Below are 144179 nucleotides of genomic sequence, written 5' to 3'. Positions count from 1 at the left end.
AGAACTTATTGCCACAGAAATGTGAGGAACATGTGTTTTTTTATCCAAATTTTGAGGTTTGCAAAGGATTCTGGGTAACAGAACCTGGTCCGAGCCCCGCAAGTCACCCCATCTTGGATTCCCCTAGGTCTCTAGTTTTCAGAAATGCACAGGTTTGGTAGGTTTCCATAGGTGCCGGCTGAGCTAGAGGCCAAAATCTACAGGTAGGCACTTCGCAAAAAGCACCTCTGTTTTCTTCCAAAAATGTGGATGTGTCCACGTTGCGCTTTGGGGCGTTCTCTGTCGCGGGCGCTAGGCCTACCCACACAAGTGAGGTATCATTTTTATCGGGAGACTTGGGGGAACGCTGGGTGGAAGGAAATTTGTGGCTCCTCTCAGATTCCAGAACTTTTTGCCACAGAAATGTGAGGAACATGTGTTTTTTTAGCCAAATTTTGACGTTTGCAAAGGATTCTGGGTAACAGAACCTGGTCCGAGCCCCGCAAGTCACCCCATCTTAGATTCCCCTAGGTCTCTAGTTTTCGGAAATGCACAGGTTTGGTAGGTTTCCGTAGGTGCCGGCTGAGCTAGAGGCCAAAATCTACAGGTAGGCACTTCGCAAAAAACACCTCTGTTTTCTTCCTAAAATTTGGATGTGTCCACGTTGCGCTTTGGGGCGTTTCCTGTCGCGGGCGCTAGGCCTACCCACACAAGTGAGGTATTATTTTTATCAGGAGACTTGGGGGAACGCTGGGTGGAAGGAAATTTGTGGCTCCTCTCAGATTCCAGAACTTTCTGCCACAGAAATGTGAGGAACATGTGTTTTTTTAGCCAAATTTTTAGGTTTGCAAAGGATTCTTGGGTAACAGAACCTGGTCCGAGCCCCGCAAGTCACCCCTCCTTAAATTCCCCTAGGTCTCTAGTTTTCAGAAATGCACAGGTTTGGTAGGTTTCCCTAGGTGCCGGCTGAGCTAGAGGCCAAAATCTACAGGTAGGCACTTCGCAAAAAACACATCTGTTTTCTTCCAAAAATTTGGATGTGTCCACGTTGCGCTTTGGGGCGTTTCCTGTTGCGGGCGCTAGGCTTACCCACACAAGTGAGGTATCTTTTTATCGGGAGACTTGGGGGAACGCTGGGTGGAAGGAAATTTGTGGCTCCTCTCAGATTCCGGAACTTTCTGCCACAGAAATGTGAGAGGTTTGCAAAGGATTCTGGGTAACAGAACCTGGTCCGAGCCCCGCAAGTCACCCCATCTTGGATTCCCCTAGGTCTCTAGTTTTCAGAAATGCACAGGTTTGGTAGGTTTCCCTAGGTGCCGGCTGAGCTAGAGGCCAAAATCTAAAGGTAGGCACTTCGCAAAAAACACCTCTGTTTTCTTCCAAAAATTTGGATGTGTCCACGTTGCGCTATGGGGCGTTTCCTGTCGCGGGCGCTAGGCCTACCCACACAAGTGAGGTATAATTTTTATCGGGAGACTTGGAGGAACGCTGAGTGGAAGGAAATTTGTGGCTCCTCTCAGATTCCAAAACTTTCTACCACAGAAATGTGAGGAACATGTGTTTTTTTAGCCAAATTTTGAGGTTTGCAAAGGATTCTGGGTAACAGAACCTGGTCCGAACCCCGCAAGTCACGTCCTCCTTAGATTCCCCTAGGTCTCTAGTTTTCAGAAATGCACAGGTTTGGTAGGTTTCCCTTGGTGCCGGCTGAGCTAGAGGCCAAAATCTACAGGTAGGCACTTCGCAAAAAACACCTCTGTTTTCTTCCAAAAATTTGGATGTGTCCACGTTGTGCTTTGGGGCGTTTCCTGTCGCGGGCGCTAGGCCTTCCCACACAAGTGAGGTATCATTTTTATCGGGAGACTTGGGGGAACGCTGGGTGGAAGGAAATTTGTGGCTCCTCTCAGATTCCAGAACTTTCTGCCACATAAATGTGAGGAACATGCGTTTTTTTAGCCAAAGTTTGAGGTTTGCAAAGGATTCTGGGTAACAGAACCTGGTCCGAGCCCCGCAAGTCACCACATCTTGGATTCCCCTAGGTCTCTAGTTTTCAGAAATGCACAGATTTGGTAGGTTTCCGTAGGTGCCGGCTGAGCTAGAGGCCAAAATCTACAGATAGGCACTTCGCAAAAAACACCTCTGTTTTCTTCCAAAAATGTGGATGTGTCCACGTTGCGCTTTGGGGCGTTTCCTGTCGTGGGCGCTAGGCCTACCCACACAAGTGAGGTATCATTTTTATCGGGAGACTTGGGGGAACGCTGGGCGGAAGGAAATTTGTGGCTCCTCTCAGATTCCAGAACTTTTTGCCACAGAAATGTGAGGAACATGTGTTTTTTTAGCCAAATTCTGAGGTTTGCAAAGGATTCTTGGTAACAGAACCTGGTCCGAGCCCCGCAAGTCACCCCTCCTTAGATTCCCCTAGGTCTCTAGTTTTCAGAAATGCACAGATTTGGTAGGTTTCCCTAGGTGCCGGCTGAGCTAGAGGCCAAAATCTACAGGTAGGCACTTCGCAAAAAACACCTCTGTTTTCTTCCAAAAATGTGGATGTGTCCACGTTGCGCTTTGGGGCGTTTCCTGTCGTGGGCGCTAGGCCTACTCACACAAGTGAGGTATCATTTTTATCGGGAGACTTTGGGGAACGCTGGGCGGAAGGAAATTTGTGGCTCCTCTCAGATTCCAGAACTTTTTGCCACAGAAATGTGAGGAACATGTGTTTTTTTAGCCAAATTTTTAGGTTTGCAAAGGATTCTGGGTAACAGAACCTGGTCCGAGCCCCGCAAGTCACCCCATCTTGGATACCCCTAGGTCTCTAGTTTTCAGAAATGCACAGGTTTGGTAGGTTTCTGTGGGTACCGGCTGAGCTAGAGGCCAAAATCTACAGGTAGGCACTTCGCAAAAAAAACACCTCTGTTTTCTTTAAAAAATTTGGATGTGTCCACGTTGCGCTTTGGGGCGTTTTCTGTTGCGGGCGCTAGGCTTACCCACACAAGTGAGGTATCATTTTTATCGGGAGACTTGGGGGAACGCTGGGTGGAAGGAAATATGTGGCTCCTCTCAGATTCCAGAACTTTCTGCCACAGAAATGTGAGGAAAATGTGTTTTTTTAGCCAAATTTTGAGGTTTGCAAAGGATTCTGGATACTTAAATAATCTGGAGTCTGCTTGTATTTTCAACAAATGTATTAGACATAACGTTGCCAAAATGTTCAGTTACATTGTGATGACAACATACCACTGTCACACAGCTGTAGTCCATGGGCATACAAAGCAGAGGTCACGCAGTGGGGCCCACAGCTCTGAAAACGGAAGGGAAAGTCACAACTCAGTTAACAGGAACTGGGGGGGAACTCAGACAGGAGAGAGGCATGAGACTTTAAGTAAATGTAAAATGGCGTGGTTGATTCGTACCTGTGTGCTACTGAAAATACTGTTGTATCACTGTGTCCCTGTTGTCTGTGTCGTCCCCGTCGTCTTCCTCCTCTTCACTCTCCACAGGCTCCACAGCTGCTACAACACCACCATCTGGACCATCCTCCTGCAGGAAAGGCACCTGGCGTCGCAAAGCCAGGTTGTGAAGCATACAGCAGGCCACGATGATATGGCACACCTTCTTTGGTGAGTACATTAGGGATCCACCTGTCATATGCAGACACCTAAACCTGGCCTTCAGGAGGCCGAAGGTTCTTTCTATAACCCTCCTAGTTCGCCCATGGCCTCATTGTACCGTTCCTCTGCCCTTGTCCTGGGATTCCTCACTGGGGTAAGTAGCCACGACAGGTTGGGGTAACCAGAGTCACCTATTAGCCACACACGGTGTCTCTGTAGCTGTTCCATCACATAAGGGATGCTGCTATTTCGCATGATGTACGCATCATGCACAGACCCAGGGAACTTGGCATTTACATGGGAGATGTACTGGTCAGCCAAACAGACCACCTGGACATTCATCGAATGATAACTTTTTCTGTTCCTGTACACCTGCTCACTTCCACTGGGGGGAACCAAAGCCACATGGGTCCCATCAATGGCACCAATGATGTTGGGGATATGTCCAAGGGCATAGAAATCACCCTTTACTGTAGCCAATTCGCCCACCTCAGGGCAAACAATGTAGCTCCGCATGTATTTCATCAGGGCAGACAACACTCTGGACAAAACCTTAGAAAACATAGGCTGAGACATCCCTGATGATATGGCCACTGTTGTTTGGAATGATCCACTTGCCAAAAAATGGAGTACTGACAGAACCTGCACCAGAGGGGGAATCCCTGTGGATTGGCGAATGGGGGATATCAGGTCTGGCTCCAGCTGGCCACACAGTTCATGTATAGTGGATCGGTCAAGTCTGTATGTCAGTATGACATGTCGTTCTTCCATTGTCGACAGGTCCACCAGTGGTCTGTACACGGGAGGATTCCTCCATCTCCTCACAAGTCCCAGCGGACGGTGCCTAGGAAGGACAACATGGAGCACAGAGTCAAGCAACCCACAGGTACGTAACCACAGCTTGCACAAAACACGATTCGCTATGCATTGAATGGCTTGTATGAGTGGCAATGCAAGGCCTAGGCCTGTGTGACGCAGTAGAAATTAAGCCATGTGGGCCCTTGAAATGGCGGCTGCCTGACTGGAGTGAAGTGTGACAATGGGATGTGAGGTCAATGCACTGGCGTGGCACACCGTGGCGGTAGGCGGTCGAAGACCACGGCGCGAAGCAGCATTGGTTAACATTGAACCCTATGGGTCTCAGGAGCCAATGACGATGTACGCCGGCGGTCGCGGTACGCACCGCCGCGGGCGTCACCGCCATTTTCTAACTGCTTAATCACTCAAGACCTGATCATCCACAGGAGAGGACCTATACTGCAAGTGCTGCTGTGACCTCGGTCTGGGAGATACAATGGCTGCTGCGACTGGGAAAAGGGCCCCTGCCTTCACATCTGAGGAATTGGAGAAACTTGTGGATGAGGTCCTCCCCCAGTATGCGCTACTCTACGGTCCTCCAGACCAACAGGTAAGTACACAGGGAGCACGTAGTATGGGCTATGCCTGTGTTGAGTGGGGTGGATGTAAGATGGTGGGGAGGGGAGCGAATGAGGAGTGCAACGCACGACAGATGAGAGCATGTGCCACATGGCAAGGTTGGGGAGGGGGGGCCACTCACATCGACCATGCAGGAAAGTGATGATATTTCTTGTTCCACCCTGTCCATGTCACATAGGTCAGCGCCCATCAGAAGATCGACATTTGGCGTGCCATCGCCAAGGACGTCCGGGCCCTGGGGTTCCACAACAGACGGGGCACCCACTGCCGCAAGAGGTAGGAGGACATCTGCCGCGGGAGCAGAAAGACCGCCGAGGCTCTGCTGGGGATGGCCTCCCAACCTAGGAGGGGTGCCACACGGCAATTGACCCCCCTGATGTCCTGGATCCTGGCGGTGGCCTACCCCGATTTGGATGGGCGTATGAGGACATCACAGCAGACACAAGGGGGTGAGTATCAGCACATTCTGCTATATTAACGCACAGTGGAGGTGTCTGGGTGGGGGAGGAGGGCTGTGGCTATTTCTAGGCCAGGGCGGTTTCTGTAGACTAGGCCCCTCCGTTAGGCATGGCCCTGTGCCCCCGCCCCCCACCTCTGTAGGGTGCTAAGTACAGATATCCATGGTCCGGCCTCACCTATGTGTGCATTTGTCATCCATAGACTTGTAGGCCAAGTCACAATAATTGAGTAGTGTACCCCGAGTGCGCGGCGTAGTGCAGGGGGCTTCTGTGTCTGTTCTCTCCGCCAACGGTGCCGCCAATGCATGCACTCAACATGTCTTTCTTTCTTCCCCCCCCCTTTTTTTTGGTTTTCCTGTTCATGTGTGCATTAGCATCATCAGGCGGAGGAGAAGTGGCATCGGCGCACGAGGGAGCTGCATCTCACATGGACCCGGAGGGCCATGCAACCGACTCAGAGTATCCCAGTGAGACGGAGGGCGAGGGGAGCTCCACAACGGGGACCAGTGGAGACGTCAGCGACACCGACACGTCCTCGGAAGGGAGCTCCCTTGTGGTGGCGGCATCATCCGTGCCCACCACAACAACAGGTACAGCCGCCACCCAGCGCACCAACCCCGCCCTCCCAGCATCCCCTCAGTGTTCGCCCCGTGCCCGCTCGGCCAGGAAGCCGGGCATCTCCTTCGCCCCTGGCACCTCAGGTCCTGCCCCAGTTACCCCTGCTGCCCTCAGTGCGGAGATCATTGACCTCCTGAGGACGCTCATTGTTGGGCAGTCTACCCTTTTGAATGCCATCCAGGGGGTAGAAAGTGAGGTGCATCGGAGCAATGCATACCTGGAGGGCTGCCCATCAGCGATCGTTCAACGCTCTGGCCTCAGCACTGACGGCAGCAATTGTCCCTGTGTCTAGCCTCCCCCCTCCAACTTCCTCAACCCAGTCCCACTCCCCTGTTCCTCTGCCTATCCCAGACACACCTACAGACCAGCCTGCACACACCTCAACACCCAAGGGCAGCTCATCCAGACATAAGCACCACAGATCACACAAGCATTCACCCAAGCAACATCCACATGCAGACATGCCAACACCCACTGCCTCCTCTGTGTCCCCCTCCTCCTCGTCTCCCTCCTCCCTCCCTGTGATGTCTCCACTCACACCTGCATGCACACCACAATCAGCCAGTACGTCCATCACCACCACACCCACAAGAACAGTCCGCACACGTGCAGTCACCACCCCCACTGCCATTTACACGTCCCCTGTGTCCTCTCCCAGTGTGTCTGTCACCCCCTCTTCCAAACCACACAAACGCAGGCAGTCACCCACCCAACAGCCATCCACCTCACTACAGCCTCCAGCAGAAGCACCTGCACCCAAAGACACCACAATTGACTCTCCTACAACCACATCCTCTTCCTCCACTCCCATACCCACTACAACTACCCGTCCCTGTCTGTCTAAATTGATTTTCCTTTCCAACCTTGACCTCTTTCCAACAACTGACCCACCCCCTCCATCTAATAAGACTCCAATCAGCACCTCAGCCACCACAAGCTCTGCACCTACTAGGACCATCGTTCAGGGCTATTGGAGTCCACCAGATCCTAGGGCAGGAACATCGGCCAGCAGCAAGGGGACAGCCAGCCCACCCCCTGGGCAAAAAAACAAAAAAAGGGAAGGGCCGGCGCAACAGGCCTGAGACGGCTGCCCCCAAGGACACCATCCTTGCAACGTCACCTGGCCCATCCAGAAAGGGAGGCAAGGGCCCCAGAGTTTCTGCCAAGGAGGGCAAGGGCAGGAGGGCGGACAAGTCCGGCAGCGGTCGAGCTGCCCAAGAGGGCCCCACCAGCCCCATTTGGGGTGTGAAGGAGGACACCCACGGGCCCAGGACTCCAGCACAGGAGGGCCCCACAAGCGAAAGGTCGGATGGCGACTGAGCGGCATTTATTGGCCATATCTGGTTCCCTGGGAACACAAGACAAGCACCGCTGAACAGGGCCCCGCCAAGACAAGCACCGCTGAACAGGGCCCCGCCAAGACAAGCAGTGCTGAACAGGGCCCTTCATCTCAAGCACCGCTCCGCTGGGCCCTTCATCTCAAGCACCGCACCGCTGGGCACCGCCGTCTCTGCACCGCTCCGCTGGGCCCTTCCTGTCAAGCACCGCTCCGCTGGGCCCTTCATCTCAAGCACCGCTCCGCTGGGCACTGCCGTCTCTGCACCGCTCCGCTGGGCCCTTCCTGTCAAGCACCGCTCCGCTGGGCCCTTCCTGTCAAGCACCGCTCCGCTGGGCCCTTCATCTCAAGCACCGCTCCGCTGGGCCCTTCATCTCAAGCACCGCTCCGCTGGGCCCTTCATCTCAAGCACCGCTCCGCTGGGCACCGCCGTCTCTGCACCGCTCCGCTGGGCCCTTCCTGTCAAGCACCGCTCCGCTGGGCCCTTCATCTCAAGCACCGCTCCGCTGGGCACTGCCGTCTCTGCACCGCTCCGCTGGGCCCTTCCTGTCAAGCACCGCTCCGCTGGGCCCTTCCTGTCAAGCACCGCTCCGCTGGGCCCTTCATCTCAAGCACCGCTCCGCTGGGCCCTTCATCTCAAGCACCGCTCCGCTGGGCACCGCCATCTCTGCACCGCGCCGCTGGGCCCTTCCTGTCAAGCACCGCTCCGCTGGGCCCTTCATCTCAAGGACCGCTCCGCTGGGCACTGCCGTCTCTGCACCGCTCCGCTGGGCCCTTCCTGTCAAGCACCGCTCTCCTGGGCACCGCCGTCTCTGCTCCGCTGGGCCCTTCCTGTCAAGCACCGCTCCGCTGGGCACCGCCGTCTCTGCACCACTCCGCTGGGCCCTTCCTGTCAAGCACCGCTCCGCTGGGCACCGCCGTCTCTGCTCCGCTCCGCTGGGCCCTTCCTGTCAAGCACCGCTCCGCTGGGCACCGCCGTCTCTGCACCGCTCTGCTGGGCCCTTCCTGTCAAGCACCGCTCCGCTGGGCCCTTCTTGTCAAGCACCGCTCCGCTGGGCCCTTCATCTCAAGCACCACTCCGCTGGGCACCGCCGTCTCTGCACCGCTCCGCTGGGCCCTTCCTGTCAAGCACCGCTCCGCTGGGCACCGCCGTCTCTGCACCGCCGTCTCTGCACCGCCGTCTCTGCACCGCTCCGCTGGGCCCTTCCTGTCAAGCACCACTCCGCTGGGCACCGCCATCTCTGCACCGCTGGACCATTGGCAGGGCCGGATCTGTGTCGGGCAGGGCTTCACGAAGCACTCTGGCCAACATGCCTCCTCCATAACCAGTGGAGTTTGTAATCCACCTGATGGACTCTGGCTTTGCACTCCCCCGGATGGTACAGTGGGCAATCCACCCACTGTAGAGACTTGAGAGACTGTGGCTTTGCACTCCCCAGGATGGTACAGTGGGCATGGAGGCCCCTCGTGGATCTGGCGTCGTGGACTCCTGTGGCTGAGGTGCCCCCCCTTCCCTTCCCCCTGAGGTGCCTGTGGTTTTATCATCTGATGCCCCAGCAGTGTTCTCTCCAATGGAAACAGGTCTTGTGTGTGGGCTTTGCCCATGTGTTTATGCACATTGGCCCACGAACAATGGAATGTAGGCAATATGTGCCGGACTTTTGGACTATGGAAATATTGTTAATGTGGTAATATATTTATTTGATAAATCTCATTTTTCACTTCAGTTCAAATAGGCTTTAATATACTTCAATTTTAATGAACATTTTATTTTGTCTTTGCATTATTCCGGGGGGTTTGGGGGGTGTCACTTTGACTTATTGCTCTGCATTGGTGTGTAGGGATTGGGGGGGAGGGAGGGGAGGGAGGTTGTCGCGTATGTGTGTGCCCGTAACCTTTTCTCTTTCCCCCTCCCCTGTGTCGTAGGTGCAGTACTCACCGGTGTCTTCTGCGCCGGCGTTCGTGCTCCTGGTAGAGGAGCAGGAAGACAATGGCTGGTAGGATGTTTAATTCGGGTTTCATGCTGTCCAGATTCCTCGTGAAGTGTGTATAGGTGAGCGTTTTCCCGTTTGTAGTCTGTTTCCGCCGTGTTTTTATCGGCGTGGCTCCCGCCCCGGAAAAGGTGGCGGATTGGTGTGTCGTGATAGTGTGGGCGGTACATTGTCTGCCGCCTGTCTGTTGGCGGTGACCGCCGCGCTGTTTGTTTGTCCCGCCGTGGCGGTCGGAGTGTTAAAGTGGCGGGCTGTGCTGGCGGTTCCCGCCAGGGTCAGAATTCAATTTTTTTTACCGCCTGCCTGTTGGCGGGTTGGCCGCCGCTTTAACACCGACCGCCAGGGTCGGAATGACCCCCTAAGAGTCTTACTCCATAGAAAACAATGGAAATGTTGATTTTACACAAAGTACCTGGTTTGTGCCAAAATGAAAGCTGCATTGGACAGGGTGCGTCGGAAAAGTCAGTGATGCGTCGATTCCTTACTCATAAGTGAGGCTGTGCATTGTTTTTATCTCCAGTTGGGTCGGTGATGCATCATTTTTCTCCCTCGCAAGAGAGTGATGTGTCGATTTCTGGATGGGGCATCTTGCATCCACGCAGGTTCCTGATGACTTTGACGCCCAGGGACGATGCGTGAGAAATCCGGTTGCATGTTTTAGCAAACTGTGCTCCCTGGGGTTTGCATCATTATCAGCAGCTGCGAGCGGGTGTCGCATTGTTTCTCCAACTACAATGCGTCGATCTCCCAGCTGCGATACAGTTGTTTATCAGCTGAGTTGCAGTTGGTGCATCGAACATGTCCCCGCATGGTGTTCTGTGTGTGGATTTCAGTTCTTGTTCTGTCAGCGTCACCTTTCAAGGGCCCAGGGACTAGATAGGGCACCACTCAGCAGGGGAAGAGTCTCAGCAGAGAGTCCTGGTACTGGCAGAGGAAGTCTTTGATGGCCCTGAGACAAAACAGGAGGCAAGCTCAGTTCAAGCCCTTGGAGATTCTTCTTCCAGTTGGAACGCAAAACAAAGTCCAGTCTTTGTCCCCTTTCATAGGCATTACAGCAACTACAGGATAGCCCAAAAAGGCACAGTAAAAGGCAGGGGCAGCACTTCTCCTCAGTTCTTAATCTCTTCCCTTTGGAAGAGGTTCTTCTGGGTTCCAGAAGTGATCTAAAGTCTTGGGGTTTTGGGTCCACTACTTATACCCCTTTCTGCCTTTGAAGTAGGCAGACTTCAAAGGAAAGTCTCTGTTGTTCGCAAGATCCTGCCTTGCCCTGGGCAGGCTCCAGACACACACCAGGGGGTTGGAGACTGCATTGTGTGAGGGGAGGCACAGCCCATTCAGGTGTAACTGACCACTCCACCCTCCACTCTAGCTCAGATGGCTCATCAGGATATGCAGGCTAGATCCCAGCTCCTATGTGTCACTGTGTGGAAGAGATTCACAAACAGCCCAACTGTCAGTCTGACCCATACAGGGATCACTCAAACAGGCAGAGTCACAGAATGGTTAAAGCAAGAAAATGCCTACTTTCTAAAAGTGTCATTACAAACTAACAATATAAAAACCAACTTCACTGAAAGATATATTTTTAAATTGTGAGTTCAGAGACACCAAACTCTACATTTCTATCTGCTCTCAAAGGGAACCTGCACTATTTAAATGTAACCCCCATGTTAACCTATGAGAGGGATAGGCCTTGCACTGTAAAAAACCAAATTTAGCAGTATTTCACTGTCAGGACATGTACAACAGATTAGTACATGTCCATTTTTACCATACACTACACCCTGCCCATGGGGCTACCTAGGTCCTACCGTAGGGGTGCCTTACATATATGAAAAGGGAAGGTTTGGGCCTGGCAAGTAGGTACATTAAAACTGCAAAAAGAGACACTACATTTTACACAGGAGCCCTTGCACTTTAGCACTGGTCAGCAGTGGTAAAGTGCCCAGAGTACCAAATACAGCAAAAACAGAGTCCAGCAAACAGTCACAACATGGGACGCAGAGGCAAAAAAGGACAGGAGAGACCACACCAAGGATGCCATGTCTAACACCAATTATAAACACACATTTCTGCATGTATGACAAGTCTAGATTTTGCATGGTGTAGCTGTACTTTATGTTGCTATACACTTGGAAGACATTTACTAACACTTTGCTTGGATTTGAGTCCCAGTGCAAAGTATTGTGTTTTGACTTACTTTCTAACCCAAATCACGATTTGTGTTGGAAAGATGCCTAAAGTAACGCAAAGTTGTGCTATATGCCACTTAGTGTTAATTTGTGTTGGGGTAGAGTTCCATGGTTGGTACGTGGGTGTTCCCATGCAACCACCAATGGGTTTTGACACAAATTTATATCTACTAACATTTGTAGACATGGATTTGCACCAAAAAAGTATGCCAAAAAAGTATGCAGGGATAACAGAAGTGTAAATTTGGAAAGTTTCCACACATTTCCAACTCTGAATGTGTGCTGCACTGTACATTGCACATACAATGTGGGAAATATGTTAAACTATATCAGAGCACAGTTTTTTTACTGGAAGTGTCCCCCACCAGTGCAAAACCTATGCTTGATAGAACGTACACATCCTTGAACTACAGTGCAAGGGTGTATGTGCTGGCTCAATTCAGCCTAATTTGTACCAGTACTGAGGGAGAGAAAAACAGTTCCATATCTTATTAGAAATAATGCTGATTTTCTCTCTCCTTTTGAAGCCATATAGGGTAGCATTTTTGGTTACTATGCTGTGGTGAGCCAAAAGTTAGTAAATTTGTGCCCATATTTAAAGAAAGTTAGCGTTGCCTTATTTTGACGCTAAAGTAGCAGCATTTTTAGGACGCGCCAACCCACCCAGCGTCACATTGCGACAATGAGATGCAAGGTAGTTGTTTCCCTCACAAAAATTACGCTAGCCCCCAGTGCCATATTTAACTCCCGACGCTGAAACAACGCACAACTTGGAGGTGGACATACATAATGGTACTAAGCCTGATTAGCTTCATTATTTAACGTCTGGTCAGATCAGACGCTAAAGTGCTGGTAGGCCCATTTCCATGGGAAAACAACATGCAATGGGCACATAGATGCCCACCCCAACCTGCAGCATCACCACCACCCACACTGCAGGGACACTACTGGGGGGGAGCCCATCACAGGTAAGTGGATGTGGATGTGTGTGGTGTGTCACTGGGGGCCCCTTACATGAGGACCCCTCGCTAGCACTGGTTATATGGGTGGAGAAGTGTGGCACAATGGTTAGAGTGGCAGACCCTGATGCAGAGATCTGGCCCAGGACCAGGGTTCAATTCCCACCTCAGCGGGTCTTGGGCACAATTCCCTTGGACCAGATAATTCTCACCTCGGTGCCTCATCTAGTTAATGGGTCCCACTCTGTAACTCTAGGCAATAGCTTGCTTAATCTCCACAACGGCTCTCACAGCACTTGGATGCCTGGCTTCACACTGGAGCTGTCCAGGAGTGGGCGCCTCACAGGGGGAAGCCAGGAAGGGTTCCACAGATGTATGCGGACAACGCTTTGAGACCCTAATGGGTGAGTAGTGTGCTATACAAGTGCAAAGTTTACTGTTCACAGTTTATGTTGGGCTTGTCCTGGGGACACTGGTCCCCTGTGGTGGGCATTGGGGATGTGGTAATGACTCCTGTATAGTTAGTCGGGAGTCATTTTTTGACTGCTTGTGCATAAAAAATTATAGTGGAAGATATTTTGACGCTAAACAGCTTACTGTCATTTTTTACCCACTAGCGCCATTTCCCCTAATGCCATCTGCCATTGGCTAGCGTCTTTTTTTGAGACACTAACAATTCTTCGGTGCCATCATGCATAATTTCTTAAATATGGTGCACGGATGGTGCTAGGGAATGGCTTTAGTTCATTTTAAGAAAAATTACACACATTTTCCTTGAATATGGGCCTTGGCCCATGAGGTACTGCTCCTGGCTTTGAACGCTTAGGCCTCCTTTTCAGAGACACCCAGAGATATATGGTCCTATCTGTTTTACATGACAGTGGCTATTGCAGAAAACAATGTACACCACTTAAATAATTGTGATAAGCAGAACTTTATGGGACCAATTCTTATAACACCGTCACCATGCAAGCAAATCATTCAATTTGTTCACAAATGTGTTCTAAACCTGATGAGATAATAACAAAGTTCACTCAAACAATCAGCAATTTGTATAGCAATGCTTATCACCCATGAGGCAGTAATGCACTGTTGAAAGGGAGTCATTTGAATAGCCAGGTCTTGAGGTCCTTCTTGAACTGATTCAGTGAAGGGGCCTGCCTGAGGTAGATAGGTAGTGTGTTCCAGGCATGTGCTGCGAGGTAGGAGAACAATCTAAAGTTGTCCTTTTGGCTATCACGCACTGATAACTTTGACTATCCCAATCTGTTTTCCGGCTCTGTTTGCCACAAAATATTTCTAGTTCATTGAGGTAGAACTTTATAGTAAACTGCTTGATTGAAATAATGTTATATCATAAAGTGGTCTTTAAATCTGATCAGTTACGTGCATGTAAGCATTACGGTATGCTGTGTTTCCTCCTAACACTTGGCAGGAGCTCTGTGTGTTGCTAAAACAGTAAATACTAGGTTTTGAGCTAGCTCTTACAAATGTGCTGCAGTCTACCATAACAGCCACTGTAAAAGAGGAAGCAGGGGATTATAGTCAGAAAAGGGGGGAACGTGTGTGAATAGTGATACATTTCAGGATTCTTGAATTTCAAGTGCAGCCTGCACTTGAGTTAACAATTTGAATGAAATTAATTTCCACTGGTGCTGTGGAATGAATATGATTTGCGATTCTACTTGTTAACAAACCCAATCCTATTCTAAAGTCATTCCCCTTAGCCCCAGCAGTAAATCACTGAGTAGATCGCAAAGGCTCCAAGAGCTTACACACACTCTACAGTCATGACTAAGTAGCATATGAGCAACATCTTTATTTTTGCAAAACACAGCTTTACATCACATTGAGTTGCAATAGAAAACACAAAACAAAAGCCTGGCAAATACAAGCAGGTATGAACATTTCATTACAGAATGTGAATGGTTTGTGTCTACATATGTGTCCTCTTTTAGGATGGCATTTTTTCCTCAAAAGCTTAAACTTTTAGGGCTAGATGTATGTAAAACGGGTCACAATGTACTGGTCGCAAATTGCAACCAGAATTTTTTAGACCAGGCTAGTAATTTGCAAAATGACCTATGCACTAATAGCTCGTTTTGCAAATTACCATTTCATAGTAGGTCACAATTTGACCACTCTCAAGAATATTAATGTGGAAAGTCATGTTTTGTGACCCACTAGGATTTGCTGTTTTCAAATAAAGCAAAACATTTTTTAAATGCTCCTGATTTCCTTAAAGGAAAATAGGATTCATTTAAAAATAAAAAAAATGAAATGTTTCATTTTTATTTTTCAAGAGTATGCAGTGGACCCACTGCCTGCTTTCTTGACTTGCATGTCCACACTGTGCAGATTGGCATGTGACTTGCCTCTCGTATTGTTTATCCCTGAGATACTTGAGATACTTGAAGGGTCAATTCTTGTGCAAATGTAGTTTTAGGGACATATGCAAAGTGATGTGTGTCACCATGTAGCAACCTTCCCTGAGTGCTCCTGATGTCCCCATCCCTATTGTGCAGGTATTGTTTGCATAGTGAGCTTTGTATACTTGTCTGTCTATCTATTGTGCATCCCATTGGCCTTCCATTGTGTAGCAATGTGGGTGATGGGTGAATCTATTGCAGGGTTGCTTCATGGGAGTGTTGTTTGTGTTTCTTGACACATCCATACGTATGTGTGTTGAATGTGACATCAGTCCATGCCATATGTGCAATGTGAGTGTGTCAGTTGCATTGGTAGATGTGACGTTGCTGTGCTGTTGGTGTTGTGTGACACAATGTTGTGTAAGCATCACTGTCCCTGTGCTTAAGGCGTGAAGACATGTGTTTTTGTGTAGTGTTGTAGTGCAGTGTTAGTTACTTGCCCAAACTGGGTGTTTTGTAGCTGTAAATGTGTCCTTCTTTGTGAATGACTCAGGCTGTGTACAAAATGTCAATTGTACTTTGTGCCCTTAGTGTGACGCCCATATGATGTGGCTGATGGTGCAATGATGTGTTTTTGAGCATAATGACACAGGTAGGAGTGTGTACTCATGGTCAGTTGTATCCAGAGTGGAGTGGATTTTGAGCTCCTTTGATGATCATCAGCAGCTGCAGGATGTGTGTGATGGGCACCATGGCGGCACAGGACATGTAAAGCTGCCTGCAGGTGAGTTGCTCCTTTTATACTGTCAGTTTATGCCTGCTGAGATGTGGTTGCCGGACAGCCATAGTCACATTGGCATTGTGCAACCTCGTTATCTGTCCTGCGGAAGCACTGGCGACTGCAGCCTATTTGTGCTGAGGTGCATGGACCACCAAGTGTGTATTGAGCCTCTAGGAGTGGAATATTCCACCAACAGCCAATTTTGCCTTCGAAACGAAAAGAATGATAGCACCAGACCACATATCTGTCACATAGGTAGTCAACCACTATAACTTACTCAACAGCAATCTTCTTCCACTAAAAAAATTAAGACAAACCTAGACCCCTAACAGACTATTTCAAAGACACTTGGGTTGGCAGACTGCATTGGTCAAGACACACATGCTAAGCCAAATTCCAGATAGGATGGTAGAATGTCTCTGACAGTACCCTTGTACAAAAAGCCAAAGCCAACAATGCAGTGGAAGGATGGCACAATGCCTTCCAATTCACACAAAACTCAACCTACATTATACACATTTATTGAAGCATTGCAAAAAGAACAAAGCTACCAGAACTAGGACTAGAACAATCTGTTACCCAAATTGGCCAAATGCGTAGCAAACAAACTAAAAAAAATATGACATGCTACAATGTAAAATCAAAATCTTCATAAACAATAAAAGACTAAGGGGGTCATTACGACCCTGGCGGCCGGCGGTATGTTGGCGGTAACACCGCCAACAGGCTGGCGGTGTTCCGCCAGCAATTATGACCGTGGCGGAATTGCCGCTGCCATACCGCCGGCACCTCCATTTTCCCGCCAGGATTCCACCTGGCGGTCATAATCCCCAGGGCAGCGGTGCAAGCACCGCTGCCCTGGGGATTATGAGTCCCCGACCGCCGGCCTGTCCATGGCGGTACACACCGCCATTGAAAGGCTGGCGGTAAGGGGACTTGGTGTGCCCCTGGTGCCCCCTGCACTGCCCATTAACTTGGCATGGGCAGTGCAGGGGCCCGCAGGCATAGCCCTGTCGCGCATTTCACTACCAGAATTTCGGGCAGTGAAATGCGGGACGGGTGCTACTGCACCCGCTGCACATCAGCATTGCCACCGGCTCTATTACGAGCCGGCTGCAATGTTGATGTGACATTTTCGCTGGGCCAGCGGACGGTAACACTGTTACCGTCCGCTGGCCCAGCGGAAATGTCATAATAGGGAGACAGGAATACCGCCGGCAATGGCGGTATTCTGTCTCCCGCGGCCTCGGCAGTCGTTTCAAAAGACCGCCGAGGTCGTAATGACCCCCTAGATTACTTGAAATAATAGCCAAATCTATCCTCGAATGTACATATTAATCTACCCAAAACCTCAAAGACTACAGACATACTCTTAAACAACAAATCTGTTTTTAATACAAATACTTTATTATATCAGTGAAATAATTATATAAAAGCAAAACATTATTAATCACTGATATAATAACTGTATTCATTATTTTTTTTAAAAGCTAGTTAACTAACAAACGTAAAAACAAATTCAATTCATCACATCACATAAATACAACACATAGGCGGCCATTCTGACCGCGGCGGGCGGCAGTCGCCGCCCGCCAAGCGGTTCCCGCCGAATGACCGCTACGCGGTCAAAAGACCGCAGCGGCCATTCCGGCTTTCCCGCTGGGCCGGCGGGCGACCGCCAAAAGGCTGCCCGCCGGCCCAGCGGGGAAAACCCCTGCAACAATGAAGCCGGCTCCGAATGGAGCCGGCGGAGTTGAAGGGGTGCGACGGGTGCAGTGGCACCGTCGCGATTTTCAGTGTCTGCAAAGCAGACACTGAAAATCTTTCTGGGGCCCTGTTAGGGGGCCCCTGCACTGCCCATGCCAGTGGCATGGGCGTGCAGGGGCCCCCAGGGGCCCCACACCACCCGTTCCCGCCATCCTGTTCCTGGCGGTAATTACCGCCAGGAACAGGATGGCAGGAAGGGGGTCGGAATCCCCATGGCGGCGCTGCAAGCAGCAAGCAGCGCCGCCATGGCGGATTCCCTGGGCCAGGGGAAAACCGGCGGAAAACCGCCGGTTCCCCTTTTCTGACCGCAGCTTTACCGCTGCGGTCAGAATCGCCCAGGAAGCACCGCCAGCCTGTTGGCGGTGCTTCCGCTGCCCTCCGCCCTGGCGGTCATGGACCGCCAGGGTCGGAATGAGGACCATAATCCTCACCATGCCAGATAATGATAACATAAACATGTTATTTATAAAAATAACATAAACAATACAATTTTAGTTTTCCCACCCACAACGAAAAAAAAATATGTAAAACTTACTGTTTTGTAATCCACCAAAAAAAAGTGAAAAGAGCTAAAATAAAAAAGCTTCAAAAAAACAAAAATATTAACAATCCAATCGAAATTCCTTGAATCAATTAAAAGACTGCCGTGCAGAAGACCGCCAATACATCGCCGCGGCCGCGGAAGTCCGCCACAGCTATTATGACCCACATTTCGGAACCCGCCGAAATTCAGTCACCCACACAAGTCCGCCACACCAAAGGTCAGTGGTAAAATGGCTAAAACAAAACCTCCACCTCCACGCCAACAGAAACACGCCCATGCTATTATGACCCATGAATCCACGCGGCGGTCTTTCAAACGCGGTATTCCATTGGCGGTGCACACTGCCGCGCTCAAAATACACACACATCTCCAAAACACCGCCACATTGGACAATTCAAAATACACACACCTAATACACATACACACACCACTCCCACACACCCAACACAATATAAAACACACACCCACATCACCCACAAACCCCTACGACCAAAAATTCTGAAAGAAGGTCAGAGAGACAGCACTGATTAGACAATCCCACCACACAGAAGCACACAACACCATCACCCACACAACATCCACGCACAAAACACCACACACCACTACACATCACTACACTCATCACCACATACACCACCTCACACATCACACACACCGCCCCATGGCACGCCAAAGACACCCCCGCTTTTCCGAAGAGGAGCTCAGGGTCATGGTGGAGGAAATCGTACGGGTAAAGCCACAGCTATTTGGCTCACAGGTGCAGCACACATCCATAGCCAGGAAGATGGAGCTATGGCGCAGAATCATGGACAGGGTCAACGCTGTGGGACAACACCCAAGAAATCGGGAGGACATCAGGAAGAGGTGGAACGACCTACGGGGGAAGGTGCGTTCAGCGGTCTCCAGGCACAACATTGTGGTACTGCGGACTGGCGGTGGACCCCCACCTCCTCCCCCACAACTAACAACATGGGAGGAGCAAGTCTTGACCATCATGCATCCAGAGGGCCTCGGAGGAGTCCGTGGAGGAATGGACACTGGTAAGTCAAATCTTAACTATCATATCCCCCACCCTACCTGCATGCTATCACACACCCCCACCCTCACACCCTCCCCTATCACTCCAACTCCTCACTAATGTACTAAGAACACAAACCACACATCCCAACACCAAGCCCTGCATGACACAACTAAGCATGGTCACCACTCACCAATGCATGCTCACTGCACATACCCAGAACAACCCCCTAACCATCATCACACAAGCCCCCACACAGGAATGCTAGCACTGGGGTACACAAACACCCACCCATTGCACACCATGACACACACACATGCAATAATCATGCTCTTATGCCCCTGCAGGATCACGAAGGACCGTCACCACACCGGAGGGTCCAGACATCTCCACTCCACCCACAGAAGAGGCCCATAGTGACAATAGCAGCTCTGCCCTACTGGAGCCTGATGACCAGCCCGGACCATTGTGGGCCTCGGGACAGTCGGTTCCCCTTGCACAGGCACAGACCAACACTGACCTTCCACCCTCTGGTAACACCAGCACAGCACCCACCCAGCGGGCCCAAACCTCCGTACCCAGGACTGGTCAATCAGGGAACCCAGGATAACCCACCACCCCAACAGCCATCCACCTCATGACAGCCTCCAGTACCTGCACCTGCACCCAAAACACCTAAAGTGACACCTCCTACAACCACCTCCTCTTCTTCCACTCCCAGACCCCTTCCAACTACCCACCCCAGTGTTCGTCAGAAACTGTCCCTGTGTAATGTTGACCTTTTTGCCCCCCCTCCAATTCATCAGTCCCGTTGTAGAGCCTCAGCCAAAAAGCCTCCAAAACCAGTGGTGCATGTTCAAGGTGTGTGGAGTGCACCGGCCACCAGGGCAGGCAGTGTGACCCGGAGCCAAGGCACTGGCAGCCCACCCCCTGTAAAGGCTCTGAAATTGGAAAGTGGCCGACGGGACCCTGTGAAGACTCCTGGGGGCAAAACAACTCACAAGGGTCCCAGGGGGATTGCAGAGTCACCTGTGACTCCTCCAAAGGTGGGGAAGGGCCAGAGGAAGTCTGCACAGACTAGTGTGAGCAGCACGGCGGAAAAGGGCGGCATCCTTCCCGGCAGTCGGGACGCCACCGCCAGCACCGTCGTCACTGGTCAGGAGACCACCGCCGGAGTCATTGCCCAGGAGGGCCCAAGTATCGTCACCACCGCCAGAGTCATTGCCCAGGTGGGCCCAAGTATCGTCACTGGTCAGGAGACCACCGCCGGAGTCAGTGCCCAGGAGGGCCCAAGTATCGTCACTGGTCAGGAGACCACCGCCAGAGTCAGTGCCCAGGAGGGCCCCGGATGCCACAGCCCCGCTGGGCAATGAGGGAACGTCATGCCACACCAATGCCCAGTCCAGAGAACGTCATGCCACACACCAATGCACAGTCCAGAGAACGTCATGCCACACACCAATGCCCAGTCCAGGACCGCCATGGCAAAGCACAGCTGAACAGTCCAGAACCGCCATGGCAAAGCACCGCTGAACAGTCCAGAGACCGCCATGGCAAAGCACCGCTGAACAGTCCAGAACCGCCATGGCAAAGCACCGCTGAACAGTCCAGAGACCGCCATGGCAAAGCACTGCTGAACAGGGCATGCACCGCCATGGCAAAGCACTGCTGAACAGTCCAGAACCGCCATGGCAAAGCACCGCTGAACAGGGCATGCACCGCCATGGCAAAGCACCGCTGAACAGTCCAGAGACCGCCATGGCAAAGCACCGCTGAACAGGGCATGCACCGCCATGGCAAAGCACCGCCGAACAGTCCAGAACCGCCATGGCAAAGCACTGCTGAACAGTCCAGAACTGCCATGGCAAAGCACCGCTGAACAGTCCAGAACTGCCATGGCAAAGCACCGCTGAACAGGGCATGCACCGCCATGGCAAAGCACCGCTGAACAGTCCAGAGACCACCATGGCAAAGCACCGCTGAACAGTCCAGAACCGCCATGCCAAAGCACCGCTGAACAGGGCATGCACCGCCATGGCAAAGTAACGCTGAACAGTCCAGAACCGCAATGGCAAAGCACCGCTGAACAGGGCATGCACCGCCATGGCAAAGCACCGCTGATCAGTCCAGAGACCGCCATGGCAAAGCACCGCTGAAAAGGGCATGCACCGCCATGGCAAAGACCCGCTGAACAGTCCAGAACCGCCATGGCAAAGCACCGCTGAACAGTCCAGAACTGCCATGGCAAAGCACCGCTGAACAGTCCAGAACTGCCATGGCAAAGCACCGGTGAACAGGGTATGCACCGCCATGGCAAAGCACCGCTGAACAGTCCAGAGACCACCATGGCAAAGCACCGCTGAACAGTCCAGAACCGCCATGGCAAAGCACCGCTGAACAGGGCATGCACCGCCATGGCAAAGACCCGCTGAACAGTCCAGAACCGCCATGGCAAAGCACCGCTGAACAGTCCAGAACCGCCATGGCAAAGCACCGCTGAACAGTCCAGAACCGCCATGGCAAAGCACCGCTGAACAGGGCATGCACCGCTATGGCAAAGCACCGCTGAACAGTCCAGAGACCGCCATGGCAAAGCACCGCTGAAGATTCCAGACCTGCCATGGCAAAGCACCGCTGAACAGTCCAGAGACCGCCATGGCAAAGCACCGCTGAACAGGGCATGCACCGGGAAAGAATGAAAAGGCCGTCACATCAAGCATCGTTATCCCATGTGCAGGTGGGACAGTGACGGGACAGGAACTTCCACGGGGAGACTAATCCAGTCTGGGCACCAGTCCCCCTCCAGAACCAGTGGAGGCTGTTATCTACTTTGGAAACTGTGGCTTTGCACTCCCCAGGATTGAACAGTGGGCAACCCACCCACTGTAGAGACTTGAGAGACTGTGGCTTTGCACTCCCCAGGATGGAAAAGTGGGCAACCCACCTACTGTAGAGACTTGAGAGACTGTGGCTTTGCACTCCCCAGGATGGAAAAGTGGGCAACCCACCCACTGTAGCGACTTGACAGACTGTGGCTTTGCACTCCCCAGGATTGAACAGTGGGCAACCAACCCACTGTAGAGACTTGATTGAACAGTGGGCAAGCCACCCACTGTAGAGACTTGAGAGACTGTGGCTTTGCACTCCCCACGATACATCAATGGGCATGGAGCCCCGTCATGGATTTGGCCTTGCACTCCTCCGGCTGAGGTGCCCCCCCTTCCTTTCCCCCTGAGGTGCCTGCAGTATTTCGATCTGATGCCCCGGCAGTGTTCTCTCCATTTGTGGACAGGTATCTATTGTGGGCCTCGCCCATGCATTTTTGGACTAGTGGTGCACGGACATTTCTATGTGCATATCTAAACTACTTCTCGGAATGTATATACTTTTGTATGATTTTCTAATATATCTGTATATTTTTGAGACATGTATATTGATACATTACAATGTTTGGACTGATTTCGTTTTGTCTTTGCATTCTTCCGAGGGGGGTTGTGGGTTGTTACTGTGATTTTTGTGAATGCATTGGTGTGTCTGTTGTAATATGCGAGGGTGAGGTGGGGGTGGGGGTGTTGCGTGTGTGTCCCCCTAACTTTTGCCTCCTCCCTCCCCATGTCATAGATGCAGTACTCACCGTTGTCGTCGCCGGCGCAGGCGTTGGTCTTCGTAAATGAGTAGGAATACAAGGGCCGGTAGGATTTGGAGTTCCGGCTCCATGCTATCCTCCTTCCTCGTGGGATGTGTTGAGGTGAGCTTTTTCCCATTGCAGTAACTGTTTCCGCTGTGTTTTTATCCACGGAGAATCCACCCCGGAAAAGGTGGCGGATTGGTGGGTTGTGATACTATGGGCGGTACATTGTCCTCCCCCTGTCTGTTGGTGGTGACCGCCGCGCTGCTTGTCTGTACCGCTGTGGCGGTCGGAGTGTTAAAGTGGCTGTCTATGTTGGCGCTTTCCGCCACGGTCATAATTCCCTTTTTTTGTCCGCCGGCCTGTTTGCGGTATTACCACACCTTTAACACCGTCCGCCAGGGTTGTAATGACCCCCTATAGGTTGCACAAAAACCTCAAATATCTTTTTGAAAGAACCAATCCAGGAAACCCCCAAAATAAAGGAAACCTAAGTAAGAACAATCTGTTTTAATAAACCAAAACTGATTTCCTTAACCTCTTAGCCGCCGCTCTCCCCCAAACCCCAGTGCTGAGCTCATTTCTGGCTATTTGGGGTAGCTCGTGCTTAGGGCTCTATAACTTATTTTCCCTATCAGGTATCCATCCCAAATTTGGGCCTTTTTTTCCCAACATCCTGGGGATGGTACAGATACCTGGGGTTTGTGGATTCCCACGGAGGGGCAAATAAGCAAAACATAGTAACATTTTTACGTTTCTTGAGAAAGAAGAGGGAAAAAGTGCTCCAGATGAAAGCTTTTTCCCTAAGAATGGCATACACAAATGGTCTACTGTACTAAAGTCACCATGTATCCAGCTTTCAGGAACATGCAGATCAGAATCCAAAAACCTAATTTTGTACCACAGTTGTGTTATTTTTCTAAGAGGTAGCCTATTTCTACTATTTTTTGTGCTCTCAACCTACTTCCAGTTTGTGTTAAAGACCAGTGTGCTATCAAAAATAGCTTAAGATTTCTGAGAAATGGAAAAAATCCTAATGCAGCAAGGGGTCATATGTGTAGATCCCTCAAGGTTGTGCCATGAAAATAATTGTTGAAATGAAAAAATATTGCACATTTGTTCAAAAAATTGGCATTTGTGACAACATTTTCAACTTTGTATCATGATGGCCGATTGACAAAAACAATATATCATTACATCCACTAGACCCTTCTTGTTGCAGGGATGTTTATGGTTTGTATGTTCTCAAAGAACCCAAGATACCCAGAGCCAACAACTGAGCTGCACTGAGTAAAAACAAATTTCATTGAGTACCAATGATAGGCCAATCCTTACATCAAAATGGGTATCAAGGAAACATATGTATTTCTGAAATGGACACAAGGTATAGAGTTACAAGTACTGGTTATTTTTACATCTCTGAATTTGTACGTACCCCTATAAGCGTCTGAGTTGGAAGGTATTTCTGAAAATGTCACCTTTCTTATACAGTAGTTTACATTTGAAAGGCACAAATGAAGTGAAATCCAATAAGAAATAACAATTGTCTTACTATTATATGCTCCCACAAGTCTCCCAATAAAAATAGTACCTCACTTGTGTGAGTAAGCCTAGTTCATGCGAAAGGAAAAGGCCCATAACACAGCATGGACACAACACATTTTTCTACCAAAAATTGGCCCTTTTTTTCCAATGTGGGTAGCTCAAAATTTTGACCTTAACTCAGCTGGCATCTAGGGGAACCTAGTCAACCTGCACATTTTTAAAACTAGACACCTAGGGGTATTCAAGGTGGGCTTACTTGTGTGGCTAACACCACACTTTTACTCAGAATCTCTTGCAAACCTCAAACTTTCACTAAAAAAACAGATGTTCCTCACACTTCTGTGATGGAAAGTTCTGGAATCTGTGGGGAGCCACACACTTCCTTCCACCCAGCATTCCCTTGGGTTTCCCAATAAAAAAGGATTCCTCACTTGTGTGGGTAGGCCAAGTGCCCGCAACAGGAATCAGCCAAAAATGCAACATGGACACTGCTCATTTTTCCACCAAAAACTGACCCTGTGGGTAGCTTGAGATTTTGTACCCTAGCTCAGCTGACACATTGGGAAAGCTAGTCAACCTGTACATCCTTTAAAACTAGAGTCTTAAGGGTATCCAGGTTGGGCTGACTTGCATGGCTCTCACCATGTTTTTATACTCAAATCCCGTGAAAACATCCAACTGTCACTAAAACACACATTTTCTTAAAGTTTCTGTGATGGAACATTCTGGAATCTGTGGGTAGACAACAAACTTCCTTCCACTCGTCATTCTCCCAGCTCTCCCAATAAAAATGGTCCCTTACTTATGTGGGTAGGCCTAGTGCCCGTGACTGGATATGGCCCAAAGCACAACATGAATGCGGCACATTTTTCACTGAAAACTGTCCCTCTTTTTTCAATTTGGGTAGCTCAAGATTTTGGACCATAGTTCAGCCCTCAGTTAGGGAAACCTAGTCAACTTATAAATTTTTGAAAACTAGGCACCAAGGGATAGCCAGGATAGGCTGACTTGCTTGTTTCACTTGACATTTTTGTAGCCAGTATCCCTTGCAAACCTCACAATTTCACTGAAAAAAACAAATTTTCCTCAAATTTCTGTGATGGAAAGTTCTGGAATCTCTGGAGAGCCACAAACATCCTTTAACTTGGTAGTCCCCCAGGTCTTGTGATAGAAATGGTACTACACTTGTGTGGGTATGCCTAGTGCCCACAACAGGACACGCCCCAAAATGCAACATGAACTCAGCGTATTTTCCAACTGAAAACTAACCCTTTTTTTCAATCTGGTTAGCTCAAGATTTTGGACCCTAGCTCAGCTGGCCCTTGAGAAACCCAGCCAACCTGTACATCACGGGTATCCAGGCAGGTTGATGTGCATGGCTCTCACCATGTTTTTCCACATAGAATTCCCTGCAAACATCAAACATTCACTAAAAAACTAATTGTCCTTAAGATCTGGAATCTGTGAGGAGCTACAAACTTCTTTCCACCTGGCAATCCTCTAGGTCTCGCTATAACAATGGTACCTCACGTGTGTGGGTAGGCCAAAACTGGCCATTTTCTCCAATGTGGGTAGCTAGAAAATTTGGACTCTAGCTCAGCTGGCACCCAAGGAAAACTATAGCAACACAAAAGGATGATGGACGAAGTGCTGAACAATGGAAACACTCACCCCAAGTCACAGATCTGGGTTTAATCCATCGTTCTTTTGCTCACCATGCCACCCCAGTTTGGACCCAGCTATATGCAAATCAGTCTTGACCCTGTTCCTCATGGGAACAGTCCAGCCCGAACTGCCAAGCCAGGTCCTCCCTGGACCGGAAACAAGCATCCTGGGACCGGTTTCAGGGTTTCACCCTTCATCAGCCAGGCTAGCTTGAATCCAGTGGCACAGTGAGCAAGGGACCCACGTCTGGGCATACCCTTGCCACTTAGGGCAACTTTAGCAACACAAAAGGACGATGGACGGAGTGCTGAACAATGCAAACAATTACCCCAGTCACAGATCTGGGTTTAATCCATCGTTCTTTTGCTCACCATGCCACCCCAGTTTGGACCCAGGTATATGCAAATCAGTCTTGACCCTGTTCCTCATGGGAACAGTCCAGCCCGAACTGCCAAGCCAGGTCCTCCCTGGACCGGAAACAAGCATCTTGGGACTGGTTTCAGGCTTTCACCCTTCATCAGCCAGGCTAGCTTGAATCCAGTGGCACAGTGAGCAAGGGACCCACGTCTGGGCATACCCTTCCCACTTAGGGCAACTTTAGCAACACAAAAGGATGATGGACGGAGTGCTGAACAATGCAAACACTCACCCCCAGTCACAGATCTGGGTTTAATCCATTGTTCTTTTGCTTACTATGCCACCCCAGTTTGGACCCAGCTATATGCAAATCAGTCTTGACCCTGTTCCTCATGGGAACAGTCCAGCCTGAACTGCCAAGCCAGGTCCTCCCTGGACCAGAAACAAGCATCCTGGGACTGGTTTCAGGCTTTCACCCTTCATCAGCCAGGGTAGCTTGAATCCAGTGTCACAGTGAGCAAGGGACCCACGTCTGGGCATACCCTTCCCACTTAGGGCAACTTTAGCAACACAAAAGGATGATGGACGGAGTGCTGAACTCTGTACTGGGGGGTGAATGTTTGCCATTGTTAAGCATTCCGTCCATCACTTGTTCTTTTTGCATTTGCCCTAAGTGGGAAGGGTATGCCAAGACGTGGGTCCTATGCTTCCCATGCCACTGGATTCAAGCTAGCCTGGCTGATGAGGGGTGAAACCCCGAAACCGGTCCCAGGATGCTTGTTTCCAGTCCAGGGAAGACCTGGCCTGGCAGTTCGGGCTGGACTGTTCCCATGGGGAACAGGGTCAAGACTGATTTGCATATGGCTGGGTCCAAACTGGAATGGCATGGGCAGAAAAAAAATGATGGGTTTAGGCCCAGATCTCTGTACTGGGGGTGAATGTTTGACATTGTTCAGCATTCCGTCCATCACTTGTTCTTTTTGCACCTAACGAAAACTACCCAACCTGTACATTTTAGAAAACTAGACACCTTGGGGTATCTGAAGTAGGCTGACTTGTGTGGCATGTTGTTTTTCAACCATAATCCCTTGCAAACCTCATACTTTCACTAAAAAACACATGTTCCTCACATATCTATGATGGGAAGTTCTGGAAACTGTGAGGACCCACAAACTTCCTTTCACTCAACATTCCCCCACGTCGCCTATAAAAATGGTACCTCACTTGTCTGGGTAGGCACAGAAAAGGTGCTCCTTATTTTCCAATGTAGGTAGCTCTAGATTTTGGACCCAAGCTCAGACGGCACCCAGAGAAACATAGCCAATCTGTGCATTTTTGAAAACCAGACATCTATGGGTAGCCAGGGTGGGCTGACTGGGGTGGTTCTCAACAAGTTTTTTACTAAAAAAACTTCCATAAAAAAATATTATCCTCACATTTCTGTGATGGAAAGTTCTGGAATCTGCAGGCAGTCACATATTTTCTTCACATATCTGTGTTGTAAAGTTCTGCATCCTGTAGACAGTCACAAATTTCCTACCACTCAGCATTCCTCTAAGGCTCTTGAAAAAAACTGTATCTCATTTATGTTGGTGGGCCAAGTGCCCACGACAGCGAAGGGATCAAAACAGATTGTGGAGATTATGCTAACTATGGCGGGTGTTCTACTTAGTCCTGGGATCAACAACCATGGAGGGAAACATATCAAACCCTAACATTTCGGAAAGGAAGACATCAAACGGAACTAAGGGAGGTATCACTTGTGTGGATCCCCCAAAGATTTTTTACCCAGAGTACCCTGCAAAGGTAACACATTGAATAAAAACATAATTTTTCATTGCATTTCTGTGCTGTAAACTACAGGAATGTGCAGGGATCCACAAACTTCCTGCCACCCTGCGTTCCCTAACTTGTCCCGATAAAAATGCTCCCACACTGGTGTGCCTGGCCTAGTGCCCTGGAGTGCCTCCATGCTCCCTCAGAAATTGTTCAGCAAGCAAATGTGTTTACTGCACAATTTGCTCAAGGAAGCCAACATCCAAGAAGAGATGGATGTCAAGTGGCGAAAAGTTGACTGTATCAACTTCACATACAGCATCAACATTGAAAGACAGAATTTTGGGCCAAACTAAATTGGGGGCTGCAAAGAGAGCACTTCGTCTGTGCTTGCTGCTGCAAAAGCCTGCTCTCTGGGTTGGTCTAACATGCTATTGTTGTCTGGCTGCACAGACTGTGCTTGCAAAGGGACAGTTCGACTGTCATCATCCTATCCCTCAGAATTGCTGGAAGAGGAGTCATCGGATGGGACTCCGCCAACTGAAAAATCACTTCCAGATTCTGCTCCATTGTTCTTTCCCTCAGATGCTGTCTCAGTATCTGCTGTCTTAGTCTCTGATCCTGTCTCAGAGCTGTCTTCCATACCCGACTTTGGGCTGAGCAGCAGTCATCTATGCTACTGGCTAAACCATCCTATATATATATATATATAGGGAGAGAGAGGGTCATGATGAGTTTGGCGGTCTTTTGGGACGATTGCCATGGAGTGGTCACAAAAAAGACTGCCATATTGGAGGTAATCCAACCGTCATATTAGAAGTTACCTAGTGAACTCTGCCAAAAAACAGCCAAATTTCCAAAAACCGCCAGGACACTGGAGGATGGAAAAGATGCAGTCTCACCACCAGCCCCGCTAGACAGACGAAAGTCCTCCCATCATATTACGATCCACAAATCACAAAAGTGGTACTTCCATGGCAGAAAACCATTGGTGGTGCAAACCACAGCGGTCCCAACTCACATCACACTGAACACTACACCACATTGAATAGTTTGAATATCCCACACCTGATACACATCCATACACAATACACCTATATGCTCCAATATATAACACATCCCTACACAACCCACAATCCTTGCAACCAGAACGCCACACGCAGCCACATAGGAGAAATAACGATCACAGATTTACTATAACAACTGTTGCCTCCTACACACATTTCAACATGCATATTTCATACACCTGCACAACATACACAAAGCACAATTAACTTTCACACACAATATACAGCAACCATCACCCACTCACATCACAGCACCTACACTTCTTCACTTACTTTTGGTATAATTTTCCTCTTTTTTTAACACTAGCTCACTGTCTTTACCGCCACTACCGTGTCCCCACAAAAACACCCACGTTTCACTGATGATGAATTGAGGGTCATGGTGGACGAAATTGTCAGGGTAGAGGCACACCTGTTTGGAGCACAGGTCCAGCAAACATCAATAGCCAGCAAAATGGAGTTGTGGGGTAAATTCTTTAGGCAGCTATCCATGAACAAGGGAGGACATCAGGAAGAGGTGGAACACCCTCAGGGGGAAGGTACTGTCCATGGCATTCAGGCACCAGCTGGTGGTCCTCAAGACTGGTGGTAGACCCCCACTTTCAGATATTGGGAAGAGAAGGTCTTGAACGTCCTGCATCGAGGAGGCCTGACAGAAATACCTGGGGGAGTGGAGTCAGGTAAGTCCCCACAACATATATGTCACCCAATTGTTTTGACAAGCATGCTCCCTTAGCACATTATCCCACTTCAATAAACAAACCAACTACCATCCCTCTGTCCAAATGTCCCAAAATCCCTCCCTGGCATGTCACATGTCCACTAAACTCACCTGGCTCCACAGCCTTTGGGAATGGCATATGAAGCACTGGGAACTCATAGCACTGCAACTCCCAGAAGGCAATATTCCACCATAATGAAAACCTGAACAGTGCACCAAATGTGAGATGCCATGCATGTAAAAATAACTAGCAATATATCCCATCATGAAGGTTCCACTGTGAAACAATATATGGCAATGACTGACAGCAATGCAGTGGTCTACTACCAACCTCATTACAAGCAAAACACAGCTACAGCTGAGTGCCCCATCAAACTGCCCTTAGTAAAACAATGCCAATAATGGAGTTGAGTCACCTGGGAGCAAATATAGATGCCAAAGTGGATGCACAAGCAGTACATCCACATAGAGGTCAATGTCAATTGCTTACTCTCATACTGTGTCCCTACTCTGACACTATTGTGCATTGTACAGCTTTATGTGCCATGTATCATGCCATACACTTCACTAAGCAACAAAGGTTAACACCCATTTCAACAGTCAGACAATATAAGAGGGTGTCAGCAGTCTAATAGCTACCAATATAGTTTAACATCTTTGTGCATGATGTATTGTGTGGAAATTTCAGAGTCTCATGTTGTACTATGTGAGATTTGCCAACAGCTCTCAATGTCATTTCTGGGGATCATGTTAAGGCACAGTGTGCATCCCTCACAACTTCACTAATACTCAAACTGAAACATCATTTGTATCACTTACAGCAACGCTGTGTTCCAATTCCTCCATAGTTAACTTTGCCTTTGTCACCATGGAGAGACTATCAGAGACTGCCACTACCCATCTGGGTGAAGCCCCATTGAGAACAACATCCGTGGATGTTTGGACACTGGTGTCGGAGCTGGCCATTCAGGGATACCTGGTCAGGCAATAGTCAGCCTCACCCTGCCCACATCCACTCCTCCAAATCACAGGCAACCAATATCCCACAGACCTGTGTCCCAAGGGCTGTTTCTAACATTGTGTGCCCCCCAGTACAAGTACCTAAGTCTCCTCTTGTCACCCCTGACAATGATGGCCTTGCCACTAGTGGGAGTGGGAACACTGTACCAGGGGCACAGGCAGGTGGGGTAGGGTACGTGGAAGGGTGGTGCTGGCTACATATTTGGGGCTCAGAGGGACAATACTGACCCGGAAACCACCTCTCAAGACTTTGGAGCTTACCAAAATTCCCAAGGCATGATGGGCCTGTTAGTCACCATGATGGGGGAAATCCAATAGCTGCATCGGGACAACCACCAGGAAGCAATGCAGCAGTGGCAGGCACAAAGTTCCACCCTGGCTTCCATTACTGGGGTGCTGAGGGACAACAACACTACCCTGAGTAGGTCTGCTCAACAACATCAGGCATCTTCCACTATTAGTGGCTTGTCTGAAACGTCTACATCTGTGGCTGCTAGTGGAATAGAGGCCCTGCCAGGAAAAGGACGTGCCTCAGACACCCGACCCTCTGTAGCATTGAAACCCCCCCTCAAAGACGGACATCCACACAGACCTCCAGAAGGAGCAGATGCCAAGACCAAACTGACTGCCAGGAAGTGAACCTCTCCTGATTGGTTCCCCTTGTGTCACATGTATACCCTGTTGCCTGTTCTGAAATCTAAATCAATTTCCTTATAGTACAAGTACACTGGACTTGTGTTTTCAAATGCTGTACCAGCTACCCTGATGAGTTCAGCCACCATGACGGAACTATTCACTGTTTACTTTCTGTTATTTCTGTTTCAATTAACACATATTGTTTTGCACCTCAATAAATACAACTTAAACACAGGTTCTGTGTAAGTGTCATTTATCAAACATGTACTATCGTCATGTATGACAACTCTATTATCAATATGTCCCTCTGTATTGTACAACCTTTGTTATGGACATCACACGTGTACTGTATCACCAGCAGAGTCACTAATTTGGGATTGTTACATTGATATAAGCCAAAACAGCTGTATTGGACATCTCCACACTGTTATTTCTAGATTTGCTAACAGAAGATAGAGTAGTACTGCTAGTGCCATCCGATTTTCAGCTTAGATGTCTTACACTACTACCCCATCTGATATAGACATTAGGGACATGTGACTGTTCCTACAAGCCTGTAGCCATACAGATTGGTCATTTGTATCACCAAGTAAAGCCTTATCACAGACCCATACCTTAGCTCACTAAAATTTATTTCCCATTATTAATAGATCTGTATTATGTGTCTTTCCTCCATGGTGTCCAGGTCTACTAGTTGCCGGTACATTGGGGTTTGTGTTCCTTCCCTCATGCCAGGGTAACTATGTGGGAACAATTTAGATTGTAGGTGACTCTTACAAGGCACATATAATGAATATGTTCAAATAGAAGTCACACATTTCTCCATATGATGTCAGATACAACATATGGCATTAGAAGTGCAACATTTTGCTATGCATCCTATGACAGTCCCCTTGGTTCACATTCCATGAATCCTCTGACTTACTATACATGCATTTTTATCTGTGACTGTCAGTGTTTGATAGTCCAACCTAGTTTACATGTGAAACATTTTTGTTTGACCTATTCTCCATTGTCATCGCACATAGGATGTTGAGAATAGGTTATCATTTACGTTACTACCAATTCCTCTGTTACCCAGCTTTTACTACTCACATGCACATTTAGACAATAAACATGTAGGCAGCACTTACTAACAGTTCACACAATATAGAGATTCATCAATGACGCAGATTCTATAACTTTGCCATACATACCATTGCCTCAAAATGGCTGCTACCTGAACCACAGTACTGGACATGAGGAAGTAACCTAACTCCGCCGGTGGATAGCATCATGGCGGTGGGCAGTCTCAACCATGGTGCACATTGCAATATGAACACATTACTGCCTATGGTGGACCTGGGCCAATGGCAATGTCCGCTGGTAGCGACGGTCCTGTACGTGGTGGAAGGTGACTGCCATTTTCTGCTGTAATGGTCACTTGACTCCTGACACTGCTGCCAACAAGACCTCCACTAATTAAGCTGCTGTGTACTGCCTCTGGGAGCTATCATGCCATGTGTTACAGGTGATAGGACCCCAGCCTTCACCCCTGAAGAGCTGGACAAGCTTGTGGATGAGGTCCTACCCCTGATTGAACAGCTATATGATGCACCAGGGGGGAAGGTGAGTCAAATGGTATACCAATGTGATCATCAATATTAGTTGAACTGTATGTGGCCGACATGCACATAACATTTGTCCAATGTATTGAAGGTGTTGGTATGGTTCATGGGGCTGTCTGTAGGTAAATCCTCTGTGCTGGGTAGGTCCCTATTACTGCACGTAACTATGTGATAATTATAATTGCTAAGATGAGTAGGTCCACAAAGTATGTATCAAGCTTTGTAAAACACTATTGATACATGTGTTGTTGAAATGCATATGAAATCGATTATACACCAACTTTGGATATACCAAATGGAGTAGGTGCATCTGTGGTTTTTGCCTTTGTGAATGTAACAGACACAGTTACAAGTAATGAATGTGATTGCTAAGCAACATGCTGTGTTTCAATTGGAATGTGATGAGGTGACTTTCATAGGGCTTGACATCTGTTAACGGACTGAGCAAGTGTATAGAAGTATGTATAAATGTGATATCAAAATCAATACTAATTCCCACTGATGGATTATAGTTTCACAGTACTGCTCTGTTCAATGACACACATTTAATGTTGGCCATTCATTTTGTGCTACTATAGTTGTTATAGCGGTACTGCTAGGATGGTGATGTAGTGTTCAGATAGTTGGCTTATGTCGTATGTGACATTCTTGTCATTTAGGGTAGTGAAAATTATGTTGTAATGACATGATGTTGGCTCAAAATGGTTCCTACCAGGAGTTGGTTTACACATAGATGTGATGTTACAGTTGTGTATGGTGTAATGTATGTGTCTGTAAAGAATGTGATGACCCTACCTCTCTCTCTGTTTCTCAGCATCTGCAGGCAAAGGAGACGGGGCACAGCCGAGTGGGGCAGCTACTGGCCACGGGTCCCGAAGTCATGATACCACGGACACTGAGGGACCCGGAGGCCCGGAGAGCGAGTGGAGTGCCACGGGGGAGAGATGATTCTGTTCTTCATCTTCAGAATCCTCCTCCAGTGGACACTCCCTGGTGGTGGCGGACCCATCTGGGACCACCCCAGCACCATATATGTCCACCACCCCCCTTACTACTACCGCCCTCCTTGTAGATCCCCACCCAGTTGGCTGTGCCTGCTCACCCAAGAGGCTGGGAGTCTCCTTTTGCCACAGGCACCTCTGCCCCTGCCAGCCCTGCTGCTCTCATTGAGGAGGCTATTGACTTCCTGGGGCCGATATCTGTGGGCCAGTCAACCATTGTGAATGCAATCCAGTGACTGGCAACTCAGATACAACAGAGTAATGCATTTCGGGAGTACATTCATGGTGCACTGGCTGGCCTCAACTATGGCTATGGCTTTACTCACAAGACAGACACCATTTCATTAGCAAACACTACAGAATGAAGAAGTCTCAGGACATGTTGTCTCATACCTTTTCTTCACAACTTCCTATTTCCTCCCCTTTCTGCTTGGGAAACTTTGCTCACTGCTTGTAACCTCAGCAGTGAAGGTCTGGTCCACAGGGCTGTGGGTCTTGCTCTTCATTCCTGTGGAAACCTGGATTTCAGGTGAGTGGTTCAGGCTTGTCATTACTGTTCCCATTCCAATCTAAACAAACTTGAGGAAGATGCTGGACACCAAAAGGCTAATAGTTACTATTTCAACTCCAATCTAAACAAATTTGGGAAAGGTGATAGACACAAATGAGTAACATTTACTCTGCACACTTCAATCTAAACCAACTTAGGGAAGGTGTTAGACAATAAAGGGGTGACATATACTATTCCCAATTCGATCAAAACAAGCTTGGCAAAGTGTTGGATACTAAAGAGTGTACATTTACTATTCCCACTCCAACCTAAACCAAACTAGGGAAGGTGTTGAATGCTAAAGGGGTGGAATTTGTCATTTCTATCCCAATCTAAACAAAACTGGGGAAGGTATCCTATGTCAAGACGGAGTCTAACCTAGATATCTCATTCCAAGGTAACAAGGATTAAAGGGCACCTATCATGGACATGGTACTGGCAGATTAGGATTATCGTACCTACCTCTCATTAGATTAGAGATCAGAAAATTCAGGTTTAGGAATTTTATATCTCATGTTTATTGTAAAATGGCGGGGGTTTTTATATTCACAACTCTCATCTTCACAAACATGATTTTACTATGTATTATCCTAATCATTGCAACTCATGCATTTTAAAGTATATTGCAGTCTTTTCATTAAATATGTGGAAAACTCTCCTGCATCTACTTCATTGCCAGTGTGTGACTGAGACTTGTTACATGAGACAAGGTTAACTTCTTTCTACTACAACTTCCTTGAGATGTCACAATCTAGAGGCTGCCAGAAATCACAATTGGTTTATGAGTTTTGGTGAGGTACTGCTTGTGAGATGGGAGGGTGAGATGGGGCCAACAGTTGTGACTTGTTGTAGAAGTGGCTTAGCCGCCTACAAACAAAAGTGCTGTCATCCCTAAACCAGCAGTCTTGCTTAGGAGGGAGAGTCCAACTACGACATACCTTGGAGCTGTCAAAGAGGTGTTTGATGTGATTGATGTGCAAACCCCTTAAAGGGTTTCTGTGAGTTGAGGTTCACCAGATAGATCTCACTCTTTTACTGCACAGTGCCCAGACCAATGATATGAGATTCTATCACCCACACTTTTTGGGCAGGCTGAAACTTGATGAGAGAGGCCTTCTGTGCGTACCACTGTTTCATGACCTCCGGGTTGGCTTATAGGTTCTCCTTGGGCTGTTTCCAGAAGCACTTCACCTGGGTAGGGAATGCAAACATGTAACTGCCCATATCCTGGTGTGCATTCTCGGGGGTCTACTCCCACCCCTCCTGTACCAGACTGAGAAGTCCTCTCACTGGGTAACCAATACAAAAGATAAAAGAAGCTGAAGCCAACCCCTTTCTGGGACACCTTCAGGTATGCAAACAACAGGCATGGCAAGAGGGAATCCTACTTCCACCTCAAGGGCTCTTACAGGTCCATGATCCCATCTATGATGGCCTTGTTGAACCTCTTAGTAAGCTGATTGGTTTGGGGAAAGTTCCATGGAGAACCCCACATAGGTAAATATCCCCATCAGTGCTGTGGTCACTGCAGGTGAAGTCACAGGGTACTAGGCAGAATGGGCAACCAAGGCCATGATCAACCTGTGTTGGGGCTCTCAGGTTCCTTGAGGGTAGCTGTGAGTTCATCCATGCCTGTGGGTTGTCTACTTGGCAATGACCTTGAGCACACCATCTGGGAGAAAGTGAGATCAGCTCACACTTGGAGGTGTTAGGGTTGACTGTATGGGTGTGCATGACCACACAGCCCATGGAAGCCTATGAGGGTAGTCAGGAGGCCCTGGAGCCTGGAAGAATGGTCTAGGTGCCCTGCAAAAAAGACAAAGGCAAGTGGTAAAGGAAACCCTCTTGTGCAACTTCCACAGGCATCGGGCAGTGCAGGGGTACCCACTGTGGCCCCCATCACTGGATTTCTGCCAGCCTTTTCATGGCGGGGACCCATCCGTGAAAAGGCTGGCAGAAAGAGGACTCATGGTCAGCATGGTGGCACTGAACTCAGCGCCGCTGTGGCTAACCACGACTCAGACCATTGCCACCCCATCGGGAACCATGGTCCTGGGGGTGGCAGCAGTCCCCTCATGGTCTGACCGCCAAGGCCATAGTCTGGTGGTCAGTGCACTAGGAGTGCGGAGGTCCGACCACCCCTATGAGTCAGCTGGCCTTAAGACTGCCAGACTAGTAATGTGGCCTTATATGTTTAGAGAAAGGACACACACACTGTGGCAGTGAAGACAGAGTCATACTACTATAACATAATACAGATCAAAGAAAGTGAAAAATCAAATACAACTACAAAATAAAAACAGATGTCTCCACTCCTACACAAAAGCTATAACACAATCTTTGTAAAAAGATATTTTACAGGCTTCTATTTGTTTCCTTGAACAGGTGTTGTGTTGTGTATATATATATCATCAGTTATCTATTTCTTTGTAAGTTTCTTACTTACCTTGTAGTGCTCTGTGATAATCTCACAGTGGCATATTACTCATAGCAAAATAACATAATATATTTCAACCTATCGACTATTGATGCAGTGATGTATCCTTAACACGGTTAGAAGCCAATGAATCAGCATTTTCAATCCTACTAAGTGACTCCTCAGTAGGGATGAGTGGATGGTCCTCCCAAGATCATCCTAAGAATACACGTGAACTGGGTAGTTAATGTATCTGGCATACTTGTGTTGGACACTCAAACTTTGTCTAGTCTCAGAACTCAATGGTTTCCATCTTCCATGGTCTTGTAACAGGCTTGGGTGTCTGAAAACGTACCCATAGCCACAGTTGGTGGTCCATTTACCATACTTTAGTCAGCAGAGCTTTGCACCCTACTGAATTGCTTTTAGTTGGGTCCACAGCTCAAGAAAGCCCTGCTCAGTTCTTGAGTCTGCCTTTTGCCTTATTGAGCCCATAACTCCAATTTCTCCCAAACATCTGCCAATATGAAGATCTGCCTTCCTGGACAAGGAGCAATAGACCTGATTTTGTAATCAATTAAGTTCACAGGATATGTAAGTTTTAAAATACTGTAGAGCTGAGCTAAAAATAAATCTTAACGTTTTAAGTCTTAACGTTATGAGGAGGATAATGAGACTTTTTATTCGTCAATGTGTCTGAGATGGCAATCATTGCATTAATTGTGGATGTTCTAGTTGGACTATGAAGTAGATGTCAGTTGTGCTACCTTGATATGTGTATATTTATTAAGCTATGGAGTTTCTACTTTATGGTTTCAAATATCTGTAAGCTCACTTTTGATATTGCTGGGTAGTTCCCAAAAACGCATGAGCTGCACCGAAGAGGGAAAATGAGGCAAAATAAAAAGAGAGTTCTCTAGGGTGATAGATGAGGATTGTTGTGAGAGCCTGCAAAAAACTCCTCTGAAACAAATCTGAGTTCTATTAAGGACCTGACATAAATGAAAATGAAATACGCCCGCCGGCCCAGTGGGAAAACCCCTGCAACAATGAAGCCGGCTCCGAATGGAGCCGGCGGAGTTGAAGGGGTGCGATGGGTGCAGTGTCACCCGTCGCGATTTTCAATGTCTGCAAAGCAGACACTGAAAATCTTTATGGGGCCCTGTTAGGGGGCCCCTGCACTGCCCATGCCAGTGGCTGCCAGTGGCATGGGCAGTGCAGGGGCCCCCAGGGGCCCCACGACACCCGTTCCCGCCATCCTGTTCCTGGCGGTAATTACCGCCAGGAACAGGATGGCGGGAAGGGGGTCGGAATCCCCATGGCGGCGCTGCAAGCAGCACCACCATGGTGGATTCCCTGGGCCAGGGGAAAACCGGCGGGAAACCGCTGGTTCCCCTTTTCTGACTGCGGCTTTACCGCCGCGGTCAGAATCGCCCAGGAAGCACCGCCAGCCTGTTGGCGGTGCTTCCGCTGCCCTCCGGGTCGGAATGACCCCCCAAGTCTAATACAAAGGCAGCATGTACAAGAGTGTGTCGGTTCTGGTATCTGTGGATGAAAATAACATAACATTGACTAGGCGACCGTTGTCTAGCTCGTGATTTCAAGCCATGCAGTCAGTACGAGCCACCCTTAAAAAAAAAACTGTTGTTATACCACTGCAATTAAAGGATCACAAACTAGACTTATCGCATGTTTTCAGTTTTCTTTCTATTAAAAAGTGATAACAAACGACTGCCATTCTCCAACTATACTAATAGATGTAGCAAACAGCGAATACTGTGGCAGACAGTTCGACTTTTAGACAAACTGAGAGCCAGAGACAAATGCAGTGAAGTGTGAAAAAATCCTCAATTTTAAGGTCAGTGGTTAGCGTTCTTTAATAATCCTATTAGTTAATTCAACAACCATTGACACTCACATTCATATTACCTTGGTATGATGTGTAAACGAGGTATCAGCAGTGTTGGGATTGTTAACGCGTCCCAATCTGGCTAATTTATTCACTCTGGGACTCGTTTTAGGCCGATGAATCTTTTGACCTTGATTGAAGACACCTTAGGACGAGATAACTAGTCCACATCTCAAGCAATAGATCAATAACCTCATCAATATTCACAATACCCAATCAATCACATTAATCAATGACATTGATAAGAATTGGTACACACCATGACCTTTCAGTCATGAATAACCACACAAGATTTAGTAAGATTTATGATATTTATTCCCTATTGATTACAATTCTATCAGTAAATTTATTAGTCTCAATACCAGAAAACTCATCAACAATGTCATAATATGGCAACTCGAATAAGATTTCATCAAAGCAAAGATCATAAACATTAGAACATAGCAGGACGTCAACATGGATTAATGTTAGCAGAGTATCATTAGCGCATTATTCAACACAGCATAGATTCAGTCATTTGTCTATTTGCGGTCATTCAGTGAACTCCTTAACTAACCTCGAATTAGCATTAACATGTTGGGCTTCATGCAAAACAATTTAGCAACACAAATTTGGAAAACATCGAGCTATGGTCTCTATCAAAACAGCAGTTGGTAACTAGAAGAAAAGGCAAACAGACAATTACAATTTCATCATTATATAGTTACCCTCCGTAATAGGTCAGCATACAGAGTCAGTCTTCGTCCTCAGGACATCAGTTGATTTGCCATCAGCCAGGAAACTCAGCAAAGTTCAGGAAGACCAGGCCACAAGGAATACCTCCCTCATAAGGAGGAAGAGTATGAAACGGGCAAGGCAAGGGTGAGGATGGTTTGAAAAATCAAACAACAAAGTCTTTAGGCAGAGTGATAGAGTGGCTAGGTAATAGCAAAGGGCACGCAATGGCTGATTTCTCCTTGTGACATACGGTTATATCAAAGCTGCTTGTACAGTCCCCTAATTTCCAATTGGGTAAGTTTTGGTGCACCCTTATCTCCATCCAATGATTGACTTGTCGCCTCATTATGATTGTCACCCCATAACAGTTCTCATGTAGTTTATTGGTTCCAGTGATTGACGTCTTCAACGGGTAGAATGTCAGGTAAAAACTTCTAGTCTCTCAGGCTCAGTCAGTAGCTCCATTGTCTTAACCAGTTTAGGCGACCTTGTACCTGTTGCAAGTTTACACTGTTGCATTCGGCAAGAATGTCTCCTTGAGCAAGTTGAGTCTCATGAGAATGGATTTACTACGGTTACCCACATCTTCGTAGCTTCTTGAAAAGTGCGACTACATGTCCTTCAGCAAGTCAGCACAATACACGTTTGAAAATCACATTTAATATGAAACCGGGCAGCTGAGCCCGACTCATGCTAACTAAGGCCTAGTGATTTAATTAGCAAAACCTTAATATATAACCCTTAATATTAATACAAAATCATACATTAGTACATTCATATTTCATTATTAGTCAATTTCATGAATCATCGTATATATTGATGGCCACTCCCCGTGGGCACATTTCAAGCGCACGCTTAATAAAAGCACATTAATACATTTTCTATGCAGCATCATTATACATTAATTCGCAAACATTTCATGTTAATTTGGATTATAAAAGCTACACTCCAACAGGAGTGAATGGGAAATTACTTGAATGTTTCCGTTCCGTTTGCACAGGCGCAGATGAAAATGATTTTGAAAATCACAGCAAATAGCAAGTAACCTGCTACTCCTGAAACAGACATGGCTTATGCTTTTCAATATTACTTTTCAATGTGTATATACTGCATTGAGAAACTAGAATCTCATTCCACATTTACGCAGATTATAATTCCATTGACACATTCGCTGTTTATCGATCAATTTCATGTTTGATTATTTCCAGAAGTGATCGAAATCTGGTTAAACCATAAACAAGAGAAATTTGACTACTGGTTATAGGTTTAAACGACACATGAGGTCAAACAGAGACACTCGCTTTATCATCACAGTTAGCACTTTAAAGGTTTCAGTGAAACATAAACTTAAAACCGTATCTTTTTCTTTGAATCCCACACCTATGTAGTGTCAGGCACATGAAATATCTGTGGCTTCCTAGTACCATCGAAAGTTACGCCAAGATCATCTGTTTCTTGATAAGCCAGAGGGAGCAGAACAACAAAGTTTAATAACTACTGGAAATTCTGAAAACCGCAGTCAAAGCCCTTGCCAGAAAAGCTCCCTAGGATTGTGTTTCCTCTGCATAACGATCATTACATACGTCGTCTATTAAGGAGAGAGTGGAATTTAAAAGCTTAAACCTACCCCATAAAGTGATATATGGCAATGTCCTGGACCACCTGAAAAAACAGCATTGCCCTACGTGAATCTTGTAGGGTCTTATGAAAACAATTATTTGTGCTACAAAAATAAAACAGAATAAATAAGGTTCAAGTCCAAGCCTTTCAGTCGCAGACCATAAAACTATGTAAGAATCTGTAAGAATGCGTGGGGAAGATAAACAAAGGTAACTTGCATTTGTGAGTATGTTATGCCTGAAATGTACTTTTGCGCTTATGAATATTTAATACTTTTAGTTAGTCACAAAATTTGAGTGTAAAAAGTAGGCTTGCATGTCTCCAACCCCTGAAAAGGGAGATTAAGCCAGATTTATGGGCTTAAGGGCCATATGTATGAACACATTTTCCCATAGACATAGAATGGGTAAAAACCTTTGATACATCAGGCCCTAAGTTCCCAGTGCCAAAAAGAAACTGTAGTAATGCCAGCACAACATGTGGCCAACCACTGGTACTGCAGAACCTTTTATTGCATGGTAGAGCATGACAATGTTCTATAGTGCGTCCCTGCTCTGGGTTGACTGTTTTGGATTTTACTGATCACTTCTTATCTCGGAATGCTGCATAACTGTCCTTACTGAAGAAAATACTATGGTGCGGTAGGAATTTCAACAAGAGTGGTCTCCTTTAGGGTACTGCTTTGCACTGTTTGATGCGCTTTCTGGTCTTACTTGTAAAGAGTTAATGGAGTTGAGTTTTAATGTTTTGCACATAGAGGCTAATTTATTTTCCAACCTGCTGTATTTGTATAATTTTAAATCGCTTCTTGTGTTAACTTTTGATATGTAATATCTGAGGGGTATTACTGTGATTGTATAATTGATAATATTTCATTGTATTTAGGAATTTTATTGTTACGTTTTATGCTATTTTATGTATCAGTTATGCATGTGGACCTCTTGGGAGTTCCAATTCATGAAATAAATAAACTATGAAACTAAACTACTGCTGGAAATGATGGAGGTAGTGCCTCAAAAGAAAAACTTACAGAAAATAATATTTAAAAATAGTTAAGGGTGTTAAATTCAATTAAAACTAATTGTTGAAGTTTGAATTAAAATTAGAATTTAAAATTGGCACCTAAAGGTACAAAATATTATGCATTGATAATTAAAAGTGGTTTGAAGAATTACTTAAAAGTAATGTAATTACATTTTATTGAATTGTGATGTTATACTCATTTTTAAATAAAAAGAGTTACCATTTTTATATTTAAATCATAAATATGTATTATTCTTTTAGATTTCTAAACTATTTTCTATGGATGGGTGTCTGGTCATTTGTGGTGCTGGAATAACGTTCTTCTTTTTTTAGTCCTTTTCTGTATGCAGTAAACTTAGAAGTACAGTTTGTGAATAGCAATGGGCTTACTCTCTTTGTAGGTGGATACACGTCCCTCATTGAACCACTCCCTAACACTCTGTTAACAACTCTTTATTCCTCCCTAATTCCCACCTATTTTGCAGTTCCTAGACTTGCCAGCCTTAGGGTGGTCTTCCCCTAAACTTGTTGCCTTCCTCCTTCATTTTTACTAATTTGGTTTTTGCTGGTTTTTGCCTTAGGGCTCTGCATGCTTTACCACTGCTAACTCCTTTAAAGTGATAACATTGACTTGTCTCAAACTTGCATATTTAGTTTACCAGTACATGCATAGTAAAGTGGCACTACATGCTCAGGGGATGTGAATAAAGTGCTATAGTGGGAACTGATTACACCCCCCCCACTTAAGTAGCACTTTCAGCACATCTTAGGCCTGCTAATGCAGCCTGTGTGTGCAGTTATTTTGCCTGGTTCAAACCTTCCTTTTCTATACATATAGCTTACCTCAAGTGTAGGTCCTGGGCATCCTAGAGGGTAGGACATTTACAAAATAGGGCATGTACTTTTGAATTTTATGTATCTCAGTAGTGAAACACAACTACTCTTGTTTTTCACTACTGCAAGGCCTACCTTTACCATAGACTAACTTTGGAGTTACCTTATTACATGTAATAATCTGTAATTTTCAAATGGGAATAGGTGACTAGATCATATCTGGTTTCTTTGAAATTGTAAAGAGAAATCCCAATTTATGGCGGAGTCAGGTTTTAAATTACAGTTTTGAAAATGCCACTTTTAGAAAATTGGCATTTTCCTGCGTTAGCCATTTAGTGCTTATAGCCTGTACCCAAGGAGGCATAATCTCCATGAGATAGTGCCTGTGCTGCATGTGCATCTGCAGAGTCTGTATTACAGAAGAGGCTGCAGATGTATCTGCAGCCCCTATTGTAAAACAAAAGTGTTATGGAATGCAAAAGCAAAGCTGTTGTCCACGGCCATTGCGCTCCCATGGCACTTTTGATAATGCCCCCCTTTATGTTTAATCCACCTAGGCAATGGCCCTTCCCAGATTTCAAAAAAGGGGAGAATAGGATAGATCTTTGTGTGCTATTTGGATGGACCTCCCAGGTCATTGGCCCTCTCCTGGGGCGCATCTATGAAACTACTTGAAGCGGTGAAGATTTATTTTTAACTGACAGCCTTGGGAAGTTACTAGGAAACCCTGAAAAAAGGAGGTTTTCATTGGCCTCATTTAGCCAAACTGAGTAGGGTTGGGTGTGCTGTGCTCCTGATGGTGGGCACTAGCCACATTGAGAATTTACTTAGAGGATTCTGCTTTCTACAATGTTTGGATTTTCTTGAAGCTGATTTTTAAACTGCTATGCCTCTGATGACCCACCACCCTTTCTGCCCTTTCAGCTGCTTATAGCTCCTTTTACGGTGCAACACTCATTTACCTTGCATCTATGGCACCAAGCTTCCTCCTTACAGATGCTGTGCTGAACCCAGGACCCCATAGCAGCACCCCATAGCCTTCAAGGAAGGTTATACTGCCTACCTGCATGCTCCATGCCCCATATCCTCCTACAGCCTACAGGGCACCTGTGTGTCTAGCAGAACTTAGGGGATTTGCTTCCACTGATGCTCCAGACAAAATGCTCTCCTCCAATGTCCTTAGCATTCCCATCATCACCTATCTAATGAGGGAGTGAAGAGGCTACTGACATTGACCCTTGAGATAAAGGTCCAACAGAGTCCAAGAAATCACAAGTCTATAGAGTACCTCTACTTCAGCCCGTGTGTTGTCTATGCAGGGTCCTTAATTCTGCTTCTTCCATAACTCCCAGTGTTTCTCATAGTTCTTCCTTTATTCAACAGTCTAAAAGTGGAGGTGGAGAGTTCTAGAAGGTGAGTGTCACTACTCAATCCAAAGATGCCTCAACATCTCCCAAGCACAGCAGCATGGGATTGACCAGATGGTGAATTCAAGCTTTGGTCAGTCTTTGCTCTCCCGGAAACTGTCATTTGACCTCTAACTGTCACAGCACAATAGCTCCTTCAAAAGGGAACCCTGCTTGTGAATTGTGCCAGCGGTCTGGTTGCCACCCCATTTTTGCTTTCCTATATTGAGCCAACGCATAGTTAATATTTTTAGTGAAATATTACTGAACCACAGTAATGCACTGCATAGTCACACTGTGATTAAAAAAAATGAGGATATTTTTTTTTTTAGGGCCAATTATATTTCATGGCCTGTACAGCCATTACTAATTTACTCAAGATGCCATCTGTAAATGGTTACCTGTGGATAGATATTGGGATGAGTTAAACAGTAATTCCATTCACTCAGTATGTACCAACACATGACAGTGAATGTGGATTGAATGGAATTACTGTTTAACTCAGCCCACTATCTATCCACAGGTAACCATTTACGGATGTCATCTTGAGTAAAGTAGTACTCTCTTGGAGATGTATATAGGGGCATATTTATGAGTGCCTGGCTCTTAGTGGCCTCAAAAATCTGGAGTAGCACAATGCAGCATATGTCACTGCGTTGCACTACTCTGCCCTGTGTAGGGGTTCCATGAGTGTTGTAGTGGTTGTTGCCATGCAACTCTCATTAGGTTTGATGCATCCTTAAATTTATAAGACCTTGTAAACCTGGAGATGTGCCAAAACCTTATGCCTCCTGCAGCGCACAAAATAAAAGGAAAAAGAACAATGCCTCACAGGCTGTTTTTGTGAAAGGCGGGGACCCTTTCCGTCACAAAATCAATCCTGCATACAATACAGGCACCCTTGCACCATAGTGCCAAATGGTGCCAGCTCAGGTGGAAAAGACAGGAATGAGCTGTATTGGAAAAATGTGGTGCATTCCTGCCCTTTTTCTGTGAAGCAACTTGCTGCCCTGCCCTACAAAGCTCATAAGTATGGGCCCTAGTGATTAGCGTGAAGTTCAGAGGCAGAAGGTTATCTGTAGTGAAAGAGTTATCATGTACAATGCAATGCACAAAATGCAGTATTAAACGGAGGATAAAAAAACAAAATGAGCAGATGGTAGATGATTTTAACAACAAAAAAGTTTAGGTGAGCAAGTGAACATTGACTACCAAGGAAGAAACAGAAATGTAACGTGAGTGAAGAAGTGGCGACTGGTGAGTTGAGAGGTCATAACGTAGCTCTAGTGAATGTTGGACAGAATGGGCAAAATAGGAAGTATCAATTGATGTACTGACATATCCTCATGGCACTAAAACGCAGCAGCACGCATGGCAGGAAGCCACAATGGATGGCTGTAAGAAAAGCATACAGAAAAACCAGAGCAGTCAAGACGATCGATTTCCATCTCGTTGCCTCCTGAAATAAACCGAAATTAGTGCTTTTTATTAAAGAAGTGAAACAATGAACCAAAAGCAATGCATATTATTTAAGAGAGGAAACAGAAAAAGTGATTCTTTGCACTCCCACCTGCTGACCCTTGGATCAGATACAGCAGCTACAAGAACAACAAGAGTGGTTTTCTATGTGTTTAACTATGTTATGTCAAAAGGAACCAAATTAGCATTTTGTAGTTTATGATTGATCTGAATCACATGATTGATAAGTCCCTTTAGTGTAAAGTGTACTCGTATTTAAGAACGATCCAGTAATGGCTCTATCAATACATAGGTAGATACTATAGTTAGCCATGTGTCATCGTAGAAAAATGTCAGAGCAAAAAAGAAAGTTTTTGAAAAATGATTTGTGTTATTAATCTCAATAAAACATACTCTTGTACACAGATATTAAAATTGATCGGTTATCTTAAGGGTAAATAAAATATAGCCCACATAAATAGTGAAAACAGAATCAGTTGTTCATATGTCTTTTCTCATATAATCGTGGGCGTTTTATAATATTTCAATTTACTTTATTTTAACAAACATTTTATATAGGTACATGAAAAGCACAAACACTATGGGCCTGATTTAGGTCTTAACTGTCTGTTATGATGTAACATTAAAAGTGATATGAAAAAAATTCAAATGAAAATATACATTCACTAAAACACAAAGGCAACTACTAAATACATGATATACCAATGTGCAAATTTAGTCTAACATTGATTAAAAAAAAAAAAGAAATAACCGACTTCATCAAGGTGCATAGACTTTCAAGAGGGAGTTCCTAATTTAGGGCCTGATTTAGAGTTTGGTGGAGTTACTTACTTCGTCACCAACGTGACGCATATGTTATGGTATGTTATGTTAACTGGATTTGTATAGCGCATGGCTACCCTTAGGCCTCCCAGTGCTTACGGACCAGAAACCAGAAACCAGAGACTAGGTGGGAAAGACGGCTGATCTAGAACAACCAAGTTTTAAGTGCTTAGTGAAAATCCAATTCATGGTTAATTAGTCTAATCCTGAGAGGGAGGGAGTTCCACAGTTTAGAACCTAGGTATGCCATCGTTGAACCACCCCACCTGGTTTTTTTTAATTTAGGAAGTGCTGCAAAGGCGGCAGTTGCCGACCTAAGGTCTCTGAGTTCGTTAGTGGGGGGGGCTCTATTGTGTAGTGATCTATGGATCACACACAAAGATTTGAATTTAATATGTTGTTCCACTGGGAGCCAGTGAAGCGATGCGAGGGCCGTTTTTGCCGAGGCATATCTAGGAATGTCAAAAGAAGGCGTGCCTCAGTGTTTTGGACTACCTATAGTTTCCTTGTTACATATTTGGGAGAACCGAGGAGTAGTCCATCACCATAATCCAGATGAGATAGAATGATTGCTTGAATAATAAGCCTTTTAGCAAGCGGGGGAAGTATTCCCAGTATCTTCCTTAATAATCTCAAAAGTCCAAAACATGTCGCAGACACTTTCTTCGCATGACATTCCAAAGTCAGTAGGGGGTCTAACTGAATTCCTAAACTTTTAATATGTTTATTGGGGGGAGGCAGGCCCCCCTAGGACGCTAGGAGGCAGAAGATTCATGCAGGGGTCTGGGTGGTGACCCAAGACCATTACTTCAGTTTTGTCCCCATTAAATTGGAGCATAATATTGTTCATCCAACCAGAGACTGCATGTAGACAAGAGAATAGAGCATGTCTTTCCAATCCTAAATTTGTGGAGAATTAAACCACTAACTGTGTATCGCCTGCATACAAGACAAGTGACAGTCCAAAAGATTCCATCAACTCTGCCTAGGGGGGCATATATATGTTAAATAACGTTGGGCTAAGCGAGGAGCCCTGTGGCACTCCACAGCTCCAGTGGAGCTTATCTGAGAAATGGGAGCGGTCGAGAACCTGGAAAGTTCTGTCTTCAAGAAAAGGGGAAAGCCAACTAAGTGCTAAGCCCTTAATACCCAGCTCATACATCCTGAAGCCAAGCACACGATGGTCTACTGTATCAAAAGCAGCACTCAAGTCAAGGAGTATCACCGCTGTCGTAAGTCCTTGAGCCACTTGTTTTCTCGCCTCTTCCATGACATCTATAAGAGCTGATTCGGTACTATGGAAGGGCCTGAACCCCGTCTGAGTGGAATGAAGGATATTGTTGTCTTCCAAAAACCTGGATAACTGGGAATTGACATATTTATCCAGTATCTTAGATATAGCGGGGAGTAAGGAAATAAGTCTATAGTTTTTGAGCTCGGTGGAGTCCAGATTAGTTTTTTTAACAAAGGCTTGACTATGGCATGTTTCCACTGAATAGGGACAAAGCCCTTAGCCAGCGAGGAGTTCAAAAGTTCTGTCAGAACCGGGACGATGACAGAGGAACCAAGAGCCAATACAGAGGGAGGGGCAGGATCCAATGGGGAGCCTCACTTCAAATATGAGGTAGGAAAGGAAACCTGAGCATGAGAAAGAAGAGAGAAATTAGATAAGGTGGCCATCCTATTAAGGGGAAGTTTAACCTGAGCTTCCACTTTAACTTTATTCCTAGACAGGTTCAAATAAATGTCCCTAATTTTCAGTTGGAAAAACCTTGCAGTTGGTTACTGCGGTCCACCGAGGCTTCAATTGATTAGACATTAAGGGGAGCTTGGAATATTTCCTTAAACACTTGAAAAACCTCTTTCGGGGAACCAGAGGCCTGTTCAATTCTGCAGGAACAGTATGTGTCTTGTACTGCTTTTATTTCAGCGTGGTAGAACCTAATCGCTTTCCTGTATTCCGTCCTTGCTGCAGGGTCATAGGATTTCCTCCACTTTCTTTCTAAGCCTCTACAATTTCTTTTAAGGTGTCTTTTTTCCAGTGGTGATGGCGGTTTGATATCCCAGACGCGTATTATGATCCCACTATGGGAATCGTAATATGTCACACAGGATATCTGTCACATTTGTTAACCCCTCTGCCAAACTCTAAATCAGGCCCTAAGTGGTTAAAATGCATTCCCCTTCCCAAACTTACTTGTACAAGCAACCAGATGAGGACACACACATGCTTTGAAATATGAGAGATCATTGTTGGTAGGTAGCGCACAGCCTGCTTCATAACATTTTCCATGTCAAATTTAATCTTTAGGGATAGGAGAAGTATAATGGTATTGTCAAAAAATGTGCACGGAATGAGTATTGGGAAGATAAGAACACATGCAGAATATAAACTTTGTAAATATTCACAGATGTCCCCAATGGTATTTCACACATAGAGGGTCATTATGACTTTGACAGTCCCACCGCGGGACCGCCAAAGCTGCAAGAAAGACGCTGCCATTATGCTGGTGGCATCTCCCTAGCATATTGCAATGTTCCCGATGGTCTGACTGGCAGAAACAATGCTACGATAAGGGAGCCGAGGCCAATATCATAGCACACCAGCACTCTCAGAAGGCGCACTGTATGCACAGCAGACAGTGTGCATTCTAAAGTTGCTGGGAAGGAGATGCCCTGCACCACCCATGCCTTGGGAATGGACAGTGCAGGGTCCCCCCTGTAGCTCCCTGCACTGTGCTTCCCCCAGCCTTTTAATAGCAGGATCCCCATAATGGAAAGGCTGGGGAAAGGCAGGAGTTGTGATCAGCACAGTGGCTGACCACCGTCAGCCCATCGGTAACCTTGTTTCCAGTGGTGATGGCGGTTTGATCACCAGGGAAGTGATGTGATGGTCAGACCGCTTGTAGTGCGGGGGTCCAACCGCCACCATGAGTCTGGTGGTCCTTGGACCGCCAGACTCTTAATGAGGCCCATAGTGTCCAAATTTATCTTTAGTTTTAGCAATTGCTAGCCAATCTCAATCAGGTGAATTTCCTGTGGATATTCCCTACTTTATAAACAAAGGTTGGGTAGCATACCTTTTTCTTTCTTCATCCCAATCTATTAGCATTCTTTGGAGCTAAGACAAACTCAGCAGCGCCTAGCTTCTGGGAAGCCACTGAAATCTTAGTAATCTTAAAACAGGTTCATCTGATAATGGCTGCATGTGTCTCTGATATAATATATAAAATGATATAACCAGAATATACTTTGGGGAAAAAAAAACCTCTTCATATGTCATGGCTATATAGATAGGAATTTCCCACCATAACCAATAACTGGAGAAATTATTTATTATCACGATTGCACCTTGAAACCATAATATAGTAGATCTTTCAACAAAGAGAAATGCATCTGTTTGGCACTGCATAGAAATCTCTAATTGCCATCATTTTTGTACATGTAGTAGAGGTATCCAACTACCTAACTTCAAAGAATTATTATGCATATGCCTGTTGTTAGAAATGGGGTCTTTGGTTGGCAGTCAGGTTACCCCCTGTCCAAGCAAGGACCCTCATTCTAGTCATGGTAAATCACACACAATCCAAATTATCCTGTGCCCACCCTCTGGAAGCTTGGCACTGAGCAGTCAGGCTTAACTTAGAAGGTAATTTCTAAAGTATTTGTGCCATAATCATACTATAACACCATATAGCACCACAAAAATACACCACACAGTGTTTAAAAAAATATATAATATTTTTCTGGATAAATGTAGGTCAAAACAATTAAAGATAAAATAAGCAAATGTAGGGATATCACTGAAAGTGATAAAAAATGTCTTAGAATTGAAATATTAATGTAAAAACAATTAAAAGTGTCTTAAGTTGTCCTAGAAACAACAAGTGTCTCTTTCAGGGCAAAGTACCTGGTTTGGGTCGAAAAATCCTCGCAAGGGACCACAGAGGAGGATGTGCATGGAAATGGTAGATTTGCGTCGTATTCGCCCCTTCGCACATGGACTTGCGTCATTATTTTCCATGCGGGGAAGACGTTGCGTCGATTTCTGGTGCGCAGACTTGGATCCTCTTTGGGTTGCAGGGTTTTCGGATGCCCTGGGGACGATGTGTAGAACCCTGGCTTGCAGAGCGAAGTCACAGGTACTGCATTGATTCCGGTGGGCGATGCTTGAATTTTCTTCTGCACTGCAGGCGCTGTGTTGATTCCTCTCAGGAAGTCGGGCTGCGTCATTCTGAGTCAGCTTTTGTCGATCCAGTAGAGCCGTGTATCAAAGTTCTGGTCGCGTCGCTGGTGCTGTGTTGGTCTTCTGTTGCGAAGTCAGGCTGCGTTGTTCCGGTCTCAGCCTGCTGTGAATTTTTTACAGCGAGCAGGCTGTGCATCAGTTTTGGCATGTGGTGCGTTGAATTTTCACCGCACGGGGATTTCAGCTGCAGGAGAGAAGTCTTTTTGGTCCTGAGACTTCAGGGAAGAGGAGACAAGTTCTACCCAAGGCCTTGGAGAGCAATTCTGCAGCACAGCAAGAGAGCAGCAAGATAGCAGGACAACAGCAAGGCAGCAGTCCTTCTCAGAAAGCAGGCAGGTGAGTCCTTTGGGCAGCCAGGCAATTCTTCTTGTTAGGGTGCAGGTTCTGGTTCAGGTTTCTTCTCCAGGAAGTGTCTGAGTTGGTAGGGCAGAGGCCCTGTTTTTATACCCAAATGTGTCTTTGAAGCAGGGGAGACTTCAAAGAATGGCTTAGAAGTGCACCAGGTCCCCTTTCAGTTCAATCCTGTCTGTCAGGGTCCCGGTAGGGGGTGTGGCAGTCCTTTGTGTGAGAGCAGGCCCTCCACCCTCCCAGCCTAGGAAGACCCATTCAAAATGCCTATATATGCAAGTGAGGCTGGTTATCCTGTGTTTGGAGTGTGTCTGAGTGAATGCACAAGGAGCTGTCAACTAAACCCAGCCAGATGTGGATTGTAAGGCACCGAAAGATTTAAGTGCGGAGAAATGCTCACTTTCTAAAAGTGGCATTTCTAAAATAGTAATATTAAATCCAACTTCACCAGTCAGCAGGATTTTGTATCACCATTCTGGCCATACTAAATATGACTTTCCTACTCCTTTCAGATCAGCAGCTACCACTCAAACAATATGTGAGGGCAGCCCCAATGTTAGCGTATGAAGGGAGCAGGCCTCACATCAGTGTAAAAACAAATTTAGGAGTTTTACACTACCAGGACATGTAAACTACACAGGTACATGTCCTGCCTTTTACCTACACAGCATCCTGCCCTAGGGGTTACCCAGGGCACACCTTAGGGTTGACTTATATGTAGAAAAATAGGAGTTTTAGGCTTGGCAGGTACTTTTAAATGCCAAGTTGAATTGGCAGTGAAACTGCAAACACAGGCCTTGCACTGGCAGGCCTGAGACAAGGTTAAGGGGCTACTTAAGTGGGTGGCACAATCAGTGCTGCATGCCCACTAGTAGCTTTTAATCTACAGGCCCTGGGTACATATACTGCACTCTACTAGGGATTTATAAGTAAATTAAATAGACCAATTTGGTAGGATCCAATATTACCATGTTTAAAGGGAGAGAGCATATGCACTTTAGCACTGGTTAGCAGTGGTAAAGTGCACAGAGTCTAAAAACGAGCAAAAACAGTATCTCAAAAGTGGAGGGTGGCAGGCAAAAAGTTAGGGGTGACCACCCTAAGGCTGTCAGGTCTAACTCCTGTCATTCATAAAGGTATATGTATAATTATGAATCTGCTCTGCACAACCCAGTGTTTTCTGCTGTTAGGGAGTCTTTTATGCATTATGTGATTTGTGTTTTGTAGAACCACTAACTATGCTCTTGAATGATGACCTAAATGCAGACAGTCTGCCATTCATTGTACATTCACTGAACTGGTAACTTTGAGCTCAGCTACTCTCTAATGTCAGAAGCTACAGCTTTCTATGTGAATCATTCCTCCAGTCAGCAATGGTGGTGGATTTCACTCAGTATACTTTAAAGTCATCACGAGGTAGGGCAAAGAGCATCCCCAAAAAACAGAGAGCATCCCCAAAAAACTGTATATGACTGAACTGTTTCTTGCCAGTCAGCGCTCTGCTCTTGCTACTTCAGATGATCTTCTACTATATCCCTGAAACTGGGCGCCTATCAGCACTCTGCTCTGGTTTCTGCAGGCAACTCTCAACAACATCCTCAAAAGTAGAATTTGACTGAGCTACAGCTAGGAAAACATTACTTACCTACACATGAATTCACTGAAGCAGAACTTACACTGCACCTAATAACAACACACTAAGATCATCACAGATATTTAAAGGATCCTCTCTCTCATTGACCTGATGTGAATATAACTAGATACAGCACACTTATTGCCCTGTCCACCTGCAGGCAGAAATATCACTAGAATAAAAATAATAGGCACCTGGCCTCATCCTTCCCCTTGATCCTTCTACTTTTAACTGCTCCTTAAACTAAACTTACCACATCAACCCTATCTAACATTTCTTACTCTTTCAGTTGTTTTTCCAACACTTGATCAGCTGCCATTTTAGTAACTCCCTGTTAGAAATTTGGTCTCTAGTTGGCATAGGTAGGCACCCCTTAGAAATAGGGACCTCTGTCCTAGTCAGGGTAAGTCAGTCACACATAATAAATTAACCTGTGCTCACTCTCTGGTAGCTTGGCACATACAAGGTAGGCTTATCTTAGGAGGCAACACTTGAAACAGTAACAGAGTGAATACACCATAGAAATACTCCACACCAAGTTAGAACAATAGATAAAGGTCCTAATTTAGATCCTGGTGGGGTGCACCGTCAAGCTGTGTCAGCCATGGATCCGAAAAGACCATCAAATTGATTGTCTTGTGTCGGCCATATTCAGATGTATTGCAGTTGAGCTGAAGGCCACCCAACGGTGTCCAGTCTGTTCTGCAAGCTGTATCCTACAGCTGACACAGCGGACTCCAATGCTGGTGAGTAGGTCCTTCATCACCATCTTGACGGAGAGATCCCGCAGAGCCTATTTAAATCACACAGTCATGCTGGTGGTGTTTCAGTGGCAGGCCCATGATGGCGGGAGTCAGTTGCAGGACCCGTTCAGTATAGTACTGTTGGTGTTGCCATTGGTTGGATGCCAGTAGCCCACACCTGTTTTATATTGTACAATTGTGAACACCTGCAAAACACACTGTAAAACACTCTCCATTTCAGACCATGGTCCTTTGCCATCACATTACATCGGACCACTTGGATGCAGAAATTGGCGCACAGGAGCCAGACTTTTTCTCTGTGTTTCTCTCCCTCTGTGTTTTTGTTAATATTATTTTGTGGATTATCCTTCACCTTTTTGGACACTATTTTTTTCATAATTTTTCACTATGTCATGGAGGTGTAATCCATGTTTCACAGTAATCCATGTTTCACACAGAGGGAGCTGTCTGTCATGGTGGATGAAATCATGAGAGTGGAGCCACAAATGTTTGAAGCCATATCTCAAAAAAGGCAAATGTGGTCTAGAATAGTTGACAGAGTGAATGCTGTATCTAACAAGCTGTGAACGGAGGTTGAGATTAGGAAGATGTGGAATGTTCTGCAGGGGAATGTGCATTCACTGACCTCCAAGCATCACCTGGAGGACCAGAGGACTGGTGGTGGATTGCACAGCCCCCCACTAGAACTCTTTCCATGTGAGGAGTAGGTCATGCAGATCTAACATCCTTAAGGCTTGACTGGAATTCCTGGTGGAGTGGAGTTTGGTAAGTTGAACTTAGCAAGGACTCAACAGTCACAAATGGGGTCCTGGTCTTAAGGTAGATATCTAGAATGCTTTAACACCCTTAGCAAAACAGATATAACTAAACTTGACTACACAAACATGTTTCATACCAATTACTAGCATCATGGTTGTATCTGTCTCTTTAACAATGTGCAATATGTGCAGTCAGATTGTGCGCTGTTCCCCATGGCTCATCCCTCGAATTTGCTCGTTCTCTTGCTTAATACCAATGTATGTTGTTGTTTTTACAAAAACAGGTCCAAAACTCTATCTATTTACACAGGGTGGTATAGTGTTAGTAAGCGTTATTTCCACCTAGTCAAATGCATGTGTGGTTACATGTTGTAAATGTATGTTCATCTCCATTTTAGTCATTTAAATGGATATCTGTAATTCACATTTTAAACAAATATAGTCTATGGTGTCAACAGATGGTACAACCATTCTGATGCCCTGTTTTTAGATCTGAAAAACAATAGTGCAATATAATGTTGCTCCCCGTTCCATTACATACATATGTACACAAATCTCATGAACTTGTGCATTTGACAGTCACTATGTCATTTTATAGATTAAAATGTCACTTGTTGTGCATCTCAAGCCAGCCTGTTGACACCTACTAATTGCTACATGAAGTGATAGAAATGCTCTCATAATTCACAGTCTTCTGAATCCAAGATTTCCTACAATGTGATGTGGCATGCTGAATAGAAGTAGTAGCCAGACGCAATGTTCTTTGCACTGCCCATACGTAGACCAATGACAGATACAATATTAAGTTAAACCACAGTTTTCCTAATGTATTGTAGCCTGCTAGGCCTTAGAATGGTCAGTACTCCAATCTACTCACCACTGTGTTGGGTTAAATGTCTGGTATCTGTAATCTACAAATCTGAAAAGCACTTTTGCATTTCAGGGCATCTCTACATCATCCATGGAGTTGTAATCTGTGTAAATCAGCATATATGTGTAAAACAATGATAATCACACAGAGGCCTAATGAGTCTATTAGTCTCTTTTTACTTTTGTGGAATGCCCCATGTGTAGATAAAGACACATATGATGCATAAACCAGATATTAAATAAATATTCTCAGCATTCTTCTGAGGTACAACCCCCAAGGCCATTGGACCACTGTCTGCCACCCAAGAAACATCCACTCCAGACCAGGAGCAAGCCTTCAGTTAGGACTCCACCCCTGTAAGTCCGGATGATCGGGATCCAGCTGGTCCATCTGGGCAGCCTGGCCAAACAACTCCAGTGAGTCACACTTTGCCCACAACTACACCTCCCTGCCCACTGCAACACCATCTCAGTATTAACACACCTCCACTTCATTTGTACCAAGGAGCTACACTTCAATCCTGTGATCCCAGGGCCTGGCTGTTGTTGAGACAAGATCAACACTGCCTCCATTTTTGCGAGGACTTAGTGGGATGGGGCACACTGCTTCAAGGGAACAGTGTAGTAGGGGCTGGGGTTGTGAGAGGGAATCTGTAGGCCGGCCATTTGAGGCCACTGGTGTGTTTGTCAGCCAGACCACCATTGACCAAGTCTTGGAAACAGTATAGCAGTCCCAAGATGTGATGGGCCAGGTTGTCACTGAGCCCCGGGAGATCAAGAATGTGCAGAGGCAGCTCATCTTGGAAATATGTAACCATAATGAAAATAGGAGCTCCCTGACTGGGGTGCTTTACATCATGAACCACCATTTGAGCAGGGCTTTTCCAATTCCATCTGCCCCAGTCTCTGTTGCATTCATATATGGCCTAAGTTGTCAGAGCTTTATTTATACACAGGATGGTTTCTAATACTTCACAGGAGCAGAATGTTATGCAGTTTCCAACTCCCCAACCTAGGATCCCCACAACCCTCACTATTATCATGAACAGCTTAGTATGCGCTCAATGCGGAAGGGGATGGCAATAGAGCGAAGAGACTGCCTTTTCTAGATTTACTGGTTCCAATTGCTATTCACCACATCCTGCTCTTAATGGGCTTGAGATGTTCTGGTGAAACTGGGTGAACTGTAACACAAAATTCACCTTTCCCTATCCTGGAATATTGTGCTTAAACAAAAAAATTTGTTATTTCTCTTACTCTGTAGACTAAGGTCGTTAGCCTCTCTTCTTTGAACATTATGGGGGTCATTCCGGCCCCACAACACCCGTTCCCGCCATCCTGTTCCTGGCGGTATTTACCGCCAGGACCAGGATGGCGGGAAGGGGGTCGGAATTCCCATGGCGGTGCTGCAAGCAGCGCCGCCATGGCGGATTCCTTGGGCCAGAGGTGAACCGGCGGAAAACAGCTGGTTGCCCTTTTCTGACCAATGGCCCAGGAAGCACCGCCAGCCTGTTGGCGGTGCTTCCGCGGGGGTCGGAATGACCCCCTATATGCCTTTTAAAGTCTTTTGTGTATATATGTTTTTTTTCTCCTTTCAAAGTTTTCTTCTCACTGACATTTGTCTTTTCTCAATTATATTTCTATTGCTGCCTCCTACAAATTTTTCTATTAATCATTGCCACTCTTTGTTTAATCTTTTTGAATTAGATGTACATTGTAGTTAATACACATATTTACTAATAATATTAAATGCTGTTTTTCTCCATCAGATATGTTACTTGCATAACCCAGAAGGATGGCTGACTGCTGCATTTCTTCCCTTAGCCTGGACCATGACTTGCCGGTAAGTAACTTGCTCACTGGAGACAATATTCTTCTCTTCATAAGAATTTCCTTCTGCCCAAGACCTTGAGTTTGTTTTTGATTTGAACAACGAGGACTGATGCCTGAACAAGATACTATCTCCCTGATACACCTGTAGAAACAAACAACACTAACCTGAGAAAGAATTTACCTAAACTGTGTATGCATTGAAGAACAACGCTTCTGTGACATTGACAGAGCATTGCGAGCGCACTTCACAGGCTTCTTTGAAATCTCACAAGATCTCTGTGAGAGAAACACAAGACCTGCAAGCTTCACCTAATGAAGACACCATTCTATAGATCCACTGAAGCCATATGGAAGACCAAATTGGTTAGTTGCAGCATTTTGTCGCTGAGAAGCTCTTTGACATTCCACAGTTATGTATTACACAACTGCCCTGCGGAGCTACCACAGTACGAGTTTGACGAGATCTCACAAAAGTACACCACTGCCAGCCACATGAGGACTCTGCTACTCCCACCGCACTCCCTACACATGTGACCCCCACCCACACCAGAAGGGACAGTCATCCAGACAGCCAAGGAGAGGATGGTAAAACCTCCACCACCATCTCCAAGAGACACAGACCCTAATTTCCTCCAGTGTGTGTCTACCATTCACTCTGTGAACTATTTTTGGGACACATTTACCTTTTCTCAGCTGTATTTTGTACATTGGATTTTGGCTCTAATACCATACTTTCATCCACCATGATAGATTTTCTTTTGTTTAATTTTCACATTTTGACTCTCCTTTCTGTTAGTTTTGTGTCTTGCAAATCAATGATATGGACACAAACTACAATACTCTTGTTGCATTTATTGTGGCATGTCATTTATCATATCTGTCTTCCACTATTATGGTGTCAAATCTTTTTGAGCATGTATTTGAAAGGAAACTGAGAAATGTCAAAGAGGTAATGTGTTACCTATTACCTTCAAACAAAGCAAAGCAAAATCACAATGTATTGGTATCATACATATGTAGGTAACAAGTCCTTAAAGAAATCATAGCTGAGTTTCACAAACCATACATAATCCCAATAGAGTGTGCCATTTAAGGATATACACACCACAACCTTGCTACAATGGAAGAAAGGGTATTTTGAATTAGGGCAAATAAAATAGGCAAACTGTCATTGATGTATGACCTCAGCTAGAGTCATATATCCTGCCCTTACAATAGTAAGCCAACTTAAATATTAGTCTTCATCATGGCAGTACAACAATTTGAGGTCACATGACAATTACAGGTCACTGTGTTAGTTTCTTGTGCAATGTCACAACCACCATTTACTGGTGTGCTAAATAAAGGTCCCATCAACTATGAGGAGACACATCAATAGTTACCTCCTCTGAACACAAACTAAAGATTTAGCCAATGTGAAGGAAGAACAATATGCTATGACTGGACATGCACATGTGGTTTGAGCAGGTTAAGTGGCTGTAGGAAGGTAGCCTCTTTCTAGCCTTGTTACCCCTACTTTTAGCCTGTTTGTGAGTATATGCCAGGGAGTTTTTACTGTCTGACTGGGATCCTGCTAGCCAGGACCCCAGTGCTCATAGAGGAAACTGTATTTGTCAGTGTGTTTTATATGTCTCACTGGGATCCTGCTAGCCAGGACCCCAGTGCTCATAGTTTGTGGCCTGAATGTGTTCCCCGTGTGGTGCCTAACTGTGTCACTGGGGCTCTGCTAACCAGAACCTCAGTGCTTATGCTCACTCTGCTTTTAAAATTGTCACTGCAGGCTAGTGACCATTTTCACCAATTCTGATTGGCACACTGGAACGCCTTTCTAATTCCCTAGTATATGGTACCTAGGTACCCAGGGTATTGGGGTTCCAGGAGATCCCTATGGGCTGCAGCATTTCTTTTGCCACCCATAGGGAGCTCAGACAATTCTTACACAAGACTGCCACTGCAGCCTGAGTGAAATAATGTCCACATTATTCCACAGCCATTTTACACTGCACTCAAGTAACTTATAAGTCACCTATATGTCTAACCCTCAATTGGTTAAGGTTAGGTGCAAAGTTACTAAGTGTGAGGGCACCCTGGCACTAGCCAAGGTGCCCCCACATTGTTCAGGGTAATTGGGGACACCATTACACGCTTCCACTACATATAGGTCAATAACTATATGTAGCTTCACAATGGTAACTCCGGACATGGCCATGTAACATGTCTAAGATCATGGAATTGTCCCCCATGCCAAATGTGGTATTGGGATGCCAATCCCATGCATCCCCGGGGCTCCAGCATGGACCCAGGGTACTGCCAAACTAGCTCTCTGGGGTTTTCACTGCAGCTACCACTGCTGCCAACCCTCAGACAGGTTTCTGCCCTCCTGGGGTCTGGGCAGCCCAGTCCCAGGACAAACGATTTCCTTTGAGAGAGGGTATTACACTCTCTCCCTTTGGAAATAGATGTTAGGGCCTGAGAGGAGTAGCCTCTCCTGGCCTCTGGGAATGCTTTGAAGGGCACAGATGGTGCCCTTTTTGCATAAACCAGTCTACACCGGTTCACGGATCCCCCCAGCCTCTGCTCTGGTGTGAAACTGGAAAAAGGAAAGGGGAGTTACCACTCCCCTGTCCATCATCACCCCAGGGGTGGTGCTCAGAGCTCCTCCAGTGTGTCCCAGACGTCTGCCATCTTGAATGTAGTGGTGTGAGGGCACAATGGAGGCCTCTGAGTGGCCAGTGCCAGCAGATGACGCCAGAGACCCCTCCTGATAGGTTCTTACCTGGTTAGGTAGCCAATCCTCCTCTGGGGGCTATTTAGGGTCTCTCCTGTGGGTTTCTTTTCAGATAACGAATGCAAGAGCTCACCAGAGTTCCTCTGCATCTCCCTCTTTGACTTCTACCAAGGATAGACCACGGACTGCTCCAGGACGTCTGCAAAACCGCAACAAGGTAGCAAGACGACTACCAGCAAAATTGTAGCGCCTAATCCTGCCGGCTTTCTTGACTGTTGCGTGATGGTGCATGCTCTGAGGGCTGTCTGCCTTCACCCTGCACTGGAAGCCAAGAAGAAATCTCCAGTGAGTCGACTGAAGCTTCCGCCTGCTAACGCAGGCACCAAACTTCTGCATCATCGGTCCTCTGGGTCCCCTCTCATCTCGACGAGCATGGTCCCTGGAACACAGTACTAGATCCAAGTGTCCCCAACTGTCCAGATGTCCTTCTGTCCAAATTTGGTGGAGGAAAGTCCTTGCCTCTCCACGCCAGACAGTAATCCTGTGTACTGCGTGAACTGCAGCTGCTAGGTTTTCTGTGCACTTTTGCAAGGAATCCTTCATGCACAGCATGGCCCAGGTCCACAGCACTCTGTCCTGCATTGCTCAATTCACTGAGTTGACCACCGGCTTCGTGGGACCCTCTGTTGTAGTGTTGAGATGACCGCTGTGCTCAGATTTCTTGAATGCCTGTTCAAGTGCTTCTGCGGGTGCTGCCTGCTTCCGTGTGGGCTCTGTTTGCTGCTGAGCGCCCCCTCTGTCTCCTCTTCCAAGGGGTGACCTCCTGGTCCTTCCTGGGTATGGGTCTGGACAGCACCCTTTTTCTTTCATCACAACTCTTGCAGCTAGCAAGGCTTGTTTGTGGTCTTTCTGCGTGGAAACAACTCTGCATCCTCCAGCACGCCGTCGGACATCTTCTGTGCAAAGGAGAAGTTCCTGGCATCTTCCGTTGTTGCAGAATCTTCGGCTTCTTCCACCCGGAGGCAGCCCTTTTGCACCTTCATATGGGGTTTAGTGGGCTCCTGCCCCCCCGGCTACTTGCGTGACTCTTGGACTTGGTCCCCTTCCTTTACCGGTCCTCAGGTCCAGGAATCCATCTTCAGTGCTTTGCAGTCAGTTGTTGCCTCTGCAGAATCCCCTGTCATGAATTTACTGTGTTTCTGAGGCAGTAGGGTAACTTTACTCCTACCTTTCAGGGTCTTGGGGTGGGGTATCTTGGACACCCTTAGGCCCATATTTATACTTTTTTAGTGCCGCATTTGCGTCATTTTTTTATGCAGAAACTGCACAAACGTGCAAAATACAATTCTATTTTGCAAGTTTGTGCCGTTTTTGCGTCAAAAAATGACGCAAATGCGGCGCTAAAAAAATATAAATATGGGCTTTAGTGTTTTCTTACACTCCCAGCAACCCTCTTCACATTACACTAGGTCTGGGGTCCATTTGTGGTTCACATTCCACTTTTGGAGTATGTGGTTTGTGTTGCCCCAGGCCTATTGTCTCCTATTGCATCCTATTGTATTCTACAGTGTTTGCACTACGTTTCTAACTGTTTACTTACCTGATTTTGGTTTGTGTGTATATTTTGTGTATTTTACTTACCTCCTAAGGGAGTTTATCCACTGAGATACTTTTGGCATATTGTCACTAAAATAAAGTACCCTTATTTTTAGTAACTCTGAATATGTCTCCTAGTTCAGTCTAAGCTTCTCTTCTACAGCTACCTCTATCAGCCTAGCTGCTAGAATGCTAGTAATCTAGTAATAAAGGATAACTGGACCTGGCACAAGGTGTAAGTACCATCAGGTACCCACTATAAGCCAGGCCAGCCTCCTAAACTGGTGATGCAGCGGTGGGATAAGTACTTGTAATTGCTTTACCACTTTGCATTTGTGCTTTTCATAAGAAAAACATATATCACATACCTCAGAATATACACAGTTAACCTAAACAGTTTAATTGTCCTTCTCTAAACTTTCTAAAATGTTTCTGAAAAGTTTTCAAACATTTTTAAAAGTTTAAAAAAGTTTTCTCTTTTCTTTAAAAATCTCTAAAACTTATTTTTTCTCTCTGTCCTAAACCCTTTCTAATCATGTCTGCAGTAGAATGTACTTCCACAGTTGTACAGGCAACCTATGGTAATTTAAACTTTAAAAGGTTGAGAGGTCTCTTCATTGAAAGAGGTTTAAGCATTGGTAGACCCTACCAAAGATCTTCTCCTTAGCCTTCTCCTAGAGAGTGACCTGAACCATTCTGGCACATCCCAGGATCAGGAGGTAGAGGAGGGGGTACCCAGCAAGAGTCAGAGGAGTCCCCTGAGGATGCTGGGGAGGGTTCTTACAAGGACCTGCCAGCTAACATGCCATCTAGTGACACTGGTAGTGGGTCACACACTAGTAGGGCACCTTTTACTCCTAAAGGCCAGGTTACTAGAGTCCAGCCAGTTAGGGGCAGGTCTCACTCTGCCAATTCCCACATTTATTCTGTTTCTCACAATTCCCAAGCCTCCCACCCTGAGGATAACATTATGGAAAAGGAACTCAGAAAGCTGAGGTTGGAAGAGGCCAGGCTAAAGCGAAAACAGCAGCAGCAGGCCTTAGACAGGGCATCTCTAGATGTAGAGAGGGAAAGGCAGAGGTTAGGGTTAGTTCCCTATGGTGGCAGCAGCAGAGTTTTTGATAGCAATCCTGTGAGACAACAAGATTCCAGAAACCTGCATAAGACAGTCCCCCCTTACAAGGAGGGGGATGACATTAACAAGTGGTTTGCTGCACTTGAGATGGCCTGTATGGTACAGTTGGTCACTCAAAGGCAGTGGGCTGCTGTCTTCTGGCTATCTTTCACTCGTAAGGGTAGGGATAGGCTCCTTACTGTCAGAGAAAGTGATACTAATAATTACAAAGTTTTGAAAGATGCACTCTTGGATGGATTTGGCTTAACCACTGAACAATACAGGATTAAGTTCAGCGACACCAGAAAAGAGTCCTCTAAAGACTGGACAGACTTTGTAGACTGTTCAGTGAAGGCCTTGGAGGGTTGGTTACATGGCAGTAAGGTGACTGACTATGAAAACCTGTATAATCTAATCCTGAGATAGCATATTTTGAACAATTGTGTGTCTGATTTGGTGCACCAGTACTTGGTAGACTCAGATGTGACCTCTCCCCAAGAATTGGGAAAGAAGGCAGACAAATGGGTCAGAACAAGAGTGAACAGAAAAGTTCATACAGGTGGTGACAAGGATGGCAAGAAGAAAGATGGTGAGACATCTCAGGATAAGCATGGGGATAAAGGTAAAACTAAAGATCCTTCTTCAAATCCTAAACATTCTTCAGGGGGTGGGAATAAATCATATTCTTCCTCTTCTTCACAACCCACACACATTAAAAAGCCTTGGTGCTATGTGTGTAAAAATAAAGGCCATAGGCCAGGGGATAAGTCCTGCCCCTGATCCTACCACCACTAATACATCAACCTCTAGTGCCCGTAGCTGTAGTGGTAATAGTACTGGAACTGCTGGCAACAGTCAAAATAGGTGTGTAGTTGGGTTCACTTTTGGGTCCATCATAGAATCTGGGGTAGTCAGTCCCAAGACAGTTTCTGTCACACCTCGTGGCATTGGCCTTGCCACACTGGCTGCTTGTCCCCTTACAATTGATAAGTACAGGCAGACAGTTTCAATAAATTGTGTTGAGGCTCAGGCCTACAGGGACACAGGTGCCAGTGTCACTTTGGTGACTGAAAACCTAGTGTCTCCTGCACAACACATCATTGGACAACAGTAAGATTATTGATATCCATAACTCCACTCAGTTCCTCCCCTTAGCTATAGTTCAGTTTAGTTGGGGTGGAGTTACTGGCCCTAAGCAGGTGGTAGTATCACCTAGCTTACCTGTAGACTGTCTCTTAGGTAATGACCTAGAGACCTCAGTTTGGGCTGAGGTAGAGTTTATTACCCAGGCAGCCATGCTGGGTATCCCTGAGGAATTGCTTCGTCTCATTTCAGCTGAAATGAGAAAGCAAAGGAGAGATACAGGCCTGAAAACTCAGGATCCTTCTCCAACAATAGGTAAAAAGGGCATCAAAGTACCCCCTACCCACCCTGTCATTAAGGATACCATTCCTGTGGTGGGAGAAACCTCTCCTGGGGTGGAACCTGTACCAATGGAACCATCAGCTAGCAAAGCTGTACTCCCTGAGGTGAAAGTACCTCTCTGTGGGATAACTACTTATGGGGAGAGAAAGTGCACAATTTTAGTTAACATGGAGCATCCCTCCAACCCTCCCAGAGAAAATTTAATGCAGCAACCCTGCACTGCCTCACAATACTTAGGACAGCAGCCCTGCCCTAGTGTGGAGCTTATAGGACAGCAGCCCTGCCCTGCTCCAACTCAAGAGAAACAGCAACCCTGTTCTCTCTTACAGCCATATGGACAACGTTTTTGCCCAACTATGGCTTTCTTCAGACAGCATCCCTGTCTGGCATTCTCATAATTTGACATACTGTAGGTCCAGTGGACAATTACCACTGCTCTAAACTAAAACATACTAATGGGAACTCTGAGAATATAACTTCACATTTTGGCTAGCTAAAAAACTCCAAACAGGGTGGTTTACATCCCCACTGGGAAGTAACCAAACAGTGGATGATGAAGGGAGTAACCAATCTATTACAGAGCTACTCTCCACTTATCACAACTCAGACAATAAAGACTCAACTGGCCAAGGTTAGCCTTATTGTCCTTTGTTTGGGGGGCTGGTTGTGTTGGAAGGTAGCCTCTTTGTAGCCTTGTTAGCCCCACTTTTGGCCTGTTTGTGAGTATATGTCAAGGTGTTTTTACTGTCTGACTGGGATCCTGCTTGCCAGGACCCCAGTGCGCATAGTGGAAACTCTATTTGTCAGTGTGTTTTATATTTCTCCCTGAGATCCTGCTAGCCAGGACCCAGTGCTCATAGTTTGTGGCCTGAATGTGTTCCCTGTGTGGTGCCTAACTGTGTCACTGAGGCTCTGCTAACCAGAACCTCAGTGCTTATGCTCTCTCTGCTCTTAAAATCGTCACTGCAGGCTAGTGACCATTTCCACCAATTCTGATTGTCACACTGGAACACCCTTATAATTCCCTAGAATATGGTATCTAGGTTCCAGGAGATCCCTATGGGCTGCAGCATTTCTTTTGCAACCCGTAGGGAGCTCAGACAATTCTTACACAGGACTGCCACTGCAGCCTGAGTGAAATAATGTCCATGTTATTTCACAGCCATTTTACACTGCACTTAAGTAACTTATAAGTCATCTATATGTCTAACCCTCACTTGGTGAAGGTTAGGTGCAAAGTTTCTAAGTGTGAGGGCACCCTGGCACTAGCCAAGGTGCCCCCACATTATTCAGGGCAATTTCCCTGGATTTTGTGAGTGTGAGGACACCATTACATGTGTGCACTACATATAGTTCAATACCTATATGTAGCTTCACAATGGTAACTCCGAACATGGCCCTGTTACATGTCTAAGATCATGGAATTGTCCCCCCATGCCAAATGTGGTATTGGGGTGCCAATCCCATGCACCCCGGGGCTCCAGTATGGACCCAGGGTACTGCCAAACTAGCTCTCGGGGGTTTTCACTGCAGCTACCACTGCTGCCAACCCTCAGACAGGTTTCTGCCCTCCTGGGGTCTGGGCAGCCAAGTCCCAGGAAGGCAGAACAAAGGATTTCCTTGAGAGAGGGTGTTACACCCTCTACCTTTGGAAATAGGTGTTAAGGGCCTGAAAGGAGTAGCCTCTCCTGGCCTCTGGGAATGCTTTGAAGGGCACAAATGGTGCTCTCCATGCATAAACCAGTCTACACCAGTTAAGTGATCCTCCAGCCTCTGCTCTGGCACGAAACTGAACAAAGGAAAGGGAAGTGATGACCAAGCCCCTTTCCATCACCGCCCAGAGCTCCTCTAGTGTGTCCTGACCTCTGCCATCATGAATGTAGAGGTGTGAAGGCACAATGAAGGCCTCTGAGTGGCCAGTGCCAGAAGATGACGTCAGAGACCCATCCTGATAGGTTCATACCTGGTTAGGTAGCCAATCCTCCTCTTTAGGGTCTCTCCTGTGGGTTTCTCTTCAGATAATGAATGCAAGAGCACACCAGAGTTCCTCTGCATCTCCCTCTTCGACTTCTGCCAAGGATCGACTGCTGACTGCTCCAGGACGCCTGCAAAACCGCAACAAATTAGCAAGACAACTACCAGCCACATTGTACCGCCTAATCCTGCTGGCTTTCTTGACTGTTGCCTGGTGGTGCATGCTCTGAGGGCTGTCTGCCTTCACCCTGCACTGGAAGCCAAGAAGAAATCTCCAGTGAGTCGACTGAAGCTTCCGCCTGCTAACACAGGCACCAAACTTCTGCATCATCGGTCCTCTGGGTCCCCTCTCATCTCGACGAGCATGGTCCCTGGAACACAGGAGCTAGATCCAAGTGACCCCGACAGTCCAGAGGTCCTTCTGTCCAAATTTGGTGTCAGTAAGTCCTAGCCTTCCCACGCCTGACAGTAACCCCCTGTACTGCATGAACTGCAGCTGCTAGGGCTTCTGTGCACTTTTGCAAGGAATCCTTCATGCACAGCATAGCCCAGGTCCCCATCAATTCGTCCTGCATTGCTCAAATCACTGAGTTGACCACCGGCTTCGTGGGACCCTCTGTTGTAGTGTTGAGACGACTGCTGTGCTCAGATTTCTTGAATGCCTGTTCAAGTTCTTCTGCGGGTGCTGCCTGCTTTTACATGGGCTTTCTGTACTGCTGAGCGCCCCATCTGTCTCCTCTTCCAAGGGTCAACCTCCTGGTCCTTCCTGGGCCTGGACAGCACCCATTTTCTTCAACTGCGACTCTTGCAGCTAGGAAGGCTTGTTTACAGTATTTCTGCATGGAAACAACTCTGCATCCTGCAGCATGCCGTGGGACATCTTCTGTGCAAAGGAGAAGTTCCTGCCATCTCCCATTGTTGCAGAATCTTCAGCTTCTTCCACCCAGAGGCAGCCCTTTTGCATCTTCATCTGGGGTTTAGTGGCTCCTGCACCCCCTGGACACTTGCGTGACTCTTGGACTTGGTCACCTTCCTTTACAGATCCTCAGGTCCAGGAGCCCGTCTTCAGTGCTTTGCAGTCAGTTGTTGCCTTTGCAGAATCCCCTATCACGACTTTACTGTGTTTCTGGGGTAGTAGGGTGACTTTACTCCTACTTTTCAGGGTCTTGGGGTGGGTTATCTTGTACACCCTTAGTGTTTTCTTACACTCCCAGCGTCCCTCTACACACTACACTAGGCCTGGGGTCCATTTGTGGTTAGCATTCCACTTTTGGAGTATATGGTTTGTGTTGCCCCCAGGCCTATTGTCTCCTATTGCATCCTATTGTATTCTACAGTGTTTGCACTACTTTTCTAACTGTTTACTTACCTAATTTTGGTTTGTGTGTATATTTTGTGTATTTTACTTACCTCCTAAGGGAGTTTATCCTCTGAGATACTTTTGGCATTTTGTCACTAAAATAAAGTACCTTTATTCTTAGTAACTCTGAGTATTGTGTTTCTTATGATATAGTGCTATATTATATAAGTGGTATAGTAGGAGCTTCGCATGTCTCCTAGTTCAGCCTAAGCTGCTCTGCTATAGCTACCTCTATCAGCCTAAGCAACTAGAACACTACGAATCTACTAATCACAGAATGCCCCCCTCAGAATCCAACACCACAGCATCCACCCAACCTCTCCACACCTCTGTCCCCAGGACACGTCAATTAGCAGTGTTCCCATCTGTACAGGGACTCCAGTCCACACCTCACAGCCAAGACAATCAGTGTCCTGGGGTCAGTGGCAGTAGGCACACTGTTCCGGGAACACAGGCACAGGGAGACAGGGACACTGGGCAAACAGCTGTGCACCAGGTGGAGGACAGGCACAGGGAACCAACTGTCCTAAAGGCACTCAGTAGTCACTAGCAACAATCCCAGGACAAGATAGGCCAGATTCTTGACATCATGCAGGAGAACCAGCGGCTGCAGGAGGTACACCATGAGGAGATCAGGAAAGATTTGCAGGCCCTCAACACCACCATGGTCTCCCTACCAGGGGTATTGGCTGATATGGCCAACATCATGAGGGAATATACAGCACACCAGCGGGCCCCTTCCACTAGCCAGTCAACTGAACAGCCCACCACCTCTGCTGCATCTAGTGGAAAAGAGGCCCTCCCGCAGGACCCACAGACCACCAGCACCCCTCCCCCTGCAGAAGGTGAACCGCCCCGCAAACATTAATCTTCCAAAAATGCAGCAAGCTCATAGAGTGCGCACCTGTCCCAGTGAATCTCCAGCTTCGTCCAAAACAAATATTGTATTATTCCCTGTGGGCACCTAAACCAAACACCTGCACCTTTTTGTAGAAAAAGGGGGAAAAACACATTCATAAAGATTGATGGTTGTGCACCACTTTTTAAATAAACAAATCCTGTATAAAAAAAAAGTCCAGTCCATTTGAGGTAAAACTATGATAAATCTCTTTATTTTCTTCCTCTTTTTCTCAGTGGTGTATTAAATTATGGTAACAACAGCCAATGCATTTCGTCCTCCAACACAGGACTTCTTCAGAGCTGTAACATAACACAAATAATGCACATTGAAAACACAAACAACAATAGACAAATACCCACACGTTATATAATCAAAGTGATAAATGTAACTTATTTGTACATATAGACAGACATAAATATAAATAACTATGTACATATATGCAAACATCCAAATAAAACATAACAACAAGAAAAAATGGACAAGGGAGTTCAACAAATAATCACTGAGATAATATCTTATATTAAATAATCACCAATAAAACCCAGTGTGATCAACTAATAAATTACTTCATCTACATAATAAGTGACCTATACAAAAACAATTTGTGTGAGTCCTGTGATTGGTGATTTTGGGGCCTGGGTGAGTCTCTCTACTGGACATGCTTTGGTGATGGGTGTCCATGCAGGTCTGTAATGGGTGTCCATGCATTTGTGTTACATGCAGGGCTTGGTTTTGGGATGTGTGGGTTGTAATAGTGGGGTATGTGAGAGGTGTTGGGGTGATGGGTGTGGGGGTAGGGGTAGGAGTTTGTGATGGCATGCAGGTAGGGTGGGGGGAATAAAGTAGTAAATATTTGCCTTACCAGAGTCCAGTCCTCCTGCTACTTCTGCGAGGCCCTAAGGATGCATGATCGCCAATGCTTGCTCCTCCCATGTTGTTAGTTGTGGGGGAGGAGGTGGGGGTCCACCACCAGTCCTCTGTACGGCTACATGGTGTCTGGATACCATGGAATGTACCCTCCCCCGTAGGTCATTCCACCTCTTCCTAATATCATCCCGTGTTCTTTGATGGTGTCCCACTGCGTTGACCCTGTCGTCAATTCTCCGCCATAGCTCCATCTTCCTAGCAATGGATTTCTGCTGCACCTGTGATCTGAATAGCTGTGGCTCTAACTGGATGATTTCCTCCACCATGACCCTGAACTCCTCCTCAGAAAACCTGGGGTGTCTTTGAGGTGCCATAATGTGGTGTGGGTGATGTGTGAGGTGATGTTTGTTGTGCTGTGTGATGTGTTGTATTGGTGTGTTTTCTTTGAGGTGCGTGGATGTTGTATATGTGATGGTGTTGTGTGCCTGTGGATGCTGGTGTTCTGTTTGCTATTCTCCCTCTCTCTGCTTTTTCCCAAAAAATTGTTGTAAGGGGTTGTGTGAAATGTGGGTGTGTGTTTTATAGTAGTGTGTGTCTGTGTATCAGGTCTGTGTATTCTGAATTGTCCAATGTGGTTGCGTTTTGTAAATGTGTGTGTATTTTGAGCACGGCGGTGTGTACGCCCCAATGGATTACCGCAGTTGAATCACCCCAACACCCCTAAGAAGCTTTTCCTTGAACACCTTGCCCTCTTCCTTCCCCCTCCACCCCATCCTGCCCATCAGAGTAGGATCCCAACGACCCAGCACAGCACTTCAGCCGAACAGTCTGCCACTGCTCCCATCAAATCATCAGCTGCTGGCACAAAGGGGCCCCAGAGTGTGACGGCTGCCACTCCTACTCAGAGCCCATCTCCGGCTCAGAAAGGGAGGACTAGGATGGTGAAAAGCAGGGGACAGGAGACGGGGACAGTGGCGGCAACCCCTTTTCCTGGAGGCAAGGACACAAGTGATATGTCAAAGGCCAAGGGGACCCGTCACAAGAGGGGACACATGGACCACCTTCCACTACCAAAGACTGGCAAGGATCTTAATCCACCAGCAAAGAAAGGGAAGGTTCCCACTCCACCAGCACAGACAGGGAAGGTTCCTTCTCCATCAACAATGAAAGGCAAGAGGCCCACTCCACCAGCACAGGGCAAGGAGCCCCCACCTCCAGCCATATGGTGTCTGTTGTCATCAAATTACAGTGTTAGTTGATTCTCATTGTGGTCCTTGTTTTATTTTAACGTGGGTCCTGTGACATTGGTTTAGCTCTGCAGCTGGTTCTGTGTACGGTGTGTGTGTGAATGGTGTGTGTTGTGCGTGTGTGTTGTGCGTGTGTGTGCGTCACTCTCCTTTTCCTCCCTTCCTCCCCTGTATGCTTTGTGGCTGTACTCACCGTCGTCGTCTTCGTCGACGTTGGTTTTCCAGGAGGGCCAGGGCGTAAAAGAGCATCAGGAAAACTTGAAGTACGGCGGAGTCGTCTGTGTACCTGTTGGTGAGTCTTTTGTTTTCTGTGATATGTTTCCGCCAGGCTTTTGATGGCGTTGGTACCGCCCCGGAAATCCTGATGGTTTGCTATGTCATAATATGGTGGGCGGTACTTGGCTACCTCCTGGCTGGTGACAGCTACCGCCATGGTTAGTGGTGTTAGCGCCCTGGTGGTTGGTGTGGTACATTGGCTGTCTATGGGACGGATCACCACCATGGTCATAATTTGGCAGTATTACTGCCAGCCTGTTGGTGGTATTACCACAATTTCATCGCCAATGTCATAATGACCACCAATGTGTCTATGATATGCACATATGCATTACACAGGGAACCTCGCACTTTATAATTAAGTGACACTAGATATATATATATATATTGGTACTATATTCTGTGTACACCTTCTTGTAGCATTTTGTATTGGAATAGCTACGTTGTCATGGGATTGTTTAGTTCCTTTTTGGTATACTGTTTCAGTTAATGATTTCTGTTTCATTGGGGAATGACTGCACATATTCTAGGAAGACACATTTCTCATTGTCATTGCTGTGACATTTTGTCTAAGTGTCCATTGCCATGAAGGCAGTTCATACCAGATTGGTGGGTGCCACTTATATCGTGAGTTGTTTTATAATACATTTTCTAAGTGCAACATTACATACATAAGCATTGCACATCATTATGGGGTTGTTTGTCAGACACGTTTACACCTTCACGAGTCCAGTGCTACCATGAAGCAACAATGACTGCGATAACAGGTATGACCATGACTTATCTTCTGTTTCAGCAACGAAAAGGTTGGCTTCCATCTTGGCCCAGGAGCAGCAGCACTGGGTTCATGGTGGCAAGAAAGGTAAAAAGTGTAGAAAAGGTGAGTTTCATCCTTTTATCATTCCCAATCCACCAACTTAGTTGTAGAGGTTTAGCCATCACAGTTGCATTGGCTAGAATGCACATTATGATTGGCTTGGCTTCCCCCCACCAGCCTCTTTTTCCTCTGGAGCTGTTGGCACAAGTAGAGATTATCGGTGGTGATGGTGGCCTCTCAGTGGTCTTTCGCATATGCTCCCACAAACATCTAAATAGAGTGGGTGCACCACCATGGGAGCAGGTGGGTTTTTGTACTTAAAAGCCACAGCGGGAGCATTAGCCCCAAGCTCTAAACCAGAAGCCATATTTTTATGAGTAAAATAGACTAAAACACAAAAATCCAATAAGTAGAAGTCGAGATAAAAAGGTTTAAAGAATATCTGCAAATTGAATGCTTAGAAACTTAAAGCTCTAACCGGGGCTATCCGGTCATGCTAGATTGGGGTAAGTCCAAAAGTTCAGGCCGACTGTGATGGAGAACAGGCCGGCTATAGAGACCAACCTTGTTCTGCTGAAAGTGTCCTTGTATGGAGGGTTGTGTCAATGCTGAAGATCCATTGTGAGGAGCAGGTGGGGCAAAGCAAAGGCAATGCATTGGTTCCAATGAACTCAGTCTGGGATGCATTGTCGTCAAACTGTGCAGTCATCGATGTGATGTCATCAAGCAACGGTGTGGCAATGAACCCTTTGCAATGAAGACGATACGTCATTGTTGAACCGCACAGCTGGCAATGTGATGTCTTTGAGCAGCAGCCATAGTGATGCATCAGTTTTGAAGGAAGGTGCATCGGTTCCAACCCGTGCAGCATCAGTGATGCATGGATTCTGATGATTCAGCACAGAGCCCAGGACTGGGTTGGCAGCACTTGGCATGGAAGATTCACAGTTGGCAAGTGCCCAGGTGCTGGTGTGAAGTTGCTGGAATTCTTTGATGTCCCTGAGACTTCAGAATAGGACGTAAGCAGACAAGTCCTTGGAGTCACTCTGGGTTCAAGTGATGTAGGTCCAGTCCTTCTCACCCACGCAGAGAAAGCAACAGGCAGGTGAGAACAGTAGAAAAGCAATTCTTCCAGTGCAGCAGTCCAGCTAAGTAGCAGTCCTTGTAGAATCACAGCAGTCCTTCTACCTGCAGAGTATCCACAAGCCAAGAAGTGTACTGAGTTGATAGCATCAGAGGACCAGTACTTATACCCAGTTGTGCCTTTGTGGAGGGGCTGACTTCAAAGAAGGGTCATTTAAGTGCACAGAGGCTCTTTCTTCCTGGCTTGGCTCCAGATGCACTACAGAGGCTTAAGCATTCATGTGTGTTGGAGCAGGACACTGCCTATTCAGGTGTAAGTGTCAGCACCTCCTGCCCATCCTGCCCAGGATGACCCATCAACATGCAGATGGCCACTCACTGCACCTACTCTTCCTTTGTGTGAGGCCGTCTAGAGGGAATGAAGGAAACCAGCTGTCATTCCACTCCAGACACATATTGGAAGCAAGCTGTTGGCACACAGGGCTAAGAGCAGGAAAATGCCAAGGCCCTCATTACGACCCTGGCGGGCGGGGGAAAAGTGTCGGTAATACCGCCAACAGGCCAGCAGAAAAAAAATAATAATTATGACCATGACAGTTACCACCATGGTCATCCGCCACTTCTCCGCTCAGACCGCCAGGGTGGCGACGATCACTGGGCTGGAGACTTCGGTCTCCAGCCCGGTGGCCGTCACCAGACCGCCGGCGGTATCCTGACCCTGCATACCGCCATGGATTTCGGGTGGTTTGGAACCACCATGAAATCCATGGCGGTAGGCACTATCAGTGCCAGGGAATACCTTCCCTAGCACTGATAGGGGTCTCACCTACCCCCACCCCTAAGCCCCCTACCACTCCCCAAAGGCGGCAGGACCCCTCTCCCCACCCTAACACCCAACATCAACATACACCCCCCTCTCCACCCCCACCCCACCCCCAACATTTACATACACCCCCCCACATGCACACATACACTACAACACATATCCGCACACATACAGGCATGCAAACAGACCGACCCGCACACATTTTCCAGACACACAACACACCCCTGCATGCATACACGCACTCACACACCCCCTCTACATACTCGCACGCACACCCCCATGCACGCACACAACACACAACACCCCAACACCCCCTCCCCTAACGGACGATCACCTTACCTTGTCCGGTGATCCCTACGGGAGGGGACGGGATCCATGGGGGGTGCTCCGCCACCAGCTCCCCGTCACCAGGCAACCGCCACACCGAATCCTGGGTTGGGATTCGGTGGACGCTGTTCTGATGACGGGGCTGTGGAGGTGGAGCAGCCTCCACTTCTCCGCCAACCACCAGTATGGCTGCTGGCAGCTCTCCGTCCCAAAAAGCACAGAGGGCTGCCAGCAGTCATGATTCGCTGCGCGGAAAACTGCCTGCACTGGCGGTCTTCAGCACAGCGGTACCTCGGCCTCCAGAGGTTGAAATGAGGTCCAAGTCTCTAAAAGTGGCATTTTCAACATTGCAATAATATATCTGACTTTACCACATTACTGTTAAATAGGTACTAAACATGAAATTGCTATGCCTACTCAATTAGGAATTACAGCATAATACATGTAATAAGGAATACCAAGTGTTAACCTATGAGTGGGGTAGGCCTTCTTGGTAGTGAAAAACTACTTTTAGAGCTTTTCATTATCAAAACGTATACAGTTTAAAAGTGCATGCCCTACCTTTAGTTGCATAGCACCCTGCTCTATGGGCTACCTAGCACGTACCCTAGGGGTAATGGATATGTAATAAAAGGGTAGTTTACTGCTTTCAAGAAGTGTTAAATGCCAAGTAGACATGGCAGTGTAAACTGCCCACCCAGGCTCTGCCATGACACGCCTGAGATATGTTTAAGGGCTATTTGACTGGGTTGTACAAGCAGTGCTGCAGTCCTACCAGTAGCATTTCTTTTACAGGCCCTGAGTACATATATTGCACTGTACTAGGGACTTACAGGTAAATTAAATAGGTCACTTGTTGATGTACTTGTCAAAGTATGTTTTAGGGGCAAGCCAAATGCACTTTCGCACTGGTGAGCATTGGGAAAGTGCTCATTGTCCTAAGGCCAACAGAAAGAACCATGAAAGATTTGAGGCAACAGTCAAAATGTTCGGGGCAGACCATCCTAAGGCTTACAGGTCTCACACTCCCCAGCCCTATTTCGCAATACACACCCACTAGCAAATGCTCTTCTCACCCTGCTAATATTAGACTATTTAACTTTCTCAAAGATAACATATTCATGCTTGCTAATTCTAAGTGCTTCTTTCACCAATGTTAACACACACACCCTGCTCTTCAACACATCAAACCTCACACTGAATATTGTCAACCTTCTTACTACTCTATATCTCTACTCCTCCCCAAACCATAATCAATTTATTCTCTCTAAACTTTTCATTCTCATTTCATCACCACTGTCTTGAGTTTCCCATGTTTTCCCTAGCACCAGATCTCCAACTAAGTCTTATGCACATGACACTACTGTTACAAATTTCTCATCCTGACCTCCTCCCAGCCTCATAAAATCACTTTTGAACATGCTTGGATTCACCTTTGACTCTTCCTCATGTTTGATTTGCTCTTCCAATTCCTTCTCTAGACCTACTTCAAATAACCACTAATCCCCCAAAATCTCTTTACTATCTCAACATTTAATATACAGTACAGGAGTCTGGACCTCCTATTTGTGGCTAAATGATGAGGTACCACACATCCTTCATTAAACCGCCCCTACAGAATATAAAGTGATTCACCTTAATCACTCATATAACAATTGGGAGAAATAGTTGGTTTTTGTCATGGCTTCTCACAGGTGCTCAGCTCCCCTCCCATCCATTTCTGATCCCAGGAGAAACTGGCCACCCCTTTCACCTCCTTCTCACAACCTTACCACCCAAGATATCCTCTACACTACACGACAGGAGTCATGCAGTCCTGGATTGTGGCTGTCACAATACCACACACAACCCAGTTCCTATCTGGGCACCCCAAAACGTGTGACACATCTAAGTGGCAGAATACATCAGGATTCAAGAATGTACAGTAGGATTAAATAATCTTTGTATTAGAGGATCAACTGTAAGATTCAATGATCTATTGTAGGATTCATGGATCCAGCAGTCTCTAAAAGTCATACCCAGGCCCTCTGCTTGGGCTCTGCTCTTGTTATATGTTCCTCTGCTCGGGCAGGGCTCAACTCTTCACCTGTGTTCCTGACTCTCCAGGCCAGATTATCTATATGTCATGAACATCTTTCCAGAAGATTTCTGAACAAATAAAGGTATTCTGCCATTGATATGTTAAATTTTAACCATAACGCATCAGTTACCAGAGTAAATCATGGTTATTTCTCATTTACCGTAGAACATTACCATTAAGGTGGAATCCATGTAAATGAAAAACTGTGTTTAGTTTCAATTGATATCTTTGGAGAACAATAGATTCTAGTGTTCTGTTTAGCATAGGCAATATTGTCTCTCAAGGGAGACTGTAGAAATACAAGATAACCTCCATTTGATGACAAGCTGTGTGACTCCAAACCAACAATGTCTATTGTGTGCCTTCTCATCTCCCTATCCTCCTTTCCCCCTCTTTGCTTTCAACAGCGAGTACAGTCTTGTACATGGACTGCATTTTGAGCAGGGACGAAGACTGATTAATTATGCACCATTCCTGCAGTAACCGCCAGATCTTCAGTTTGACATTGTCCACAAAGGGCAGAGAAAATTACCTCTTTCCTCAATCTGAGTCATCATTCACACACTGCATCCTGTCTTCAACTTTCCAGTGTTCCTTCTTCCTTATCTATAGACCACCGCCATAAAATCCAGCTTTTGCAGATCTCTTCCTAGATTTCTTTGCTAAGATGTCCTTATTCTATGCAAACTCTGTTATTTTCAGTCCTCAAAGGAACACTGTGTACTCCGGTGTAATCTTGCATAGTGTTGGACTTTTTTGCTTATGCAGGGTCCTCCCCAATCTTTTTGCCTCCTGCCTCCTATTTTTTCTGACCTGTTGCTGTTGGCTTTTGAACTCTGAGCACTTTACCACTGCTAACCAGTGCTAAAGTGCATATACTCTCTGTGTAAATTGTATTGTTGATTGGTTTATCCATGATTGGCATATTTGATTTACTAGTAAGTCCCTAGTAAAGTGCACTAGAAGTTCCAGGGCATGTAAATCAACTGCTACTAGTGGGTCTGCAGCACTGGTTGTGCCACACACATAGGTAGCTCTGTAATCATGTCTCTGTCACTGCAGTGTCTGTGTGTGCAGTTTTAACTGTAAATTTGACTTGGCAAGTGTACTCACTTGCCAGGCTTAAACCTTCCCTTTTCTTACATGTCAGACACCCCTAAGGTAGGCCCTAGGTAGCCCCAAGGGCAGGGTGCATGTATGGTTAAGGTAGTACATGTAGCAGTGTGTTTTATATGTCCAGAAAGTGAAATATTGCTAAATTTGTTTTTCACTGTTGCAAGGCCTATCCCTCTCATAGGTTAACATGGGGGCTACCTTTAATTCTGATTCAAGTGTAGATTCCCTTTGGGAGCGGATGGACAGGTGGAGTTTGGGGTCTCTGAGCTCATGATTTAAAAATACATCTTTTAGTAAAGTTGATTTTTAGATTGTGTGTTTGAAAATGTCACTTTTAGAAAGTGAGCATTTGCTTTCTTATACCATTTCTGTGACTCTGCTTGTTTCTGGATTCCCTGTCTGGGTCAGTTTGACAGTTGGGCTGGTTGCACCTCACACTAGACAGTGACACAAAGGGAGCTGGGGTGTAGCCTGCACATCTTGATGAGCCATCTGTGCTAGGAGGGAGGGGAGGAGTGGTCACTTACACCTGAAAGGGCTGTGCCTGTCCTCACACACTGCAGTCTCCAACCCCCTGGCAAGTGCCTGGGGCCTGGCCTGGGCAAGGCAGGATTTCACATTCAAAAGAGATTTTACTTTGAAGTAGGCCTACTTTAAAGGAGAAATTGGGTATAAGAAGGGCACCCAAAACCACAGACTTTAGAACACTTCTGGAAACAAGAGGAACCTCTGCCTGGAGAAGAGCTGAAGAGCTGCACTGCCTGTGACTGTGCTTTGTGAAGCTATCATGTAGTTGCTGCTTCTGCCAGAGTAGGAGGGCAAAGACCGGACTCTGTGTGCCTTCCATCTTGTGAAGAAATCTCCAAGGGCTTGATTTAGAGCTTGCCTCCTGTTGGATGTCTCAGGGACAGCAAATACTTCTCTCTGCCAGCACCTGGAGTCTCTGGAGAGACTCCTGGTCTGACAAGTGGCGCCCTATCCAGTCCCTGGGCCCTTGAAAGGAAAGCTGGTGGGAATTCAAGGAAATTGACTTCGGACGACTTCGGACCGACGCCGATGCTGAATCTGGTGATGCCCCCTGCACCCGACTCAGTGATCTTCACTGGAAAGCGATAACCTTCGCAGGCCCGACATCGCTGCAGCCCCACCAAAATCCCCGACTACGTGGAAGTCACGCACCACGTCGTGACCGACGCCAGTCGAAGTGTGCTGATTCAACGTTTCGCACAGATGCCGCGATCCCTGACTTCACGCATCGGCTTGTTTTCACTCTTCACCAAAGGTACTGCACCTGGGGGTCTACGTGACTCCGCATCCGGCGCCGCTGGTGTCGGATTGTTGAGAACGACGCTGTGTTAACAACTCATCGAAGCATTTTGTGTTTCTAAGCGCTATTTTTGAGTTTAATCTTTAAAAATTCATAACTTGACTGGTGTATTTCAGATTTTTGTTGTTTTGGTCTTGTTTTATTTAGATAAATATTCTCTATTGTTCTAAACCTGTGTTGTGTCATTTTGTGGTGTTTTCACTGGGTTACTGTGTGTGTTGGTACAAATGCCTTACACCTAGAACTCTGAAGTTAAGCCTACTGCTCTGCCAAGCTGCCAATGGGGTAAGCAGGGGTTAGCTGAAGGTGATTCTCTTTTACCCTGACTAGAGTGAGGGTCCTTGTTTGAACAGGGGGTAACCTGACTGTCAACCAAAAGACCCCATTTCTAACACATAGATTCAAGCATTTCTCATTGCGCTTATTATGTGAAATTGGCGTCCTTTCAGGGTGGCTGGCAAGAGTTCCAAAATGCAGCAAAATTATGGGAAAGGACTGAAATAGCATCATTGTGTCACATCACGCAATTGAGTTGACTCGGGTAAATATTCTGTCACAAAAGCACAGAAACAATGCAAACTAACATAATGCACATGACCGTCGTTCACCCCGCATGCAATTTTACATTTTTTAGAGCAAATGTGACTAATATTTTGCCCTAAAAATGTACACAATTGTGCACAGTTACAGAGTGGACTTTTGAGTAATATTGCACCATTTTTAAAATATGTTTTGGGTCATGGTTCATAATTACTGCAGAGGAAATTAGACACATGTTTTCAAAGTCTAGTGATTTTGAAAAATCTGACTCATATCAAGCCACAAACCTACTCTCCAAGCATAAACTAATGGATCATATGCAACTAGAGCTGGGCAAACATAGATAGTGGGCCAGTTGCATGATACATTATTTGCTTCTCTCAACAAGTTCACATTTCAATTATTAATAAAGTGCACAGGCACTTAAAACCGAAACACATAAAAATACCACATTAAAACCATTACAATACAAGCAGCACAGTGAAACAATAAAACAATTAGGGGCAGATTTAGGAAAAGTGGGGCTGCACCTAGCGCAGTGCAACTTTTCTTGTGCCCCTTAGCGCCCCCCTAATGCGAACATGTGTGTACCGTATTTCATGTAAGACACCCCATGGATATAGTATGGGAACTAGCATCCGAATTTTTTATGCTAGTTCGGCGCTTTGCCGGATTAGCGTAAAAAATGTGGATGCTAATCTTGCAAAGCACCCAGAGGCCCATTGAAACCAATGGGAGCCTCCTTTTTTAATGCCTGCTCTTAGATTTCTTTGCACCATTTTTTGGCCCCCTTAAAGGGGGAAGGCTTCCTTTGTGTGGAGCTGGCATAATGTAGCGCAAAGGGTTACAAAGTGGTGCAATTCATGCATTGCACCACTTTGTATATTTGGCGTGGTGATTTTGGGCCATATTAGCATAAATAAAATGACACTAATGTGGCACAAGGAGTTGATAGGGGCTCTTAAATCTGCGCCTTAGGTAGTAGGCTAAAAATGTTTACATCGGATCAGCAGAATATTAAATGTCCCTTTCTTGCAGATGTCTCCAGGTTCCGGTGGCCAGGCTAATTTACTTCATATATAATGGTATACAGATACATACAAAAGGTCTCAAACTTGCTCTAACTGTTGTAGGACTTTACTTTCACCACAAATAGCTGTACACATTTAACAACCTATATTTTCAGGTGTGTGTACCAGGTTTGAGACCTTTGGTGAGTGCTTGTCTACAAGCCCTTATTATGGCATGAATAAAGAGGCCCCCATAATGTTCTTCTTAGAAGGAGTAATGCCAGACAAAAACAAAGAACTTGCATCATACCTTTCCTTCCCACAAAACCTGCACTTGTCTCCTTCGGTTATTATGGACCAGTAAAAAGCTTGTTAGAGCTGATGACTTGCCAGGCATAAACTTTCCTCACCAGGGTTGCTTTATCATCTTGTAAGGAGAGTGGCTTGGTGATTTGAATAATGTGTCTTTTAAATTCTTTCAGAGAGACTAGAAGGTTCCATACATTTTCTGCATGAAGAGATTGGATCACATCTTGTAGATGAGTTCAGATTGGTTAGATATGTGATGCAGTGTTTTTTTTTTTTTTTGCCAGACCAAAACTGAGACACATCTTGAGAATAGCATTTTTAATAACCCAGTTATGTTTCTTAAGGCCTAACTCTAGATACAGCTGGTCCTGTCAGGTCTAGTTTGAAAGCTTAAAAGTTGACCAATAGATCTTAGCTGTTAATAGGTAAGAGAGTTTAGCCATCTTCTCTACTTCCAATTTAGAGCCATATACTAGTGTGGGTAACAATTTCACTGACATCACTTTCTGTAAGGTTCCCAAAATGGGACCACAATAGTTTTTGCAAGCTGATGGAATCCCGCCGTTAGGTAGGTGGCCTTCGACTTCATGGCTGCCTTTAGTTTTCATGAGGTTTACTTCTAATTTATTCTGCTGCTTATAAATAATAAAGAGATTATTTAAAAGGTGTTACAGCCCTGGAGATGTCAGACTCAGTAGAAGCAAATCATTGGCGTACAAAATGTGGATCATATGAAGGCCACCAAGTTTTGGTGGGAGTGCATTTAAGGAGTTCAAATCGTGTGACAGAGCTGAGATGCATATGTTAAATAGCAACTTGCCAGAACACACCCATTTCAGTCCTGCTGTCATATATGTACTCCACAAGAGTTTAGGACTGTCCACCAGCTTAACAGAGAGCCATGTTATAGTGTACAAGAGTTAGACTGGTCTCAGAATAGTAGTTGGGATCCTATCATTTGTTAGTTTCTGCCACAGTAGGTCATGTGAGGCCTATCGAAATCCACCTTGAAATCAACAAACAGGTAGAAAGCTTAGTTCTGAAGCAAAGGAGGTCTTCATGCATATGTTAAGGGCAGTCAGATGTGATACCTTGCCCTGCCCTAAGCAAAAGCCTGATTGATTCAATGGGACGAAATCCCCCAAAAATCTTTTGCTGCTAAGTCATGTAGAATTAGGCTTTCATAGTATTTGAAATCTAGATCTAATAGTGCAATTAAAAGATAAGTGCCAGATACTGGGGTAAAATTTAGAGAGCAAATGTTCACACAAGAAGTGGAGATTTGCTGGTGACAAGAAGGGGGTTAGTTTAGCTCAATTGTCGAGAGGTATAAACAGTGAATAGGGGCAGCAGTGGATCTTTCCGTGCCCCCGAAGAAGGCCAGTCTGATGGCCAGGAGAAGAGGCTTGACCCCATGGTACACTAAAGAACTTAAGGATCTTCAAAGAGTATATAAATTAAAGGCACGTAGATGGAAATTAGATCAGGGCTTAGAAGAGAGTGCTAAACTCAGGACACTCTTTGGAGAGTATAAGCAGGTTATTAGAAAAGCCAAATCTGATTACTACACCCTCAAGATTAAGAAGCAGTCAATGTACGCAGAGAACTGTTGAAGGTGGTTCAATCTCTTGCCTCCCCAGTCACCTCCCCTGACTTAGAGAACTCCCAAACCTTCTGCAACAATGTAGCTGACTTTTTCAAAAATACTCCTCCAAGAGCTACAGAAATGAAAAAAAAGGGATAAAGAACTTTGGGGGTTATTCCAACTTTGGAGGAGGTGGTAATCCGTCCCAAATGTGAAGGATTTACCACCAGCCGTATTACGAGTTCCATAGGATATAATGGACTCGTAATACGGCTGGTGGTATATCCGTCACTTTACCGTCACTTTTGGGACGGATTACCACTTCCTCCAAAGTTGGAATAACCCCCTTTGTTTGTTTTCTTTTAAGCAAGACATCTTGAATCCGCTTACCAACACTGAAATTTGACTCCTAAAAAGGATCTAAGTAGGAGGCACGGCATAGTGGTCAGACACACCCTGCCACCTTTTCATCGTAGTGGAATTGGTTGTAGAAGTGACTCCGGTGACAGCCGAACAACACACAGCAGAAGGTAGAACTGTATTTTTATAGGTTGTTATGATTGGTATGGAATGGAAGAACCAGGCAGCACCTGTGCATCTCTCCTCAGCCATGTCACTCACCATCGGATGAATTTTGCATGAATCCCTACACTCCAATCTCAACCTGGTGATGCAAGGGAAGCTGATATATTCCCCAAGTCATGCAGACAATCCTCATTATTGCTGCCATCTTTCTTCATCTGATTGTGCTGTAGTATCTCCCTGGTGCTGGACAGGCCTGCTCCCTGTAGTGGCTAGCACTGGAAGGAGCAGTTGTGCTTTCCATACCAAATCTGTTTAATCCCCCACTCCACCTAATGATTCAGAAACTGTATTTTAAGTTTTTGAAACAAGCTCAAATGTCTCTGATGGACTTCAGTACAATAAAACGTAGGGTGCATTGTCCAACTCCTTATGTGTCAAGAAATGCTGTTTTTCCTTGTATGCTTAAGAGCTCTACATGGAATACTAAGGCCCTCATTACAACCCTGGTGGTCAAAGACTGCCAGGGTTGAAGTGGCGATCGTACCGCAAACAGGCTGGCAGTACAAATCGCCATATTTTGACCGTGGCAGTAGCGCTGCAGTCACACCGCTGGGACCGGCTGGTTTCTGCCATGGTAGTCCCGGCGGTAGAGACCGTCATGGAAAGGCTGGCGGGAAGGGGAGTCGCAGGGCCCCCCGGCACAGCCCCATCGCGATTTTCACTGTCTGCGTGGCAGACAGTGAAATGCGCGGTGGGTGCTGCTGCATCGGCCGAACCGCCACATTGCCGCCGGCTCCATTAGGACCCGGCTGCAATGTTACGGCCGACATCCCCGCTAGGCCGGCGGGCGGAAACTCTATTGCGGGGATGTCCAAATGCCTTGTCCGACCGCCAAGGTTAAGACACTTAAGATTCGTCACTACTAATAAATGAAACATTTTTTGAAAGCAAGGATTTAAAGTTTCATTATTGATTCTAAATTGATGGAACTTTGACAATATTGATTTTTATGAGTGGGATATTCATTTTCTTGGAACTTGATTCATGACTTGGGGCAAACTGGTGCATACCCCTCTGATTACCCACCCTTTAACCAAGAAATGGTTATTTGGTTATTTGGGTTATTTGGAATTCACAATAAAAGGAGAATTGGACTGTCAAATTTGATATTTGATGTGTCTGATTTTTTCAAAAGCAAGATTCAAGCGACTTTTACCCTGCATTCTTCTGACCTGTATTTCGAGGCTCCTGTGGCTTACTCACTTGTTTCTCCCTGCTATCAGCTGACAGAATTGTATCTCTTTTGTCAGGGGTCAGATCAGGATCCCCAGATGATCCATGTCCCCCTAAAGTCCTAAGGTTGGCGTCAGACCTTATTTCTCAGGCACTGGAAATGGCATATCGAGAGGTGCTACACTCTTAGGTTTTTGCTCCCTCTTGGAAAGAGGTGATTGTGATCCCGCACAAAAAAAACAAAACAGGGGGCAACACTAATGATCTAAAAAATCTTCACCCAATCTCACTACTGCCTACCCCAGCTAAGATCGTAGAAAAGCACATTATAATGGAACTAGACAACTTTCTTCAGTAAATTGGATGCCTACACCCTTCCCAGCATGGATTTCTTAAATCTCACAGCACAGAATCAGCCCTTATTGCTACCTCTGATTTGATCCGTCGGCTGGTTGACCAAGGCGGGTGAGCCATTTTGGTACTCCTAGATCTCTCAGCAGCATTTGATACTATTTTCCCTCAATGGATGATATATCGCTTATGCCAAGCAGTGGAACGAGAGTATGCTCTGAGCATCTTGTGCTCTTTTCTGATCTACCATCATGAACTGTGGTGACTTCAGAGCCTCCCCGTTCCAATTTCCTTGTGGTGTCCAACAGGGAACCTCTCCCAGTCTTACCCTCTTTAACCTCTATGTGGCAACACTGGTGAAATTGGTCCGTTCATTTGGTTTCCAGGTCTCCTCATACGCAGATGATACCCATCTTATTATCCCGATTAATAAGAACTGGGAAGAGGTGGCTCATAGGTTTCTTAATTGCATGAATGTAGTAAATAAGAGAATGAGACACAATTTGCTGAAAATGAACGGGGAGAAAACTGATGTTATATTTTTTGGCTCAAGCAGCTCGTTATGAAGTACACGCTGGTGGCCTCAGTCCTGCGGGGGCCTGCCATCACCATTACCTATTGTCAAAAATCTGGGGATTATGTTTGACAGCTCTCTGTCTTTTGATTTGCAGGTCAATCAAACTATTAAAACCTGTTTCTGGATGATAAAAGACTCCAAAAAATTCTTCCCTTTCTCCCCAAGACCCAAGGACCTCCGTAGTACTATGTCTGGTTATGTCCAGACCGGACTACTGAAATACCTTACTGCTGAATATTAATCAAGACACCCTTCAGAAGCTGCAACTCATTCTGAACACTGTAGCTCATCTTTGGCTGGATCTTCCTTGGATGGCATCAGCAAGTGAGAGCCTTAGGCAGCTGCCCAGGCTGCCCATAGGAACGTGTATTGCCTTTAAAGCTCTCTGCCTCACTTATAAGGCTTTACATCCGTAGGGCTATAGATATCTTAGCTCCACTTTAAGGTGGCATACCCCTAGCTGTCATTTAAGATCAGCCAGCTTACACCTGGCCCTGGTCCCCCGCTGCAGGAAGTCTAAATGGGGTGTCAAGGCCTTTTCGGTGGCGGCTGCTAAGTTGTGGGGTACCCTCTAATACATATCAGGAAACAAAAACCCTTTCTGTCTTTCCAGAAACATCTCAAAACCTGGCTTTTTGCCCTATAATCTGCCTCATCTTTTGGGGTGGAGCTGCCTTCCTTTTTTCCTTTTTTTTCTTTCTGCCCCCTTACTTCGTTTGTCTGCTCATCTCTCTGGCAGTGCTTCAATGCTACGGTCAGAATGTGCTTAATAAATAAATATAAATATAAATACAGATTGCAGGGCTACTCCTATCATCACCTTTATAAGTTGGGTGAATTATTGATCCATGCCATGAGTCAGGGGTCAACTGGTTCTCAAGCACTGAGTTATATCAAATTAGAGAATTTCTGCCCAATATTCTATGTTTAACCAAAAGAGTGCAGCAGGGAGGCCATTGGGACCAGGGGCACTATTTACCTTGCTCTGTTTTATCATATTTTCTAAGATTCTTAGTTTTGATTGGGAAAAACAGCAATCTAACATGGATCTCACATTGACTTCATCCGAAGGCATGCTAATTTGGCTATCAACTTTCTGTCTGCTCTCCTTCTGTGACAACAGTATTGGCTGTGATGGATTTCTTTAGCTGCTATATGGTTCACCCCTTTTTGTTCTGTGTTTCGTGAGTAATGTAATAATGCTTCCTCAAATGCTGTGTTAGAAATGTGGTTGGTGGTTGACTGGGGTGGAAGCCCTGGTCAGACAGCAGCAACAGTCTTAGTCAGGGTAAGGCACAAGCAAAGCTCAAATAAACCTAAGGTCAATCCCTGGTAGCTTGGCACAAAGCAGTCAGGCTTCCCTTAGAAGCATTGTGTTGAGTCTTTGTGCAACACTTCAAACAGTAAAACCATACAAATTGTATCCAAACCAGATTAGAACATCAGAGGCTAATTAATAAAACAAGACCAAAGAAGCAAAAATCAAATTAGTAGAACTGAAGTTATGAATTTTTAAAGAATGAACTGTAAAATAGCACCTAAAAGCATTAAGCGTCAACTGCAGCTATCTGGTCATGCTGGACCTGGTCAAAGTCAAAAGTTCAAGCCGACCGCGATGGAGCACACATCTGATACAGTCCCAAATTAGCCATGTTGAGGTTTTACCTTCTCAAGTTTTGTGTCAAGAGTCCCAATCACATTGGAGAGAGTCGCGGGAGCAAGGAGAGCACTGCAGACAGTGGTTGGCATGGAGTGTAGTGCAGTTCAGAGGTCGTAAATGTGAAGGCTGGAGCTTCTTGGTGGTCGTCCTCTGTGGGTAATTGGGGCTTGCTGGTTGAAGAGATTGGCTGTTGGGGGCTCGTGCTAAATTTTGCTGTGAACACCATGGTTCCAGTATGAATGGGTCCATTTGTGGACTCAAAGAACCCAAAAGCTTGATTTTAAGAGCCTGTGAGTCATACTAAAGATTTGGTATATAAAAGGCACCACTTGGAAGTCAGGAACTCAATGAAGCTTGGTCTGGGAGCTGGTTGGGAAGCCTTTTATAGTCCCTGAGGCTCAAATCAGATAGCCTTCGGACTAGCCCTTTGAGTCCTTCTGGGGTCCTTGTATCAAGATGAAGTTGCAGGCAGCAGATGCTTTAGGGCAGCAGTCCAGCAGAGTGACAAACCTTTTAGCTGCACAGCAGTCCTTCTTCCTAGCAGAGTATACACCAGTTCAGAAGAGTGCTGAAGAGTTGGTGTCAGAGGTTCTACATTTATACTCTGATGCTTTGGTTCTGGAAGGTGAGAGAAGGTTCTAGAAAGTGGCTTTGAAGTACATGGAATTTCCTACCTCCCCTACCGTGGCTTCAAGCTGGGTGAAGTGTCAATGCAGGGTTGTTAGGCCACCGCTAGGCTTATCCTGGACATCCCTCACTGTAGCCACACTTCTGGGCACCTGAGAGACCTCCACTGGCTCCCAAACAACAAAAGAAACACATTCAAGCTCCTCACTCATGCCTGCATGGCCATTCACAACATCGGACCTACTAACCTCAACCACTCCCTTGCCTTACATATGCCTACCAGACAACTCCATTCAGCTCACCTGGCCCTGGCCACCATCCCATGGAACCACAAGACCACAGCCGGAGGAAAATCTTTCTCTTACCTTACCGCTAAGACCTAGAACTCTTTTCCTCTTCACCTCAGGCAATCTCCCTTTCTTCCTCAGTTCAGGAAGGACCTCAAGACCTGGCTCTTTGACTGAACTGGCCACCCAGCACTTCAACAAAGCTGCAATACCCCCCAGTGCCTTAAGACCCGAACTGGTGAATAGCCGCGCGCTATAAGAATCCCGATTAATTGATTGTGTGACAGCAGAGCAAAGGCTATTCAGGTGTTAGTAGAGCTGTGCCCGGCTCCGCACCCCCATCCTGCCAGCAGCACACCTAGGCCCTCATTATAACCATGAGGATGTTAAAGCGGCAGTAATACTTTACCACTCTGACCGCCACGGCGGTGCAAACAAACAGCGCTGCGGTCACCGTCAACAGACAGGCAGGGGGCAATTTACCGCCCACCCTATCACATCACAGCTATCGCCACCTTTTCCGGGGCGGAACCAATGCAAATAAAAACATGGCAGAAACAGTACACAGAAGGGAAATCGCTCACCTCTCCACGCCCCACGAGGAACCAGGACGCCATGGAGCCCGAATTGCAGATACTGCCGGCGATGGCCTTCCTGCTCCTCTATCAGGAGCTCCATCGATGCCGGCGATGACCACGTGAGTACTGCACCTACAACACAGGGGAGGAGGGAGGGAAAAGAGAGTGACACACACACGCAACACGCAACACCCCCACCCCCACCCACACCCTCACCTATAACACCATACACACAAATACATGCTGCAACATTACATATACACCCCCATCCCCCCTTGAATAACGGAAGGAAAAAAGGAAATGATAGCAACATTTATAATCAACAAAAATCCATTAGTCAAAAGTCAAAATCCAGTATATACAATTATGTACACCAACTACACAAGTCCGGATAGTGCACCAATCATTGTCCGTGGACCACTGGGCCTAAAATGCATGGGCGAGGCCCACACATGATACCTGACTCCAAATGGAGAGAACACTGGAGGGGCATCACATTGAAAATATACAGGCACCTCAGGGGGAGGGGTAGGGGGAGCACCTCAGCCTGATGAACGCACAACACCACTGCTCCACGAGGGGGCTCCATGCCCATTGATGTATCCTGGGGAGTGCAAAGCCACAGTCTCTCAAGTCTTTTCAGTGGGTGGTTTGCCCACTGCTTTATCCTGGGGAGTGCAAAGCCACAGTCTCTCAAGTCTCTAGTGGGTGGTTTGCCCACTGCTTTATCCTGGGGAGTGCAAAGCCACAGTCTCTCAAGTCTTTTCAGTGGGTGATTTGCCCACTGCTGCATCCTGGGGAGTGCAAAGCCACGGTGGTCATTACAACATTGGCGGTAAAAGGCGCTTACCGCCGCGCAGAAGACCGCCAACACTCCGCCGCGGCGGCGCGAGCCCGCCACAGCTATTATGACACACATCACGGAATCCGCCGAAATTCAGACACCCACACAACACCGCCACACCAAAGGTCAGCGATAAACATGCGGAAACAAATCCTCCACCTCCACGCCAACAGAAACACGCCCATGCCATTACGACCCACAAATCCACGCGGCGGTCTTTCAACCGTGGTATTCCATTGGCGGTGCACACCACCGCGCTCAAAATACACACACAGCTCCGAAACATCGCCACATTAGACAATTCTAAATACACACACCTGATACACATACAAACAACACTCCCACACATCCAACACAATATAAAACACACACCCACATCACCCACAAACCCCTACGACCCAAAATTAGAGAGAACGCCATAGAGAGACAGCACAGAATAGAGAACCCCATCACACAGAGGCACACTACACCATCACCCACACAACATCCACGCACAAAACACCACATACCACTACACTCACCACACTCATCAAAACATACACCACCCCACACCTCACCCACACCACCCCATGTCACGCCAAAGACACCCCCACTTCTCTGAGGAGGAGCTCAGGGTCATGGTGGAGGAAATCCTACGGGTAGAGCCACAGCTATTTGGCTCACAGGTACAGCACACATCCATAGCCAGGAAGAGGGAGCTATGGCAAAGAATAGTGGACAGGGTCAACGCAGTGGGACAGCACCCAAGAAATAGGGAGGACATCAGGAAGAGGTGGAATGACCTACGGGGGAAGGTGCGTTCCATGGTATCCAGGCACCACATCGCGGTACAGCGGACTGGCGGCGGACCCCCACCTCCTCCCCCACAACTAACAACATGGGAGGAGCAAGTCTTGACCATCTTGCATCCTGACGGCCTCGCAGGAGTCGTTGGAGGAACGGACACTGGTAAGTCAAATCTTAACTATCATATCCCCCACCTTACCTGCATGCAATCACACACCCCCACCCTCACACCCTCCCCTATCACCCTAACTCCTCACTAATGTACCCATAAGACCAACCACCCATCCCAACCCCAAGACCTGCATGACACAACTAAGCATGGATACCCATCACTAAAGCATGCCCACTGTACATACCCAGAACACCCCCCAACCATCAGCACACAAGCCCCCACACAGGAATGCCTGAACTGGGATACACGCACACCCAACCATTGCACACCATGAAACACACACATGCAATAATCATGTACTTATCCCCACGCAGGAACCCGAAGGAACGTCACCACACCAGAGGGTCCAGACAACACCAATCCACCCCCAGAAGAGGCCCACAGTGACGACAGCAGCTCTGCCCTACTGGATCTTGATGACCAGCCCGGACCATCGTGGGCCTCAGGACAGTCGGTTCCCCTTGCCCAGCCACAGCCCAACACCGAACTTCCACCCTCTGGTAACACCAGCACAGCACCCACCCAGCGGGCCCATACCTCCCTACCCAGGACAGGTCAATCAGCGGTGTGTCCACCACTACAGGGCACCCAGGCTAACCCACCACCGCAACAACAACAGGGACCTGGGGGCAGTGGTAGTGGGCACACGGTCCAGGGGACGGAGGCACTGGAACACAGGGGAACTGGGAGGGCTGCTGTGTGACAGAGGGAGGACAGGCCAAGGGAACCTACTCTCAACGAGGCCCTCTCCTCCATCATGGGAGCATACCACCACTCCCAGGAGACGATGGCAACAGTCCTGGACAAGTTGCAGGAGACCCTGCGTCTGCAGGAGGAGCAGTATTTGGGGTTCAGGGAGGAGCTTAGGACCATCGCCTCTGCCCTGGGCACCATTGTAGGTGTGCTGACAGACATTCAAAAGACTTTGAGGGACACCGTGGCACTAAAAGGGGCCCCTGACACTAGCCACGACGATGAAATGCCCACCACCTCCGCCGGCGCTAGTGGACAGGACACCCAGCCACAGGACCACCACACCAGCTCCCCACCCCCTGCAGACGGACAACCACCACGAAAGCGGTCCCTGTGATCCAGGAACAGGACAGAGCAAGATGGCAAGACCCCCGCCAGGAAATAAGACTACCCTGATTGTCCCCCCACTGTCCCACTTTGTTACCCTGTCCAGATTGGAACTGCCCCAGCTCCACTTCCAATGGCCAGATGTGCAATGTACCTATGAGACTAATAGACTGGACTCTGCCATGGACATTCTTCCACCATAACCCATCCCGATTTCACAACCCCTTCATTTTTCGGCACTTAAATAAACACCCTTGCAGCACTAATAAAACTGGAGTCAGTCTATGATTTTGAACTTTGTATTGTCAATTACAGTGTCAAAAAGGGTTACCCATTGGAAGGCCAACATACCAATGTCACACATTACAAGCCTTTCAAGGGTGCAAGCTGTTGACACGTAGGTTACCACATTTGTGAAACTGAAATGGAAGGGGACAACTCAATTAACAAATAGTGAGTGAAATGTAGGTACAGGATAGAGGTAGACGTGTGAAAGTTAATGTAATGTTAAACCTGAAAATGTACTCACCTGTGTCTCACTGGAAATATTGCTGTATGACTGACTCCCTGTTGTCGTTTTCGTCTTCCTCAGCTTCATCCTCATCACTGTCCCCAGGCTCCACAGCTGCTACAACACCGTCATCTGGGTCATCCTCCTGCAGAAAAGGCACCTGGCTTCGCAATGCCAAATTATGGAGCATGGAGCAGGCGATGATGATGTCACACACCTTCTTCGGTGAGTAGAATAGGGACCCACCTGTCATATGGAGGCACCTGAACCTGGCCTTCAGGAGGCCGAAGGTGCGTTCGATCACCCTCCTAGTCCGCCCATGGGCCTCATTGTACCGTTCCTCTGCCCTGGTCCTGGGATTCCTCACTGGGGTCAATAGCCACGAAAGGTTAGGGTAACCAGAGTCCCCCAATAGCCATACACGGTGCCTCTGGAGTTGACCCATCATATCAGGGATGCTGCTATTCCGCAGGATGTAGGCGTCATGCACAGAGCCAGGGAACATAGCATTTACCTGGGAGATGCACTGGTCTGGCAAACAGACCATCTGGACATTCATCAAATGATAACTCTTCCTGTTCCTGTACACCTGTTCACTCCTCTGGGGGGGGACCAGAGCTACATGGGTCCCATCAACAGCACCTATGACTTGGGGATATGTCCAAGGGCATAGAAGTCACCTTTAACTGTAGGCAAATCCTTCACCTCAGGGAAAATGATGTATCTCCTTACGTGTTTCAGCAGGGCAGACAACACTCTGGACAAAACGTTGGCAAACATAGGCTGGGACATCCCTGATGCCATGGCCACAGTAGTCTGAAATGACCCACTTGCAAGGAAATGGAGCACTGACAGCACCTGCACGTCAGGGGGGATTCCAGTCGGATGGCGGATTGGTGACATCAGGGGGGTTATTCTAACTTTGGAGGAGGTGTTAATCCGTCCCAAAAGTGACGGATTTACCACCAGCCGTATTACGAGTCCATTATATCCTATGGAACTCGTAATACGGCTGGTGGTATATCCGTCACTTTACCGTCACTTTTGGGACGGATTAACTCTCCTCCAAAGTTAGAATAACCCCCCAGGTCTGGCTTCAACTGGGTACATAGTTCCTGGATTGTGGCACGGTCAAACCGTTAGGTAACGATCAAATGTCTTTCTTCCATTGTCAACAGGTCCACCAGCGGTCGGTACACCGGAGGATTCTGCCATCTTCTCATATGTCCCAGCTGACGGTGCCTAAGAAGGACAACAGTGAAGAACCAGTCACTATTCCTCCAGGTATGTACCCACAGTTACACACAAGGCTACACCACTCACAAAACCCCTTCCTGTATGTGTGTTGATTATAGGCCTAGCTATGTGTGACGCAGTAGTAAATGAAGCCATGTGGGCCCCTGAAATGGCGGCTGCCTGACCTCTAAAATGGGACAATGGAATCGTGGGGTAACTGCGCTGGCGTTGGACACCGTCGCGGTAGGCGGTCGTAGAGCGCGGCGCAATGCTGCATTGGTTAACATTGGACCCTATGGGCCCCAGGAGCCAATAAACAGGTGCGCCGGCGGGATGATGCGCCCCGCTGCGGACGTCACCGCCATTTTCTATCTCTTCAATCACTAGATACCTGACCTTCGACAGAAGAGGACCTACACTGCTAGTGCTGCTGTGACCTCGGTCTGGAAGCGAAGATGGCTGCTGTGTCTGGGGAAAGGGCCCCTGCCTTCAATACACAGGAGTTGGAGAAACTTGTGGATGGGGTCCTCCCCCAGTACATGCTACTCTACGGTCCTCCAGACCAACAGGTCAGTACACAGGGAGCACGTTGGATGGGCTATGCCTGGGTGGAGAGGGCTGGTTGGAAGAGAGAAGGGTGCAGAGTTCATAGAACATAAATGCATGGGAATGAATGTGCCACATGTCCAGAGTAGGGAGGGGGCCACTCACATTGACGGTGCAGTAGGTAATGACTGTTCCTCTTTCCTTGTGCATGTCATGTAGGTCAGCGCCCACCAGAAGAGGGACATTTGGCATGCCATCACCAAGGAAGTCCGGACCATGGGGGCCCACCAGAGACGGGGCACCCACTGCCATAAGAGATGGGAGGACATTCGCCGCTGCAGCAAGAAGATGGCGGGGACTCAGCTGCGGATGGCCTACCAACGTGGGAGGGGTGCCCGTCGCACCATGACCCCCCTGATGTTCCGGATCCTGCCGGTGGCCTACCCGGAGTTGGATGGGCGCTTAAGGACATCGACATGACATCACAGCAGACACAAGGGGGTAAGTACAACCTCATTCTGTGGACTTTGCGTGCAGTGGAGGTGTCTGGGTGGGGGAGGTGGGCTGTGGGTGTCCCTAGGCCAGGGCGAGTTAGGTAGGCAAGGCCCCTCCGTAATGTAGGCCACGTGGCACTCTACCCCACCTCAGAACAGTGGCAAGTTGATGTATAGTTGCCCCTTTGCCATCCATGTGCGCAGATTTCTACCATTGCCAAGTAGGCCATATCCCAGAAATTGCATGTGCAGAGGGCAGGAGCACGGCGTAATGCATGGGGCTGCTGCGTCTGTCTTGTCCGCCAACGGTAGCAGTATGCCATGCACTAAAACTCTCTTTCTTCTGTCTCCCCCCTTTTCCTGCTCTCCCTGTCCTTTTGTACATCCGCATCATCAGGTGGAGGCACAGTCGCACCGGAGCACGAGGGAGCTGCATCCCACATGGCCATGGAGGGCCACACCACAGACTCTGAATGCACCAGTGGGACGGAGGGCGAGGGGAGCTTCACGTCGGCCACAGGATCACCAACCAGCGACACTGACTCGTCCGCCGATGTGAGCTCCCCTGTGGTGGCGGCACCATCTGTGCGCCCCACTTCTACAGGTACAGCCGCCACCTCCCCTACCAGCACTGCCCTCCCAGCAGCCCCTCAGCGTTCGCCCCGTGCCCGCTCACCCAGGAGGGTGGGCATCACCTTCGCCCCAGGCACCTCAGGCCCTGCCCCTGTCACCCCTGCTGCCCTCAGTGAGGAGGCCATTGACCTCCTCAGGTCACTCACTGTTGGGCAGTCTACCATTGTGAATGCCATCCAGGGTGTAGAACGAGAGTTGCAACATGGTAATGCATTCCTGGAGGGCATTCATTCTGGTCAGGCTGTCCTTCAGCGAACCCTGCAATCTCTGGCCTCAGCACTGATGGCAGCCATTGTCCCTGTGTCCAGCCTCCCCCCTCCAACTTCCTCCACCCAGACCCAATCCCTTGTACCCCAGCCCATCCCAAGCACACCTACAGACCAGCATGCACACAAGTCAACACCCAAAAGTAGCTCAAGCAAACATAGGCACCACACACACCACAGGCACTCACACAAGCATCACACCCATACAGAGAGAGCAACATCCACTGTCTCCACTGTGTCCCCCTCCTCCTCTTCTCCCTCCTCCCTCCCAGTCTCGTCTACACACACACCTGCATGCACCACATCTACAGGCACTAGGACTCGCACTAGGACACCCAGCACCACAAGCCGGTCACCTGCACTCACCACCCCCACTTCCATTTACACGTCTCCTGTGTCCTCTCCCAGTGTGTCTGTGACGCCCCCTCCCAAAGTTCACAAACGCCGGCAATCACTCACCCAACATCCATCCACCTCACGACAGCCTCCAGTACCTGCACCTGCACCCAAAACACCTAAAGTGACACCTCCTACAACCACCTCCTCTTCCTCCACTCCCAGACCCCCTACAACTACCCATCCCAGTGTCCGTCAGAAACTGTCCCTATGTCAAATTGACCTTTTTGCCCCCAACCCCCCTCCAATTCATCAGTCCCGTCGTAGCGCCTCAGCCAAAAAGCCTCCAGTACCAGTGGTGCGTGTTCCAGGTTTTTGGAGTGCACCGTCCACCAGGGCAGGCAGTAAGACCCGGAGCCAAGGCACTGTCAGCCCACCCCCTGTAAAGGCTCTGAAATTGGAGAGTGGACGACGGGACCGTGTCAAGACTCCTGGTGGGACTACAACTGAAATGGGATCGAAGGCGATTGGTGAGTCAGCTGTAACTCCAAAAAAGGTGGGGAAGGTCCAGAGGAAGTCTCCCCAGCCTGTTGTGAGTGTCACGGCGGAGAAGTGCGCCATCATTTCCGGTGGTCCAGACACAACCGCCAGCACCGTCTTTACTGGTCAGGAGACCACTGCCAGAGTCACAGCCCAGGAGGGCCCAAGTATCGTCACTGGTCCAGAGACCACCGCCAGAGTCACAGCCTAGGAGGGCCCAAGTATCATCACTGTTCCAGAGACCACCGCCGGAGTCACAGTCCAGGAGGGGCCAGGATGCCACAGCCCCGCTGGGCAATGATGGAACGTCATGCCACACACCAATGTCCAGTGTGGAGATCGTCATGCCACACACCAATGTCCAGTGTGGAGATCGTCATGCCACACACCAATGTCAGTATCAGAACCGCCATGTCAAAGCACTGATGAACAGTCCTGAACCGCCATGTCAAAGCACTGATGAACAGTCCTGAACCGCCATGGCAAAGCACCGCTGAACAGGGCAAAGACCGCCATGGCAAAGCACCGCTGAACAGTCCTGAACCGCCATGGCAAAGCACCACTGAACAGGGCAAAGACCGCCATGTTAAAGCACCACTGAACAGTCCTGAACCGCCATGGCAAAGCACCGCTGAACAGGGCAAAGACCGCCATGGCAAAGCACTGCTGAACAATCCTGAACCGCCATGGCAAAGCACCGCTGAACAGGGCAAAGACCGCATTGTCAAAGCACCGCTGAACAGTCCTGAACCGCCATGGCAAAGCACCGCTGAACAGGGCAAAGACCGCCATGGCAAAGCACCACTGAACAGTCCTGAACCGCCATGGCAAAGCACCGCTGAACAGGGCAAAAACCGCCATGGCAAAGCACCGCTGAACAGTCCTGAACCGCCATGGCAAAGCACTGCTGAACAGGGCAAAGACCGCCATGTCTAAGGACCGCTGAACAGTTCTTAACCGCCATGGCAAAGCACTGCTGAACATAGCAAAGACGGTGTAGGTATGAATAGGCCGCCACATCAGGCATACTTATCCTATGTGCAGCTGGGACAGTGACAGGACAGGAACTTTCACGGGGAGACTCATCATGTCTGGGCACCAGTCCCACCCAGTACCAGTAGAGAACTGCATCTACTTGAGAGACTGTGGCTTTGCACTCCCCAGGATGGCACAGTGGGCAACCCACCCACTGTAGAGACTTGAGAGACTGTGGCTTTGCACTCCCCAGGATGGCACAGTGGGCAACCCACCCACTGTAGAGACTTGAGAGACTGTGGCTTTGCACTCCCCAGGATACATCAATGGGCATGGAGCCCCGTCGTGGATCTAGCTTCGCATTCATGTGGCTGAGGTGCCCCCCCTTCCCTTCCCCCTGAGGTGCCTGTAGTGTTTCTATCTGATGCCCCGGCAGTGTTCTCTCGGATTTTGGTCAGGTATCTATTGTGGGCCTCGCCCGTGCATTTTTGGACTGTTGGTGCACGGACAATGGTGTGTACATATCTGCACTACTTCTTGTATTGTATATATAATTATGACAGATTTCGAGATATATAACACTATATTTTTGTATGGCATGTATATTGGCACATTACAATGTTTGACCGCAACTCGCTTTGTCTTTGCATTCTTCCGGGGGGATTGTGGGTTGTTCATGTGATATTTTTGACTGCATTGGTGTGTATGTTGTGATATGCGAGGGTGGGGGTGGGGGTGTTTGGTGGGTGTCCCCCTAACTTTTGCCTCCCCCGTGCCGTAGGTGCAGTACTCACCGGTATCTTCGGCGCCTACGTCGCTGTTGGTCGTAGAGGAGCAGAAAGACAAGGGAAGGTAGTATTTGGAGTTCCGGCTCCATGGAGTCGTCGTTCCTCGTGGAGTTTATTCAGGTGAGCGTTTTCCCATAGCAAAAGCTGTTTCCGCCGTGTTTTTATCCGCGGTGAATCCGCCCCGGAAAAGGTGGCGGATTGGTGTGTTCTGATACTATGGGCGGTACATTGTCTCCCGCCTGTCTGTTGGCGGTGACCGACGCGCTGCTTGTCTGTACCGCCGTGGCGGGAGGTATGTTAAAGTGGCTGTCTTTGTTGGCGGTTTCCGCCAGGGTCATAATTCCCTTTTTTTGTCCGCCGGCCTGTTTGTGGTCTTACCACCGCTTTAACACCGTCCACCAGGGTTGTAATGACCCCCACAGTCTCTCAAGTCTTTTCAGTGGGTGGTTTGCCCACTGCTGCATCCTGGGAGTGCAAAGCCACAGTCTCTCAAGTCTTTTCAGTGGGTGGTCTGCCCACTGCTTTATCCTGGGGAGTGCAAAGCCACAGTCTCTCAAGTGGATGCCTTTCTCCACTGGTTCTGGAGGGGGCTTTGTGCCCAGAGTGCTTCTTCCTGCCAAGGACTGAGGTAGTGGATGCCTTTCTCCACTGGTTCTGGAGGGGGCTCTGTGCCCAGAGTGCTCCATGTGCATTGTGGACAGAAAAATACACTTGCCTGGTTGTGTGTGCCATGAGATTGCAGAGGTACAGGTAGGATGATTCGCCATGGAGGCAGAGACATACCCCACATTGCTGTGGCTTCGCATCCCATATGCAGATGACAACTGTGATGACAGTGATGCTTCATGGAAGCTGCCCAGGGTCCTGGAACTCACCACCAGCCTCGGACGACTGACCTCTGGGGATGGTAGCCATGTCTGCGGTAGTGCCACTGTCTGAGGATGTCGGGGGGGGCGCTGCCGGTACTTGCGGCAGTGTCAGTCGCGATGGTGCTTGCGGCGGTGTCATTCGCGGTGGTGCTGGCTGCGGGGTCTGTAGCGGCGGTGTTGGCTGTGGGGTCTGTGGCGGCGGTGCTGGCTGCGGGGTCTGTGGCAGTGGTGCTGGCGGCGGGGTCTGTGGCGGTGGTGCTGGCTGCGGGGTCTGTGGCAGCGGTGCTGGCTGCGGAGTCTGTGGCGGTGGTGCTGGCAGTGGGGTATGTGGCGGCGGTGCTGGCTGCGGGGTCTGTGGCGGTGCAGGTGGCGGTGCAGGTGGCAGTGTTCTCCGCGGTACAGGTTGGGGTTGACAGGGACAGAAGGTGTGACACTGGTCCCTCAGTCGGTGCCACCATGCCCTCTCCTGACCTGCCCTTCAGTTTTTGCCCCTTCCGCACCTTTGATGGTGGCGCAGCTGTCTTGCCACTATCCCCTTTTGTTTTCCCTGACCCCTTGGTGGCAGGTGTTTTCGGCTTCTCCCTCTGGGATGTGGGCACCTTTTTCACCTTGGCAGGTGGCGCAATGTCCTTGCCGTTGCTCCGTGGCACCCAGGCAGACCTGATGGTTGGCACACTCCATGACCCCGCAGTTGCTGGCACCACTGTGCCTGGGAATGTGGTGGCTGAGGTGCTGGGCTGGGACCTGGAAAGCCTGGCCCTAGGGTAAGGATGGGGGGAGGTGTAGGGAAGAGATCAAGGTGGTCAGTACAACCTCGGCGGTCTTTTAAGAAGACCGCCGAGGGACCGCCGTGCAGAAGACCGCAAGTAGTGGCGGTTTGCCGCACGGCGTATTATGACCGTTGGCTGCCCTCCTTTGTTTTTCCGATGGAGAGCCGCCAACAGCCATACTTGCGGGCGGCAGGGAAGTGGAGGTTGCTCCACCGCCATGCCAACAGAACACCGCCGAGCTAATCACGTCCTGTGATTCTGCGCGGTGGCGGTGTGGTGTTGGCGGAGCTGCCCCCATGGCTCCCGTCCACTCCCAGAGGATCGACGGAACAGGTAAGTCGATCGTTCGTTAGGGGAGGGGGGTGTTGTGTGGGTGCATGGGGGTGTGCGTCTGTGTATGTAGGGGTGTGTGTGTGTGTGTGTGTATGCTTTTGGGGGTGATGGTGTTTCGGAAATGTGTGCGTGTCTGTCTGTATGTGTGTCTGTATGGATGTGTGCGTGAATGTGTGAATGTGGGTGTACGTGTCTGAGTGTGTGTGTGGATGTTGGCAATTATGTCGGTGTGTGTGCGTGTATGTGTGTTGGTGGTGCCTGCATGCGTGTCGGGTGTGTGTCAGTAATGTTATGTTGGTGGTCGGGGTGGGGAGGGGGGCCCTGCCACCTTTGGGGGGTGGCAGGGGTGGTGGGGGGTGTAGGGGAGGGAGTCAAGGTGGGGGTGGAGGGTGGGGGAGACCCCTATCAGTGCCAGGGAAAGAATTCCCTGGCACTGATAGTGCTTGGATTTCATGGCGGTTCCTACTGCTGGAAATCCACGGCGGTAAGCCGGGTCACAATACCGGCGGCTGTATTGTCACGGCCGCCGGGCTGGAGACCCAGGTCTCCAGCCCAGCAGTCATCTCCGCCCTGGCGGGCGGAACGGGGAAGCGGCGGATGGGATGACCGCCATGGTCATGATACTAAAAAAAAGACCGCCAGCCTGTTGGCGGTCTTACCGCCACTTTAACACCGTCCGCCAGGGTTGTAATGACCCCCCAAGTTGTTTAGACACACTGGGATGGGTAGATGGAGGGGGTTTGGCATTCGAGGTAGAGGTAGTGGTGCAGGAGGTGTACGTCTGCTGAATTTGGGTGAAGGTGCATGGGCTGGAGGGTGTTGTGAGGTGGATGGCTGTTGGGTGGATGTGTGCCTGCGTTTGTGTACTTTGGGAGGAGGGCTCACAGACACACTGGGAGAGGACACAGGGGATGTGTGAATGGTAGTGCGGGTGGTGAGTGCACGTGAGCGGTGTGTGGTTATGGGTGTGCTGGTGATGGAGGTAGTGGCTGAGGATGTAGTGCATGCAGGTGTGAGTGGAGACGAGACTGGGAGGGAGGAGGGAGACGTGGAGGAGGGGGACACAGTGGAGGCAGTGGATGTTGGTATGTGTGCATGGGTATGATGCTTGTGTGAGTGCCTGTGGGATGTGTGGTGCTTATGTTTGCATGAGCCTCCCTTGTGTGTTAATATGTGTGCATGCTGGTCTGATGGTGTGCTTGGGATAGCCTTAGGTGCAGGGGATTGGGTCTGGGTGGAGGAAGTTGGAGGTGGGAGGCTGGACACAGGGACAATGGCTGCCATTTGTGCTGAGGCCAGAGCCTGAAATGCTCTCTGTTTGGCTGCCTGGCCAGAATGAATGCCCTCCAGGTATGTATTTGTTTGTTGCAAATGCCTCTCAACACCCTGGATGGCATTCAGAATGGTAGACTGCCCAACAGTGTGGGATCTCAGGAAGTCAATAGCCTCCTCACTGAGGGCAGCAGTGAATGCACCTTCGGCCTCCTGAAGGCCAGGTTCCGGTGCCTCCATATGACAGGTGGTTCTCTCTACCACTCACCAAAGAAGGTGTGCTAGATCATCGTGGCCTGCTGTATGCTGTACAACCTGGCTTTTCGACTGCAGTTGCCTTTTCTGCAGGAGGATGGTCCAGCTGGTGATCTTGTGGCAGCTGTGGAGCCTGTGGACAGTGAAGAAGAGGAGGCAGAAGAAGAGGATATCGGCAACAGAAACAACATAATCATGCAATACTTCTAGTTAGACACAGGTAAGAAGATGTCACTGCCTCCCACATCTCATACTATTGTTGGAGCTAGCATGAGTCTGTCATTTTCACTCAGTGTATGAACCCTGACTTGTCACTTTGCCTTTCCATTTCACAGATGTGGGTCTCACTTTGTGCCCTCTGCTATATTTCCTCCAGCCCTACAGCTGTGTTACATTGGTATGTGAACAATTAAATTGATTACTATATTCCATGGTTATTGCAATTACACGTTTGTGAAAGCACAGACTGACTCCAGATTGTTTTGTGATTGAAGTGTGTTTATTTCTGTGCAAATAAGTGGAGGGGGTTGTAAAATGGGCAGGGGTGATGGTGGAGGAATGTCCATGCCAGAGTCCAGACTAGTTGTTTCACAGGTGCATTGTCCAAAGGAGCATAGAAAGTGGAGCAATGGCAGTTTAAGGATGGACAGGGTGACAAAGTGGGACAGAAGGGTGACATTCAGGGGGGTCTCATTTCCTGGCGGGGGTCTTGGCAATGTTCTCTGTCTTGTTCCTGGATCTCAGGGACCGTTTGCGGGGATGGGGTGCTGGTGTTGTGTTCCTGTGGCAGTGCCTCCTGTCCACTAGCGCCGGTGGAGGTGGAGGGCTGTTCATGGTCCAGGCTAGGATCAGGGGCCCCTTGTTGTGCCACTGTGTCCTCCTGGTGTTGACAAGGTCTTGCAGCACCCCTGCAATGGTGACCAAGGTGTTGTTTATGGACCTCAGGTCCTCCCTGATCCCCAGATAGTGTTCCTCCTGCAGCCGCTGGGTCTCCTGAACCTGGCCAGTACCATTGCCATTGTCTCCTGGGAATGATGGTAAGCTCCCATAATGTTGGAGAGGGCCTCGTGGAGAGTGGGTTCCCTGGGACTGTCCTCCCCCTGTCGCACAGCAGTCCTCCCAGTTTCCCTGCTTTCCTGAGCCTCTGTCCCCTGAACCGTGTACCCACTGCCCCAGGTCCCTGATTTTCTTGGGTTGGTGGGTTTGCCTGGGTTCCCTGTAGTGGTGGACACACTGCTGATTGACGTGTCCTGGGGACAGAGGGATGGGCCCGCTGGGTGGGTGCTGTGGTGGTGTTTCCTGAGGGGGGAGGGTCTGTGGTGGCTTGTGCCAGTGTCAGGGGAACCGACTGTCCCGAGGTCCCTGATGGGCCGGGTTGGCCATCTTATCCAGTTGTGCAGAGCTGCTGTCATCACTGTGGGTCTCTTCTGTGGGGGGACTAGTTATGTCTGGTACCTCCTGTCCGGTGACGTTGGGTTGGGGTCCTGCAGCGGTGTAAAGGCATGATTATTGCATTTGTGTGTGCCATCGTGTGCAATGGGTGAGTGACCCTGTACTCCAGTGCTTGCATTCTTGTCTTGGTCCTTGTGTGATATTTGATTTGGGGTCTGTGTGAGTGTCTGTAGTGGACATGCTTTGGTGATGGGTGTCCATGCTTTGGTGTTGCATGCAGGGCTTGGTGTTGGGATGGGTGGTTTGTGATAGTGGGGCATATGTGAGGTGTTGGAGTTATGGGGTGAGGGTGAGAGGAGGGAGTATGTGATGGCATGCAGGTGGGGTGGGGGGTATAATAGTAAAGCCTTGCCTTACCAGAATCCAGTCCTGCTGCTACTCCTGTGAGGCCCTCAGGATGCAGTATTGCCAAGACCTGCTCCTCCCATGTTGTTAGTTGTGGGGGAGGAGGTGGGGGTCCACCGCCAGTCCTCTGTACAGCAATCTGGTGTCTGGAAAACACAGAACGCACCTTCCCCCATAGGTCGTTCCACCTCTTCCTAATGTCATCCCGAGTTCTGGGGTGCTGTCCCACTGCGTTGACCCTGTTGATGACTCTACGCCATAGCTCCATCTTCCTTGCATTGGAGGTGTGCTGCACCTGTGATCCGAATAGCTGTGGCTCTACCCGGATGAATTTCTCCACCATGACCCAGAGCTCCTCAGAGAACCTGGGATGTTGTTGAGGTGCCATGATGTGGTGTGGATGATGTGTGAGGTGGTGTGTGTTGTGAGGGGATGTGTTGTGTGCATGGATGTTGTGTAAGTAATGGTGTAGAGTGTCTGTGGATGCTGGTGTTGTTATGGTGGTGTCTCTCTCTGGCGTGGGATCAGAATTCTGGTAGTAAGGGTTTGTGGGTGATGTGGGTTTGTGTTCTATATTGGATTGGGTGTGTGGGTGTGGTGTGTGTATGTGTGTATTTTGAGCGAGGCGGTGTGTACCACCAATGGAATACCGTGGTTTAAAGACCACCTCATGGATTCATGGGTCGTGATAGTGTGGGCGTATTCCTGTTGGCGTGACGGTTTTGTTATCGCCAGTTTATCACTGACCTTTGGTGTGGTGGACTTGTGTGGGTGTCTGTATTATGGCGGATTCCGAGCTGTGTGTCGTAAAAGCTGTACCGGAATTCCCCAGGCGCAGCGGTATGTTGGCAGTCTTCTGCACGGTGGTAAGTGGTATTTACCGGCAGGGTTGTAATGACGGCCCTAATCTCTCCTTTGTGTGACTGTCTCAGAGGAATTCAAAAAGTCGAACTGTCAGCTACACGCTGTCATGTGACCCACCATGGGCTAGAGGCACAAAAACGCTAAGGACAGGAGATGGTCAACTTCGTAAAACTGTAATTTTCAAAATTGCAATAAAAAATCTGACTTTACCATTAACAAGGGTTAATTATTACAATTGCATAGACACCAAATATGATATAGCCACTAGATTTGAAATGGGAATTACAGGGTATTAAAAGTAATAATCTATGTCCTTAATTGCAAATTTGGTAAGAACTGTTTTACATACTTAGGGGCATATTTATACTTTCCTTGCACTGCATTAGTGTAATGTAATTTTTTTACGCTAATTCAGCGCAAACTTAACTCCATATGTATATTTTGATGCTAGACCTGTCAAGCATCAAAATATTGGAGTTAAAGTAATTTTTTGGATGCGTGAAACCACCTTGCGTCAATGAGATGCATGGTAGGTGTTTCCGTCCAGAAAATCCCCTAGCGTTTTATTTATCCTCCCATGCAAAAATGGTGCATGGGGGGAGGCAGACCTAAATAATGGCGCTAAGCCTGCTTAGCACCATTATTTAACGCCTGGGTCAGGGCAGGCATTAGGGGACCTGTGGACCCATTTCCATGGTCAAACACCATGTAAAGAACCCACAGGTGCCCACCCAAGCCCCAGGAACACCCCCACCCACACCTTAGGGACACCAGAGGATGGGGGGACCCCATCACAGATAAGTAGGGTATGTAGAGGTACATTTAAAAAAAACTGTGCCATTGAGGGCCCTGAAATGGGCCTCCTGCGTGGCACTGGGTGCAATGGCCATCCTCAGGGAACCCTTGTCTCCTGTGCTGCCCATTGGGGTGGTGGGCATGACTCCTGTCTTTTATAAGACAGGAGTCATGTGGTATGGATGGTTTTGCATTAGGAAATGATGCTAGGCATTTTTTTGCCTTTAACCAGCCTAGCATCATTTATTGGTGCAAAACCCCCTTCCCCTACACCGCTACCCCCCACCTGGGTAACGTCATTTTCCCAGACTTTAGCCTACCCTTTGCGCTGGCTTACAGGAGTCCATAAATTTGGCGCCTGGCTGGCGCACTGGAATGAGGCAAGCCATTTGCATAAAAAAGTATGAATATGGGCCCTAGGATTTTCCTGTCCTTAGCCCCTTTTGTGCTGCAAGACTGTCTTGGGTCACATGTCTGGGGGTAGCTAAGAGTTAGACATTGAGAATGCATCTGAGACAGTCACATAAAAGATGGATTAGATGTACCCAAATGGGTCATCTGCTAGTAAGATCGGAGCTGACCGCAGCTTAACTAATACTTGAGTAGTCTGTTCTCTACAGTCACACAAAGGGCCTGATGACCCTGCATTGTTACTTCAGCCAGAGTGGAGCCTTTTTAGGGGAGGCAGGAAATTCCATCTTCTAGAAGCGTCACTCACCCTCCAGAACCGGGGAACAAGAGTATAAAAGTAGGACCTCAGACACCAACTCTTCAGTACACTTCTGGACCCATGGATACTCTTCCAGGAAGAAGACCTGTTGTGCTGCTAAAAGGACTACCACTCTGCTGGACTGCTGCTCTAAAGTTGCTGCTGCCCTTCTGTTCTGACCTGTTGCCTGCTGCCCACTTGCCTGGGGAAGAAAAATTAGACCTGCAACTTCATCTTAAATCCAGGACACCAGAACAACTCAAAGGGCTAGTCTACGGCCTCTTGATCTCCTGGTTGAAGCTGCAGTGAGTTCCTGACCCCAACATGGTGGCTCTCAGGTCCTGGATCCATGGTGTGGTTTACAGGCTCTTGAAATCAAGCTTTTGGGCTTCAACTTGCCTGTCTACGACATCTGGTCTGCTCTTCATGCCTCCCCGACCACCTCTCATTACACTCTCCTTGCTCCCTGCGACCCTTTCCAATACAAACTGGACTCTTGCACAAAACTTGAGAAGGTAACATCTCAGCAGAACTAATCTGAGACTATAGCTGACCCAAACTCCATTGCAGTTTGCTTGAACTTTTGACTTTGACCCAGTCCAGCACAACCAGATAGTCACGGTGGGCGCATTATGCTTTTAGGTGCAATTTTACAGTTTTTTTTATTTTTTATTTATAAGTCTGACTGTACTTTTGTGTGGTAGTTTCACTGTTTTACAGTGTAGAGTTTTGCACAAATACTTTACACATTGCTTCTATGTTAAGCCTCATGGCTCTCTCCCAAGCTACCAGTGATTGAGCACAAGTTTATTTGGGGTTTGATGGTGCCTTACCCTGTCTAATATTGTGGTTGCTGCTTGACCACTGTTCACATCCTATTTAACCAACAACCCAATTTCTAACATTGGTGATCAGCGGTGAGGATAGGACTTGTGTTTCGGCAATGCTATACAGTGATTTGGTGTAATCTACCTTTTTGTTACTAAGACTTATTCAGTAAAAAAAAAAATCCAGATTGGCCTGTTTTTTTAATTCATTTCTACTCTATCTGACTGTTTCTGTCTGTGACACCACCTGCAAGGATGGAGCTTGAGCTTATCAAACTAGAGAGCTACACTTTGCCTGAGCTCAAGGAGTTTTGTCATGAGACGGGGCTGTTCGCAAGTAGAGCACTAGTAAGATGGAGCGCCAGAAGGACTTGAGGGCATGGACAGTCAGTCATTTACAGATGATGAGGAGACAGATGATGAGGAAGTTTTAGAGCAGCATCTGCAAAAAGGTCTTAAAGGAAGAAGATTTTGAAAGCAGTCCGTTGAAGAGGGGAGTCACCTACTCCCAGGATTGGAAATCCCTCACTGTGCAGAGAGGGGTGTGTCTTTTCTCACTTCCCTCACTTCTTGCCTTACACACTAGTGTACTCATTATATAGATATTGGGGCCCGTCTTTCTGTCAAGAACAAAATGGAAAGGCAAAGTGGCAAAATGATAAAGTGACATCTAGCATCAAAACAGAAATCAATAAGATGCTTGAATTGGGGAGCATCGACTGCTCCAGTAGTCCCTGGTCCAGCCCAGTAGTGCTGGTATCAAAAGCAGCCTCACCAGGCACCACCCCAGAGCTCAGGTACCAAGGACTCAGCTTATTAACCAAGACTCATTTCATTTAACTGCCAAGTTCCTGAGCAGTTTTGATTTGACCTCTGAGTACTGGCAGATTGCCCTACCTGAGTGGACTAAAGAGAGGTTTGCCTACTCTAGCCCACAGGGACACTTTTTAAAGTGATGCCCTTTGGACTCAAGAATGTTGCTGCTACCTTACAGAGTTTGGTGAACCAGGTCTTAGCTGGGATGGAGACCTTCAGTGCTGCTATGTAGATTACATAGCTTTCTTCAGCAGCACCTGGCAGGACCACCTCTTTCAGGTACAGAAAGTACACCAAGCCCTGCAACAGGGAGGCCTGACTGTCAGGGCCAGTATGTGTCAGATAGAGTTGTACTTCTGACACCTTATGGGAGGGGGTAAGGTATAGCCCCTGTGCGCCAAATAGAGACTTTCCTGGCCTGGGAGCTCCCAAAAACTCAGACGGAAGTGAAGGGCTTCTTGAACCTCACTAGGTAATACAGGAGCTTTGTCAAGTGGTATGGCTCCATTGTAACCCCGTTGACTGAGCTGACTTCTGAAGGTGATCTGGACAGTGGTCTGTCACAAGGCCTTTGACTCTCTAAAACAATGCATGTGGACGGCCCCTTTGCTCAAGTCCCCTGACTTTTCCCGGGAGATTATTATCCAAATAGATGCGTTGGAGCATAGTATAGGGGCAGTCGTATCACAGCTAAATGAGTAGGGCCAGTCTGTAGCATTCATCTCTACAAGGCCACTTCCCAGGGAACAGAGGTGGAGTGTTTTTGAGAGAGAAGCTTCTGCCGTAGTCTGGGCACTGAAGATGTGGAGACCATACTTGTTTGGGACTCACTTTTAGGTTCAGACAGACCACAGGCCCCTCAAGTGGCTAATACAAATGAGATGTGAGAAACCAAAATTGTTGAAGGGGTTTATTTCCCTAAAGAGACTGGATTTTATGGTAGAACACTGCCCTGGGTCAGACCACACCAATGCTAATGTCTCTCAAGTTTTATCCAGCAAAGTGAAGAGAACTCCCAAAGAGCTGGGTAGTTCTCCCCACTTTCAGTTGGGAAACACATTTTAGACCTGTCAGCCTTAGGGCGGTTTTCCTCAAACCTTTGCTTCTTCTCTATTGTGCTGAACCTATTTTTATTGGCCTCAGGACTCTGGGCACATTGCCACTGCTAACCATTGTTACATGCTTGTGTTCCCTCCCCTAAAACATGGTTAAAATGGCTTATACCTAACTGGCAAATTAAGTGTACTTATAAGTCCTTTGTAGAGATGTATACCATATGCAGTCTATTACTGGATTCAGGCTTCAATGGCAGACCTGGGATATGTTTTACAGTGCTACCTAAGTGGGTGGCACACTAGGTGCTGCAAGTCCATTGGTAACATTTAATTTACAGGCCCTGGGTATGTGGCATGACACTCTACAAAGGACTCAGAAGTAAATTAAAAATGCCAACTAGGTATTAGCTAATCAAGGAAGCACAAGCATGTTAGCACTGGTTAGCAGTGGTAAAGTGCCCAGAATTCTAAGGCCAAGAACGATAAGTCCAGCAGAGTGAAGGAGAAGAGGCAAAGGTTCATGACAGGATCACCCTAAGCTTCATAGGTCTAACAAGCTACACCCATGATTCTTCTGAAATGTTCATATTATATAAGGAGGATGGACCCTTATTGATTTCATTTCAGATTTTCCAGAGGTTTTTTATGGTTTCCCCTTTACATGTAAGTAGTACCTTAGCCCATAACATCTCCCAATGGTGTTTTTGGCTGTCCACACTGTCCACTTATAATTCTGATGCATTATTCTTATTTTCTTCTGCTGGGTTGTATTAGTAGTGTCCTTTTACAATGTATGGTGTTCTCTGTTTAGTGATTGCTTTGCTAAATTAAGCTATGTAGTTATGCATTCCATTTGATGATTACCACATATACTGAGGACTTACTCTTACAGAACTATTTTTACAGCATTCACAATATCTTTCTCACTTTTCAATCACATTGTGTGCCATACCCTCCTGCTCTTCTAAAAGCTCTGTAGAGGCTTGCCTAAGATGTTCATGGAGCTGCCTTTGCCACCTAAGTCTTTTCAGATCACCTGCAGTGACATTGACAAGAAAGATACTGGAGGAGGGATGTGCACATGGGAAAAGGTTTAGCTTCATCATCTGGATGTTATGGTTGCTATTCTTACGTTCCTCAATCTGAAAGGCTCCAATATATTTGAAGAGAAATAGAGTGGCCACTAGATAGTCTATTATGACCATCGACTTATGCAAAATTTGTGTCCAGGATGGAGGCCTCTATAAACCTTCCATTCAGAATGCAGAAACCAGAGCCTGCAAGTAAGCACTTAATTTCAGAGCCCCAGCGGTCTTTTAATCTTCAAGCCGGTTTCATCTGTACTGGTATATTCCAGACTAATGGCCATTTAGATCTCAGCAGATGGAATACTCTGTCACACCAGTCCACCAGATTACATTCTCCATAGGATATAATGGTATCGCAATACGACAGACAGCATATCCATCATGTTTGTGACAGAGTATTCCCCTCCTCCAAGATTTAAATCAGACCCTAGGTTTTGAGCTTATATATTCTTGTCTTGCATTTCCAACTGGAACAGGTTTGAGTTAAAATCTCCAGATATTATTATGTAGTATGAGTCATGCTCTGTCACCAAATTGGTTATTGCTTCTTCCAGAAGCTTCCTTGTTATCACCTTTTTTCTATGGGGTTCAAGTTGTTATATATATTAAGTCAAAAAAGGATTGTTTTACCTCCTGCATCCAGTTCTCTATTTAAACAACCTGTAGTCAGTTCTGTAAACACGTGTTTTGCTCTACTTTAATTTTGAGGAGATCTGAGATGTAAATCATAAGGCCTTCTTTAGGATAACCTTTGGAACTTGTTCTCTGTGCGTACTTGTTATATTCCAAGAATCCTGTGAGCGGTACCAACTGTTCAGCCCATGTTTCCTGCAGGAGAATAATTTGAAATTTCCTCTATAACTGCACAACCACTGTGTTGGAGACTTTTTTGGAGAAGCATGAAGTATTCCATGATCAGATATATATTGATGTTGGTTGTGAGCTGAGTGTGGTCATGGCTCCTGATGACCAGTCAGAATATTTGCCACCCCCAATTCATAAATCACTGTAACATAACAGGGTTGAGGAAACCAAAACCAGTCATGTTTTGCAGGAGCAGCAATAGCATGTAACCTTTCCATTGTCGAGATAGCCAGCATTGGGCCTGGGCTAGATTGATCATTACTACTCAATCATTCTGAGCCTGTAGGCTCTCTTAATAACTTCTCAAAAACAGGCTTCCAGCCTGTCATTTTGACTTTCCATCATGTGGTCTTATTGAAAATCGCCATTCCTTAATTCTAAAAGCTTATCATACTTTAAACAAACATATAATAAATGGCTCTACCAGACTTCTTGGTCATAGCCTTTAAATGATAGTTGAAAAGTCCTTCTATCACGTGACAATAATCTTTCACAGTTTCTTACACCAAAAGGTTATCCACAAACCAACTGGTCAAAAAGCCAGACCAGCTGACAGTGATATAAATTTAGTGATAAAACAATCTGCATTTAAACATTAATGAAACACCACAACTTGAACTTGTACTATTAAAATCTTTTCTGCCCAGGGTGCAGAACTGAGGAATATCTGACATCAATGTTGGCTGACCCCAAAATTACTTTTGACTCCAATGGTACAGCAGCCGTCATCAGGCATGATCTCTTGTCAGTTTCCAATATGGGTCATCACTATAATTTACTACTGCAACCACAGAACCTAGTATCCAAGTAACATTCTTAAAATATAGTACTGATCAGCTTGAGTAGATGAGCTTTATAACCTCCTTCCACCCTTCTACTATGATTTATTCAGAACCACTGTTGGCGTATCTCAAGGCTCCATCATTGCTCACTCATCTTCCACATCTACCTCTGCCTCCTATAACACATCATCTTGTTGTTTAATCACTGGCTCTATAACTATGCAACAGAATGAAAATCACACTACAATTGAAAGTGACTGTTGTAACATGGGAAAATGCCTGCAAGCAATCAATGGATATTAACCCGCCATCTCAAACTCATTGCCTCACAAACAGAGTTTCTGGAAAGTGCCAAAGGCAGGAACCTTCACCATGCCCAACTAGAATAAGGAGCTTAGGGCAAACATGAATGTAGATTTATCCCTTATGTAGCAAACCAATCAAGTGGCTGGACAATAACCCCACATGATGAGATACCTATGTTAAGTTCTTCCATACCTGGGTTTCCACAGAAATTCCAAACAATGATTTCAGTAAAGTTTCCACATTTAAAGTGTGTGCGTAGCTCACTGTGCGATCAATGGATCTAAACTGCTCTTCCTGCAACAAAGCACCTCACTTACCATCAAGCCTGGCTTTTGTGATTTGTACCATTATTTAAAAAGACACACGCTAGATGAACTAGATGAACCTCATTCTCTGTCCAATCAGCTAATTATTAGAATTCTCTGCCAGCCTGAATAAGAAGAATTGAGGACTATCTCCAATTTCAATATGTATTAAAACATGTATCTTTCTTTCAAAAACTATAACCAAAGAACTCTTAATACAATATTTGTATTTCCTTTGGTAAGTAGATATAATGACTGGGCCTATACCTACACTCTATTGAACACCTCATGCTTAAGCACACACACCACCACACACACTTTAGGGCATGTTTTTGAACCTTGCACAACCTAACCAACATCTGCCATGCAGGGCATACTTTAGTTTACACTTTTCCAATTAGATACTATGAAAGAGTGCCAAACACTAATGCAATAGAAACACTTTGCAGCCTCATCAGTTGTCTGAGGAATTTGTTTGCAAACATGACAACAAAATACAATGCCAACCAAGTCACTCAGTTAGTCAAATCCTCAACTCTGCCATTTGCAAAGAACTGCAGGTCACAAATGAAATTCCTCATTTGGCAACCTCGTCCTTCAATGTTTGATGAATTAAGTACCATTAAACTGTGAAATAATCACACCTTATATAAGTGTACTAAGAAAAGATATTTAAACAAGCATTGACAGAACAAAAATGAATTAAAATTTCCTGGGTGGTTCTATTCATGTGGTCACTTATCTGTTCATTCTCAAGTTCACTCATCATCAATGTCCCTCATCTTACTTATGCCCTCTCCCTTAAATTTGGTTGTTGGTTACTGTTATCACAGTATTTCACCCACAATTGGCACACTGGTGCCCCATTATGAGTCCCTAGGATATGGTACCTAGGTATCCAGGGCATTGGGGCTCCAGGGGATCCCTATGGGCTGTAGCATATATTTTGCACCCATAGTGAGCACATAAAAACACTTCAACATGTCTACCATGGTAGCCTGCCTGAGAAGGTGTAAGCACCCTTTCACTGCCATTTTTCACGACACCAGGTTACTTATAAGTCACCCCTATGGTAGGCCTTCTAGCCCAGACGGCACGGTGCAAAGTACCTATGTGTGAGGGCACCCCTGCACTAGCAAAGATGCCCTGACAAACTCCAGGCCAATTTTCATGGACTTCGTGAGTGCGTGTCGCCAATTTATGCATGTACTAGACATAGGTCAATACCTATGTCCAGCTACATAATGGTAACTCTGAACATAGGAATGTTTGGTATTAAACACATTGGAATCATACCCCAAGGTATGATGCAAGCTTTGGTTGTATGATTCAATGCACTTGTCGGGCTCCTTAGAGGACCCCCAGTATAGCCATTTCAGCCTTCTGAGGGTTTCCTGGGAGCCCATGCTGCTTCCACCTCCCAGACAGGTTTCTTCCCTCCTGTTGCTTGAGAAGCTCAAGTTCAGGAAGGCACAACAAAGAATTTCCTTTGGGAGATGGGTGTTACACCCTCTCCCTTTTGAAATAGGTGTTACAGGCTTGGGAGGGGGAGCCTCCCCAAACCACTGGAAATGCTTTGAAGGGCACATTTAGTGCCTTCCTTGCATCAACCAGACTACAGCAGTTTGGGGACCCCCAGTCCTTGCTCTGGTGAGAAACTGGACAAAGGAAAGGGAAGTGACCACTCCTCTGTCCATCACCACCCCTGGGGTGATGTTCAGAGCTCCTCTAGAGGGTCCCTGGGTTTTGCCAACTTGGATTCAAGGTTGACAGGGAACTCTGGGAGCATCTGTGTGGCCAGTGCCAGCAGGTGATGTCAGAGTCCTCCCCTGATAGGTGCTTACCTGGTTAGGTGACCAATCCCCCTTTTAGGGCTATTTGGATTCACTCCTTTGGGTAGTTCCTCAGATTCAGATTACAAGACTCCAGCAAGAATCCTCTCCATCCTTCATTTCGACTTCTGACTGAAGAAACTGCATCTGGACTCTTCAGGAACCTACAACCTGCAACAAAGAAGTAAGACGCCTCCTGCAACATTTTATCTCCGGCTCCTTCCAGCAACTGCACCATTTTCCCATTTGTGCATCCTCTGAAGATAGCCTGTCTTCAGCCTGCATCAGGAGGAAGAAGTAATCTCCCTTGGGGTGAAAGAGTCACTCCCCTGCTTCTACAGGCACCAATTGTGTGGATCCCCTCTCTGCTGAGCTGCATGGATCCTGCATCATGGGTGGTAGACTGAAGTGGTCCTGACTGTCCTCTCTTCTAGCTTTTCAACTTTGGTGGAGGTAAGACCTTGCCTCCCCACGCAAGACCGTAACCCTGTGCACTGTGTCTTTTGTAGCTGCCAAGGCGTGTTCATATCCTTCTTCCAAGATCTTCATGCATCTTGAAGCTCCAGCCCCCAGCACTCTATCCTGCGATGCACAGCTTCCTGAGTGGTTCTCCAGCGGCATGGGAGCCTTTGTCTTAGTGCTGCATGGGCCTCTTCTGCAACTTCCTTGTCCCCGTCCTGTGGGGCTCCTGTGCGTGCTGCCCGGTGTTCTATGGGCTCTCTGTGTTGCTGTGTCGCTGAGGGCCCCATCTGGTTCCCCCTCCAGGGTAGAGTTCACCTGGTCCTTCCTGGTCCCTGGCAGTGGCATTTTCCGGTAACCGCAAACTTTCCGTGTGCCAAGGCTTGCTGGTGGACTCTGACTGCAATCCTCCATCTGGCGTGGGACATCACTTGCACCCTCCAGGAACCCGACTTCATCTTCTTGGATGCAGTACTGACTTCTCCACCGGTGGTTCTCCTTTTGCAGCTTCATCTGGGTTAGCAGGGGCTTGTTTTCTTCCTTGACTCCTCTTTGCTTCTTAGACTTGGTCCCCTTCTTCCACAGGTTTTCTTGTCCAGGAATCCACTGTTGGTGACTTGCAGTCTCTTCTGGGTTTTGCATAATTCTTCTTCTCATTTCTGTGTGTGATTTGGGAAACTTACTGTTTTGTACTCCTGTTTTCCTGGTCGCTGAGGTGGGTTGTGGTACTTACCTTTGGGCTTTTCTAGTACCCCTAGCTCCCCTCTACACACTACACTTGCCTAGGTGGGGGACCGACTTCCGCATTTCACTTTCTTAGTATATTGTTTGTGCTCCTCAGGCCCGTTTCTAACTATTGTGATTTTAACTAATTTCACTGTTTTCTAACCATTTTTATGCCTACTTCTGCATACTAGTGTATATAATTTGTGTACTACTTACCTCCTGGTATTTTTGGTATTTGTGTCACCGAGATAAAGTACCTTTGTTTTTGTAACACTGAGTGTTTTCTTTCATGTGTGTGAGTACTAAATGTGACTACAGTGGTATTGCATGAGCTTTGCATGTCTCCTAGATAAGCCTTAGCTGCCCATCCACAGCTATCTCTAGAGAGTCTGGCTTCTAGACACTGCCTACACTACAATAATATGGGATAACTGGACCTGTTATAAGGTTAAATACCATAGGTACCCACCACAAACAAAGCCAGACTCCTACAGTGTGGGACCAATTGGTGTATTTTGTCTGGGAATTATTTTACTTAGTGTGCTTTCCTTACAAGATTACACATCAGTCACTTGGAACGAACTCCAAGAAGTTGTGAATTGTCCTTGGTGCTTCTGCAACATCTGAGTGCCAAGTCCAATTCCATTTGATAGCCTTACATTATTTTGAAGTTCTTGGCAGCTACCCTGAAAGACCTCAATAAATACATCTCCCATCCAATTCTTAATGATTCACATTGAGAATCCACTTGGAGAGGGCAGCACCTCATGTGCAGTTGCTGGACGTCTGTTACTCAGCACTTGAGAACTCCTTCTACCTTCCTGATTGATTTCCCCTGTTACCAGATATACCTATTTTGAATATGCTATGTCCCTTACCTTTTTAGGTGAATTTCAATCTTTTTTCTTCATAGTGGGCCTTTGAGGCTAATTACTGGACAAACTATGATTATGTAGACATTTCTGAAAAACAATGTTTACATTTTGATTTAGGACTACTCACTTTGCACTTGAAGATTAGTAGTTTCAGTGACAAACCCTTGTGATAGTTGCATAAAACCAATGCAGTTTATCCTTTTACAAATACATCAATACATTGAGACTAATGATTGTACAGGCTTGCACACTACCTTTGGGACTAGACTACTATTAAAGTATCATTTGCTACTAATCTTGAGCATATATGCAAGTATCTACAAGACCTAAAAGTTAGTGGCTGCAAAAAGTGTGTATAGCATGAGCTGTTGTTTTATGTCATCTGCACCTCTTCAAGTTCTAAAGACAAGATCCATGGGCAGAGTAAGAAGAAACCAAGAGAAAACAAGCTACTTTGAAGCCAGTCTCTTACAAATCAGGTAGGATTGGGAATTGTTAGACCTGGCATCCTTGGTGTGGTTTGCCCTACTTTTTTTGACTTCAGACCTCCAGTATTGCTGACCTTGTTTTTGCTGGCTTTAGGACTCTGAGCACTTCAACTCTGTTAACCAAGGATAAAGTGTGTGTGCCTGCTGCTTAAAAATATGGTTACAGTGGCTTATCCACATTTGATGTATTTAATTTACCTATAAGTCCCTGTTAAGATGTACTACATGAGCCCACGGCCTGTGAATTAAATGATATTAGTGGGCCTGCATCACTGATTGTGTCACCCACTTCAGTATCCCTTCAATCATGTCTCTGGTCTACCTTTGCAGAGCCTATGTGTGCAGGTTTTATCTCTCACATTGACCTGGAAATCTAACCCTCTTGCCAAGCTCAAACCATCATTTTGGTACATATGTATCCCCTATGGTAGGCCCTAGACATTCCAAGGACAGGGTGCAGTATATAAAAGTAGTACATGTACTTTTAAGTATTACATGTCTTAGTAGTTAAAAACTCATAAATTAGTTTTTCACTACTGCAAGGCGGTTCACTTCCATAGGATAATATTGGGATTACCTTATTACATTTTATAAGCGTAATGACTGATTGGGAAGTGCTGGGACCCCCAAGTTTGGTGTCTCTGGAATACAATTTAAAATCTCAACTTCTAATGAGGTCAGCTTTTAAATTGTAACTTTAAAAATGCCACTTTTAGAAGTTGGAATTTTCTTTCTTTAACTATCTAGTGCCTTCTGTCTGTCTTTGAATACATGTTTGGGTGGGTGACAGCTGGGCTCGTTTGCATTCCTTCTAGACAGCCAAACACAAAGGGCCAACCACAGCTGTATGGGCAATCCTTGGCAGAATGGGATGGAGGAGCTGACACAAACCTGAGTGGGCTATGTCCTGATCCCACACAAAGGGCAGCTTAACCCCCTGTAGTGAGTTTGGAACCAGGGAAGGACAAGCAGGCAGGGACTCTGCACTTCAAAGGTCTCTGGTTGATTTCTTCCCCACTTCGAAGGTATCACTGTGTCTAAGAACTGGAACTGAGACACCACCAACCCAACTCTGGACCTGTGGATTCTCTGCCATGAAGAAGGACTGCTGCACTGCTGAAGGGTCTGTCACTCTGATGGATTTTGCTGGACTCCTGCTCTGCTATGTTGACCTGCTGCCCGAGACCCTCTTGCCTGGTAGTGAGAAGGCCCGGACCTGAATCACTCCAACCCGGAACCAAAGTGATTTTGAGGCCTTGTTGGCCTGCCTCCTGTTCTACTGAAGTCTCAGGGACATCAAAGGCTTCTCTTCATCCTACAACAGTACCTGGAATTTGCTTGCTGTAGGTCTTGCCCTGCCAAGTGGTGCCAATCCAGTCCTGGGCCCTTAGAAGTGGGTATAAAGTGCTGTAACTGCCAGAATCTTCTCATCAGAAATGGTGCATTGCCATCCACTCAGACGCATTGCAGCTGCTGCGAGTATCAAAGACACTGCGCAGCAGACTACACACTGCATCGCCTCCATTCCTGATACATCTCCGACTTTGCACAGCTTGGAGCTGACACATCACCTACATCTGCAGGATCGGCACTAATGCATTACCTTTTTTGCTCCTCACATCTTTGTCTCAATGTTCATTCAACTCCGAACCAAGGTACTGTTTTCAGCAGGCCAAGGCTGGTCCCTGTATCCAACCCACGCTCTATTGCCGTCAGTCTGACTTTTCAGATTTGTCCCGTTCTAGTGTGACCAGATTGCCAGGTTGGTGTTTATACTTCCAAGCACTACAACTATGTGTATTCATATCTCTACTTCTTCTTATTGGACTTTTGTTGTTTTGGTCTTGTTTTGTTCATTAAAAAGGGCTCTATTATTCTAACCAGGTGTGGTATGGTTTTGTGTGGCATTTTCACTGTTTTGCTGTTTGAAGTGTTGCACAAATAATTTATACAATGCCTCTCAAGATAAGCCTGACTGTTTTGTGCCAAGATACCTGGGGGTGAGCACAGGTTAATCTAGGGTATGTTGGTGACTTACCCTGACTAGAATTGTGGTTGCTACTTGGACAAGGTGCATACCTCTGCCAATCATAAACCCAGTTTCTAATAGGAATTAACAATCTGGAGAGGAGTGTTTTTTTGTTTATTGCTAGTTTTATTTAGATCATTAATGTAGAGTCCTTATTCATTTAAAGCTTTCCTATGGCTAGCAACTTAGGAATACCATCATACCGCCTAGCCACGATTGCGACATCAAGTGATTAAGCTCCCTGGAGAGAAGTTATATTACATGAGGGAGTCAACTCATTTTAATGGAAATTGCAACCTAAAACTGGGTTGGTAATTCTGCTCTGTTTTTATGGTAGGTGAATTTGCATTTTTATAAATGTTATTGCTCTTTTTTATTGTTTGTTTCCATCCACTTTCCCTCTGGTTACTTAGTTTTCTACTATTTGGTTGAAGTGGTGGTGGTCCGGTCATCACATAGGATTGAAGGACCATTATGGTTCTGCAATTTAGCAGAGAGAAGAAGGCATTCCAATGGTTGGATTTAATTAACTAATTCTTACGTTAACTCAGCCATCCGCAAGCTCACACACAAAAACTAACCAATTCAAATAACAACCAGACATATTGTTTGAGAGGGTTGCAAGAATGTTCTGGGAGTATGTGAATGATGTGAGAGTGCTGTTAGCACTGTGTAACTGCTATCAGTTGTGTGTAACTGCTACTAATTAAGGGTTTCTTGTAGTGTCCTCACTCATGTGTTATTCCTAGTTTGCAAGGGTTGTAAGGGTGCTTATTGTAGTGCATGGCTGATTTTGTAAGAGAAGTATAAGAATAGCTTTGTAGCACGTGACTGGCACTCGGTGATGGATGTTGTGATGGTCCACAATACCTATGTGGGAACAGAATGTAGCCTATGCCACCTGTACCTTGAAGTCACTGTGGAATGAAGAACTTCAATAGAGATCAGGGGAAGGGATCTCCTGGGAATACATCCTGTCTAGGAGAGGATAAAGCAGGTCACTGAAGAAAAACTTCTAAACACTCTGATATGAATATGCAGGAGACCACTCTCCTATCTTTCTGCACAGATTTGTTGCATCCAATGAGGCCCCTGGTCGTTTTATCCTGACGCTGGGTGCATTGTGAATGTATTGCAGTAGACAACCAGGTGGTGAATGGAGGGCAATGTGCTAGGTCTCATTGTATGGTTGAGCCCTGGGTTGCAGAAGTGGCCTGACTAGGTTTGGGTGCAGCTTGCCACCCTGATATACTGTCTCCACCCTGTACTCCTCACCAACCACTGCATGGTTTTTCCAACTCTTGTCGTGCAATCCCTGTCTCGACAACATCCATGAAAGTCTTGAAAACCTACTCTTACACTCATTGATGGGGCAAACAAGATCTACTTACAGGTGCTGTAAGATGCATCAATTAAGGCAGCCATCAGCATTTTGTTAAAGCTGAAACTTTTCCCATAGAGCATTTGCATCATGCAGGCTCAACGCCAAGATACGAAGACATAATTAGAAAGCAGTTTTGTGGTCCTCACTAATGGACAGAGCAGTTGGAGGAATAATACACCAATATGTGATGCAATCTGGAAAAAAAATTGGTTCCATGCAGGGCAGTCCACCTGGGAGGAAGGATCACCCAGAAGTGGGGCAGCCAACCCAGGCAGTGAACCAGGTTGAGAATGCCAAGGCAGGCAAGTGTCAAGCCAAAAGAAAGTTAGATACAGCACACGGTTTGGCAGGTACTAAGAATTCTATGTACATGTATCTTATGAGGTCAAGAGAAGACATGGCAGATGGCGTGTTGGGTAATACTTGGCAATCAAACAGCACACTGTCCTCTACTTCAGCCAGAACCCCTCTTGAAGCACCCCTGGAAGCATCCATAAAGGTGGAGATAGTATAAATGGTGTACAAAGAGTGCAAAGACAATACAAACTTCAGCAATCCAATCTCACTCTTGAAGAACACAGAAATCTCCTCAGTGATGACCATATGAGACACAAATTTGAAGATATCTAATAAAGATCATACAATATTGACCAGGCCAAAGGCTTGAATGGTAACATTTTCACATAGACCATCCAGGTAGAGGCTTCAAATAGGGCCTCTCCTGTAGGACTTCCAAGAAGCGAGGATATTTTAGCCAAAGCACAAGTCCATCAATCAGCCAACCATTAGTATAACAACTTAAAGTGCACGGAAGTTGGGAGCTGTAACTGTGAATGCTTTACCGCCATAGAGCACAATGAGCTCTGCACATTCCCCATATCCATCATAACTGCCCAAGTTGGACCTCATTGGACCTCACCAAGGAGATTCGAACAATCATAGTCTGAGCACATCTGGAGTAGAGATTATTGTAAGCAGAGAGGAGGAAGCACCTAGGGGACTAACATTGTCCTTACTCCTAGGAAATGATACCCCACATTACGTTTCAAGCAGCAAAAATGGACCAGAATCCATTATAAACAGTGAACTCTTCTTTACTAGTCACATTAAAGGCCCTTACTTGGCAGTTACACAAACTTGAACTTTAAGTGGAGCTCATACAGATGCTCACCCACAGCATGCTAATGCTTGAAGCTGGATACGCTCAACTTAAAGATGGAATAGTGCATGAATATTCATAAGGAAGACGATATATTTGTGGGCAATGCAAAAATCGATAAGTTAACCACACTGCCGAAACTATTGTCCATGTTAGTAAATTATTTAAAAATGATACAACCCAGCACTGGACAAGGTAGAGATATTCCCTTCCAATACAACTGTGTGGTGAAGGAGGCCATAGGCATTGCAGGCAATGCCTCAATGATGAGTCCCACCAGGAATCCTGCCCAAACATACCTAGAGGTACACAGGAATTTAACAAAGACTCCAAAAGCAAACTTGGGTATAATGTGTAATAAGTCACAGCATGCCTCTCTAACCTCCTTTAGCGAAATACAGATTTCTGGAATAAACAGTGACTGATGCAAGCAGTTGCAACAAAAAGAGAAGGAACAGTATGTAGCAGGTCCTGTGAACATAGTCAGGGCTCAATTGGTATCCTATAACACAATGGGCAAACCATTAGATGCCATAAGCAACCCGCAGAGGTAGAAAATATTCAAAAACAACAAAAGAAAAAATTACAAAACTGAATGAAAAATTATTAAAGATTCAAAAGACATGCTCACATCGTACAAAAAGGAAGGCACAGTCCATTGCAAATATCAAACACAAAGAAAAGTGGGATAGCAATAGGGTGGAAGGACCTAACAGCTATCTGATCTTTCAAGTAAAGACACGGCCAAAGAAGCCCTCTGAGAGGTATTCATATGAAGATCGAGGTACAAATACCACAGGAGGACCCCCCACACCAATAAGCATCAGCTGGATCATGCCTGCAAAGGCACATGAAGAGGTGGACCATAGTCAATCAACACAGAGAGTTTGGACAAAGTCCATCTCACAGGTTGTTGGTGCTAACCTCCAAGGCAGTTCCTCAGTGCAATCGAATTTCACTCCAGCTGAAGTTTAGAATGAGCATCCAGGAAAATCACAGGAAAATGGTTTATAACGAGCAGCCTGGGAAATCATGGCAAAATAAACTACAACCAATTTCAACTGGAAAGCAGAATTGGAATACCAAGTTGCTTCCAACACATGAGGGTACAGGCAGGCAAGGATTGTGGAGCCCCCATGTGGACCACAAGTTAAGTCAAGAGGGTCCTGGGACTCTCTAAACAGGTCAAACCTTCCACACCTTCTAAACAACATACCAGCACTATCCTATCTCATATCAAAGCACCTAAATTAATAAAATGAAAAAGACCATTCATGGATCGGTTACAGAGAATCCATATTTACTGAGCGGTCTGACATTGCAGATATTAAAACATCATAGCAAAGATTAAGCGATTTAAGAAGTGGGTTATCCTAATTAATAAGCTAGTGATGGAAAAATACCATCATAGTCTATCGAAGAGGCAACATTTCGCAGTGACACAAAAGACAGTGTACAACACACTTAGAGGAATAAAGCAAACTGCCGCACAGACATGGGAAACAAATTATAGTACAGTTGACCAGCAGTAATGGTCAGATGTATGTCCAAATCCGTTTTGATGCCAAGGCGAGTGTGATCCAGTATCACCAACCCTTCTGCATACTGTGTAATAGGTAGTTTTGTATGGCCTAACTTTGGTGAAAAGAGATACCTTTTCAACAACACTGAGCCTAGGTCTGCTGTGTACAGGTTAAACAAAATTGGTACGATAACACATCCCTCTTTCTAATCTTTATTTGTATATATTTCTGAAGTAACATAGATTTGCATTATCTTTATCTGAACCCAAGTGTCTACACACAGCACTATCATGGCTGCCAGGAGTTGTTTTGGAACGCCCCAGTCAGCTTGTTTGGCCCATAGGATATTCTAATTAATTCCATCAAACCTGGCGCTATTGTCAATGAAACAGGTGTAGAGCAGGCTCCTGGATTTTTTAATGCCTTCGCCCCTAGGTAGGGGAAGGCGATCAGATTATCCATTGTTGAAGCATTTGGCCGGAATCCTGTTTAATAGCATGGGGTGATGATGTTGTCTTTAATCCAGATCTTCAGCTCATGCAAGCACACCTTCGCTAAGTCTTTTATATCTACATCTAACAACACTATTAACCTGTCATTTTCAGGTGATATATTTGCTCCCCTTTATGGATAGGTTTCCAAGACTCTGGGATGGTGGACAAGAGAAGGCATTCATTGAAGAGGTTCTGCCTTTAGGGACCCCATAGCGTGGTATTCTCCTTGAAAATACTGCCTGGAAAGCAATTCGGCCCCAGTGCTCCATCCTTATGAATCAACTTCAGGATTTTTACTGTGTCATCCTCAGTGACCGTTATTGGTTTGTCCTCAAGGCCCTCAAGCCTCCGGTGAGTAATTTCCTCATTGTGACCCTTGATTTTGTATTGTCGAGATTATAGACATGGTTGGTGCATTTTCCATGCACATAGATTTTCTTTACAGGCCACTGATATAACTCCAAAATTCCTGTAGCTTATTTGGTGCCAGCAAGGAGAAAACATGGATCCACTCTTACTCTACCTGTTTCTGCTTTAGTGCACATACCAACCTCTGTTTTTACCTTTACTCTTTTAGCACACATTCCGTACATAGGTCCTTCTTTCTTCTGTTCTGTAATTCTGCATGATGGGGCATCATTTTGCTCTCCCTCAGCTCTTTATTTTCTGGATGTACAAAAGAGTGTTCTTTCATAGGCATACAAGGTCTAATTTGGGCCATATTAGATGTTAGGACTGCATGTAGATATTTTATTGTAGCCCATCCATTGCTTTTCTACTAGGGCCATTATGCAACTCGAGGTGGAAGGGGTAAATGCTGCTTTCCTTCTTGTATATCATGCTTTACTGATTGTGCCCCATTTGATTCTTTTTAATAATGGACTAACATTTGATGAGTGCGGTTGGCCAGCCAAGATAAGTCCCTAATGGGACTTCAAGCTCATGTTGACCAAGAGTGATAGTCAATGATGGTCATTTTCGGTCCTCTATTGAACTAGGTATACCTCACATTTGCACAAAAATATATAATCCAATGTTGAAATGTTCCTGAACGTGGGCTTTAATTTTTCCTCTGGGGTACCTTTCAGATCGGCCAAGCTCAAGTTGAATAATGATGCAGGTCTTGAGTATGATACGAGTAGCCTCTTCTGGGTCTTATGGTCTCCTGTTGGTTGGCACAAAAATTGTTTGTTGAAAGCACCAGCCACTATGCAATATCTCTTTTCATATCCCTGTGTAGATTGACATACAGGTTAATTCTATGAGAGGCTTTTCCATCCATTACCAGACGTTTGAGTTTGAGGACCGGGGCATCATCGGATGAATAGAATAAAAAAAAGGGGGGGGGTTAGTGGTCCAGTGTACGGTCTCCCAAATGAATCAAAATACAAAGAGTACACTGTTCTACAAAAGTTTAAGCCAAGTCAGAGGACCAAAAATGACTAGAGCATGGAACCCTTGCCTTGACAGAATTTTTTTTCCAATTCGAGGATACATTTTTCCATCAGATTAGAGGAACATCGATGGGGAGCACATTCGCACCAAGTCTAGCATGCCTATATATGTATGACTTTGAAAAGAAGTATATTCTACCTCCTACCAACCCCTTCCATATCAACATCAGATTATGGAGACGTTATATTGATGATATTCTGATCATATGGAACGGTCCTTTGGCAACAGCAGATGACTTTACATCTTGAATCAATTCTCTTGATCCTTTCTTGAGATACACCGCCACTGTTTCTTCTTCCAACCTACCTTTGTTAGACTTGATGATCACTATTGACAACAGTAAATTGTCCACAAGTACCTATCATACACCCACAGACTGGAATAGTCTTCTACTATATCAGAGTCACCATCCTAAATCCTTGAGAGATAATTTACCTGTTGGCCAATTCCTACGGTTACGTCGTAATTGTAGCTCATTACGGGATTTTGATCTACAGGCTGATGCACTCCAAAATAAACTTCATGAACGACACTACCCCACCAAAATTACTAATCTTCCCCGGAAGAGAGTAAAAAATAACAACAGAGAAAGCTTGTTGGCCACTATAGATAAGGGTCAGCAAACCTGTCTAACATGTGTCTCTACATACACTCCGGTGTCAAATACCATCAAAAAACTGATTAATAAATGATGGTAGATACTATTGAGTGGGGGCACAGATATCCCTTGACCTTTGTTTGCATTTAAACATACTGCTAACATTAAGGACATCGTTGTCCATACTCATCAGCGATTACCACATGCCATAACAACCCAAAGGACACTATGGGACCTTCCTCCAGTTGAAGGGCACCATCCCTGTGGCAACTGCAATATCTGTTCATTAACAACACACTCTACGACATTGGATCTGGCCCCTATTGGGAAGTGGTGTCTCAAAAAGCACACTAATTGTAATACAAAAAATTGTATCTAAATGATTACGTGCCCCTGTGGGTTACGTTATGTAGGGATGACCACACGACCTGTTAAGACCCGCATTAATGAACACAGAAGTAACATTAGATGCAAGCGGGTTACCTGTAAACTATGTGCACATTTTGTAGACACTCCCTACACACCTAACACCTTTGGTGGGTTATCCTCGAAGCCCGGAAAATGCGCCCTAAGGACCCTAGTTTTCTCTTTAAAACTGAGCAACGATGGGTCTTTAAACTAGGAACTAGCATACAAGGATTAAACAACGAGATACCGTGGTCTTCTCTGTCCTCTTAGACCATTTAGATTCTTTGAATACCTTTTCCTTGAATACATTCCTTGTACTCATTAACATCTATGTAATTAGACTATCACCACTGGGATACGATTTTTTCTATTTTTTTCTATTTTTTATTCCCCTTCAATTGGTGGTTTTTCTGTGCATATGACCTTTCTCTACTTTTTCCCAATCTTGATTGCCAGAGAAGAGTTTCTAGTCTATATCATACTTTTAAACTAATGTATGGGACTAAGGGGGTCATTCCGACCCCGGCGGGCGGCGGGCGCCGCCCGCCGGGCTGAAACCACCCAAAGACCGCACCACGGTCAAATGACCGCAGGGGTCATTTCAACTTTCCCGCTGGGCCGGCGGGCGATCTCAAAAAGATCGCCCGCCGGCCCAGCGGGAAAGCCCCTGCAAAGAGGAAGCCGGCTCCGAATGGAGCCGGCGGATTTGCAGGGGTGCCACTGCGGCACCTGTCGCGATTTTCACTGTCTGCTAAGCAGACAGTGAAAATCTTTGTGGGGCCCTGTTAGGGGGCCCCTGCACTGCCCATGCCAGTGGCATGGGCAGTGCAGGTGCCCCCAGGGGCCCCACAACACCCGTTCCCGCCAGCCAGGAACAGGCTGGCGGGAAGGTGGTCGGAATCCCCATGGCGGCGCTGCAAGCAGCGCCGCCATGGAGGATTCCCTGGGCCAGGGGAAAACCGGCGGGAAACCGTCGGTTCCCCTTTTCTGACCGCGGCTTTACCGCCACGGTCAGAATGGCCCGGGAAGCACCGCCAGCCTGTTGGAGGTGCTTCCTCTGCCCTCCACCCTGGCGGTTTGAAACCGCCAGGGTCGGAATGAGGGCCTAATTGTTCTTCGTTGGGCTTGCAGCCCCCGTTGTGTAGGCTGTTTTCTCTTTTGTTTACTTCTTTTGCTTAGTAACGCGATGTCCGTCATCGCTTTTCATGCCCCGGAGTTGCGTGCGAGCCAGAATAGACTCTTCCGGATCTTGCTGCGTTATTTGTATCTCCGACAGCGTCCCGTTTAGTATATTGCGGGAATGCAGTCTGGAGGTTAGGTGCAACGCGCCATCATTTTGACATAATTGTAAGTACTCCCACCGGCCGTTTCTCTGTGGCTTTGTTTCTTTCCCCTTTGTAATTGTGCCTTCCGCACAAAATACTTGTGCGTTAACTGGCGAGGTCAGTGGCAACTTTTCTTTACCTCGTTCCCGAGGCTCTCTATTTACTCAGTAATTATGACCTATTACCAATATGGTCTGTCCTTTTACTGACATTATGGACGTGAGACTACTAGAATGATTACCCTTATAGATTGAGTTTAGCCATGCTGTTTCCTGCACCACTCTATGCAATTTTTAGGTATCTTATTGTTAACATTGCCTCGATTAGTTTATTTTCCTTTCCAATCTTTACCTTTTGAATAACCATGATTGCATGTAGTGTCAACTTGTGTCCCTGACATGCGTTTCCCAAGGAGCCGTTCCTGAATCTGGGGATGGTAAGCTTTTAATATTTATGTGTGAAACTTCACCTTACACAAAATTCACGAGTGCACATTTATCACCATTTTTGGCCATCCTTGAAAAGTGTGAATTTTGATTCTTTTTTCCAGGGTGATCTTTTTTATTCACCAGTCAACTCTATGTAAGTGATTGCTTTCCACTACTTTAGTTTAAGTTATTTTCGGAGAAGACGTTGTTAAACTATTTTTTTGGGTCCTGATGAAGCGTCGTAGGATCCGTTAGGACCGTTTGACGCGAAACATGTCGACCCAAGTCTAGAGCTCTTTGAGATTTGGAGTTCTTAAGGTTTTTGTTGAAAGTATTTGAGCATTGTCACTCATTAGGTTTACTTTCACCTTGTTTTTAATCTTGGTCTCCACCTCATTTATACTGATTAAATTGATGATGTCCTTTTGAGATGGATAACCAATTTTATTTCTGCACTATTCTCTCCGGTTTGCGCTGGGACCTATAATTAAGTACCCTTCCATCTAACTTGGTTTCACTCGCTACCTAGAGAGCATTACAGTTAAGAGCTCCCTCAGGGGAGCCCACCAGGCATTGCAGCACCAACCTGGTGAAGAGCATTCCCGATGATGAAGCCAGTCATCCATTGAGATGCATGAGGGTTCCACGCTCTAGTCATCATCGGAGAATGTCTTTAGTTCCTTAACTTTTAATTGCATGTGTCATTTCAGAAAGAGGTTCTTTTTTTTTTGAGCCGTTACATAAAAAGCTTGGTACCAAGACATGGAAACAGGCACAATAGACCATGTTTCTTGGAAATATAAGCTGTCCCCTGAACTCAAATATTCAAAGGTGCTTTTATTGTTAGTAAGAGAGTTTAGTCCTGCCACATTCCAGTTTACTAATTTAATGGTGGGTCTATTTCCCTTTTTGGGGTTCCTTCTGCTCCTAGCGGCGTCATCTGGCCCTTGGCTGTATGGAAAACTGGTAGCCAGTCCCAACTAGATAGTTTGTTGGGGAGGCATTAGAGACTGTTCTTAGGCCATCCAGAGAAAGCTGCACACATAAAAAAATGAGGAGAAACAAACTCTCACATCCCTCACACACTCCCACTCATTTTGCCACTTGATGTGCCACTCTAACACCACCCCTGGAAGATGCAAAAAGGCAGTACTGTGCATTTCTTTCTCCAAAGTGCCAATGAATCTAGCTCGAATAGCCAAGTTCTTAACTATAGCTCAAAAACATCTGAGGGACAATAGTCCACACCAGAGAGAAATAAGTACGACATTGCAGGAACAAAATTAATGAACTAGAGGTCCAGAGGTTGGGCACTCCACTTTTGGACAAGTCTGACAACTGCTTTTTCAGGATTTTAGTGTCCCTTTATGATGCCTGAAAATTATCTTGCTGCCTGACATAACTGACTGAGCTTAAATGTACAATTCTAAACATGCATAATATACCATACACCTCAAATTTGCGTGAATAAAGCCTCCTCTACTTTCCATTATTTACTCACCTTAGATTGCATATTGAACTTTTATTCTGAAACATCTCAACTGGTTTTATGTGTTGTACTTCAGATACTTTGGCTAACTGTGCATCTTGGTGCATTGTACTTAACCTGTTTTTGTATTTATTGTATATATGTTAGATTGACAATGCATGTCTGAAATCAACCTGTCATATGGAACGTTGGACTTTAGATTGTTTTGACTCACTTTGCACTCTGCCATGTTGCACTTTACCAGTCTTTCTATTTACTGTATGCCTGTCAAGATCGACAGCGCACAGCTCCACTCACTGTGCTGGGCGCCGGCCAGAGGATGTACATCTTCTGTCTTAGCACGCTCCTTGACTTAGCTTAATGTGTTCATAACATGGTATTTTAGCTGAGGCTTGCATGCACAACGACTAAGCCCTCAACACCTTTATTCACTGACTCTCAGATTTGCAATTTTACTGTTTGAAGTCACAGACTAACTTTCGTTCCTCTGGTGATTGACTGGCACATAGACGTCAAGACTTTGGGGGTCATTATGAGTTTGCCAGACGGAAAAGGCCGTCCGTCAAACTCCTGCGGTCAGGTTACCACCAGTGCAGTTCCCTTCCTTCAGACCCCATTATGAGTTTCACGCTAAGTCAGTGGGCCAAAACAGGGTTTTCACTTGCTGGCCCAGGGGGAAATGGCCTACAACATTGACACCGGCTCATAATAGAGCTGGCGGCAATGCAGTAGTGCGTAGGGTTCACCAGCACCTGCAGCGATTTTCATTGTCTGCTATGCAAAAATCATGACAGGGCTAGCAAGGGGGGTCCCTGCACTGCCCATGACAAGTGCATGGGCAGTGCAGGGCCCTGCCTGGGCATGCTGCACCCCTTTTCTGCAAGCCTTTACGTGGCGGGGCTCCTGCCATGTAATTGCCGGCAAAGGGACTCGTAATTTCCAAGGCAGCGCCGCTTGCATAGCTGCCCTGGTGGATTAGGACCGTCAACACCACCAGCCCCTCCAGTGGAGGAGATCTGACATTGCTGGAGGTCCGACTGTGGCACAACTGCTATGGTTGTAATGTGGCTGTTGGACCACTACATTGGCAGTCTTAGGACCAACTGGGTCGTAATGGGGCCCTTTGTATTATCACTACTGGATATACGTCAGAGAATGTATGTTCCACATTTTATTTTCTTGTTTGTTTTTAGCATTTGTTTTCTAGTGTAAAGCTCTTATAATGTGGTTTTATTTATCCTGGTGGAATTTTAAAGATTTAAAAATTCATGCAATAAACTTACTTACATACTTATTTACTTACTTGCAATCATAGCAGGGCAGTTCTCTCTTAAATACCTGAGTCCTATCCAAGATGGCCAAGATATCTCGCAAGATTCCATGAGCAGCATGAGGTCCAGTGTTACAGAGCACTTCTCCAGAAACCTCAAATACTGTGGAGCAAGACTTGCAAAGTCTTTACCCCAACAAACTCTGATGTGGCAGGCCACAGCATGGCCTAGCACAGATTCACTCTACTACTGCAGCCTGAACCAGATGATCCTGAGGTGGTCAATGTGGCAGGGATCTCAAGTGCATGTGATGACAGAGGGAGCATGAGGTGCAGGCCTGATTGACCCTGACTGATGTAAGAGCTCTTTCTGCACATTTTAACTGCTAATTTGTGGGGAGTGACAAAGTGCTACAGCTTTTTAGAGTATTTTGATTTTCCTCCATAAGAGTTGTAATATTGCCAATTGCATATTTGGCTAGGCAATGCCTGAAGACAGTCTGTGTAGTTATGTGATAAGAAACAAACAATTCTCTTGAAACACTTCTGCAGCAATTATTTCTAAATGTAGTCCTCTTGATATTCTGATTGCTATAATTAAGCTCCATAAAGTTTGGAGGTATTCATGCTTGAAGCTGTTCTTTTTCTTACTTTTGAGAACCCCTTTGCACAGGTCACTGATCTCCCCTACAGGAGAACAGTCATTTGTAATTACTGGCACCACCAAGCACCAGTCACTTCCAGACCCCTTATTGCTTGCATACTCTCACTGTTTGCTAGAAGATTTGCTTCCAGCCTCAAGTGAACAGCATCATGGTGGTACTAGCCACTTCCCAATGTATAAACTCCAAAGCTTTCCTGCATGCATCCACATATAGTTCACATGTGCAGCAAAGTGCCTTTTAGGCACATGGGCAGTGAAGTGAGCACGATGGGAGCAGCTGGTTCACCACTAGACAGGATCTCTATTTAACACATGTTGACGAGCATATGCTTATGTACGTGCTGAAGAGCAGCAAATTCACACATTAGATATAGCATAATGCAGCACACACTCCACTAACTGCTGCCCTCGCCAAAGCAGAAAAATGGGCAGAATCTCTGGAGAAGCCTGGCAGTGGTATTAACAATACATAAAAAAATAACTGCTGTAGTTGAAAGGAGCATATAATTTCTTATTAGTAAACTGTGCATTAACTGTAACACACACCGGCCGACAGCCTCCTCCATAAGCCAGATCTTCATGATGTTTGGACACGAACGATTAGGGATTCCACTGGGTTTCATGATGTATTACACAGGTCCTGTTGCTGTTAGCCCTGTTGGCATGATGAACTAGTAATGTTTGTTTAGCAACAACTAGCACTGCAGCTATTGGAGTTTCTGACCACAGCAAGGGGCACTAGTGGAGATTGACAGTATGATGGCTGATTTCTTCTGTGGCATTGGGTAATAACAATGTATCTCCACTTTGTTTGATTGTTTGAGAATGTGGGGCTGGTCCCATGCCTAATAAATGGCTTTAATTGTGACAATTGGAGTTGTTTATTTAAGTGCCATCAAGCAACCGCCTTTGGACCCTACCTGAGCAATAGGTACACCCCATTAACTCTTAACAATCAAGGTATTGAGACATTACTGTCCAAGTCTTACTTGGGGAGGCAATGTAGGTTAGACATTCAGATCTGCGCAAAGTATAAAAAATACTGAATAAATTACTATGCAGCCAGTGCTTTTAAGTTTAATAATGGAAAGTACTTTAAATTAAATCACAGATAAATCTTGAACATAGTTTTGCAAATGTAGACAATGAATGACAGACCTCTCTATCACCTCTTGTCTCTGAGTATTAAACAATGGTGTATGCCACAGAGTTTGCAGTTGTGTTTATTTGAGAGTTTATAGTGTGTTCCCATTCATATTGCATTTTTTGGAACTTTCACAATGGTATATCACTTCCTACTATATTTATGAAATATGATGCATTCCTGTCTTTCACCCTGTGCTGGTGCACAATTGGCTGCTAGCTCCAATGCAGGCACCCTTTTACCATGGTGCAAGGGTGCCAGTGTTGCATGCAAGAGTGTTTTTTGCAAGAAAAAACACCTTCCTGCACAAAAACAATCCTGAGAGGTGCATTCCTCTTTCTATGAGTACTGCAAGATTCAGCAGGCAGCACGCACGAAAGAGAAAAATAACAAGGAGTAATGAATATTTGCCATAAGGCTACATCATGTAAAGCCTCTTTGCTTCAATGCTTTTACTGGGCAATTCCTTTCTATACCATTGCTTACTATATTTGAAAAGGGTCTGAATCATTCATGCCCTTACCATTCCTAAGCAATGGAACTAATTCATACATTGCCTAATACAGATGCTGTGCAATCATAATCATAAGTTGTAAAGAAAAGCCTCATTAATCTGTGGAACCAAATCCTGCTTCTCAATTTTGAATTTTATTGTTTGGGACAGCAAAAGCTAAAAGTTATTATCATTATGTCACTGTGTGCGTAGATACCTTTTTTCTGTTTCCAAATGTTTTAGCTTAGACAATACTTTTTTCTTCATAGTGTTAAATATTGCCAACCTCTTATGATTACTTGAGGTGCTCAATGATAATGTTACCCAAAAATACAGTTGACTTCTGGATCTACTCTAACACATCCAGGTACATATTAGTTCTTTAAAGTAGCAACTCTTGGCACTTCTCTTAATATCAACAAATGTGCCTCGAAGAGTCCCAAAGGAGCATAGGTAGATCTCTAAAGTCCAATGGGTAGTGGCAGTCCACTGTTCTGTATGACTGATGAGAAGTTCTTTTAAAATGATAGAGTAATGTTTTAAAGTGATGCAAGTAATTGAAGTATATTTTCTGACTTTTGCAGCCCCAGCCCAAGTCTGTAGAGGCTTGTACATGTCACACTGTAGTTAAAATGAATCCAAGTACACATAGAGAAGGGCTAGGGACTCTACACCAGAAACTTGCTGTGTACTTAACAAGGTTCATGGTGTTTCTTTATAAAGATGTTAAGCTAGTGCCTCAATCTTTGGTATAGCCATCTTCTGACGCTCTACGAAGAAGAACTTTCCCTTGCACCAGAGTTCTCCCAGCACCGAACATTCTTAGCATAGCTGGGCAAGATAGCTTCCTGATCATTCCCAAGGATAATGGATAGTATTGTTGCTCCCATGTTTGTTCTGCTGTCACTGGTGTGATGTTAACTGAGATTTCTGATGCTTCATAAATTAGGAAAATAAAAATGAGCCATAAACTTAGAATGGGAGCACCTTGATTCCAAGGGCCTGCGAGCTATAAGTACTTGTACTTGGGTGAATAAAAGAGGAAGGTGAGAGACAGACACTAGAACACTGTATTAAAGTGTCTTCAATGTTTTGGGGATATATCCACACAAGCCATTTACTGTTGGATCCCAGCATTGCTTGCATGCATTGCGACACTTTATAATTATGGTGCGAGGATTTTGGCCCCGTTGGGCCACATTAGCATAAAAAGAAATTACGTTAATGTGGCACAAGGGGGTGCTAGGGGCTTATAAATATGCCCCTTGGTTTCTCAGCACTTGCCCCTGCTCCAGAATAATGTGCACCTTTTGAGGTGCTTTAAAAATAAACTTTCTGGTGATACATTCATTAGTAGATAGGCTTTTGTAGCAAAATTTGATTAACTTGTATGCTAGCCAGAAAGTACTTAAACTGATTCCAGAAGAACATATCACTGGACCAAGTGTTAAAAGTGATAGAAACTACTACTGTATCACTGTTTGGAGGGTGTATAAAGCTGATACTCAGTAGAGTTATTCCTAATTGGCATATTTATGTTATCAATACACAGTCTTCTGATGTTCCACTGAGGTCGATAAATAATTTAAGTTGTATGGAGGTCATCAGTAACACAAAGCTGTTGTTTTAATGTTGTGAATTCTCCTGTTTTGAATTCTTAGTTGATACTTTCAGCATTATGCTACCTGTGTTTATATGTTTTTAATAGGAACCTCTGAAATCAGTGGACATTCTAATGTACACTACATATAACTCTTGTACATCTCCTCTGGAACTCAAGGGTATCTGTACACATCAGCTGTAGTCAAAAAAGTCTTTCCTGTTATTTAAAATATGTAGGAACAGCAAAAACTATTATATAAAGAGGTATTTAAAAGTAATGTTATGACTATTAGCAATTACATAGATTGCATTATTTGATTGTTTTTTTAAATCATTACAATGTATGTAGAGAAAGTAATTACAACACTTTTCACAACAATACAACAGTCACAACCAGATGATAAAATTATGTGCTTAACTAATCCATATCTTGTCTGACAGAAAATAAATATATACATGCCTCAAGAGTATAAAGAGTGGCTTCTAAACTTTGCAAATCATTAGTCAAACTTTAAGTTCTTCACAATTTATCACCAGCTCTAAAACATTGTAAAATAAGAACATTATTAGCTCCTAAGAACAGTGTCAATGATAATCAAAAGTAAATGCAAAGAGCTTAGAGTCAGCTCAATGTTGTCACTGTAACCTGCAAATTCAAGAATCCAGGAGTTAGTGCAAATTGGCACTAATGTGTTTAAATTATCTGTGCAGTTAAGATCCTAATCAACAGTAAATGCAGAAAGCTCAGAGTAAACTCAATATATTTACTGCAAACTGCAGATTCAAGATTTCCAGAGTTAAGTGCAAAGTGACGCTAGAGTGGTTCAGTTAGCAATGGAATTGAAACATTGTTAAAAAAGACAAAGATAAGCTCCCCAAAACAATGGCAATCATGTTCTACAAATTCAGGAATTCGGGAGTTAGTGCAAAAGTGGCACTAAAGTGCTTCAGTTATCAGTGCAGTTAAGATCCTAAAACAGTATCAATCATGATCAACAGCAAATGCACAGACCTCAAAGTCAGCTCAATATATGCACTGTAAACTGCTAATTCAAATATTCCTGAGTTAGTGCAAAATGGTGCTCAAGTACTTAAGATATTAATGCATTTGAAACATTAGTAAATAAGTAAAAAATAAGCTCAGAAAAACAATGCCTGTCATGTTCAACAAGCAGACATGATAATACAAAACTACTTGGAGTTTAGCAAATTATTCTAGGCACTGTAGCTAGTACCTACATCTATTGATAAGCAGGACCGGTAAATATTTCCTTCAAATGAATAATACCAGTGGACTGTTACATAATAATAATAAAACAATAACACAAATGTATGTTTAGTAGTGCTAAGGTCCAAACCTTTTCCTCCTTATTTACAAAATTCTGCAGATTTAAGCATTCCGTTAGAAGTTAATTTACAGATTGCAACATGTCATCCACCAGGATCAAAAACTTGAGAAGAAGACAAATAAAAAGGAATTGACCAGCCAGCTAAGCAAATAATAACAGCCTGGTGACAGGTTCTTACACCTTCTTCTACGAACAGTGGTTTTAGCAGTGTTCGTTGTGCTTGTATTAGGTGAAGGCAGGTGCAAATGATGTGCAATAAAGATTCTTTTAAGAAGGTACAAAGCCGACAACAGTTTGTTGCCCATTATTGCACCTACCTTGGGGTCCCACCCTTAATCAAATCACTGCAGCACATGGCCTTCGGTCATGTGTGGCAGAGGTTGGCTATGAGGCCTGTGGCCAGTGCCCTATACCCATCCAACCTTGCTCACCACACAGTGGGATTGGCCGCAGGGCCTAACGTGAGGCCAGCTCCTGTGGCCAACCCCTCTAACTATCCAACCCTGAGAAAGAGATTTAAAGAGAGAGATAGCAATTTGGGTTTGATAAATTATATACCTAGAATGAGATTTTTCAAGACAATTTGAAAAGTAAAATATGACAATTAAAAAGAATGAGACCACCAACCGTTAACTTTTAGGATCTCCACCCTGAGTGTGGACGTAAAGATACTACTCATAAATCTCCTTTGTGAATTCCAAAAAATCATAAAGTTAGGCATTTGGTGTAGGTTTAGACCAAACATCGAAGTTCACCTTTGTGAATTGGGCCCAGCGTGTGCATATCTGAGACCTTAACCACTAGGCGAAAGGTGACTCATTTTTGTGCAGTGTCTGGACTTTGCTATGACATTCGACCCACAGATTTGAGGGAAAAATACTTTAATGTTCTACTCTAGAAATACTTAACAAAGAAAGCACTATAAGATAAACATAGTTTACAATACGAGGAAACAGCCCATAACCCAGGGACCCAGGTATAAACAATATCAGATGCAAATGGCTCCCAAGGGGGAAGTGTCACCCTTGACTCCCCCTGCCAATCTTTTTATTGTCCAAGATCCCCTTTTGAAAGGAAGTTCTTTGAAAATTAAGTACAATTTTATTTTTGTGGTTTTGAAAGAAGAATGTCATAATATCATAATACCAAAGGTGTTACTATGAATGGACAGCCATGTGAAAGTGAGCAGGTGAGAAAAGTGCACTGGTGCCATGTCCAAATACATGTGACTAGGGCAAATAAGGATATCCCTATCCACAATAAAAACTTAAAGACCGGTCCAAACTTGTGTGTTCTGCTGACCTTTCAACCCTAGTAACAGATTAATCAGTGCACAGTCATAATCAGGGCAGCAATTACTGTGGATTCACCTTAAAAACAAACAAAACATCAAGGTTAAGAATGAGGAATAGGGCTTATAAACCTTCATTTAATATTGGCACCACAAAAACTTTATTTTACCAGAGGATATATGATTACTCTCCCATGCTCGTCATGGGTGATCACACTATAAGAGACTTCTCATCATTACTGGAAACAAAACAAAAGTCTCCTGTCTTGTTAAACAAAGTTACTGCATCAAACATTCCCACACTAATACTGTGGGACAACCAAAGTGCTCAGCCAAGAACGTATTAAAAGTAGATTCCTGGGATTCAAAATACTTCGGCCCTACACGTTTTAAAGTAGAGATGAGAACATGCAATAAAGCCACCACAAACTGTTGTGCCACTGAAATATAACCCAGACATGTGATTATCACCAATACTTGCATGAGTTCCTTGTTGCAAAATGCATGCCATCAATGCACACAACCTCACATTTCTAATGGGCTACGTTTGTGCGTGAAAAATAATGTAACCCTATTTGTAGGGTTTAGAACTTGCATAAGAGCCTCAGCAATCTATCATGCCCATGTTAAACCAACCAAACGTGAGTGTCTCTCTTATCTCTTCTATTGGTGTGTCACACTGTAGAATGCATGCCCCCAATGTAAACGTGCTCTCATCCCACACTGTGGAAAGCCTTCCAAATGAAGAGGGGGGTTCTTGAACAATAAAATGATTGGCCGTGGGAGTCAATGGTGACACTTTTGCATCTGATATAGAAAATAAACAGACATACTGTCAAGTGATATTAGAATTTGAACCTTCAGCCTACTGATTGACAGCACAAGACCTTGACCATTCTGCCAGAAGTGACTTGGTTCTGGTCTGCATCCAAACATAACTATAACAATTGTACATACAATCTTGCTAGTCAATGAAGTCACTGAATAGAGAGACCAGGACAATCTCTCTTTCTCTCTTTCATCAAATTAGCTCTGGTGTTGGGTCCCACAGGGACCACCCCAGAGAAAAAAAGCATTTTTCAAACATTTTTGCCTCAAATTCATGGAGGATCCATAAACTTTTGGCAAAAATCAAGACATAAATAAGTGCATGCTCCCCTTCTTCTCTTTAAGAAGCCCTTGGGTGGGCCACGTGTCGGGGTCATTTTGAAACAAAGGAGGGGGAACACAGGGCCCTCTTCCTCATGTAGTTTGATGCCTTGTGGACCTCCACCTCCTCAGGGCTTATTAATAATGTATGTGGGGGGGCATGTGACTGCACCCTGCAGCCCAGGGACCAATATGGGAAGGGAAAGAGCGAGAGAGAGTGACAGAACTGTGGGGGGAGCTTCAAGGTCCCCACGGTCCTAGCCAGCTTCCAGCATCCTGCAGCATTCAGTATGGATCCCATAAGCAGGGAGCAGCTTTAAATAGCAGCTCCCTGCTTGTAGAGCAATGTTTTAATTGGTTTCCCTGCATGCATATTTGCCGCATGCCCCAGCATAAAATTACATATTTGCCCTAGCGAGGTCCCCAGGGCTACAGGGGTAGCATGGCCTCCCTGCATTAAATTGTATATGTGCTCTGGGGAGGTGTTGGTCGCCATGACTGCGAGTGGGGACCGTGGGCCCCGCATAAAACTATATATTAGTCCCGGGAAGTTGGCAGTCCCTGTAGCTGTGGGGGGTGGCGTCAAACCCCCACCACATTCATTAATAATATGACCTAGGGAGGTGGCAGTCCCCCGGGCATCAAACTGCCCTATAACAGTGGCCCGTGCACACCTCTACTTTGTTTCAAAATGCCCCCAGGACCTTGCTGACCCTGGGGCTTCCTAAAGAGCCTGCTTTTGTTTTGTTCTCACTCTCTGAAGCAAATTTGAAGATACAATGCAAATTCTCAGCAAAATATAAAAAATGTGGGGGGGGGTTCTCTGGGACCACAGCAAAGGGGAAAGGGTGACACTACCCTGCCCCTTTTCTTTTTTTTTAGTTCTTTTTTGTGGGACTCTGCAGGATGGCTCCCCACACTTCCTGGTTGAAGTGTTGGATGCCCAATCAGAGCTCTGCATTTCTCTTCACAAGCTTGTTTTTATTCCCAAACCCTTAACGTCTCTCGATATCTGTATTTAGTTTTCTTTTATTATTTGAAAGAGTACTGAATGGATTTACAAAAAATAACAAAAAGCACTCTTTCTGGGCCAAGAGTTACCTTTCTGCCAAATTTGGTGTAATTCCTGCTGGCATTTTGGGCTGTAGTCATTTAAAAAATCCCTGTGGGGAATTGTAATGGAAAATGCACGTTTTTGACACCCCCCTTCTTCTTGGCCCCCACTTGATGGATCACCCCGAATCTTACCAAGTACAACAAGATTCACCGTAACACTTCTGTAGGAAAATTTTGTGAAGATTGCTAAAAACGGCGCCAAAAATACAGGCAAGTCAAAAAAAGATTTTTCAATGGAAACACAGTCCTAACTATGTGGATATAAATGTGTGGATGTACGTAAATATGTGTGTGTGTGTGTGTGTCTATATAGCTTCACTTAAAAAAACAAAGGTTACAGGGACGTAATAGCTAGGCTCACATTCTAAATGAACTGAACCATAGAAATTCACCAGTTATAGTTAGAGTTAACTCTAGTAACTAAAACTTGTGGCCTAAGGTAACTATAACTTGTACACCCGCCATGCACATTCATCTGATCAATAAGTTTACTGCAAGTGTTACAGTGACATTATCACTGATGGACTGATTTACAATAAAAGAAACAAAAGCGTAATTTGCGTGCCAAAAGCTAGATTTCTACCAAATTTGGTGTAATTCCGTCAAGCGGTTCGGGTGGTCTTAATCAGTGGTTCCCAACCTGTGGTCCGGGGACCCCTGGGGGGTCCCTGAAGCCTTCTCTGGGGGTCCGCAAAAATTATTTGGTGTAAATCCATTCAGTAGTTTTCAAGATTTTAAAGACAATACAGATGTGCAGATCTGAGTTTGTGAACAGTTTGCAACAAATATGCACCAAATCATGAATACGTACAGCAACAGGAATGCTCAGTTTGCTTCTGACATTTTACGTTGTGGGACCCCATCCATCTGGCTTAAAATAATCAACAAAAGTGTAAAGGGTCATGATGGAGGTATCCTGACCCAATGGTTAGCATATAGGGGTGTTTATGCAACATCTTATGCGTACAACATGTGGAAAACTTTTTTTCCCTATGTGTAACATTCGTGAATGCATCTCGACACTCAGCATGGCCCCTATGTAACGTTACTACACATTTGCAAAAATCATGGGAAAAAAACAATGTGCACACATTCACTAGTGCACTCATTCACAGCTACACTCACACTTCCTTATAATCACTCACAGACCCACTCAGAGGTTCACACACCCACTCACAGACCAACTCAGATTCTGACACACTTACTCACAGGCACACTTAGAGACTCACACACCCACTCACAGGCCCACACACTCAGACACCTGCTCACAGTCTCACCCTGATGCTCACATCTACTCAGAGACCCACACTGACACACCCACTCAGAGACCCACTGAATACACACACACCTAGTCACAGAACCCCTCAGACAATCACACACCCACTCACAGATCCAATCAGACACTCACCCACTCACAGACCCACCAGAGTCTGACAACCCACTCACAGGCCCACATAGAGACTTATGCACCCACTCACAGACCCATTCAGACATTTATGCACCCACTTACAGACCCACTCAGGCACTCACGAACCCCCTCACAGACCTTATCAGATATTCACTGATAGTCCCACTAAGAGTCTCATGCAACTACTCACAGATCCTTTCAGCCACTCATGGATCCACTCACAGACACTCATGTACCGAGTCACTGACCCAGTCAGACATTCACACACCCACTCACAGACCCACTAAGACAACAACGTGCCCAAGTAGTGTGGGGTTTGGGGCTTACAGGAGATTGAACACTGACTTTGCGGCCAAAAACTGCAATGCACGACTTAAGGCCTTACACGCCGGTGGTTGGATTAACATAAAGTAATTAAATTACTTTACATATAAAAACATAGAAATTCACTGATAAAACCAAAGGTTGCAGGAATGCTATAGTTAGGAAATAGAATTAAAAAAGCTACAGAAATTCACTTAATGAACCAAAGATTAGATGGATGTTGTAGTTAGGTTCTGAACTTACACACACAAAACAATATAAATTCAGCAGCTATATTTAGGGTATTCACAAGATAATCTATCTCATGCCCTAAGGTAACTATAACTCACGCTCTTGCCATGTACTGCTAGTTACCCCACATATTACTATACTCAAGACATCTAAGATAATATCAATGTAATATATATATATATATAGATATCTATATCTATATCTATATATATATATCTATATATATATATATATCTATCTATATATATATATATATATATATATATAGATATAGATAGATATATATATATATATATATATATATATATCTGCATATGCTTTCTGTGTACATGGGAAGTAAGTCCCTAGGCCCCAGGCTCAGGGTTTCTGGGTCCATGTGTAACCCACTTCACTTGTTAAAACCAGTTATGGCAGGGCTTCCTGTGACCTGTAATGATGCATTACATTGGCAAACACTGCACCCAATAGCACCTGCTAATACCTGACGAAGAAAATATCTTGACTATTCTCACCCCTGTCACCAGTTCTGGCAGAAGAGGACTAAAGCCTAGAAACATGCACTTGTTTTGTTGATGAATTGTCTCAATAGAATCCTCATTTCCCCATGGAAATTATTGAAAGCCTGCAACCACCATGGGACCAAAACTATAAGAAAGTATGGTACTTTTGTTACAAAAAGTCCAAGGCGAATCCTGAGCAAGGTGCCTCCTTCACTGACTACATTTCTGCCTTCAATAAGGTTGACAAACACCTCCTGTGTAGATGAAAATTGGTAGAGTATATGGGGTGTCAATGAAAATACCCACAACTAGAGGCACAAAGCAGGGTTGTGTCCTCACTCTTTTCAATCTCTACTTGGCTGACACGGTGCTGTATTGGGTACAATAAGACCATTTCCTTCTAGAATACATAATTATCATATTCAACTTCTGCAATACAACTATGATATCATACTATTGGATCATACCTATAGTGGCTTTCATAGAGCATTAGTTAAACTACATAAATTCAGAATGATTAATAAGGTCACTCTTAACAAATATAGATCAACGGGTAACAATTTTCAGAAAATATGCAAATAAAGCCTCGAAAAAATGGCACAGATGCCCAGCAACTTTGCTATATCACTGTATATAACTATCTTGGTGCTTTGTTAAATGTGAAACGGTCCCCAAGACTTCATAGAGGGGCTGATCTCACCTATGGATTAAGTAGGCTTCAAGCAAAACTCAACAGCCCCTCAGCCTCTCCAGTTGTAATGGTAACTAGAGCAAAACTTCTTTCAGCACTGTCCTACTGACATTATTGGTACCCAGGTTGCATTGCATGCACCCTTAACCAAGTTCAATATGATGTACATAGGAAATTGTTCCATCTGTCAAACAGCACCTCAAAGGCACAGCTGTGACTGGAACTCAGCTTACAAAGGCAAGATCTATAATGTAAGACAGACTTCTAAAAAATACTGTTATCTTGTCAGGAGCACAAAAAAGGCTGCTTGAAACATATTATCAGCTTATTTTGTTGAAGTTGGAAAAAACAGCTACGTGTGGCCTATCTGAAAGAAACATTTCATGCTCTTCAAATTGGCAACATATAGGGAGATATATGGATAAGTCTGATCCTTAAATCTGCACTCAAAACTAATTAAGTTTGATAAGAAGCACAAAATGTACCTAGAAGTGCATTAAGAACAAATCTTCAAAATTGATCATGGAATTGTGCAATTGATTAAGGCCCTCATTATGAACTTGGCGGTGTAGAAATCCCGCCATCTGGCATGGTGGCCTACTCCACCACATAATGATGACAATGAGGGCCGCCACTGCCAGGCTGCCTCTGACAGGCAGCCTGGCGGTGGATGGCATCATTATCTGACAGGGCAGCACTGCTGCCACTTGGATAATGATCCCTTTGCCTCCAGCCAAAAGGCTGGCAGAAGGGGTGCACCAGGGCACCCCTGGGGGTCCCTGCACTGCCCATGCACTTGGCATGGGCAGTTCAGGGGCCCCTGTGCAGTGCCCCATCGTGCAGGTCACTGCCCAATTTACGGGCAGCGATCTGCACGACTGGTGCAGCTGCACCCACTGCACAGAGGCATTGACGGCGGCTCCATTTGGAGCCACCGACAATGTCCCAGCCAGGCATTCCGCTGGGCCGGCAGGCGGAAACAATTTTTCCGCCTACTGGGCCAGAGGAATGTCCATTATATGGCGGGTGGGGTTCCGGGGGAGCTGGCGGTCTATGGAAAGACCGCCAGCATGAACACAGCGGTGTAAACTGCCATGTTCATAATGAGGGCCTAAATGTTCAATACTATTTAAATACAAGCACACAGAATTCAATAGGGCTGAAAATAATGTGAATGAGATTTATGCAGTTCCTCACAATAGTATTGAGCATTCTGGTCCTCATACACGACCTTAAGATGCAGGCTCTGTAATTATAAATATGAGTCATTCATGCATTTCTTATGTTTTCAGGTGGTAAGCAGAAAGCGGAAAATATTAATACAACAGATAATGCTAATAACCATCTATACTGAAGCAGTATGACACTGCTTGGCAATAGGGAACATAACTGAACTCTGCTGATATGCAAAATATCTACAAATTGTGTGTGTTTTTAAAAAAACTACTTGAATCCTCTTCATGCTATCCAGTTCATGCAGCTCACCACTCAATCCACCTCAGCCATCATGTCATCCATTCACTTTGGGGCACCCACCGACCCCTGCCCCTACCACCTGTTCAACCTCTGAAACCAACCTCAGTACGCAACTCACAAGAATCCTCAAAATCTCCATCACCTCAACAGTTTTTCCAAATAAATGGAAACATTTGGAAATCAAACCATTTCTGAAAAACCCTCTCTACTCTCCTACCCAGCCAAAGTACTTGAGAAGGCCATCAATCAGCAGCACACCAATTACTTGGAAGAAAGCAACCTACTGGACACCTTCCAATCAGGTTTTTGCTCCAACCACAGCACTGGGACAGCCCTCATTGCTGCCACTGACAACATCAGAGCATTTCTCGACGGCGAGGAAGCCACCACCCTGATCATCCTAGACCTATCAGCCATGTTCAACACTGTCTCCCACCACACCCTATCAACAGACTCCACTGCACTGGAACACAAAACAACACCCTCAAATGGATGTCCTTCTTCCTAAAAGGACACACTCAGAGCCTCTGACTACCTCCTTTCACCTCCGCACCCAAGTGCACAATTTGTGGCGTACTCCAAGGTTCTTCCCTCAGCATCACTTTGTTCATTACCTACATGAACCACTTGCCGACATCATTAGATCCCATGGACTCAACATAATTTCCCATGCAGCTAATATTCAACTGATCCTCTCACTTACTGGAGACCCCTCTCCCACCAGAACCAACTTCCATAGCACCATGACCACTCTAGCCAACTGGTTAAAAACTGCCTGAAGCTCAAATCTGACAAGACAGAAGTCCTGATCTTCTGGAAACACACCTCTATATGGGATCATAGCTGGTGGCCAGATGAACTCACACCCCCTGCCACGCTTATAGACCATGCTTGCGTCCAAGCCAACACCATGAAAACTGTCATCCAGGCCCCTGTCACCAGCCACCTCGACTATAGTAAGGCTCTCTATGCTGTCATGCGCTCCCAGGTCCTAAAGAAACACTAGAAAATATAGAACACTGCCATCAGACTTGTCCTGAATCTTCCCAGACCCACCCACATTACCCCCACCTCAGAAACATCCACTGGCTCCCTGTTCAGAAGAGATGTCATTTCAAGCTCCTCACACACACATGCTATACCCTACACTATCGAAGACTGGACTACATCAACCCCTGTCTACAGTTCCTCCAACCCACCAAACAATGCTCATCCTGTCTGGCTCTCACACACACACCCAGAATCGGGAGCACTCACGGTGGCAGACGCTCTTTTTCTTTCAACGTCAACATGGTCTGGAAAAGCCTACCCTCTCCCTCTCCAAACTTCACCCTCACTGGCAGACTTCAGGAAGAGACTCAAGACCTGCCTCTGCAACAGATACATTGCACCCCAGGGCCCAGATACCCCCAGGGGTGACAGAGACATGCTCTACAAATTATTGATTGATTGAGTTTGACTTTTTAACCTTTTAGGGTTTTAGAATAATTTGTATCATTAATCATAAGTACGCTGTACTTATGTGTGTAAGTAATTTTACTTCTTTTGCAATGGCTTTAAGCACAGTAAAGCTACTCACTTACTGCTCTGCATGACTTTATTGACAGAAAGCTTTCTACAGAGGGATAAATAAGAGCTCTAGACCCCTGGAGCAAAGTGCAATGCTGTTTAACTTTCCTGAAATAGTGTTTATTTCACTAGGTAAGGCCAATCCTGTGCAGGGTAACAGAACAATGAGAAACTGGTCATAATGTTTTTTTTTTAATTCCTAGAAGCCTAACTTCTCAGATGTAAAGATATCACCCCACTGAACATGAGCACACCACACACTCTGGCTCATATTTAAAGGGAATTGGTGTAGGGCAGCACTGCAAGTTTTCTTGCTGCATTGCCCTCTGCCAATTTGAAAGGGCAGGCATGCACCATATTTATGAAATTCTGTCTTTCCCTCTGTGCTGGTGCCTAGCTCCAACGGGGCATCCTTGCACCATGGTGCAAGGGTGCTAGTGTTGCATGCAGGATTGCTTTTTAGCAGGAAAGAACACCTTCCTGCACAAAAACAATCCTGAGAGGCGCATTCCTCTTTATATGTGTCCTGCAAAATGCAGCACGCAAGAAAGAGGAAAAAAGAAGGAGAAATGAAAATATTTCTCCTTTTTAAGCCTGCTCTGGGAGGCGTAAGGCTTTGGTGCTGCCCCATGTTTAAATAACTGAGTAAATCTGGGGCAGCATCAAAA

The sequence above is a fragment of the Pleurodeles waltl genome, chromosome 5 (assembly GCF_031143425.1).
Source record: "Pleurodeles waltl isolate 20211129_DDA chromosome 5, aPleWal1.hap1.20221129, whole genome shotgun sequence".
Classification (NCBI taxonomy): Eukaryota; Metazoa; Chordata; class Amphibia; order Caudata; family Salamandridae; genus Pleurodeles; species Pleurodeles waltl.
This window is presented reverse-complemented; position numbering follows the sequence as displayed.